General features: G+C 41.2%; 9 protein-coding genes across 12 annotated transcripts; 3 read left to right on the top strand and 6 right to left on the bottom strand.

The window, feature by feature from the left end:
* The first annotated feature begins 18,427 nt into the window (after nucleotides 1-18,427).
* Nucleotides 18,428-59,921, top strand: LOC139444220 (uncharacterized). Of its 2 annotated transcripts, none has more exons than XM_071225142.1 (14): nucleotides 18,428-18,715; nucleotides 21,320-21,373; nucleotides 22,181-22,330; nucleotides 34,062-34,303; nucleotides 40,420-40,514; nucleotides 43,249-43,863; nucleotides 45,213-45,277; nucleotides 46,181-46,251; nucleotides 47,527-47,595; nucleotides 48,198-48,294; nucleotides 50,293-50,335; nucleotides 50,559-50,716; nucleotides 51,680-51,757; nucleotides 52,932-59,921. In XM_071225142.1, exons 1-14 carry the CDS (start codon nucleotides 18,599-18,601, stop codon nucleotides 53,085-53,087), a joined length of 2,010 nt encoding a protein of 669 aa, XP_071081243.1. In that variant the 5' UTR covers nucleotides 18,428-18,598; the 3' UTR covers nucleotides 53,088-59,921. The 2 variants fall into 2 exon arrangements, with proteins under 2 accessions (XP_071081243.1, XP_071081242.1); XM_071225141.1 differs by having other exon boundaries at nucleotides 40,420-40,523.
* A 6,286-nt stretch (nucleotides 59,922-66,207) lies between these two features.
* LOC139442770 (tRNA (adenine(58)-N(1))-methyltransferase non-catalytic subunit TRM6-like) lies at nucleotides 66,208-76,478 on the bottom strand. The gene is made up of 12 exons (XM_071223664.1): nucleotides 76,292-76,478; nucleotides 75,566-75,714; nucleotides 74,542-74,648; nucleotides 73,978-74,069; nucleotides 73,091-73,174; nucleotides 72,207-72,331; nucleotides 71,302-71,347; nucleotides 69,635-70,175; nucleotides 69,434-69,510; nucleotides 68,783-68,885; nucleotides 67,909-67,995; nucleotides 66,208-66,848 (listed from the first exon to the last, which is right to left on the bottom strand). Exons 1-12 carry the CDS (start codon nucleotides 76,396-76,398, stop codon nucleotides 66,765-66,767), a joined length of 1,602 nt encoding a protein of 533 aa, XP_071079765.1. The 5' UTR covers nucleotides 76,399-76,478; the 3' UTR covers nucleotides 66,208-66,764.
* A 164-nt stretch (nucleotides 76,479-76,642) lies between these two features.
* Nucleotides 76,643-81,026, top strand: LOC139443401 (uncharacterized). The gene is made up of 2 exons (XM_071224389.1): nucleotides 76,643-76,761; nucleotides 79,883-81,026. Exons 1-2 carry the CDS (start codon nucleotides 76,643-76,645, stop codon nucleotides 81,024-81,026), a joined length of 1,263 nt encoding a protein of 420 aa, XP_071080490.1.
* A 2,404-nt stretch (nucleotides 81,027-83,430) lies between these two features.
* On the bottom strand, nucleotides 83,431-92,732 carry LOC139442641 (uncharacterized). The gene is made up of 10 exons (XM_071223499.1): nucleotides 92,624-92,732; nucleotides 90,015-90,212; nucleotides 89,314-89,450; nucleotides 88,413-88,545; nucleotides 87,566-87,700; nucleotides 86,988-87,203; nucleotides 86,407-86,538; nucleotides 85,616-85,792; nucleotides 84,843-84,918; nucleotides 83,431-84,178 (listed from the first exon to the last, which is right to left on the bottom strand). Exons 1-10 carry the CDS (start codon nucleotides 92,730-92,732, stop codon nucleotides 83,431-83,433), a joined length of 2,061 nt encoding a protein of 686 aa, XP_071079600.1.
* Nucleotides 92,733-98,097: 5,365 nt separating this feature from the next.
* On the top strand, nucleotides 98,098-100,391 carry LOC139444369 (elastase-like). The gene is made up of 2 exons (XM_071225322.1): nucleotides 98,098-98,122; nucleotides 98,398-100,391. The coding sequence occupies exons 1-2, from the start codon at nucleotides 98,098-98,100 to the stop codon at nucleotides 100,389-100,391; spliced, it is 2,019 nt and encodes a 672-aa protein (XP_071081423.1).
* Nucleotides 100,392-103,148: 2,757 nt separating this feature from the next.
* On the bottom strand, nucleotides 103,149-105,579 carry LOC139444366 (elastase-like). Its single transcript, XM_071225320.1, has 2 exons — nucleotides 105,555-105,579; nucleotides 103,149-105,142 (listed from the first exon to the last, which is right to left on the bottom strand). The coding sequence occupies exons 1-2, from the start codon at nucleotides 105,577-105,579 to the stop codon at nucleotides 103,149-103,151; spliced, it is 2,019 nt and encodes a 672-aa protein (XP_071081421.1).
* An 11,158-nt stretch (nucleotides 105,580-116,737) lies between these two features.
* Nucleotides 116,738-119,416, bottom strand: LOC139444368 (elastase-like). Its single transcript, XM_071225321.1, has 2 exons — nucleotides 119,392-119,416; nucleotides 116,738-118,731 (listed from the first exon to the last, which is right to left on the bottom strand). The coding sequence occupies exons 1-2, from the start codon at nucleotides 119,414-119,416 to the stop codon at nucleotides 116,738-116,740; spliced, it is 2,019 nt and encodes a 672-aa protein (XP_071081422.1).
* A 4,263-nt stretch (nucleotides 119,417-123,679) lies between these two features.
* On the bottom strand, nucleotides 123,680-126,380 carry LOC139444278 (neutral protease-like). Its single transcript, XM_071225204.1, has 2 exons — nucleotides 126,356-126,380; nucleotides 123,680-125,673 (listed from the first exon to the last, which is right to left on the bottom strand). Exons 1-2 carry the CDS (start codon nucleotides 126,378-126,380, stop codon nucleotides 123,680-123,682), a joined length of 2,019 nt encoding a protein of 672 aa, XP_071081305.1.
* A 5,687-nt stretch (nucleotides 126,381-132,067) lies between these two features.
* Nucleotides 132,068-141,569, bottom strand: LOC139443302 (acyl-coenzyme A amino acid N-acyltransferase 1-like). Of its 3 annotated transcripts, none has more exons than XM_071224277.1 (9): nucleotides 141,442-141,569; nucleotides 139,567-139,888; nucleotides 138,470-138,736; nucleotides 137,415-137,584; nucleotides 136,908-137,021; nucleotides 135,062-135,147; nucleotides 134,576-134,639; nucleotides 133,526-133,730; nucleotides 132,068-132,227 (listed from the first exon to the last, which is right to left on the bottom strand). In XM_071224277.1, exons 1-9 carry the CDS (start codon nucleotides 141,442-141,444, stop codon nucleotides 132,115-132,117), a joined length of 1,344 nt encoding a protein of 447 aa, XP_071080378.1. In that variant the 5' UTR covers nucleotides 141,445-141,569; the 3' UTR covers nucleotides 132,068-132,114. The 3 variants fall into 3 exon arrangements, with proteins under 3 accessions (XP_071080378.1, XP_071080379.1, XP_071080380.1); XM_071224278.1 differs by having other exon boundaries at nucleotides 141,447-141,569; XM_071224279.1 differs by lacking the exon at nucleotides 141,442-141,569 and adding an exon at nucleotides 141,335-141,415.
* Between the last annotated feature and the right edge of the window lie 2,610 nt (nucleotides 141,570-144,179).

Genomic DNA, 144,179 nt, shown 5'->3' with positions numbered 1-144,179 from the left:
GTAGTAAAAGCGTTTGACAATTACGATTCGGTTCCTCTGTGACATGGATTTATAAAAGAGAAGAATATATAATTGTACCGTTTGTAATCACGAAACAAGCAAATTGACAGCAATGACACATAGTTAAAGTGCGCTGGTAGCGAAATTAGCGGATCCACGATGACAACAAGGACATAAGGGTATGTTGTCAGTTTGCAGTCGCCATTGGCTCCAAGGTCCTAAGTGAGGTCGTCCACAGTTCGTTAGAAGTCGGACTACACCATTCGATCGTCGGTGCCATTCTTCCCTGAGTGCCTGTATTAAGTTGGCAGGATTATTTTTGTTTGTTTGTTTTTAACGCCCGCACTCAGCAATATTCCAGCTATATGACGGCGGTCTGTAAATAATCCAGCCTGGAGCAGACAATCAAGTGATTGATATCATAAGCATCGATCCATGCAATTGGGATAAGATGACATGCATCATCCAAGTCAACAAGCCTGACCACCCGATCCCGTTAGTCGCTTCTTACGACAAGCGTAGTCGTCATTTACGGCACCTATTCTACCCCGGATCTTCACGGGTGTCTTGCGTCATCATGTTGAAACAAGAGTCGTGGGTTCTATTGTGGGAAGGGAAACAGAATTGGACGCAAAACCTCGTCGATGTAACGTTAACATTTAAGGCAAAATTTTCTTTCATGACCACAAATCTCATCTTCCCGAGTCAAGGGCGTTAACTGACTGTAGCAGTCCAGTTTCCATCTTTGCCGAACTTGGCTGGAATTTCCAGGCTCGATCTTAGTGCCACCAGTGGCTATTACGAGTTATCTCCCTATTATGTCCCTCCTTTTGACCAATCAGATTCCATCTCTCATATCACACGCATTTGTTTCAAACAAAATGGCGGCGCCCGGTGAAGTCGATATGATCGATCATCAAGATATATATTGTAATAAAACGGGTCTTACCTCGCGAACTGAATCAAATCACATGAGCACCTTGATTACAAACATGATAAAAACAGCAAAATATCTGTCGACGCCCAAGTGACGGTACACATGCATTGTAAATCCTGCAGTCGACCGAAATCAGCACCTTGAAATCCATGTCGTTCGTTACGCGATTTTGATACGCATAGACTCGTTCGTCCAGCCTAAATGTAACCCCGGAATCCCAGCCTAGTTCGACAAGAGTGGAAATTGGACTTTTATAGTCAGTTAACGCCCGTGCCACGGGAAGATGACAAATCCCGGTGTAAACCATTCCCCTGCCACCTCCAAATGGTAAGTCTCCCAGTTGAAACAACGATCCGTTGGATCTCCCTAACAACGATACACATGTATTCCACCAACTGCTCTGAGGAGCTGGAAACTGCTCCCATGAGAAAACATGACTCTCTTCCAGTTGCTGATCTGCCATCGTTGATTACTGTGCGCAAACCTGATCCTTTGACATCGATGCAGTGACATGTCAACGCGATCCCCCTGAGTGGGCTATAGGACCGAATACCATGGTGACGCAATCTGGATGTTACAGTCAAGCGGCTGACAACATTCCCTCGTACAGTTGATGCTGAAACAGTTTCTCAAATGAAGACGGAAGTAAAGATGTCGGGTAAATGTGGTAAATGATGCGTGGTCTGCCTGCCCTTGGTCTGCCATTGTCTACCTTCTCCGCCGGTATCGTGACAGCACCCTTGTGATTGTTGCGCAAGTGCAGCCAAAGGGTTTAGAGACAGTGCCATGTATGGCTCCCAACTGCAGCTATATGTAATGCCTTGTTTCTCTGTTCTGCCGATGAACGTGACAAGTTGATTACTTAACTCCCTATGAGCATATTATGAGCAGTGTTATACGCATATGCATCCTGTGGTCATGCTTGACGTGCATTTTAGATCTTAGCGAGTAAAGTCGGAATTCAGTTAACCGATAAAGGGTTTTAAGTTGCACCTGTCATGTATTTTTACGGTTTTACCTGATTTGGGAACATTATTATTCCGCGATCGAATCCAAATTTGAATACATTTGATTTGGGTATAGTTTTTTTGGAGAGCAATTCATCCAAAGAGCAAGGAAACCCACCTCACTCACTCCACACCTCATAGTCAATAGCTGAGCTGAATTAATTTCGCGCTTTAGTATTTTGTTTTGTTTATTTTTTCATTTGAAAATCGGTAATTTGCATTATGTCTGCAAAAGCCTACTTTCTAATGGTGACAATGATTAAAATTGTTCATCTGTAAGAAATCGCAACGTATTTACTCCTGTGGTATAAAATATGGACACTATCAGATATACAAGCAATGGCACAACTCATGAAAAACGAGAAAAAAATGTTTTAGAGTCGGGGCTACAGATTAGGGTCGGGGAACCGGAAAACACATATATATCATATATTGTCCTAGTGACTTGAAAATAATACACTGACGGGCAAAAGAAAGTATACACCCATGTTGAAGGTAGCTGAAAATGAAACAAGCAGGAATGGTTATTTAATGGTGATGTATGTAGGTATCATTGTTGTATTTTTTACCTTACGTTTGCAGTATTTCGGCGACTTTTTCAGTCTTTTAACGTTATGATAAAGTTTGTAATTCTGTGGTCAAATCGAATTTTCAAGTGTCTACTTTCTTTTTCCCGACAGTTTACAGCAGGCCATGTATGAAAGCCATGAGAAAGTTTGAAATTTACAGAGTGATGGAGTTTACAGAGTTGTCAGCACTAACGTCACGGCGCAGACACGTTGTATTGGTAAACTTTCTGGTATACGTGACACCATCTGGGTATTTTTATCGCATAAATCCATCCCATCCTGAAATGTATCAAAGTCAATATTTTCTCAGGAGAGACGACCGATCACCCCAGGGGCCATAACTTACACCGTGGTATTCATACGGGGCTATTCATCATGCTAGCTTAATCACTTCCATCATGGACTCATGTATACAGAGTACCAACTGGCCTGTTCAAAGGAACAGGGGTATACAAGTAACTGTTAGACGTCACTGCGTTGATCTGGGACATAATGGAACTGTCTCGACCTTCTTGATTTTTCCCTACATAGCCACGTCCATGGGTAAAATGTGTGACTGCTTCTTACCGTCATTGTACAGAGGTATATCTGGAACTTAGCCATTTACCTTAGGAAACACTACACATGTAATAACCATATGTGGTGATGATGATTATGATGATGATGATGCTCCTGATGATGATGATGATGATGATATTATGATGATGCTCCTGATGATGATGATGATGATGATGTTGTTGTTCATGATGATTATTATTATTATTACACAAATTAAAATGAATAGATTCAGCAAAGATGGTTTGGCTGATCCTGGCACAGTCAGGCTGGTTGGGGTCATCATCAGTTCAGGGCCCTTGCCCCCTCTACACGCAGCCCAGACAGCGAATGGGACTTCTCCCAGGAAGCTCTACTTTGTCAAACCCACCCAGAACCTCTCGGAGGAGGTGAAGACTCCCTAACACTGCAGCCTTCTGCATTACCCAAATTGTCAGAAGGGCTGTATTCCTGGTAGCAAACCCGGGTGCTCTCCCAATGTCAGTCAAGAAATGGGGAGGTACCAAACCTAAGGCACCGAGAACAATGGGGAGTCGGACAACTTGGTACTTGGGATGCATGCGTGACATTTCGTAAAATAGGTCCGCAATGTTGCCATTTTTTTCCTGAATTTTGTCAATCACATTCGTGTCAAAAGGGAGTAACCGATCTCATTCGATTTATAAAAAAAAACAAGTTCAGGTTTGTTGGCTTTGATAAGTTGTGTACCATCATATTTCAAAGAATTTTAAAATTTTCATTTTTCATGACATCCTCTGCATATTCTGGGTCGTACCATGGATATCATCATCATCATCATCATCATCCTCATCATCATCATCATCATCATCATCATCATCGTCGTCGTCGTCGTCATCATCATCATTGCATGTTTTGTATAATGTGGATATTAAGCAAAACTTACTCAGAATTTAGTTATATCCACAGTAAACACTACTGACATATCGAAAAGGCTGCAGTGCACGTCAATGCCTAAAAACGCTTTTGAATATTTCTCATGTACGTAGGGGACAGGGTACATTTTATGGTCTCTTCACTGCGGTGAAAAACTGCCCTGTGTGTAATGCAGTATTTGGAATGGCGAGCATATGCTTTTGTACGTAGCGCCCTGATTCTTGACGAAGCTGGAACTGCTGCAGCGAAATCATAAAGCCAGTTTTGTATCATGCATCACTCCAACACACTGTGATCGTTTAAGCCGTGACATGTGATCACACGTCAAAACATGACCGAGCAGGGGTTTACAGGTCTTCAGCACCCCATGCTTGCCGTAAAGACTACTATCCTTGTCGGGAGGGACGACTAACGGTAGTCAGGCTCGCTGACTTGGTTGATGCATGTCATCGATCCCATTTGCGTGTGCATCTGTCTAGTCAATAGCCTGCAGATGTCCCCCATAACTGGAGATAGAGATATGACCTTCCCTGTCAAACTAGCCAAGCTTCGTGCTGTAAAACGTGGAAGACACGCACGGAACCCTGCGAATCTAGTCCTAATATCTTCCAATTTTATAGACGGAACAGATAGGATACCCGAGTCTAGATCCCAGATAAAGCCAAGCCACTCTCGTCTAGTTTGAGGATTCCATATAGACTTTTCTACATTGTAAACGAAACCGGCTCTGGTTAAAGTATTCTTAACCATAAATGAGTGTTTTGTACATACGGCCTTTGACACTGAATAACCAAAACTATCGTCCAGGTAAACTACGATGTTAATGGAATGCTTTCTCCAGTACTTGACCAATGGGCGAACACACTTCGTGAAGATGTAAGGAGCTGACGTGAGACCAAAGGGAAGAACTGTGAAACAGCAATAATTCACAACACCTTGGCATTTCCAAGCAAAACCAAGAAAAGTATGTTGAGTAGGGTGAATGTCAATATGATGGTAACCTGACTTTAAATCAAACTTGAACATATAACCAGAATTTTCTAAAAAGTCTAGTGCGACTTTATAGCCTTCGAAAACGATTTTTTCTTACCAGACAAACTGATTCACCAATCTCAGATCTAAAATCAACCTCTTTTTCCCTGAACGCTGAACAGACACTGAAAGAGGATTAATAACATGAGGTGTAGTATTCACTTCAACTACACATTCGTTTTTCAACATTTCCTGAATAGACTCTGAAACGAACTCTCCATTTTTCATAGCAGAACTATTATTCTTACTGTGTGTACGGGGTGGGCTATCAACTAAAGGAATTAGGTAACCTTCCTGGATTGTTTTAATAATATATTCTGGTGCATCAATGTTATTCCAAAATGTAATACACTTCTTTAAACTACCCTTTACTATTGCAGAAGATCCTGACTCGATTTCATATTGATCAATCATAAATATGTCTGAACGTTCAGAGTCTTGATCTGTACCTTCGAGATTTGAGACATCAGAATCGCCTGTGCGTGAGTTTCCCAAACTGTACTTGATTGGACATTCAGCATCTGTCCTGAGAGAAGTGTCCCGACCAGAATTTGCAAGAGGTACCTTGTCGCCGTATAGAACAATGTCCGGATCTGTGGGTTTGTTAACATGCTCTGAAATTAGTTCTTGTCTACTTCTTACTTGGATCTGCTGGTGTCTGCACCCCTTGTGTGTGACTGGCTGTCTGGGCTGAGCGTTGAGCAGCAGCGAGGGGACAGGAGGCACGCCAATGCCCAAATCCGCCACGGAAAAAAACACTGTTGGTTTGGTGTTGCTGTACGTTTGAATTGGGGACGAAAGGCCTGGGTTTGCAGGGAGGGGGGGGGGGGGGGGGGGGGCCTGAGAAGACATGTTGTTTTATTATTACACAAATTAAAATAAATAGATTCAGCAAAGATGGTTTGGCTTATCCTGGCACAGTCAGGCTGGTTGGGCTCATCATCAGCTCAGGGCCCTTGCCCTCTCTACACGCAGCCCAGACAGCGAATGGGACTTCTCCCAGGAAGCTCTACTTTGTCAAACCCACCAAGAACCTCTCGGAGGACGTGAAGACTCCCCAACACTGCAGCCTTCTGCATTACCCAAATTGTCAGAAGGGCTGTATTCCTGGTAGCAAACCCGGGTGCTCTCCCAATGTCAGTCAAGAAATTGGGAGGTACCAAACCTAAGGCACCGAGAACAATGGGGAGTCGGACAACTTGGTACTTGGGATGCATGCGTGACATTTCGTAAAATAGGTCCGCAAAGTTGCCATTTTTTTCCTGAATCTTGTCAATCACATTCGTGTCAAAAGGGAGTAACCGATCTCATTCGATTTATGAAAAAAGACAAGTTCAGGTTTGTTGGCTTGGATAAGCTGTGTACCATCATATTTCAAAGAATTTTAAAATTTTCATTTTTCATGACATCCTCTGCATATTCTGGGTCGTACCATGGATATTATCATCATCATCATCATCATCATCATCATCATCGTCGTCGTCGTCGTCGTCATCATCATCATCATTGCATGTTTTGTATAATGTGGATATCAAGCAAAACTTACTCAGAATTTAGTTATTTCCACAGTAAACACTACTGACATTTCGAAAAGGCTGCAGTGCATGTCAATGCCCAAAAACGCTTTTGAATATTTCTCATGTACGTAGGGGACAGGGTACATTTTATGGTCTCTTCACTGCGGTGAAAAACTGCCCTGTGTGTAATGCAGTATTTGGAATGGCGAGCATATGCTTTTGTACGTAGCGCCCTGATTCTTGACGAAGCTGGAACTGCTGCAGCGAAATCATAAAGCCAGTTTTGTATCATGCATCACTTCCCCAACAAACTGTGATCGTTTAAGCCGTGACATGTGATCACACGTCAAAACATGACCGAGCAGGGGTTAACAGGTCTTCAGCACCCCATGCTTGCCGTAAAAGACGACTATCCTTGTCGGGAGGGACGACTAACGGTAGTCAGGCTCGCTGACTTGGTTGATGCATGTCATTGTATCCCATTTGCGTGGATTGATGCTCATGATGTCAATCACTGGATTGCCTGGTCCAGACTCGATTATTTACAAACCGTCGTCATATTACCGGAATATTGCTGAATGCGGCGTTAAACAACAAACAAACAAACAAATCATGTCTCCGACATGTCACCAAACACCCGAAATGCTGTTAATGTGGCGTTTGACAAACTCACTCATTTGCACTGTCGCAATGACGCCATGGTTTTACAGCTTATCAACCATACTCCGTGAAATAGCATCAACTCAGTTGCTCTGCGAATGTTTTAAATGTTGCACTGAGAATGGTACGAACATCTTTAATACTGCCGCTATTGTAGTCTGGGTTATGTGAAACGGATTCACAGCGGTTGGAATCTGTCAACCGTCAGGTGTAATGTAATTGCTTTTGACATACACAATAATAATCCGTTCCTCGCTTCGTCACTGGATACACTAGGTGATAGACAATCGTCGTTTTATCTCAACTACAATAGATCCAAACGATTATGTCAGCGTTTATTGATTTTCTGTAATTTAATGAGAAAGGGGCTGCAGACAATGAGGGTTTATAACGTGCGTGGTGATGACTGATGTCTTGAACGTGGAGACGTATATATAATAACTGAAGGAATTTTTTAATGGTTTTGCATGTCAGATAATCGACATAAAAACGACAGAAAAATTCCATGTGATGCGTATGGGAATTATATGTCTCTCCTCTCAAAGCCATGTGTTGGATAGTTATATATTGAAAACATAAAAGCTATGATAGAATGAACTGTAAAAAGATTGGGCTCGTTTTGAGACTCTAGCATAATAGTATTGTACAGTAAACTACGGTTATAACGAACTCATGGGACCAGTAATTTCAGTTCCTTTTAACGGTAGCACGTTATAAGCATTTGTACATCAAATAAACAGCAAATGGCCGGGACTAAAAAGGAAGTTCATAATGTCCGTCAGTTCGTTATAAGCGTGTTCGTTATAACGAAAATACATTTATTAAAAATACAGTCAAAAGCATGGATACTCCTCAGATATGGTTCCCGTTAGAGCAATCTTGACTTACAGAACGTATACAGGAAAGGCCGCTCAAGTTTCATTAACAGACCAATGACAATTAGACTGTTCAAGACATTACTATTATTATACTATTTGTATGTTACAGACATGTATAGGTGTTAAAGCAAAAACAACCTAGCGTTCTAGACATTGAATATTATTTATTTCCGGCAGTGAATCCAGCTAGTTCCTGTGGAGCGTGTGACAGATTTTCAAACAGAGAGGTGTGGTATCAGAGTATTTACACCAGCAAGTGTATTCGCGTCCATGAACAGAGGAAATTGACCCATGTGCGTTCGGGGAATACAGAATTGTTTTTAGTACAATTCATTCCAATTACATCGGACTTTTTATATAGATTCAGATGTTTCTGAATGATATACTGGCAATTTATCAAGTCACGCTGTTCTAATTCCGCATACAACGGCTCATAGAGTCGCTATTAACGCTACTGTTTTTCAACCGAACGTAGTTCACCGGGTCCGAACCAGTACAAGATAGCCCCTGTGGTAATTCCATCTGATCCCATCTTGCTACGCTTCTACCGTTTCTTTGTAGGACAATTCTGGTTATGGGTGTTAGTTCATTAAGTGTGAACGTGTCTCATTATGTGTAATGGTTTTGCACTTCCACACAGATTCGTACATAGACGATAGTATCGGTCTAGGGGCGCTAGTGTTCGGGTGAGAAAGTGAAAGAGTGTTGTTTTACGCTTAGTTGGTAATATTATAGTTGTAAATAATTGAGTCTGGGCGAGGCACTCAGTGCTGGGCAGCGATGTGGGGGTGCGATGACGCCCGCAGACAGGGCAGACATTGTGAACACCCGATCCTTATTTTGGGTGCCCAGGGTACGATGACACCATCAGCTAGGGCAGACATTGTGGCAAGGGCAATGACACTTTCAGCTAGGGCTGACATTGTGAACACCCGATCCTCAGTTTGGGTGCGAAGGGTACGATGACACCATCAGCTGGGGCAGACATTGTGAACATACGATCCTCATTTGGGGCGTGCGGGGTACGATGACATCATCAGCTGGGGCAGACATTGTGAACATACGATCCTCATTTTGGGTGCTCAGGTTACGATGACACCAAAAATGGACCCAGGTCGGACACAGCTCTGTTGCAACGAGCACGGGTATGGTGTACACAAATCGTTATTAATTCATAGGGGTTCGAACCCCGAACCGTGCAGCGGATCCTGGCAGCATACCGATGGTGCCTACCACAGTACATATTGTCGGGGGAATCCTGCAACAATGATGAATTACAGTAAATAGAGAGACAAGATATTAGTTGCGAGATGGACAAACACGACTGTCATCACAATCCGATAAGAATCGAACCTGGAAGGCGTGTGTGTACCGAATGAACACGCTTATTTCTGACCTGGCCCTCCGCATACAAGAGTGAGTGAGTGTGGTTTTACGCCGCTTTTAGCAATATTCCAGCAATATCACGGCAGGGGACACCAGAAATGGGCTTCACACATTGTACCCATGTCAGGAATCGAACCCGGGTCTTCGGCGTGACGAACGAACGCTTTAAACACAAAGGCTACCCAACCGCCCCTCCCGCATCCAAGATTTATCCGATAATGTTTATCATAAAAAGTAGTCTGTCTTACAGACCCTGATACAAATATATCAACTACAGCCCATGCAAGTCATAATGTTTGGCAAGTCTAGATTACTGCAGTATCAGGAGAGAATCACTGGGCTCCCTTTTTATTATATTTTTATTAAGATAACTGAACAACTGTTATTTCTGTACGATATGTTCATTTCAGAGCCTATATGTTAGTCTACATAAAGAGGAACTGAACCTATTTCTACTATAGTAAAGTATTACTTGTCGTTTTAATGTTGTAAACATTTAACTCATTCGACTCAGGCTTCTTTTGGTAGTCTTCTGTTTTTATACCAGGCGTGTAATTGGTTATAAACAGAAATGTACGAATTGCCCGTCTCCATTCCCACTATCATGTAGGACACGCTTTTCTTAACAACCGTCACGTGACTGTGCACGTGATCCGCACAGCGATATCAAATAATCAATTACTAGTTTGACACTCCTGCTTGATAAAAAGACCATTTAAATCCGATTAAACCACGAACCTCAATTAACTCTAACTTCAATCAGTGTAACTCGCATTCACGTCTGTGGGTAAAATGGAATGCGTTGTAAAATATGTTCTCTACTGTACTCAAGGGACAGTGCATGGCTCGGTAGTCTGAGGTGCCGGAGTTGCGTCCCTTCTATAGTCGTGTCAGGATCCGCTGATCGTGGGTTCGAATTCCAAATTCGACTTGATTATGATCCTTGGTTTGTCAGCACCATACCGAGGTTGAAGGTTTCACCAACGTGGGAATATTAATGTACACGGCCTGGGTCACTTTTGACGTTCCCACAGCATTGAGCTTAATGTTCAACATCAAAGTCCAACACACTCCCTCCACTAAACAAACGACATTTTGAGCAACGATATGTAGAACATAATCACAACCCCTGAATCGCCAAGTTTAGTCTGCGGGAGTTATGATCATTGAAAAAATATTCATAAACATAATATATAAAACGTGTCCTTGCCCCTAGAATCGGGTTGAAACTGGATTTATTTAGTCAATAAATGTTCTTGTCTGGGGAAGATGAATCTCTCCTATCACTAACTTATCACAATATTTCCCTAGTTTATAATGTAACAATTGGACGGGGATTAGATTTCTGATTATGGCAGTGCTTTTCAGTTTCAAACATAGTAATCCTTGGAATGGAATACAAAGACCATTCAGAGTGAGTGAGTGAGTGAGTTGGGTTTAACGCCGCTTTTAACAGTATTCCAGTTATATCACGGCGTGTCAGCTTAATGTGGGAGGAAAGCCCGAAGTGATGCAGGTCTCAGACGTTTACCACTTCGGTGAAACCCACGAGCACGGGTATGGTGCTGACAAACCTAGAAACATAATCGGGGCGAACCGGGATTCGAACCCACAATCATAGGTTTCTGGCGTGCCCAAGGGACGCAACTCTGCACAGCGAATCGCGGCGCCTTAGACGACTGGGCCACCCGTGCCCCCAAGACCATTCAGAAAAACTGTGATCGCGATCAATATTTTCAAACAAATTATCAGTTTTTGACCTAAGGTGTAAAATATTTGAATCATATTTGTCAATGGCGTTACTATAGAGGTACACAGCTTTAAAGACTATACCCAGCCGTCATGGCAACAGACAGTTTGCCGATATCTGTGATCTCTGCAATTCGAGCTCCTTACAGCGAAATGGCGTCGCGTAGTGACTATTAACATTGACATTAGAGGTACGTGGTGCACAGAGCCTGAACTTGAACAACTTGTCTGGCTGTATGGCGACAACAAACGCTTCGCATTTCAATCTTGTTTTCAAATTATGGTAAATAATAAACATGGCAGTAATATGAAATTGTTACAGGTTTATCCCTCTGTGTAGGAACGTCAACCTGTTGTCCCACGCGATAAGCCTGCAACACCCAGCGTGCCAGTGACTGACAAGTCCTCAGACAGATGGGTGGGTGCAGATATCTTCTGACACAGACACATTGAGCAATTACCGTCCAAGTTTTAAATATCGTCTGGGTTTTAAATAGCATTTCAATCCAATCCTGAAAAGTAGCCAGGTAAATATTTTCTCAGTAGAGACGGCCTATCACCCGAAATGGGATAGTTACATTAGTGATTTTAATCATGTTCAGCTAAACCATTTTCATTATAAACTCATGGATACAAGATCCAGTTACGTATTCCATTCTGCAGAAATGTACAAGTAGCCGTTGTAAGACGTAAATACAAATTGCCGTTGTTATTTACGTTTTAATACTTTACCTGAGACTAAAATACACTGTCTCGGTGTTTTCCTTTAATGAACTTTCCCCATATAATGTTGTCCGCCGGGGTCAAAGGGGCTTCTCATCTCATTCAGCGATTTTAATCCAGTCGAATGTCGGTTGGTCTAGACATTGGTATTAAGTTAGTGAAATGAGAGTTTATGGCTATGATTGTTGAAGAGTATTTGTGTGTAATTCAAATGTGATATATAGTCATCGTTAATTCAATTATGTATCTAGTTTAATCCTTAACATTTGTTAGTATTAGTGTGGGAGGGTTGTGTGTGTGTTCGGGTGTGTGGGTGGGTGTCGGTTGGTCACTCCGCCGTGGGGTCCGCAGCCTAACACTTAGTCCAACTCTGACATTCGGTTCGTTTATTTGTTGTTTAACGCCGCACTCAGCATTATTCCAGCTATATGACGGCGATCTGTAAATAATCGAGTCTTGACCAGGCAATCCAGTGACTGACATCATGAACATCGATCCGCGCAATTGGGATCTATGACATGTATCAACCAAGTCAGCGAGCCTGACCACCCGATCCCGTTAGTCGCCTTTTACGACAATCATTATCGCCTTTTACGACAAGCCTGGGTTGCTGAAGACCTATTCTACCCCGGATCTTCACGGGCCCTCTGACATTCAGGCTCTGAATGAGGGATTATGGGCTCCGCTTCTCTCAGTCTAACTAACTACAGCCAGTGACCATATCTATTATATGGTCTCTGTTACAGCGTTAACCACATATGTATGTTTAACTGTGGACACGTAATGATAATTAACGGTCTATTAGTAACTAAATGCTGAGTCTATTAAGGGTGAGTAGAAAATAACATAAAAATATACCGAATGTCGCAAGGTGAATAATATGAAGTTGTGTTACTCTGAATAAATTACTAAAAACTGTTCTTGTTAAGTTGATGAAATGTTCAGTAAAATCAGGCAATATTGTTTAAATATAATTGTTCTGTACACATAAAAATGGACAATTTTTCATTTAAATAAAAACAAACAATCACTTGATATGTGTCTTGTTTCGAGTACGAGGGTTGGAGGGTTAACTATGATGCACTGCGTTGATGGTATATATCGCCTCCGACGTCAACACATTTCAGCCAACGATGCCGGAGCGTGGTCTAGGGGTAGAGCGTCTGCCTGGAGAACGGAAGGTCCGGGGTTCGATCCCCAGCCGCGTCATACCAAAAGACGTTAAAAAATGGTACTTGTTGTTACCCTGTCTGGTGCTGGAAATTAAGGGGCTAAAACAAGGACTGGTCGGCTCGGAGTCAGTATACTGTGTCTGATTGGGGTATTCATGTTAAGCTGCGGCATGGTATCTCAGTGTGCTAGCATTATAAAATTTGGCATTAGTCCAGACTAGTACAGGCAGCCACACACACGTGCATGCACGTTGTTATATTATAGGTGCAATAATCTTGGACGCGACGTTAAACCCCATTTCACCTCACCTCGCCTTACCAAAGGTAAAGGCTTACTGCTGGAGGTGTAACACGTCCTCACGGCAGAAATGACGTCATTATCGTTTGCATAATGCTTGCCAGACTGTAGTTTCTTCAAACATGGAAAGATGCGGAAACCTGAGGATGCGAATGGTGACGAATGCATCGCGTAGATGGTGTAATGGCAGTGTCGCATGTAATGACGTCGATATGAATTTTAAGAGACGGAGCCCGGCGTATAAGCTTGCGCTGCGTATCAACAGTGCAACCACTTTACGTCACGTACATTCGTGACCAGCTCGAGATTTATGATGTCGCTATGACGACAGTTTCACGACTGATATCGCCATAGTTATGACTGTCATATTGATAATTATCTACTGCTGGTTGCTTCGTATTTTACTCATATTCGCTTGTCAACATCGCGAACTCCCGTCTATACAATAAACTTTTCTTCCGGTTTGAGGGCCCGACGAAGAAACTTCCAGAGCATTTGTCTATGTTAAGATTGCCTTTAAATAGTGTCACGGAGCTGTGCTCCAGAAATCTTGGCATTATTAAACAAGGATAAAGTAACATTGAAAACGTAGTAATGGGTTCACAGGTTCATTATTATCAGCTAATTGTAGGCATAGATGACAATAAAAAGGACCCAAAACTAAATTTACACTGTCAACGAACACAGATTAATGGTACCCGAACAAATATACAAGCTGATTACCTTAGCTAAATCAACAATTTGACAACATACAGACAAGATGCATAGACAGCCAATTAAGTCGGCTGCGACAAATTAATACCTGAGTGTTAATGAGCTCAACACTCTTATGAGTGAATTACCTCCAGTGGGTTAAATGGCGGGAAATAAACACAGAGGGCCTGTCCTTAAAATTAGTCTCTTGGACAATAACATCGGCGAAAAACATCCGAATATTAAACCAGTCTTATTGACTTTGGTCTCTGTCACTTTGACTAGGCAAGGGAATTCTAAACTTCCCCAAAATACAAGGTACTTCAGCTAAAGAGCATCCAGACTCATAATCATTAAAAATGTACTTGACCAAAAGGGTAAGTTGTCTCCCAATAGTAAATAGGTACTTGACCTAAACTAGACAATCGCAAAGTTGGTTATCCTTGGATTACTAGAAAAAACGGGGTGCGGAATATAAAAGCCTAGCCAAAAAGGTTTAGCTCAATACCACCAGAGTAAGACAGTACCAGGAAGAAAACTGCCCCATTACCACTAACTTAGGACACCTAAGTTTCGACCTGACCAAACCAGTAGCAAGAAGACCCGTAAACGGTCGAGCCATACCTGGGGGTGATGACACATGGTTTCACCAAAGGTAATATACGTGTGCGCGGACCTCGGAGAGGCCAAGCTGCCCTGGTCAGCAGTCTGAATGCAATAACCTTGCGAGGTAACCAAAGTGTGTTTTCTAACATAGGGAAAAGCCAACTAACTAGTAAACCAAAACGGAAGATGTAAGTACCAAACTATAGTGCTGAACATAATCTACCCACATAATCTACCACAAAAGATTTACAACCAGATACGTACAATTATTGAGGCGGCAAAAATGACCGTAAACACAGTAATAGATGATCGCTACTGTGTGAAAATCTGAGTTACAAAAACATTTTCAATACATGAATAAATTTGCATACATTTACGAGATAACATATATCAAATCAATACATAATAAAAGTATGCAATCAAATCGCATAGAATAAAAATTTCGGGTCACCAATAAAAGGGAGTCCTACCAGTGTAACTTGTCATTTCTTAATTCATTTCGTTTTCGCTGGTCAAAATGTAGAATATTTAGTCCTTATTAACAGTTTACAGGGCCCTTTCATCAATAATATATAGAACCAAAAGTAACTAACTTATATGTTCCAAGGCAACCAAATACCATTTCTTTTTCACACAGTTTGGACGGTAAATTGTTTTTAGAGTCAGCATTTTGAACACATACTTAATGTTCGTTGAGGATCCATTTTACTTTGAGTTACCTTCAGTATTATAATCTAAGATGTGAAATTGTTATTCCTTAGTGTTACTATTCTAACGAGGCGGTACAGGAGAGCCACCAGATAAATATGGGAACCGTGATCTCTGTCATGACTATTGCGCTGCCTAGGCAGAACGGGCTAAACAATCTATGGCACTGGGATAATCTATTAGACGTAAATACGTTAATATGACACATAGCTAATGTCTCGGTCTTCGTTAATGAACTTTCTCCATATAACGTTGTCCGTCTGTGGGTCAAAGGGGCTTCTCATCTTCATTCAGAGGATGTTAATCCGGTTGATTGCAAGTAGACCTTTATGATCCGCTGCGTTTTACATGCACTGTGTTTGCTCCTGGGTATTCTAGTGTAAATCTGCCCGTAGGGGCAAAGAATGGTACGCTGGCATGATTAAAAAAGTTAATAGGTTTTTTTTATTCTGGTCGCTCTCTTTCTCTGAACTGACGTGTTTGTTTTAATGGAGACACTTGTGCGAGGACAAATGTCTTGAAGAAGGCGGAGAAACGTTCTTGTGTAACAGATGGGATGATGAATCTACCGTTTTCCCAGATGTAAAATAGACAGAAATAAGCATCCCCGCTTTTCATAGTTTCGTGTTAGTTAACGGGCATGAAGTTATTCATTGTGGATAACTCGCGTGTTAATATCTTATGGCCCAGGAAATGATACAAATTGACATTTGCTTTCTCATGTATAACACAGTTTTACATTTACGAGTGTCAATCTGGAAATCGGATGGGATGGGCTTGCGGGGGTGGAGATCAATAGCGCTTAGCAGGAAATATACCTCCTACTCAAGGCATGTAATTCTTAAGTGAGCTAAAGTCACGCAATCGTTGACCGAAACTTATAATCTTGCGTGTCAGGTAGTCCCTCCCTATACATGTCTGTAATTGTATGTCACGTTGTTTTAATTCACGACGATGTCTATTTTCAATCCTAGCCATTATATCTTGACTAAAGTCTGAATTTCGATCCACTCCGTTGGTATACGAGTGTGCAGCTGTGTAAAACACGATGCCACGACAAGGCAATCACGCCTAGAGGCAGATTTTATTACCGCTTCTCTTAATCTAGCGAACAACATCCCAGGTTTTACTGTGTAAATATACTCCTGGGTAATTTTTTTGTGGCACGTAATGTTAAAGGCTGTCTCGGTTCGTCAGAAGCATCTAGAGTTCGAGTAATTCCCTTACACTTTACTCGTCGGCTAATTCAGTTTTACGATCTTGTCCAGTCTAACGATTACCGGTGTCGCTGATCAAACACGTGAGAGGGCCCCATTTATAATGAATACAGTGTCATACTGTCCAGTAAACTGGGATAATATTTTTTCTTTTCTTTTCTTTTCAAATGGGTAAAACAACCAGATAGACAGATATTTCATTTGAGTCACCTTAAACATGTTTTACACATCATTTTATGGCTTTAAATAATTAACCGAAAAGTTATACAAGTAAAACATTATGTATGACCACAGGTCTGCAGGAACACGTTTTACTAGAATAATATATTTTAACATGAACACTTTCAAATAGAATATTTCTGTAAACGCCATAAAAAAGACATGCAATAACATGGTAAATATTAGTCTCTTAACTTCTAATCTTGAGAAAATCCTCTCTCAAGGAGGTGTAGTGTTAACATTAATGTCGTTGAAAGCGAGCTACCCCCTATAGTAAAGGTCCCACAACTGCCAGAATAGCGGTTAGACACATGGAATGGAAAGCGTACAGTGGGTTGTTAAAGGAGGTGTTCTTTCAGAGCTGATAATTTATTAACTGTTATATACTGAAACTTTACACTTCGTGAAGGTATTCTTTAATTATTTATGTAAATATCTTTATGCACTTTGAATGCTAACAGTCATATCAATTGAAGAATAATGCAGTCCATTCTATGTCTTTGTTTCTCGGGAAACATTTTTCTTCCGAGTAAAGGACTCATATTCGACCACAAATCGGTGGAAAGTGAAGGTGTACTGAATTGGTTAAAATTACACTTACGGGCTTCTTCCTCATTTAAATATTACACTGAAAATATTAAATTCCTTAATTGCCAAATATAATAGTTCAGTAGTTGACTGATATATTTCCATAGTTTTATCAAACATATGGAACCTTTTTATGAATTCCTTTCCGGAAATCTACGTTTTAAGTACCATTATTTGCCTACGAACTCACAAGTTCGAAAAATTAAAAACAAAACAAAAACATGAATAGCAAAATGCATCATTTTAGCAATCTTGTCTGATTTTTATGCACAGTTATCACAAGTAATACTGAACAGCTTATGAAATCCGGAAATAAACCCTACTCTCGTTTAAAACGCAATAAAGTAAATAGAATAAGAACTTTAAAATTCTTGATAGCAATTAATGGTACCTTCAGTTTAAATACTGGTCTGTTTAGAAAGTTTCTCGTTATTGTACCGTAGCGATGAGTGCCTTTTCTAAATCTACAGTAATTCTTAGAATAAATGCCTCGAATGTAATGTGGGGTGAAAGGACATTCCGATATACATACAATTGCAGCGCTTATTCGAGGATTTATGGTGAATCTATTTGGTCAAATCAGGATAGAAAGAGTTGATTTCATGATATTGTACAGAAAGCAAATGAGTGATTGAGTATGGTTTTATAGTCTTTAAACAATATCCCAGCAATATCACGGCGGGGGACACCAGAATTGGGCTTCACACATTGTACCCATGTGGGAAATCGAACGAGGGCCTTCGTCGTGACGAGCGAACGCTTTAACCACTAGGCTACCCCAGCGCCCCTAGAAAGCAAGGACCCAGTGTTGGCATGCTTTTTGGTTTCATGACTTTACATGTTACACAATTAACCTTATAAATGTGTGATTAAAAACAAGCCCGTTCTCGCTCGGAATAAAGAACAGCATTCTGAGACCCGTTTCGTAGAACCAGTACGCCTATTTGTTACCATATATATTCATTAGTCTTTAGGAATATGTTATTGCAAAGGGAGGCAACTAATAGGTTACTTCCGTTTAAAACAAACTAACGTGCAGAGTACAGTCACATGATCAAATAAAACGCCGTACAGGAAAGGGAATACCTGTGATGTTCGATTTTTCTATTGGAATATATATGCATGACTCATTCACATCATTCTGCCACCAAGCTGAGGAATCGTAGCCCCACAGGGAGCGACCGTGCAGGATGGAACTTCTGTACCTGTCGACGTTCGCAACGATATTCTGCACAATATTCGTTTTTAGTCTCAAATACCTCTCCCTTCTGAGGTGGATAAGTGGTCGGGCTTATGTTTTACGACAGGTAAGATATCAAGTAAGCTTGTGATTTGTTTTTGTAAGTGCACTTTGTGTATATTGTTTCGTGGTGTCATCAATCCGGTGGGATACATCACTTCCTGGCTTATGTTGAGTCAGGAAATATACAACACCTGTTGAACATCTGTGTTTTGCTTGTTCGGCAGATGATCACATTCAATATGTATGTCTGTTACGGAAATTAGTAGGATACTTCAAACGGGCCCATAGAAACGATATCAGTGAATGATGGCAATATTTAGAAGTAATTATTATTTATGGAAAGAAATTGTTATCAAAATATTGAGATAACCTTAAAATGTATCATGACTATTTGTAATGATGATATTCAAAGTAGACAATGGTAGAGTTAGAACTGCCATTTAAATGTTCTGTTTAATATATAGAAATGTTTCTCCGGTAATCTTGGTGATGCTTTTGCATAAATAATACAATACAATTTCATTAACACCAATTGTTAACATGGTTAACATGGTCAGGGGATAGACATAGCAGAGAGCCGGTACATGCATGTAGCATTCAACATGTTCAACATGTTCAATGATGAGAACCATATCTTGGTTGGGGGAAAGCGGGAAACTCAATCCTAGGATTGTTGACAATGCCATATATAGGGATGTCACGATAAATCGAAATATCGATATATTGCTATTGGTAAGCACTAAAGTCAGTAAATTGATTGTTAAATCAGTGTCCTATCAATAGTATCGATTTCAGGAAGGAATATCGATAGTTTCGATTGTATTTACAATATCAATAAAGTACATGCAATGCTGTTCAAATTTGGTTTTCTTTTGATCATTAGTGGTAGTAATTTACACATGATAATGTGGAAGTTTCTTTTTCTTAAATTATTAGGGTAAAGAAAAAACAAATCAGTCATATTTCAAACTTTACTTTTTATTTCGTATTATGGTTATCACATTCAAAAGAAACTTCAGTTCCATGGTTAAATTCAACTCTAAAATCAATCTTAAATGATACACTGAAAACTATCGATATTTATCGCAGTAGCTGCTTGCAATATCAATAGTTATCGCAATAGTGATTTCCAGACCAATAGCCACCTAGACATATATGAGTCAAGCAGAATCTAACCAGAATCTACTTTGTTTTGCCAACATGGAACTTATAAATTTCTCCTTACCATATCCTAACTTGTTGACTGTTTTTCATGAGAGACAAAAATTGTGTTTGCAATAAAATGTACATATGACATTCATTAGATGTGTGCTGTGTTACTGGTATAACACAATTTGTAATGCTAACTTGTTGGCAAAGTTTACATAAGTATAATTGGGACATTCAGAAATTTGCAACTAATTTCCTGTGATCCAAAAAGCAAAACTATTTGTGACCATGGTGACCAGTTTCCTGTATTTAGTCAGTGACTTTGCTGGAGACAAATGGTATCAGGATGTTTTCATGATTTTGTCAACTTTTTGATTGGACAACATGTCATATATGTCATTACCAAATTTGGATGAAATCTTCTTGACAGTTTGGATGACAATTAGTCAATGTCATAGAAAATGGACTGATCACCCTGATAAAGTGTCTATTACACATGTGACCATAGCAACATCCAACGGAGATAGGGAACAAAGTTGTCAAAAGTGTGTGGGGGAAGTCCGATGTTTGGTTCCATTTTCATTCAGGTATAAAACAAATTACAGGTGTTTCATATTGCAATACATCAGTCATCATGGTCATTACTGCAATACATTGCAATACGGAAGTTAGGCCAATACCCATGACTAGTATATGTGGTATAAGCATGTGTTTTGTGGAAGTTTCATGTAAATATGCATATTTATGTTGTTGTAATCATGATAATTAGTGTCCACCAACCTGAATCATGTTCATTCACAATGTTTATGTTGCTTTCAATACTGTACATTGTTCTCTTGTTCACTGCAGATGTATTTTTGAAAATAACAGCTGTGACCGACATGATAGAGGCAGGAAAACATGATTCATTAATAATTTTTGCAAACTACTTTCTTCAACTGAAAGGAAATCCTGTAACATGTGTATGGCATATAGAACATTTGTATTGATTTTTAAAGCTGCAGAAAAGAGAAAAAGACAAACTCTTAAAACACTCATTCATTTTGTTACGCCATGTGTCCGGCTATACCACTTATTGATAGATTTTGTGTGTCCATTCTGGACCATTAGCCAACATGATAATGGACCCGTGAAGATCCGGGTTAGAATAGGTGTTCAGCAACCCATGCTTGCCATAAAAGGCAACTAACGGGATCGGGTTGTTGGACTCCCTGACTTTGTTGTGTGGATTGATGCTTATGATATCAAGCACTAGATCATGTAGATTGTCTGGTCCAGACTCGATTATTTACAGACTGCCATCATATACCTGGAATATTGCTGTGTGCATCATGAGACAAGAAACAAACAATCATAATAACGCTAAGTAATGAGTGGCATTTGTTTAAGATCCTTCTCACTTCTCTTGACCATCTTCTTTGGTCATGTGTGAGTATAAAAATTTGTGTAAGGAATGAATTTGTACATGTTGTAAATTATTGTAAGTTTTATGATTCCAACAACTCAATGACATTTTCAGAATCAAGAAAAAGTTACTGCTGAAGAAGTCCTGGATCTTATAAAAAATGCAAAGGTGAGGAAACCTTTGGTGTTTGTCATACAGATCTAATCCTGTTGATCAGTTCATGACATGGAGCTGGTGAACATCAGTGTTCATATGAGCATATAAACATGATATGTAAGTATTTTGTGATACAATTAACCATCATGACCATGGTAGGAGCCAAAGATATGTGTTTCCAGCATCCTGACCAACCGTAATCATGCTAATACTAAAGCATCCGACCTGACGTTTTATCAACATCTGGGTCTTGTCCCAATTTTATGCTACTCTCTTCAATTTTGTTGCACTTCACTAGCAGGGTTATAGAAAACCTCACTTAAAGAAAAGTATGTTTTCTGTATGTTTATAAAATATAGATATCTACCACCCAAAAGAAGGTTCATGCAACTGTAGTTAATCTGTCTCAACTGTTATAAATATGAAAAAAAGAACATTAATATTAACATGATTAAGATTATTTTTTATGACTTTTGCTAATCACTAATCTGTCATGTCTTACCTATGGTAAAATGAAAAAATTGAATGTTCTCTGACACTTTTGAGTTGTGTACGAAGCTGTGAGCATGTCGAGTGGGTAAATCTCACTTGTTAAAATGAATAATTGCATGCAGTTTCATAATTTTTAATATTACTTCTTTTTTTTGTATTTTTATCATGTATGTTGCAGCTATTTTTTCATGTTAGTGACACAAGATTCTGTCATGCATTATGAAATATATGTTTAATTGTCATTTGTATTTTTCATGGCTGGCTGAGCCAGAAACTTAGAAATGAAAAATGTGTGGGCTTTGTACTGATGCGGTGGTTGTGTTTCAGCCATTCCCAGTGTCGTGTCAGAAGGGGTGGAAGATCCACTGCTACGTCCATGATCATCGTCTGTGGTTTCACTTCCTCACCATTCCTAACTCAAACACAGCCAGTCTCAAGGTGTTCGCTGTCTTCAGTAAACTCCGAGCATCTTCACAGGTCAGTGCAGCTTCAGAAAACAGTTGACTTTGATAGACAGTACATTTTACCATTTCTAGACCCAAGACTTGGGTGGATCTTACACAGGTCCATTTTGTAAGGTCTATTCGAGCGAGTACATTTGTTTCACTATTGTTAACTATATTCATGATGTTCCATGTTGACAATCTCATAAAATCAGATCCTTTACTCAGAAATGATACCATGAAGATCTGAGGTCGCATTAGGTGAACTTTCTAATCAGCCAATCAGCATCAAGACTTCTAAGCTCTTGGAATATGTGAGCGAAGCATTCAGACAAGTGTATCTGATTACTGTAACTCAAAAACAAATATTATTGGTTGGTGCATGTCATCGTATCCCAATTGTGTAGATCGATGCTCATGATGTCAATCACTGGGTTGTCTTGTCATGACTCGATTATTTACAGACTGCCGACATATAGCTGGGATATTGCTGAGCGCAGTGTTAAACAACAAACAAACAAGCAAATATGAGTGTTATTACTATCTTTGTTCTTGAACATGCTGGAAGTGTTAATGATCTGATGATAGTAGCATTTGATAAATCATTTATAGAGGACTGCCATGGTTGTTGCAAGTTATCAGACAATCTTTGCTTAAAAATATTACTAAAGACATTTATGACTTAACAACACATTGCCAACTCCATGTTACCAGTGTTACAAGGCATTCATTATATTGTCTTTGAATTACATGAATAATATATGGTAACAGTTGGGAAAATACAATGGAAACGAAGAACAACTGAGATGCTGTGTGATGTATATTGAACTATTGTTGATGTTGTGTTGCTTCATATACCAGGCTGACTGTGAACCACTCTCACAGCTGCCTTATCTTGATTGTTTGCCAGAGTTTAAACATGTTCAACTGCAAGACAGCCAACTTTTTATACAGTTTGTTTATTTGTTGTTTAATGCTATAGCTGTAACATGCTATAACACATAGCTGTATGAAGGTGACATGTAAATATGTGAGTCTAGACCCCACAAACCAGTGATGGATATTATGAGCTTGATGCATGTTGTTGGGGTATGATGACATGCAAACCACCAAGCCTAACCACAATAGATTTAGTCATTACCTATGACAAGAATTGGCTGCTGGGGACCAATTCTAACCTGGAATCTTATCTTGGCCTTTATGTATACAGATTTGCTTTTATCATATTTTTATCGAACAGATTTTTTTGCAATCTAAATTGTTTTGAATGTCCAGATGAATGATTTAACCAAATATTCAGTAAATCACTCCATGACTCCATCATTTAAGTTCACTAACTCTGCACAGTAATATCACTTTGTGTGTTCAGATGTGTTTATGTATCTGATGTAGACTGGTTCCTGGTAGTATTTGGGTTGCATCATCTTTAAGTTGTGAAAATGTGCAGATATACCACAAGATTCTTGTGATCATTTCAGAGAACGGTTTATCAACGACCACAAGAAGATTTTCTGTTTATCAAACCATTCTTTTCACACAGGTTCAAAAATGTCATATTTTGACTTTAACTATCTCTTACATTTAACTCTGCATTGTGATCGTATTATTCTTTTGATTATTTGGGATTATTGTCCAAGCTTTTCATATAGAATTAAAAAATTGCTGGTGCACTTTGAAATTTGTCTTGGCAGGAAACAACACAGATATCTGTCTGACCCCGGAAAAATCTGTTTGGCCTAGTTAGCTCAGCAAGTAAACAACACTGAACTTTACTGAAAACGGGGCTAAGTGCCATGATCAGAATTGTAGACTCAAGCTTTTGGCTCAGGCTGTGTATATTCATGCAGGGATCAAAATTCTGAGAGTGACAATGATGTGATGAAAATTGTATATGTAATCGCATGGTTCCAATAATCTTTAGTGCTGGAAGAACACACTTAGAGATCATTTAAAAATGAATTCTTGGGATGATTGTTATGAAACCAGAGATAAATGTACTTTCACAGAGGTAAGCTGGACAAACACATGGAAAATGAACGTGAGAACATGTTTAACATTGTTAACAGCATGATTTGTAATGCTTAAAACAAATACTAAAGTACTGTAGGAAATGCTAGAAAACTGCTTTTTGTCCTGTTACAAAAGGATATATTTTTTCACATACTGTTGTTATTGAAATATCGAGTAACTACCGATCGTCCTACCTGTGGTTTGAAGTATTTCGGTCACAAGGAGTCATATCGACAAGTTTACAGGAGACAAATTCGAAAGAAAACAGGAAGTTTACATTTATTCTAAGTCCAATGATGGCAGTCTGAAACGGACTATAGAAATATGCGCACGTGACTCCATTCTCCGTGTCTAATGATAATAATGTTGTCTTCATAAAACATCTAATCCACACACAAAAATAATTTTGAGAATATTCTAGATGTGCTTCTTCTAAAATGACGATGCGTTTGTTTTGTTAACATTGCTCCCATGATGCATGTTACATTACACTTGCATAGCCAAAACCATGGTACACGATATGGAGTCTGTACTGGGAAATGTATACAAGTTCTTTACACTTTATAGAGATAGAGAGAAACCATTTATTAATTTAGATAGGGTGAATTACTGAACTGACCAAGCTATTTCAATTCATACCATAAAATCTAAGGTATGATAAATAAAACAAAACAGGTATAGGGGTGGTCTCAAAAACAAAACAGGGACGTAAAAGGATATGAGACAGCTTTGATACAGGGTGATTAGGCGTATAGTGTACAAGCTTTATGAGCAGAAGGTAACCCTGACTTGTAGTAGAATTTGGGAGGAATTAAAGATACAATTAATGTTAACTGCACTGGCTATTGCCCTCTAAGAGATGGGATTTCAATACACTGCACATGGCGATGACCAAGCACTTTTCAGGGGAAAATATTCCATCCTGTCTAAGAGGTCACATTATCTCCGGACCATTCATAACTATTACAGTCAGGGCATCCAGATAATTTACCTTGATGAATCATTTCACTTACTACATGTGGATATCGGCAGACGGACAAAAAGCACCCACAGACCATCAGTTAAAGGTAATCGTGTCGTTGTTTTGTATGCTGCAACCCACGATATGTGGCTTATTGATGGATGTGTGCTAGTTTTTGAGGCGAAAAAGAAAACTGGTGATTTTCATAAAGAAATTATAGGAGGTGATGTGTTCAAAGACTGGTTGGAACTTCAGCTGTTGCCCATTTTCATGGATAACGCCAGTTGACATAACGTCCGGGAATCAGATACTGTTGCCCAAACCATGAGTAGTCTGTAGTGGACCATACAGGGATATATGACGTTGTCGACTTCAGACCATATAAAATGAAAGTTCAACTCATGGAGAAAATTTGGCTGAATAAGAACAGGACATATGTGCTGGCGGCACAACACGCTTACGTTGTGTTACGTACGCCAGTCAGACATTGTGAACTCAACCCTGTTGTGCCCATCTTGGCTAAGTGTAAAGGGTTCGTGGCAAGACATAACACAACATTCAAAAGTACAGATTTATATACTCATCCCATTTCATAGCTCTTAACTGTTCCATCATGTTTCCAAGCAAATATAATGCAGTACATATCCTAAATTGCTACCCCGATCAAGGCACATGTCAATTAAGCACAATAACAGCAATATGTTGAGACCAACTCGGTGACATTTGCACCTGGGAGAATGCACGGGACGCTGTCAGGTCATCACCCCGGACAGGGTTTAGGTAATTACCTCAGGTTATAGGCCATTTCATACATGCATGACAACACACCAATATTTTCTAAGTTGATCATCATTTTACCTGTTAAAGTACATTTTAAGGGTAATCACAGTGGCTAGATTAGGGCAATTTGTGTTATTTGATGTATGCTCTTTTTATAGTCCTTGACTCATATTTATTAAATGAAGCCAGAAAAGCCGTTTTCTAGCATTTCCGAAAGTACTTTAACCCTGGTTCTCAGGCACTGCCCACATCATCATAAAGTCTGCCACAGGTTTTGATTTTTTTTTCCATTTTCTAAAAAAATACTAAAATACTAATACTTAAAAACTATGCAATGCAATATGGCATATGATATCTTCCTTAAACATGCGCTCTGCTTTACTGCGCATCTTGTGTTATGGTCATGACGGCAATAGGAGTTTGTATACTTGTTATTTGAGTCATGGTGAATCAAAGATCGCTCAGAAGTAATATTCTTGTTGGCACACTTAATTCCAAAGAGCACCCCAACATATCTTAACAGGTGCCCTGGAGCATGCGTGAAAACAAATATCCCTGTTGTGATAGACATTGGAATTTCACCTTCCTGGTTAGATTGTCTGACATTTCTCCACTAGACAACACACATCCGGAATCTGACACAGGATCAGACACATCTGACTGACGGTGTACTTGGTGTAGGAACACCTGTTGCTGATTGTGTAGCGTCTGTCAGCAGCAATCCTACACGTGGCTTAACTTGATTAATGTATTCTGCAGCTATCATTTGATGCATTTTGTTACACAGCTGGTGGTTTATGCACACTGTCATGTAACCAGGGTAACTGAAATAGGATAAAGCTTTTATGAATTTAGGATTTTTAGAAAGAGGCCGGTGTTTTGTCCCAAGCAAATGTCAGTAAAAATTTCCGAATTGGGATATAGATTTTCCAAGTAATGTTGCCACAGAAATAACTAATGATATCACTATGCAGTGGTGACTTGCATTTCACTGACAACAGGATCAATAAACTAGAAAAGGTTTTATAGTTAATTTTCATATTTTCGCATCGAATATAATATTCACATATTTGTATAGGTGTAGTTTCATTTGCTGTCTTTTGGAATACAGATTGAAGATTTTAATTATACTGGCATCTAGCATGTCTTGTGGCTGAATGTGTGATGTGTTAGTGGCAGAAAGTGACATTTGGCCTGAGTTTAGGAAAATAATTATTTTTAAAAGAATCCAAATTTTGAACAAGGGGCTAAAACAAGGACTGGTCGGCTTGAGGTCTGAATCTGAGTGGGGTATTCATGTTAAGCTGCGGCATGGTATCTCAGTCAGTTAGCATTATAAAATTTGGCATTAGTCCAGACTAGTACAGGCAACCACATACACACACAAACGCATGTGCATGCACATCGCTATATAAGTGCAATAATCTTGGAAGCGACGTAAAAGGGACATAGTATTATGGATAAGCTTATGTAGATAGAATATTGGGAATATAGATTTTCGTCAGTTGGTAGATGACAAATGTATAAAATACATGTGTTATTAATTTTGATGGATAAGAGAGATACCGGTAATAAAAAATGTACTTTGTATAACGTGCATAATCATGATAATAGTTTTGTGTGTGTATTTTGCCAGAAATTATCCTTCACATTGAAACCATGTTGACGTGCAAATAACCCTTCCCTGTTTTTTAGTCAATTGTGAAATTGTTCAATTCCATCTCCTCCTGTGGGAATTCCAGGTTAGAATAGGTCCCCAGCAACCTCTGCTGGTTGTAAGAGGCGACCCTGTGAGAATTCCAGGTTAGAATAGGTCCCCAGCAACCTCTGCTGGTCGTAAGAGGCCACCCTGTGGAAATTCCAGGTTAGAATAGGTCCTCAGCAACCTCTGCTGGTCGTAACGGGCAACCCTGTGGAAATTCCAGGTTAGAATAGGTCCCCAGCAACCTCTGCTGGTCGTAACAGGCAACCCTGTGGGAATTCCAGGTTAGAATAGGTCTTCAGCAACCTCTGCTGGTCGTAAGAGGCGACCAAATTGATTGGGTGGTCAGACAGGGTGACTTGGTTGATATCCCAGTAGCATGTCATTTTATCCATACTGTGATAATCGTTGCTCACAATATCAGTCAGTGGATTGTCTGGTCTAGATTCAAATATTTTCATCATATATCTTGAATATTGCTGGCAAACAAACAGACCAAAATAATCCCTACTCCATGTATTGTGTCTCTCTGAGTATGTGTTTGTTTGTTGTTTAATGCCGCTCTCAGCAATATTCTAGCCATACGATGGCGGTCTGTAAATGATCGAGTCTGGACCAGACAATCCAGTGATTGACATCATAAGCATCAGTCAATGCAATTTGGATACGATGACATGCATCAACCAAGTCAACGAGGCTGACCACCCGATGCCATTAGTTGCCTCTTACGACAAGCATAGTCGCCTTATACGGCAAGCAGGGGTTGCAGAAGACCTCTTCTACCCTGGATCTTCACAGGCCTGAAACGAATAATATTGAAATCCTCAACCGGTAGCCAGCCTGGCTTGGACGTGATGATTTGCAGATGATGATATAACTGGCTGCAGCATAAACTACACTCACTGACTCACTCAATAATGAACAAACTCATACAGGAACGACCACATGAAAGAAGTTATGAACGAACAAAAAAAACACAACATGCACAAACGGTCAATCGATAATGTCTTGGTTCATTTGGTGTATAGTTTATGTGACATTGTGCATTCAAAATACATAGGACATTAATAATGTCATTTAGCATGATAAACATGACATGAGGCAGTGCCATGAATAATACGTTGGGTCAATTCTTTCAGTGATGTTTTGCAGCTCTTGCAACAGTTACCATGGTTACAGCTGAAAGATAGCATAAATAACAACTAGTCCACAACTTTTTTGGACAAGTGGTTTAGATTTGTAGTCCTTCCCGACTTTCATCATGTTCAGTAGTCCGTGGACTGGTGTACCAGTGTTCATATTTTGCCCCGGTTCTGACTTGAAGATTTAATGCATTCTTTAGTGATGTAAGTCTTGCTTTGAAAAGGATAAAGATATTTTGGTCAGCATAAAGAGAAAATGTTTACAGACTAAATTATACATAAAAAACAATTCACATTTATTTTAGTACTGACAGAAAAATCATCCTGATAATTAGGGCTAACTGCCATGTTTAACCATTGTTTACAATATTGACAGCACGTTGTACCTTGCCAGACAGTATACAATGTTGCCTTTGAAATGGTTTCTCAAACATTAATCCAGAGACCTTTTTTCACTAGTCCACAACAAATATTCCTTTACATTTTCTGTCAGTTTTATTCAGTTCCAATTTGAAGCAAAATTGAAGCATCAGTATTATGGCCTTCAAATGCTACTGGCTTTGCCCCACATGACCTGGAAAACATCAACATGCCATCTGCATATGAGTGAGTGAATTTGATTTAACGCTGCTTTTAACAGTATTCAAGTTATATCACGGCATGTCAGCTTAATGTGGGAGGAAAGCCTGAAGTGATGCAGGTCGCAGACGTTTACCACTTCAGTGTAACCCACGAGCACGGGTATGGTGCTGACAAACCTAGAAACATAATCAGGGCCAGCTGGGATTCGAACCCACAATCATAGGTTTCTGGCGTGCCCAAGGGATGCAACTCTGCACAGCATATGAATCTGCATATGAAATGTCATCAATGGTCATATCACTGCATCCTTCCTTTGAGATTGTTATTGCCTGAAGCATATTGGACTCGGTAGCATGATAATGCTTTACTTGCCAACTTGAGATATATGTTGCCAGTCTTCTACCCGACCAAATCCATGGAGACAGTATTGTTTTGCACCACTTTTAGCAATATTCCAGCAATATCATAGCAGGAGACAACAGAAATGGGCTTCACACATTATTGCAACCCATGCTTGCTGTAAAATGCGACTATGCTTGTTGTGAGAGCTGACTAACAGGGTCGGATGGTCAGGCTCACTGACTTGGTTGATAAAAGTCATTGTATCCTTATTGCATAGATTGATGCGCAAGATGTCAATCGCTAGATTGTCTGGTCCAGACTGCCATGATAATGCTGGAATATTTCTGAGTGTGGCGTTAAACAACAAACAAGAACAACTGTATTCAAGGCCTATTCAAGCTTGTGCAGAACATGATGAATGTGACACTGTTTAAAAAATTTCAGACTACATAATACAGCAAGCTGCTAGCTGCCAGGCCCAGCATTGTGCTGTATGGGTCACTGGAGCCTTAGTCTGGCGTGAAGGAAGCATTCAGTCACAGCATAGAAACTTTATTTGAACATAAATTATGTAACTGCTAATTTTACTCTTTTCCTTTCCCACTACCTTTCCAAATGTTTTTCCCTTCTGCTGATATTATGCGCCTGTAAAATTCCTGACCTGTGAATATCCAGGGTAGAATAGGTCTTCGTTCAGCAACCCATGCTTGCCTTAAAATGGTGACTATGCTTGTCGTTAGAGCGACTAACGGGATTGGGTTGTCAGTCTCACTGATTTGGTTGATGCATGTCATAGCATCCCAATTGTGTGGATCAATGTTCATTATGTCTTCACTGGATTGTCTCCTCCAGCCTCAATTATTTACAGACCGTCGTCATATAGCTGGAATATTGCTGAGTGTGGTGTTAAACAACAGACAGACAGAACAACCTAATAAAGCTTAAATAAAAGACTTAATTCATGAAGCCCTGAACATGCTGGAAGCAGATTATCTTCAGAAAATACAAGTTAATGATTTATTGAGTAGTGGTACTTGAATAGGGTTGGAATAAAGCCTAGCCTATTAGTTCTACAGTTATTTACCTGTTATACTTGACTTGCTCGAGGCAATAAAAAATTATATTTGTCAATAAGCATGATAAGTTGAATGTTCTTTTGTTAATGAAACATTATCAGCTGGTACTAACAGCAGCTGTCTGCTATCGTATGTTGGAGAACATGAGACAACTACTGTAGTCTGTTCAGCTTGACACATCAGAGAATGTGTCACAACTACCGTGCACCCCCAGATTAGGGCAAGGAAACCAGAAACACACATGTTGTAACTTAAGTCCACAGTCTCCCAAGGACACACATAAGCCTGTAGTTACTGTCTCTCTAAAACACACAAGCCTCTTGTTACTGTCTCTCAAGGACACACAAGCCTCTAGTTACTGTCTCTCAAGGACACACATAAGCCCCTAGTTACTGTCTCTCAAAAACACACAAGCCCCTAGTTACTGTCTCTCAAAAACACACAAGCCCCTAGTTACTGTCTCTCAAAAACACACAAGCCTCTAGTTACTGTCTCTCAAGAACACACAGAAGCCCCTAGTTACTGTCTCTCAAAAACACACAAGCCTCTTGTTACTGTCTCTCAAGGACACAAATAAGCCCCTAGTTACTGTCTCTCAAGGACACACAAGCCCCTAGTTACTGTCTCTCAAGAACACACAGAAGCCCCTAGTTACTGTCTCTCTAAAACACACAAGCCTCTAGTTACTGTCTCTCAAAAACACACAAGCCCCTAGTTACTGTCTCTCAAGAACACATAAGCCCCTAGTTACTGTCTCTCAAGGACACAAATAAGCCCCTAGTTACTGTCTCTCAAGAACAAACAGAAGCCCCTAGTTACTGTCTCTCAAAAACACATAAGCCCCTAGTAACTGTCTCTCAAGGACACACAAGCCTCTTGTTACTGTCTCTCAAAAACACACAAGCCTCTTGTTACTGTCTCTCAAGGACACAAATAAGCCCCTAGTTACTGTCTCTCAAAAACACACAAGCCCCTAGTTACTGTCTCTCAAGAACAAACAGAAGCCCCTAGTTACTGTCTCTCAAGAACACACATAAGCCCCTAGTTACTGTCTCTCAAGAACACACATAAGCCCCTAGTTACTGTCTCTCAAAAACACATAAGCCCCTAGTTACTGTCTCTCTAAATCACACAAGCCTCTTGTTACTGTCTCTCAAAAACACACAAGCCTCTAGTTACTGTCTCTCAAAAACACACAAGCCTCTTGTTACTGTCTCTCAAAAACACACAAGCCTCTAGTTACTGTCTCTCAAGGACACACAGAAGCCCCTAGTTACTGTCTCTCAAAAACACACAAGCCTCTTGTTACTGTCTCTCAAGGACACAAATAAGCCCCTAGTTACTGTCTCTCAAAAACACACAAGCCTCTTGTTACTGTCTCTCAAGAACAAACAGAAGCCCCTAGTTACTGTCTCTCAAGAACACATAAGCCCCTAGTTACTGTCTCTCAAGGACACACAAGCCTCTTGTCACTGTCTCTCAAAAACACACATAAGCCCCTAGTTACTGTCTCTCAAGAACAAACAGAAGCCTCTTGTTACTGTCTCTCAAAAACACATAAGCCCCTAGTTACTGTCTCTCAAGGACACACATAAGCCCCTAGTTACTGTCTCTCAAGAACAAACAGAAGCCTCTTGTTACTGTCTCTCAAAAACACATAAGCCCCTAGTTACTGTCTCTCAAGGACACACAAGCCTCTTGTTACTGTCTCTCAAGAACACACATAAGCCCCTAGTTACTGTCTCTCAAGGACACACAAGCCTCTTGTTACTGTCTCTCAAGGACACACATAAGCCCCTAGTTACTGTCTCTCAAGGACACACATAAGCCCCTAGTTACTGTTTCTCAAGGACACAAATAAGCCCCTAGTTACTGTCTCTCAAGGACACACAAGCCTCTTGTTACTGTCTCTCAAGAACACACATAAGCCCCTAGTTACTGTCTCTCAAAAACACATAAGCCCCTAGTTACTGTCTCTCTAAATCACACAAGCCTCTTGTTACTGTCTCTCAAGAACAAACAGAAGCCCCTAGTTAGAAATTGGCACTAGTCCTATAGTCCTTGCCAAACTGCCCAATAGTTAAGGTATCATATGGACCAGTAGAAGTTTGCCATTTTTAAGGGTATTGCTATATGTTATCATTATAAGGACTAGTAGACAAAAACAGTTAGCTTCTATCACTGATCCATGACATAGCATACGAAGCAATGTTATGGACTGTTGCCTTTATTAATTTGACAAAATAGTCACCTGTTTCTCACAGTGCAAACACAATCAATGAACCAGCTAACAAAGTGATTGGTTAGACTGTACTTCTTTTTTTTAAATTAAAATAAATCCATGAAGTTGCCAAACTACAAAGTGAGGGGATAGATTGTTGCTTAAACACTGTACAGTTAGCGACTTTTATCACAAGTCCAAGTTGTATGAAGAGCCTAGTAAAATTTCTTCAATCCGAAACGTTGCCAATAGACAATTTGGGACTAATAGACTAAAAGAATTTGGCACAAAAAGTCCTTGGACAGCATAGTCTCACCCAAGTAGTTTCATCATGTTTAAGAGCCTTCTGTTTGTAAGCAGTAGTTGTTTTGTCCGCCAAACAGGTATAAACATGATAATTATACAGCTTACACTTTGATTTGACAACCCAAGAAAAGGATTCAAAAGATGTAGTCAGAAATAATTTATGATTTTTTTCCTAACTTAAGTTTTATCAAGTTTATGAGAAAATTAAGCTAGCCAGTCAGGCTACGAAGATTTTATTTTTACTAGCCAGAAAAAATTAAAGAAATGCAGGCGGTTATTTTGCAAACTGCAGAAGAGGCAGAATGTGTACCAGTATTCAAGAAACCTGTGAAGATCCGGGTTAGAATAGATTTTCATCAATCCATGCTTGCCATATAAAGGTGACTATGCTTGTTGTAAGAGGTGAGTCAGGTGGTCAGGCTTGCTGACTTGGTTGATAAATGTCATTGTATCCCAATTGCATTGATCGATGCTCATGATGTCAATCACTGGATTGTTTGATCCAGACTTGATTATTTGCAGACTGCAAACATCATAATCAAAATCATACAAACTTATCAAAAATGAAAATTATTTAATTATACCCGGCAGTTAAAATGCTCTTAATAGTTCTCCCTGAAGCTACTTGTCTTTTCCATTGCAGTCTGTACTTCAACTCCTCAAAGATGTTTCCATGACATGTGAATGGAAGCCAGGAGTGGTGGCCACATCCTATGTCCGCGATGTAAGCTCCCACGACGTCCCGGTCAAGTTCAAGGGTGTGCCGCCCATGCCGGTGAAGCAAGATGTGGTGAGGGAGGAAAGGGTGTGTCAACGCCCGTCTAGACCATTCGATGCCTGGTGGCAGCCCAACATCACCCAGACAACCACCGAGGAATATCGAAGGTGGGTTTCTATCTCATAATTCTAGTTCCAGGTAACAAAGGTTTCAAATTACTTCCTAAGTGGAAAAAGCAAAAATGAAACTGGATATAAAGGATCATCTTGAGTTATCCTGACTTTATCAGTGGTGATTACAAATCTTATCCTTACATGTTAAATACTAGAAAAAATATACCCTCGCTATGTATTTCTGTAATCTCGGCAATTTATAAGGCAAAAAAAACCGCTTCACATCTCAGTTTTTTAAATTGTGGTAAATGGTAAACTGGCGGTAAAATACAATTGGTACGTAGTACACATCTGTGCGGAGAGTACATGAAACCGTATTCCTCGTAGGATAAGCTTACAATTTATTATGTTTTTAGTTTTCATGGAGGTATAAAAATGAAAACCAGTATGCACACTTTGAAATCTGCAGGATTTACAAAATGTGTGCACACCGGCTTATACGTTTATACCTCTGTAAAGGCAACATAATATTGATGTCAAGTCTTATAAATAAATAAGTCAACAATCTGCAAAGATAATCATTAACATAAAGAAACTGTAGACAGTACTAAACCAGTGACATCGATTTGTACCATTATGCAACACAAGCCCCACCCACTATTATCAGCCAATCAGGAAACAGTAGTCCGTAAGATGGGCCTGGCCTAATTGTTTTTAGGTTTGTGGAAACACAAATGGAAAACAAATTGCTTGGTTAGCCAATGAAATGTCATGGAATCACTTACAGTTTATTTCTATTTGGATGAACTCCTAATGATCCGAGTATTTACTCATCACACAACAAACCCATGTTTCCCCAAATAGTTAGCTAGAGACTAGCATGTGTCCTTTAGTATGAGCTAACAAAATAATTATTGATAATTCTATAGGTCATGTCGATAGATTCTTAACTTGTCCTACACAATGAAACCTTGTTGATGTTGTGGGGTTGATGGTATACCATGCAGGGTCTCACAGTGACCAGCCTTGGGCTGGGACAGGTAACTCAGGTACATAGGTCCGGTGGCTCCTGAGTAGGTCCCGGGTACCCACAGGACTAGAAGAACCCATGGATAGCCACGTGATATACTGTATAATGACAGTAACAATAAAACTCCATGGCTACACTACAAGTTGATGTTCATGTTCCTTGTGACTTTATATACCGTATTCGACGTATTAACCGCCCCGCTCTAATAAGCGCCCATGGTGATATTTGCTGATATATTGGCTGGTAGCAATCTCAATTAGCACCCCTTCCGACTGGTCAATGTACACGTCTTATATATTTATTTGCGTATAATACACACTCGTGTGTTATATGCACCCTTAATTATGGGCAATTAAATTATGGAAAAATATATCTGTCATATAAAATAATTTCAGGCTGTCAGTATAAACCACGAAATTTACTATCTTTGAACTTTGTCACCAAAATAATATTCTAATAAGAGCCCCCTATTTCTAATTTTTAGAGCGCCCTGGGCGCTTGTTGCATCGAATACGGTAATTGAGTAGCGATAAGTTACAGTCATCGTCAGTGTATGCATGATCAGGTCGTTTTATATGTGTATCTAAATAATTTTTGCCAGGGTTGCGGTTAAATGATTCCCATGCGGACATTTTGTACCCAACTCTTGAGACCTATAGCAGGTGGGGCTGGGTAATAGGGTGGTAAATTTGGACTTTTCCCAGCCCAAACCCAACCCCTTTGGGACCATATTTCATTTTGTATTTTGGTGTTGTATTAAATTTCAAACTCTTAAGGATTGAAAACATAACTATCCATGCTGATTACAAAATTTAAATGTGACATATTCAAAGCATATTGAACACATTTGGAATCATGGTGAACAAGCCTTTCTTGTGTTCACCCCTACAGGGCCTCTTGAAAAGACCTTGGTACTTCTCTGGTAGAACTGGAGGAACTGAACATGCCGTGATAGCCAATTAGATAAAAGTTCTACATGTTCTGATTATATCCTTGGAAAGCAGTGCTCCAGACAGACGCTGTATTGGTGTATTGTATGGATGAAAACTAGTCAAATACAGACTGATTGCAAATTATAATCATATCAAATTTGTCGGCTACCAATACCACATGCTTGTCACAGTACCTTGTCCATTTATTGTCAAAAACATTCTGCTTAAACGGGAATAAGTAACATCGTGTTTGTTCCAATCCTGCATTGTCATTGTTTATAATTATGCATTCCAGTTCTCTCGTGTTTAGTCTAGCACTGTCTAAAATCTGAATGAACAACACAAGGTCTTTGTACGATTGCTGCGCAATATCCTACCAGTACTCGTCAAGTCTGCAATTACAAATGAGCAGTATGGTACTTATTGGTTTGAAAAACATATGTCTGATACTCGTCAGTTCTACTAAAGACCTGTACTGTACTGTACTCATAATCATATGGTTGAAAAATTATGTGGAACACTGCTTTATCCGAAAGTCAGAGACTGCTTGTGTAGGGGTTTGAAGAGTATTGTATCAATGTGTGGACTAATGATAAAATTTCCTGTTTAGAGAGTCTGGTTTCAGACCAAATAGTTGTCCTAGCAGATTTCTTTCAAGTCATTCAATATATCAAACCCCTTAATGTGAGCATGAAATCAAAACCAAAGATGTGAGGCACGTACCCCTTGCTTGCATTCATCAAGTGCCCACCTACTGGATTACCATGCTGACATATTGAAGTTTTCAGCCACATCTGGTTCACCGGAAGCAATTACATATGTCACAAAACAAAGCTCCCAATATACCGACTAATTTGTCACTTAACTTAGTATTTTTCACTGGGTATTGTCAAATCTGGTCACGATTTGTTTACACAAGTGGATTCAAAGCGGTTATGACAAGGTCATTATCGTCGCAAGCCATGTATGACCATGATAACTAATCATCAACAAAGTGAACATGTAAAGCAGAGTAAAAGAAAACAAAATTGCCCAACTGCCATCCATACCAAGAGACCGTGGAAGCCGTAGGCCCTGACTTGATTGGAGTCGGTGCTGAACTCAGCATGGTACGTTCAGAGTCTGTGTATAATGCCTAAATCTACACAATAAGGATATCATGTTTTGAATGGTTATATGAATATATCGACTGAAACTGCACTACAGTCTCCAGACATTAACGTTTATGTACATCAAGTGACTGTTTGAAAATATTCATCAAGAAAAATGAAACGGAAAACTACAGGTTATGCTGACAAACATATCAACATAAATTTGCTGAATAGACAGCATATCTTACCATGCTAGCCGTGCTGGGAATAAGGGCAGGTAGTTATTGAGAACACAGATAATCAAGTACAGTTACACAACACCAGATGCTTAATGAATATCAATGTTTTCTTGCGTTCAAAAGATAATGTTAACTTGTGTATGTAACAACACTGAAACCTACTGGTTTCAAGGTGGTCAGATCACCTGTAACAATGTGTAATGCAAGATAGGTTATATTTAGGATAAATGTAAATGCATTATTCAGTCTAACTGCAAATACCCAATACTTGGTATGGTATGTCACAATTGCTTTTGTCATATTGGGATTATGAACTAAAACCTGTTTAAAGGTAGTGTTACTCACATTTTCATTACTTTTAAGAATAGGCTTGGTACTCACATTAAATTCATAATTTATAGTATACCATGGTGCATCAGTCTAGCTGTTTATCATTACACTAATTACAGTATCTCAGTTCCACACATTCCACTGATTACGTCCACGCCAAGACTTTTAATGGGCATGAGACATTGATCCTGCTGATTGATACTGCCAGTTACATCTTATACACAGGAAAGAAATAGAAACAACAAAAGTCAGCATTTTCACTTATCAGGTCCAGCTCTGTAAAGCATGTTTTCCGTAGTTGGTTGCACCTCAGTGGGTCTAAAAAACATAAAACCCTTGTGTTAACTGGTTCAGATGTGTATTAAGTCAATAACCATTACCGTATTCGACGTAATAAGCACCCCGCTCTAATAAGCGCCCATGGTGATATTTGCTAATATATTGGCTAGTGAACAATTCCAATTAGCACCCCTTCCAATTGATCAATTGATCGCGTATAATACACACTTTCCTTAATTATGGGGAATTTAATTCTGGAAAAATATATCTGTCGTACATAAACATTTCAGTCTGTCAGCATAAACCACGAAATTCATCTTTCAACTGTTTTTTTTCACTAAAATAATATTCTAATCAGAGCCCCCTATTCCTAATTTTGAGAGCGCCCTGGGCGCTTATTACGTCGAATATGGTACTTGTTATAATGTTGGTGTTATACATTATTGAAATTTGTATGTTTTCCATTGTGCAACTTCAGGATCTAGTAGGTATCCACTGTGGTAATGTTGTAGGAGTGTCTTGTGTACATGTATGTGGGTCTTGATCAGTGTAGTGGATGTTATCACTGTACTTTCTGAACTGATTTCACTACAAAAATATTCATAACATTGCCATGCCAGTTGTGCATGGGACATGATTAATAAACATGCCAACTCCTGTGCTCCTGATCCATGTGTTTAATATTAAAGGCATGAATTCTCATTGTTTGATATGTGTCATCAGTTTGTTCAATGTACACAGCCTTCGTGTATATTGGCATGATCATAATTTATAGAAGAGTTTAGACATAGTAGTCAGAAAGAACATACACACATGTATTATGATATATATTTTTATTCAAACAATCATGTATACCTTCAGTTTTGACTGTATGTACACATGTCTTGCTTCAGCCTTGCTTGACAATGGTATAAGGATTTATACCGAAACGTTGCCTTGACTAACTAGTAAATAAAGAAGTTGTTATCAATAAATTATCTCTACTTTGTACATTTGTCTAAATTCGGTGAGCTTGTAGTCCTTGTGGATCATAGTGAACAGCTAGTGAACAACCATTTTTCTCATTTGTAGTGAAGAATGACGTACCGCCATTCATTGATCGTGTTGACTGAAGGTTGAACAACCATGAACATGTTTCAAAACACTTTGGCTGTTTAGTAAAGTGATTCAAAAGTTCAGTATTTCCTTGTTCAGCATCTGATTTCACCTGATGTCCTTGTGACTATAATGTAGAACTGAGCAGCCAGAGGTAGCGAAGGGAGGGAAAACTGGTTTGTGTGATGCTGAATATCCCATTCAACCTTCAAATCCCAGTGTCCTCTTCATCTTTGCAACAAATCCCATATCTGCATTGTTAAGCTCTTGGAGGGTGTCAGAGGATACTACAAGTGTACACTGTTCCTTCTCTGCCCCAGTGGCCCCAGTTTCTGATGTCCTTTCATATTTACGTTTGAAAGCATTTATGTTGATTTTGTTCAAATGTTCAAATGCATCATTGCACTGTGCTTCATTTATTTGTGAGGCCTCACCCTGTTTGAAAGCTTCTCCAACCTTCTGGCGTATCACAGTTGCAAGATCTCTTCCTGTTTTGGTCTTATCTAATGGCCATTCTTCACAAAGCCTAAGGAACTGCCTGTACCTTGCTGTGGCCATGTTGCTTTCATAAGTTAAGGGGAGGTTACTCTAATTTCCTAAAGGTTATCTTGATTTCAGTTGAAGTGGTACATTCCATGTTCAAAACCAAAGCGCGTAAATATTTTTTGCAAAGTTTCACTTTGTAATTGAAATAGAATTTAAATATCTAAACAATATGCAATGTATCTTCTTGATAATATCAAAAGGCAATTTTTTAGTTTGTTTAATGACGTAAAAGTTGGTTACTGGTATTTCAAGAATGCATTTTGTGTGAAAGTCTGATATAAAAACAGATATTTATTTTCTATTATGTACTGTATGTAACATTGCACACAGAAATAAAGGCATGTTTTCCATTTGCATAATTATACCACAATATATCATTTCAAATACTGTAGTTTTTGAAATGAGAAATGAATCATATTTGTTCCCAAAGTGTCATTGTGGATCCAAGGATTTTCATAATTAATTTCATTTTTCTCCATTTGATCTGCACATTGAAGAAATGAGCTATAATAATTATTCACTAATATAATTATTTATGAGAATAATATTACTCTGTTACATTTATTATGACAAATAGGTTGTCATGGTGACTAACCATGTAATCCTTAATTACTCATCACATATACAGGCTCTGGCACAGAGAAGACAATGGATGCTGCTGGTTACTGCAGATGAATGAAAAGAGACAAGCATGGACATTTTTCCTTGCCCAACCCGTGGAAGGTTGGTTTGGTCAGTATAAGGTTTCCTTTACCGGTCACTTGACCAGTGCATGGTGTTGCCATAGTCTCAGGACTGTCCCACTAAGGCATGGTCAATGGTGGAGGTAAAGTATGTCTATTACTGACTCTGTTCTTCTGTTAATAATTCCATGAGGATAGTTTTGTTCTTTAGTTTTAACATTTTTCTCAGGGCAGGTCTTCGAAACCTTCCCAAATGAAACTTTGAAAGGTAGAATGTGCAGTACATTTAACAATAATCCTGGATGGTGCATTGTTCTGTTTTTATTATAAAGCCATATATATTATAAAATTAAATTAAATGACTAAAACCAATCTTTTTTGTTGACCATGTTGTCTGGAGGAAAAAAAAGACGTGAACAAAGCCTTGTGTTTGAATGTCTGCACACCTCTTGGCCACTCAAATATCTGCTAATTGAGTGTTGGAATCTTCAGATTAGTTTTGATCCTTGGTCTGTCTGCATGGGTTTCACCAAAGGGGTTAATGTCTTTTACCTGCATCACTTAGAACTTTCTCCCAACATTATCCTGCAACACCCTGATATAACAGAAAAAACTGCTCAAAGTGGTGTTCGACTCACTCACTCACTGTCTGTAGCAATTGCAGACAGGTCTGACTGTGTCATACCTGACTCTTTAGTGTACAAGAATAGTGAACTAAGTTACAAGGGGTGGCTGGAAAGTTCTAAGCCCAGCTATGATGGCCTGCTTTAATGGAGTTGGTTGCCAATTAGTTTTCAACATAATCCCCCCCACCCCCAATGTCCACACACTTCTGCCAACGATGCTGGAGTGCCTGGACCCCACTGGTGTAGGAGGCTTCCTCCTGGTGGTGTCAAAAGTCCTCTACAGCACAGCAGCATCGGTGTCATCATCATTTCCATAATGCTTGCCAGACAGTTCAAGTTTGGTAAGAGATGAAACTCAGATGTAGTGATGACACCTAGTCTGGTGAATACAAAGGATGTTTAATGGTTTCAAACCCACTGTCATGCATTAAAGCCATTGCATTAACAGAGTTGTGCACAGGTGTGTTCCTACTGGTGGAACAACACACCTTTAGTGAGTACTAGTCTTGATATTCTTTGACAGTTGCCTTAGCAGATTATGATCTTGACTGGGGAGAACAGAAGCCATCACCTTGCAAGTTGATGGAACAGACTTTGCCTTCTTCGGAGCAGGAGACGTTAGATGTTTCCACTGCTTTGTCTGTTGTTTAGTCTCTGGCTGATATTGTGAATCCATGACTCATTCATCTGTGGTTACAGATCACTCAACAAAATCAGCTCTCAAAGTCTGCTCTCAAACCACGTAAATTCTCACAACAGATGATGAACCTGGAACATTATCTGATGAGAAGCCTGGGAAACCAGCATGCTGAAACCTTTCACCAGTTCATTCCTCCGAATGTTCTCCACCTTCTCATGAGAGACGCCTACTGCCATGTGACCTGTGGTGCACTGTCCATGATCACGTCCCATATGTTGTCAACATTTTCCTTAGTAATGACAGTTGGTTGAAAGTCTTTCTGACCTTGGGTCGTCCTTGAGGCCCTCTTTTCCCGTCTTGAACTCCATTTCCCACTTGTTCACTGTGGTGTGGTGAGGTGAGGTGAGGTGAGATGGGGTTTAACGTCGCGTCCAAGATTATTGCACTTATATAGCGACGTGCATGTACGTGTGTGTGTTTGTGTGGCTGCTTGTAATAGTCCGGACTGATGCCGACTTATAGTGCTAGCTCACTGAGATACTATGCCGCAGTTTAACATGAATATCCCACTCAGACACAGTATACTGACTCCGAGCCGACCAGTCCTTGTTTTAGCCCCTTAATGGCGAGCGCCAGACAGGGTAACAACAAGTACCATCTTTTAACGTCTTTTGGTATGACGCGGCCGGGGATTGAACCCCGGACTTTCCGCTCTCCGGGCGGACGCTCTACCACAAGACCACGGAGGCGGTCTGTTCACTATGGCAAATGAAGGAGTATTATCCCCTGTAGTCGGCATGGATGGCTGTTGGAGTTAGCCCTGTCAGTTGGAGATACTTCATTTTGTCCATTTTCATCAACAGAGACTAACTAGTCACTTTGATGCCATGCAGATGTATGCTGCCAGGTTGTGTATTTGGTTCACATGCGGCATCTAAGCATGGAAAGTATTGTACTTTATACATGCAAACTGTTGAGGGTGTATCATACATCCTTCGTAGTTAGGCTCAGAACTTTGATCCGTACCCCATCATGCCCATAGCAGTGAAAACATAGAATCTGTGAGTAATGCCCCACCATATTTGCCGCTTTGATTCTCCTGTAGCATGTTTAGTACGGTTTAGATAACCTAGTTGCATGTTCCATAGTTCCTGAACATTAACCCCTTCAAACCCATCTTTTTATTGCATGAAAAACAACCAATTTATGACCACCAATGTATATTTACAACTATTGTATTTTTATTTTTTGTTTTACTGAATAACTTCTTTTCTTGCATGCAGGCAAATACATTTCAGTGTGTTTTCCATTTAATTTTTGGATCAAGTACAATCCACATTAATGTCTGTAAGATGTTTTGTGAAACGTATTGCTTAGTAAATACAAACTCTGAACTACAAGTACAACTACAAATTCATCATTTGAAAAGGTTAAAGAATGTTTTTTTTCAGCTCTCATTGATGTTGAAACATCTTGTCACTTTTCATTATAATTTTTTGTCTGCACAGAAGTTGACCAGAGCCTGGTAACCATAGTAACATGGAGTTCAGGGAATGATGGAAATGAATCTGGGGAGATGGCGGCAGCTACTCTAGGATCTCTGCGAGAGTTTCTGCACTTGCGTAAGATGCAAGCCACACCCCTGCTTACCCTGTCTTTGCCCCGAGACATTTCTGCACCCAGCTTCACATCCAGCACACCTAAGTCAGATGAGAAAGAGCTCAAAACAGAAGGGAAAAAGTCACACAAACTCATAACAAAGTTTAAATCATTCATAGAAAAAACTGCTCAAAGTAATAATGCATCCAAAGTTGAAGCTCAAAAAGAGGAGATTAAAAAGTATTCCAGTATTTTGAAATTTGGTTCATCTGCCTCTGAGAAGGTAGAAACTGAGGTTGTGGGGAATACACTGTGTCCTGAGGAAACTCCTCAAGGAGATCAGGCAGGGAGTGAGGAGATCCTCCAGGACTGTGTGCCTGACAAGAAGACCGTCGAGAATGGAAAGCAGCTTCTCCAGAGGTCGGTCAGTGATTCAGCTGCTCTCAGACAGGTGGCCAGAAGGAAGAACTCTCAGACTCACAATATCCCAGAGGTTGTCATGGAGCAGGCATGTGAGTCTACAGGTGAGCTAACATCATCTCAGTCATGGACTCATCCTCTTTCTCTTCTTCCTCCTCCCCAACCCATGATGTGTTGATTACAACCACCTCCCCCCACTATCCCGCACAACTACCCCCCACAACCACCCCTCACAACCATCCCTCACAACCACCGCCCCCCATTATCCCTCACAACTACCCCCGACAACCACCCCTCACAACCGTCCCTCACAACCACCCCTCACAACTACCTCCCCCCACTATCCATCACTTCCACCCCTCACAACCACCTCCCAACACTATCCATCACAACCACCCCTCACAACCACCTCCGAACACCACCCCTCACAACCACCTCCCACCACTATCCATCACAACCACCCCTCAAAACCACCTTCCACCACTACCCACCACAACCACCCCTGACAACCATCCCTCCCCCAGCAACCCCTTACAGTAACCCCACACAGCATCCCCTTATAGCAACCCCTAACAGCAACCCCTGACAACAACCCCTGACAGCAACCCCTTACAGCAACCCCTTACAGCAGCCCCTTATAGCAACCCCTAACAGCAACCCCTTACAGCAACCCCTTACAGCAACCCCTTACAGCAACCCCTGACAACAACCCCTGACGGCAAACCCCTTACAGCAACCCCTTACAGCCATCCCTCACAGCAACCACTTACAGCAATCCCTCACAACCACTTTACACAACCATGCCTCACACCATCCCTAACAACCAGATCTGGAGTAGAATAGGTCTTCAGCAACCCATGCTTACCTTAAAAGGTGACTATGCTTGTCGTAAGAGGTGACTAACGGGATCAGGTGGTCAGACTCGCTGACTTGGTTGATGCATGTCATCATATTCCAATCATCATATCCCAATTGCGTGGATCGATGCTCATGATGTCAATCACTGGATTGTCTGGTCCAGACTTGATTATTTACAGACCGCCATCATATAGCTGGAATATTGCTGAGTGCTGCGTTAAACAACAAACAAACAAACCTAACAACCATCCTACACAACCATCCTCTCAACAACCCCCTCTTCAACCACCCATTTCATTCACTCTAAAAACCATCTCACACAACCCCTCACAACAACCGCTCACAATCATCGCTCGCAACAACCCCTCACAAACACACCACACAGCCATCTCTCAACAACCTCGTCCAACATTATGTACAGCAAGCCCTCACAATTCCGTTTGACAATTGTGAACCTGCGTCAATGTGAATTGAAGCTTGGAATGCAATTACTGACGAATCACATTTGATGGAAACACCGGAACGAGTTCCAGAAGTCTGTTTGTCAGTGGTTGTTTGTAGCAGTTGGTGTACAGGGGTATACTGTTCTTCTCAGATCCAGCTCTGCTGTCAAAGTACAAGACTCTGGCCAGCCAGGCTGCTGCAGAACTGCTTGCCCAGGTAACTATATACAGCTTCTTCACTACAACATACAAGGGGGCTTGGGTGGCCAGTTCTCTACAGTACTGTCGTTCCCTGTGCAGAGTTGCTTCACTTAGCAGTGCCAGGATATGCTGTGTGAATTCCGAATTCGCTTTGATTGTGATGCATAGTGAGGTGTGGTGAAATGGGATTTGATGTTGCGTCCAAGATTATTGTACTTATATAGGTGTGTGTGTGTGTGTGTGTGTGTGTGTGTGTGTGTGTGTGTGTGTGTGTGTGTGTGTGTGTCTGTCTGTGTGTGTCTGTGTGTGTCTGTGTCTGTGTCTCTGTGTGTGTGTGTCTGTCTGTCAGTCTGTCTGTCAGTGCCTGTGTGTGTGTGCGCTTGTACTAGTCCGGACTAATGCCGATTTTTATGGTACCAACCCACAGAGATACCATGCTGCAGTCTCACATGAATACCCCACTCAGACACAGTATACTGACTCCAAGCCGGCCAATCCTTGTTTAAGCCACTTAATGCCGAGTGCCAGACAGGGTAACAACAAGTACCATCTTTTAACGTCTTTTGGTATGACAGGGCTGGGGATCGAACCCCGGACCTCCCGCTCTCCAGGCAGACGTTCTACTACTAGACCTTGGAGGTAGTCTATGATCCTTGGTTTGTCAGCATCACACCTGCCTGAGTTATTGGTTTTCTCAAAGAGCAAATACTTATGACCTGGCTCGGCGACCTTTCTATCACTTTGCTGACATTCGTATCCCAATTGTGTGGATCGATGTCTGCCCCAGACCTGTTGTTATTAAACAACAAACAAACAAACATCATGCACACATTTTGTTATTCATATATTAAGTTTAGTCAATGTTCTTGGTAGTATGAGTGTTGAGCATCATCTGAATGTAGAGTGTTTCTCCCTCCAGGTACTGAAGGCCTCCAACATAGAGCTAGACAAGGGAGCCGAGGAGCAGTTCAGCACAGCAGGAGGATGGATGTATGTACTGCTGGGAGGGAAGGGGGATAGTCATCTTATATTGCGATATTGATATAGTCATAAAATTTCAAATCAGGATCACTTTTAGACTGTTACATTTCATTTGTAATTTCTGGAAAATGCACAAAATATTAGTACCTGTTAAGAATTGGTGATCATGTTAATCAGTTGAAACAAATTATGAGTGCAGTCTGTGTTGATTTTTTTTTTCTGTCTACAAAGTAAAACTTTCATTTTGACATTATTTTCAGTAGATTTTAGACTTTGTTGAAGGACTAGTACATGTATCAGTTGATCTTAATAGGCGAGACAAAAATATACTCATTGACATTGGTTTAGTGGCTAATGTCACAGACTTACTGATAGTGTACCTCTTTCAATACTTAGAATATTAGTTGGTTGTTGATAAACATACCTCTGATGGAAGTGGCCAAATGGCAGACTTTAAAATTCACACTCCCATGGCTACCAAATTGTGCCGAGGACAAGTGAAACTCCAATGATGGCATTGAGGGCTGTTATTCTGAAGGAAGCTTTACTTTTTCTACAAACTGGAACTGAATCAAACTGACACAATGTAAGACTCGTGAAGATTCCGGGGTAGAATAGGTCTTCAGCAACCCATACTTGCCATAAAAGGCGACTATGCTTGTCGTAAAAGGCGACTAACTGGATCAGGTGGTCAGACTCGCTGACTTGGTTGATACATGTCATCGATCCCAATTGCGTGGATCGATGCTCATGATGACAATCACTGGATTGTCTGGTCCGGACTCAATCTTTTTACAGACCGCCATCATATAGCTGGAATATTGCTGAGTGCTGCGTTAAACAACAAACAAACAAATGACACAGTGTAAACATGTAACCATGACGTCTTGTTCAAGCAGGACCAGCTCCAAACTACTGAAGTTAGGTTCACACTAGTCGTCTTCACTTCTCTTGAAAAAAACTATTTTCATTATTCTTAGTGGTAAACATCTTTTTTGTCCTACATCACTCCAGGGCCCACTTGCACAAAGCGATCTTAGCGCTTAGACTATTGTAAGCTTATGCCAAAGTATGGGAGTTACGATCACTTTGTGCAAGTGGGCCCTGGGTCCCCCCCCCACTGATATACATTACATACACATGATATCAGTGAAATACTGCTCACAGCATCATTAAATTCAACTCACTCACTTAAGCTTTATTGTCCATGTATATATTTCTTTTCTTTCTTTGTCTTTCAAAAATGCAGGTGTTATAATCGATTTGTGTTTTTGTTTCAAACAGGTTTTATGGTTTTGAAAGTGATGTCGTGATACTGAAGAGATTATTCAAAGCAGGGTCGCATGTGCAAAGGTATGTAACACTTGCTTCATTGGTTAATCAGGACAGTAGCTGTCAACACACAGGTTTAGCAAACAAACATGTCACCATTATTTTAGCACTATTGATACATGACTTGCTGATACAATATTTGTAATATGAGCCAGACTCATGATTCACCAACGTTTCGTGAATTTATTAAATACCTAGGGTTCTGGCTTCCAGCAGTGTTTGAAATAACTCCAATATACTGGTAGGTGACAGTCAGTCAAGCTGACCAGTAGTTCTTCATCAGCACTTTCCTAGTATTTTTGTAATTCTAAACTGTTTTTGTGTTGCGTTAGATTGACCCACTTTAGTTCAAGTGAATGTAACAATGTTCAATAATCTGTAACATGTTTGAAACAGATTTTATTTCCATAAAAGTTACAATGCGTTTGTTAGTACCTCAGAAACATTGCAAAACTTAATTAATTTCATAGACATATACAATCTGTCTGCTCCGAGAGCAGAAGATCAATAGTTTGATGCCTGGCTCGCAATTCCAAAAGACGTTAAAAGGTACTTCTAGTTACCCTGCCTAGTGCAAACAAACACCTCACCTCACCTCACCTCACCTCGCCTCCATGTTTCAGCTACCTGGGTAAGGGTGTGGTCGAAGCCCCGCCCCAGACTGTGTGGGAGGCCCTCAGAAACCCCAGGACAAGATTTACATATGATGAATCATTGAAGGTACAACAACTAACAAATACAACCTACAGCTCAGTTGCTCCGACTCTTGGAGGGATAATAGAGAAGAAAGAATTCAAACTATTTAAATCTTTTCATGAATATCTGCAAAAATCTTTCGGATGGTTTAATTGTATAATTTAATGAAGGTGTTTCTTCTAATTATTTTTCCTGGTTTTAATAGATGCAAATGTATGCATCGATGATCCTATATGTGTACAAATCATGCAAATGTATGCATCGATGATACTATATGTGTACAAATCATGCAAATGGACGCATCGATGATCCTATATGTGTACAAATCATGCAAATGTATGCATCGATGATCTTATATGTGTACAAATCATGCAAATGTATGCATCGATGATCCTATATGTGTACAAATCATGCAAATGTATGCATCGATGATCCTATATGTGTACAAATCATGCAAATGTATGCATCGATGATCCTATATGTGTACAAATCATGCAAATGTATGCATCAATGATCCTATATGTGTACAAATCATGCAAATGTATGCATCAATGATCCTATATGTGTACAAATCATGCAAATGTATGCATCAATGATCCTATATGTGTACAAATCATGCAAATGTATGCATTGATGATCTTATATGTGTACAAATCATGCAAATGGATGCATCGATGATCCTATGTGTGTACAAATCATGCAAATTTATGCATCGATGATCTTATATGTGTACAAATCATGCAAATGTATGCATCGATGATCCTATATGTGTACAAATCATGCAAATGTATGCATCGATGATCTTATATGTGTACAAATCATGCAAATGTATGCATCGATGATCCTATATGTGTACAAATCATGCAAATGTATGCATCGATGATCCTATATGTGTACAAATCATGCAAATGTATGCATCGATGATCCTATATGTGTACAAATCATGCAAATGTATGCATCGATGATCCTATATGTGTACAAATCATGCAAATGTATGCATCGATGATCCTATATGTGTACAAATCATGCAAATGGACGCAATTAATTGACATTGTTAGTCTTGGAGGAAACAAAGAAGTATGGCTGTATCATTTCATTTATCAAAATTTGCTTGTCAAATATAACTGACATTTCTATTCTGGTGTGTGAATGAGTATGGTTTTATGCTGCTTTTAGCAATATTCCAGCAACATCGAGGTGGGCGACACCAGAAATGGGCTTCACACATTGTACCCATGTCAGGAATAGAACCCGAATCTTTGGCATAACAAGCGAACGCTTTAACCACTAGGCTACCCCACCACCCTCTATTCTGGTAAGGGGGCGGTCGGGTAGCCTAGTGGTTAAAGCGTTTGCTCACTCACTATTCTGGTAAGAAATACTCTCCAAGTTCTGGTTGTTAATGATTCATTTTCTTCAGTCTAACATTAAAATCCCCTTCTGTAACAGGCTAGGGGCTTCTCAGCATGTGCAATGATATCAGTAAAACTTGTGGAAATCAAGTGAAGTGTGCCACATGTCGCCGGTCTGGGCCCCCATGTTCATGGAACAGACACATGAAATTGTTACTGAGAGTCCCTTTGGCTTGGGATAGATGGACTCACGAAACCATGATTTGTGTATGTCTGAGCGTGGCATTAAACAGCAAACAAACATACTTGTCCATTGTAAAGCAAAGTTAATTAGTATTAACAAGAGTTCAGTGGCATGCTCACTAGGTGGCGTTGATTAGGATCAGGGTCCTGTTACACAAAGTGATCACAGCGCTACGACTGTGGTAAGTCTATGTGGAAGCATGGGAGTTACGATTACCATAGCACTACGGTCACTTTGTGGACCAGGCCCCAGGACACAACTGAATTCAGTCAATCTGCCGAGTCAACTGAAATTATAGCCTTTATAATGTTTTCTCTGACAGAAGCCATATGTGGATATGACAGCTTTTATAGCATTGGTACATTTGTGTGTGGGAAATATTCTAAACAATACAATACTTTCACATGTGACGTCTCTTTTTTTCAGAAAGTGGATATTTTGCAGACTATTTCCGAAAATCTTAGAATAGGTAAGATGGTTTGTTAGAATACAATAATAGTTGATGTACAACATGTTAAATAAGAAAATAATAATTAAATTTAACAATTTACCATTAATAAAACTTTCTTAAAAAATTTTGATAATCATGAAAAATGTTGACATATCCATTTTGTAATTTTGTCAAAAAATATGCTGACGTCCCTGGACGTACTGTTTTCAGTATTCTTTATTTCATCATGTATTTATTTCAGTATATTTATACCATGAGGTGCATCAGATTCTCAAGAAAGAGAGCTGTGATTTCTGTATTGTCCAAAGTGAGAGAATTGAAGGAGAAAAACACATTCTGGTGTATCAGTCCGTAGACTGGGCGACAACTCCACCAAGAGGTGATACCGTTAGAGCTACAGTAAGTATTGGGAGAAGTACATCTAAGGAACTGTGCAGTTGTGTTCCTTGGGTGTGCCAGAAACTTGTACAGGAGTGTTTGATTCACCCTGATTATATATGTAGATTTGTCAGTGCCGTAAGTGTGCTTGTGGATTTCACCAAAGTGGTAAACATCAAAGTCTTTCCTTCCACATCAAGCTGACATGCCACAATATGAATGAAATTTTCAGTCATTTAACAAATTGATTAAATTGGATGTTGACTGTAAAGCATATTCCATGCCAGAGCCCTATGATTGTGGGTTCGAATCCCGGTTCACCCTGATTATGTTTCTAGGTTTGTCAGCACCATACCCGTGCTCGTGGGTTTCACCGAAGTGGTAACGTCTGAGACCTGCATCATTTCAGGCTTTCCTCCCACATTAAGCTGACACGCCGTGATATAACTGGAATACTGTTGAAAGCGGCGTTAAACCCAACTCACTCACTCACTCATTTGGATATGCCAGCATTTATTACATCAGTGCACAATACAAGGGTCCAGATCCATGTTTAGACTTGTTTTCATGCTATTGACTTTCGTTGCTAATGCTACTGCCCTCATGGTCTAGTTGATGGAGTGTCTGCCCAGAGAGCAGAAGGTCAGTGGCTCAATACCCTACTACATCTTACCAAAAGATGTTAAAAGATGGTACTTGTTGTTACCCTGTCTGCTGCGCATTAAGGGGCTAAAACAAGGACTGGTCGGCTTGGAGTCAGTATACTGTGTATGAGTGGGGTATTCATGTTAAGCTGCAGCATGGTATATTTTATCTCTTTTTTTTTATCTCTAGCACTATAAAGTTGCCATTACACACACATAAACCCCATTTCACCTCGCCTCACCTATTGCTAATGTTTCAAATATTCTAGAAACAATGCGGTGAGCTACACGGCCTTGTCACTCGGTGTATGTGCTGACTACTGACTGGCATGTGTTTCAGCTCCTGCCCAGTGGGTGGATCATCGAGCCGGTCCAGAAGGACAAGAAGATCCACTCCATGGTCACCTACTTGATGCAGGTCAGGCTACATTGTTCCTACATGTCCAGGGGTGGTCATGTCACCGAAGGCACAGCAATTCTGAAAGAGAGTTAGAAGTTGTTAACTGTCCCATTCAACAAAATTACATAATACCAGGGGTAGAAACTAACATTTTTAATTCACTAGCCCTTACAATGATAACATATAGCAAAATCCCTAAAATGGCAAATTTCTACTAGTCCATATATACCTTAATTATTGGGCAGTTTGGCACGGACTACAGGACAAGTAAGTAAGGATAAGAATTTACCGGTATCAGGCAAGAACCTACACCAAAATGTTGCTCTTATTTTTAATAAAGAAGTTGTTCATCCATAAATTCTTATCCTTGCTTAGTATTCCAACTTCTAAATGCCTATCAAAGAAGTAACAGGACTAGTGCCAATTTCTAACGTAAATACTCAGAAGAAGTTTTTGAGAAAAAATATGAGATGGGAAGCATTCTATTTTTGTATGTTTTATTTGTGTTCATAAACTGTTCCAAGAATATCTGGGAATTAACTGTTGACTGATGTGATTCACATAAAGCATGAATATTTTGTGGGACTATGTTTATGGTGTATTTCATTACCTATGTAACAAAACATGTAGGTCCGGGGTTTGATCCCCGGCCGCGTCATACCAAAAGACGTTAAAAGATGGTACCTTGTCTGGCGCTCGGCATTAAGGGGCTAAAACAAGGACTGGTCGGCTCGGAGTCAGTATACTGTGTCTGAGTGGAGTATTCATGTTAAATTGTGGCATGGTATCTCAGTGAGCTAGCACTTTAAATCGGCATCAGTCCAGTGTAGTACAGGCAGCCACACATACACACACACAAGTGCATGCATGTCGCTATATAAGTGCAATAATTTTGTAAGCGACGATAAACCCCATTTCACCTCACCTTTTACAATTAAATGATAATAAGCAGAGTGTTTGGTAGTGAGGTGGTTGGGGATGGAAGTCTAATAATTATTTGTGTCATGATTTATGGCGACTTGTCCTGCTCTTTGCTGTGACTTTTTGTTAAGCATAATCGCCATAATGTTAAATTTAACACCATGATCTGTCTATTTGTACACTGCTACTTGTAACACTACTTGTATGTAACATATCCTCATTATAACATATCCTCATTATAACAACTGGGCATCCCATGATTCCTTTCCAGATTGATTGCGGAGCACCTAAACCAACATCAGAGAAGATGCCGTTTGAGGATATGGTGACGAAGCAGCCTCTCAGCATAACATTCCTCCAGCAGTACCTGCAGCCTGCCGTGATGTTGGCGCGGAGGCAGTCACTGCCGTCGCTCACAAACTCATGATTTAATACTCTTTCGCAGCCTACCATGATGTTGGCACAGAAGTAGTTGCTGCCATCACTAACCTATTTAATTCATTAACCCCCAAAACTTCTACAGTGAATGGTAACGTTTACAGGGTGGCCATAACATCTGTTGCTAAACATTACTGAAGTTATGAACCTTCAACACTTTTACATTGAGACCATCACGACCATCACGACCATCACGACCATCTGTAGTTCCTCCCTGGTCCATCCATAGTTCTTCAGTCTGTGTCATGGTCATCACTGTTTCCCTTGTGATCCTCGAACTCCTTTTCTGAGTCAGTGATGCTGAGATTGTGGTCGTCACTGCCGTTGCACTCCATGTGATTCTCCTCCTCGGTTGTCCTCTGTGATATCCAGCCCACCTCACTTCCCCGGTTGCTGCTACTGTGGGGTAAGGACCATTCATGCGAAGAGATGATGAAGATGCTGCTCAGCCTGTAACCTTGTCTTCTCCTGTGCCAGGTCATCTAGCAGGCTGGTCTAAACGACTGCACGATTTACACTACTTTAACAACAGTTATATAATTGCTTTGGGCCATCAGACGTCACGATGACAACGTTCACAAATCAGCAAATTCCTGATTATTTTAAGAACCAATGATCAGGCTCTATTGTTGCAAATTGCTTGGCTGATTTTGTGAAAAGTTGTTCGCATCAGTGACGACTTGACCACAAGTTTATTATCATGATTATGCATGTATATGATAAACCAGCTTCAGTAGTGGGACTCCTGACAGCATTATTCTATTGTGTGTGTCCTGGATATGTAACATATCCAGCTTGTCATCTTGACATATCTGATACAAGCATCTAGCATATTCTCGTATCTCTGCACCTGTTTGTCACTGATTTACATACGTTTTGGGGCAGCAGAAACTGTATTCTGATATAAGGTAATGTTTTAACTGAAATAGGTAGCTTTACAAACAATAGTTATTGGTTCTTTGTCATGCTGGAATTCTGCCTTGATTTATTTTGCAAAGTAATATTTAGATATTAGTTCCCTTTTAAAGCAATATGTATGGGGCTCGTGGGATATCAGTTCCTATTCATAGACATATGTATAGTGCTCGTGAGATATCAGTTCCCTTCGAAAGATATGTAAGGCTCTCAAGAGATATCAGTTCCCTTGCAAAGTGATAAGTAAGATGATTTTGAGATATCAGGTATCTTGCGAAGAGATATGTCAGGTGCTCATGATATATCAGTGTCCTTTGTAAGCAGCAAGTAAGGTGATTATGATATATCCGTGTCCTTTGTAAGCGACAAGTAAGGTGATTATGATATATCCGTGTCCTTTGTAAGCGACAAGTAAGGTGTTTATGATATATCAGTGTCCTTTGTAAGCAGCAAGTAAGGTGATTATGATATATCAGTGTCCTTTGTAAGCAGCAAGTAAGGTGATTATGATATATCAGCGTCCTTTGTAAGCGACAAGTAAGGTGTTCCTGAGATACTATTTCCGATGAGATGTGTAAGGTTTTATGATATCCATTTCCTATGAACAGAGAATGTGTGAGTACCGGTATGCTATGCAATAAGAAAGATCCGAGTCCAGGAATCCATTCATTGTCTCTCTCACTCCCCTTGTGTCACTCAGGCAGTAGTGGACTGTTTTCTAAAACTCACAGCAGCAGGGCAGGGTGTGTGACTTGTCTTCCATATTGTTTCCAGTTGTGTACAGACGACATCCAGCTGATGGCCAGCACCTTGTTCTGTGTATGTGCCATAGTCAGCATGTGCTATATGCCGAGGATGTAGAAATGTAGTCAGCTTGGTTTAATCTTTAATTGTTTTTATATGTATTCAGTATATGTAGAACCCCCGGTCTTTCTGTGTAAATATGTTGATGGACCCACGTCTGCTGCATCTTCCATGAAGGACAGGCCCCACTGTCAACTTGCTCAGGGTACTTCAGTGTGTATTCCTTGTTTAGATCCACTGACAGCTGATGCAGTGGTCCTCCCTTTCTGTATCTTTACACATAACAGACAAATCCTGATCACACAGTTGGTCTTTAACAAAATGCCATGGAGAAAATGTTGATATTTGTTCCAAAAGGTTGTCGTTCGAAGCAGAATGATGTAATTGCACAGGTAGTCATATTCAAGTCAAGTGATGTTCTGATATAGATTGATGTATGTTGTCTGGGTGCTTGTGTAACAATGTGCGAAACAGACAACTGACAAGAGTTTTTTGGAATAACTTACCCATCCCTGATACTAATTCCATGACAACATATCCATGCTGTACGATATATATCTTATAAATATCAGCTAAGAAATCAGGGAAACATGGTCAGCTTTTTTTTGGAATAATTTTGATATTCACAAATCTCGTAGTTTTGTGAGAGATTTAATTAGTATTCATGTCACTTCTTGAGAGATTTTGGATATCACTTTGTGTTACGTCTAGTTTGTCAGCGTCTGATATTTGATTATGTTGTGGAATGTTAATCAAGATGAATGCTTTGGACCTTTACATTGTTGTATATTGTGGTAAAAAAAAATATTTTGGAATTTTTATGAGACTTAACTGTATTGCATTTTTAGACACTTTCATTGTTATGAACATCCCAAAGGATTAGTGCCTTTAGGCTGTCTTTTTTCTTGGAGCCACTACATTGTACATTAAGCAGAAGAAAAAACTTGTTTTCATTTGGGAGAATGTTGTATTTATACGTATCTGATTGTATCAAGCAATATTCCCCCTATGTTATTTTCTTCCTGTTATTATTATTGTTTTTATTATTGTTACACATAAGTGCCTCCCAATGATGTCCACAGATAATGTAAGATGTAGGAGCCATACACAGGGTACTGTTTAACTTCATCCCATTGAGACATGACATCAGCTTGAATCCACAAAAAACTCTCTCACATGGCTGGAATATTGCTGAGTGCGGCGTTAAACAACATGAAACTGAAACTGAATGCACAAAGCAAGGCACTAACATCTCATCAAAATCATATCTATAACTCTGATGGTAGCCTTCTGACTTGGAGACAGTCTCTCCACAGGAGGGGTGGTGGGGTAGCCTATTGGTCAAAGCGTTCGCTAGTTACGCCGAAGACTCGGGTTCGATTCCCCACATGGGTATAATGTTTGAAACCCATTTCTGGTGTGCCCTGCCGTGATATTGCTGGAATTGTGCTAAAAGCACCGTGAAACCATGCCCTCTCAATCTCTACCGGAAGTCATGCTCAGTGAAGGTTCTACACCAATCAGCGTCGAGGCTTCTAAATTATTAGTTCGACTGACAGAAGCATTCAGAGTGTCATATATCTAATTTCTGTATCTTCAATATGAATGGATGGAAAATGATAAAGGCTGTGCTGTTATGTGGTGACATATTGTTACTATGTTATCTACATCGAGAAAGGATTTACTATCAAGGGGATATTTATGTCCTGTGTGGTGTTTTTATGAATTAAGATGTTAAAGAAATGAAGATGAATAATTTTAGAATGCTGACATCCCATTGGCTCAAGAACCTGCTCATTCTTTCATTTAGAATTGCTGGTCAAAATTGTATAGAGTTGACCTGGTTCCTGTGGCATGTTTTTCAGATCATGACACAGAGAGGCATCGTATCAGAGTACAAGGTCTGATTTTAATGACATTGAAACACAACACACCTCATGGTCAATAATGCGAGCATCACTCCACACAGGTTACGGCTCACTAAATGAGTCACTCTGTGAAGTTATCAGATGGTCGTCACTAAACATTTTAGTTTCTTTAAGGCAGCCTGATGTATTGTTGTTGAAGTTTGAAATAACTTCACTATAATAGTTTGTTATCTGATGTTTTTAGATGTTTTGAACTTCTGTCCTTGGTTCTCAGGGGACATATATCACAACACAGTTCCAATTAACAACATTGGAGAATGTTATAATAATGGACATCGCAGGCCTCGATTTTATTAGGCACTTGGTATACAGAGTTTGTTTGACAAACTGTAACTGGTGATTTAATTTTAAAATAACATGAATAACATAATTTAGAAGGATATCTTTTGTCATTTGAGTGACAAAACATTTCTTTAGAAAGAAGATTATATCCAAATTATTATTTTGTATTCCACATTTGTGAAATATTGGTCCGTGGTTAGTAAAGCAAATTAGTAATGAAAACCTAATTAACTTTCAAAGTGTTGGCGTGAAATTCAAACAGACAGTGATAATGACCACCAGTGAGGTAATGAGGAGACTGACTGATGGTGAAACTGTTGCTCCTTGTCCAGGAGGATTTGTACGATCAGGTCTATTCATGATTTGTCGCTGATATTGCTTCTAGTCACTCCTATGCTTGTTGAAAGCTGTTGCCAGCTTTGATGTTGTACAAATAAACCTGTCCGCTCTTGCTGTGAACACTAGAACATAGACTTAATCATAGTCTGATAGCACTTGTGTAACCTGGCTTTGAACATGGCTGTAGTCCCATTTACCATATTCTTAAGGCCAGGCTGTATTGCTTTTTGTGTTACCTATTTTGGGACAAACAATTCAGGTCACTATGTCGAAAAAGTTTGTATCCAATTTAAAATATATTTTGTTTGTCTGGCCTAATTATAGTATTTAAAATGTTATTTATATCAATAGCAACAGTTAATCAGTTTTAACATTTACATATATTTGTTTATTGGAATACAACGTTTTTGGAGCCGGCGGACAAGTTTGAGAAAGTCTGGCCTAGGCGTGCCCCTGTTGTTGACATTCATGTGTCCCTTCTGTCCGCCATGCCCATTCTTCACAACCACTGGGGGTGGTCGGGTAGCCTAGTGGTTAAAGCGTTCGCTCGTCAGGCCGAAGACCCGGGTTCGATTCCCGACATGGGTACAATGTGTGAAGCCCATTTCTGGTGTCCCCCGCCGTGATATTGCTGGAATATTGCTAAAAGTGGCGTAAATCCATACTCACTCACTTTCTGTGTCTGCATCTCTAACAAACCCAGCTTGACTATTGTATTTGATACTTGTATTTTTGCACTAATCTTCATCTCTAAATTTGGTTGAATTTTGATGATTTTGTATATTTGAGAACTGAAACTTCAGGCCTCATTACATGTAGAAGATGCTTTGCCATTAAGCTGATAGCTTGTGATTTCATTCGCAAACTCCATACCATCAAATATCAAGCTGTGTGCTTTGGTCCATCCATGACAATGCTAGTCTGTCAGAGCAGAATGATCAAATATCAAAACCACAGCCTTGACTGAATTCATAGCTATTGCATCCTCCATTATGCAGGTGTTATATATCTTCATTGTGTTATGATAAATACCCGGGTTAGAATAGGTGTTCAGCAACCCATGCTTGCTGCAAAAGGTCACTGTGCTTGTCGGAAGAGGCGACTAACGGGATCATGTGGTCAAGCTTGCTGGCTTGGTTAACGCATGTCATTGTATCACAATTGTGTAGATCAATGTTCATGATGTCTGTCACTTGAATGTTGATTAACTACATACCACCGTCATATAGCTGGATCATTGCTGAGTATGCTGTTAAACAACAAACAAATCTGAAAAAAAAGTTTTCTTTTCTCCCTTATTGTAAACTTAGCACACGGTTTCTTGCAATCTTAGGTGCAAGTTCTGGCTCCAAATGAAGCTATGGTAGCGAATGTGCCCAGGGTACTTATCTTAATGGAATGGAGATATTATGCCCTGGATAGTCGAGGATGATGGGCAATAGGGCAAAGTGTATAGAATGCACAGAACCTACCTTCTTGCCATGATGTGAAAACTCAAATCTGAAAAAGTATCTAAATTTTCCAAATGTTTTTCTATGACCTACTTCATGACAGCTTATAGTTGTGTTGTGATTTGTGAGTACTGCTACACTGATGAATTCTATCAATGACCTATTATAGAGTGCTTATGTGTGCAATTCGTTTACTTTGCTCAACATTCCTTTTGCTTGAATTACGAAGGTGATGCATGTTATATGAGATTCTTTACCAGGGTTATGCATGTTGTGATATTCATCCTATATCTGTTATCAAATACAATAACCTGTTGCTTCCATACATGATAAGAATGTCTCTTGCAATATAACAGTGACACCTCACAAGCATTATACAGCATATGCATAGAAAATAGTATGTTACACTATAAATTAAATACAGGAGAACAAACAGCCCCATTTGACCCACTTTAAATGTCACAGTTTTGGAAAATTAGCCTGGGCCAAAGATTTGCTCATGTTGAAAAAGTCAAATCCTCTTAGAAAAATTCATAATATACATTTTTGTTCATGTTACCCCTACCCCCATTTAGTGCTGTTCTAAAATGTACAAAATGAGTTTTTATTGAAGAACACTTTTGGGAACTGATTACAAAGGTAACCAGAAGGATGAGACAGTAATGTGGCTGTTGCCTTCTAGCTCCTCATAGGCAGCTTGGGTTGTATGTTCCCCAGGGAGTTGAGAGTGACTTTCCAGAGCACACTGATCCATTGACTGGGGTAATAATGGTATAGCACTTTGAGCATACAGGTTCGTGGAATCTATCACATTTCAAAAATATACTCATTATTATCATCATTGTTATTTAGCAGGTGCCCTGGGTCACTGTACAGATGTTTTGATTGTTCAACAAGACTGGAAGTTGCTTAGGCAATCCAGTTGGCCAGTTCATCCACATTGCTTATTACCATAGGCAATTAATAAGCATGGATGATTTGTTTTGTAATATCTTTCCACGCCTGAGTATCGATCAGACATGTCCGACTCCTAGGATCAGCGTGTCATACTGCTACGACATGATGCTTTGGGCAATCTCATTAAAATCAGATCTTAGTTTTTGCTACTGCTAAACAAAGATCTGAGGACATGCCATTTCGGGTCACGTCAGAACGACCTTTCGCGAACTTCGACCGACCAATGAAATGACTGACAAGAAATTGATATTAGCCAATCAGAAGGTAGCTTTTTCGAGCTTTACGGCACAAGTTTCAAAATGGCGTTTACGCTTCGAAACATATTTTGACCTATTCTCAAAAATAAAACTTATAAAAAGAACATTCAGGAATGGCTTATAGATTTCCTAGATTGTATGGATATAAATTATAAAACCCGTAACTGTCGTTTGGAATACCCCCTGTTAAATTTTCCGAGGTTGCATGATTAGAAAACACATTCCGTCCGTCACTTTCATGATCTGGTAAGAGACGCTCTGATTGGTCGGATGAAAAGTCGTTCTGACGTGACACCTAATGGGATGTCCTCAGATCTTTGTTCAGCGATAGCGAGAACTAAGATCTGATTTTAATGAGATTGTGCTTTGGGTGAACAGGTTATGTCAGTTTGATCAGTAGGATTCCAGAGAAGCAATACCTCTGGATTGGTACCTGGAATTATTGCTACAGTTGACTGTAGTGTCTGGTAATCTTCCCGAGGCATGATTGTCCTCTTAAGCTGTATCTGAGTTCAAAACTAGACGAGGCAGAGACACTCTTGGGCAGCTGTCTTATAGTACTGGGTGGCCATGGCTTGCTGTGAAGGCAATCTCATTAATTCAGATCTTTTACTTCCATATGATGCCTGAGTGAATATTTGTCATCCCTCCACAGGTTGCAGCCAGCGACCTTTCAAATCATCCAATCAGTGTCAAGACTTCTAATCTTGGTACGAGTGAGGAAGCAGCGTATTAAGCAGCATATCTGATTTCTGTATCTCAGAAGCAAACTCAAATGGAAGGTTCCAAAACTAGATATTTAATAAAGGTAGCGCAATTACTTTGTTATTGCTATGTTTTACATCCAGTTGTTTCTGAGCGCCATGCCATCTACATCCATAACGTAATACCATCAAAGGGACAGTTGTGGTCTGTGTGGGATTTCTTTTGTTATACCGGTAATCAAAATTCCAACTGGAAGATGTAAACAAATGAAGTGGAATTGTTTTAGAAAACTGTCATCTGATTGGCTGATGAACCCTGCATCCTTCATTTAGATTGGACTGTCAAAAGGGTTCAGCATTGGAGTAACATATCTGATTGTAATGAGATTGTTATGAAGGTGTAGGCCAGCCTGAAGCAAGGTACTGTAGCCTTCAAGGTTTTATATTCTGCTCAGTCTGAAATACAATTATCAGTTACAGTTCAGTTACATATTGGCAGCCTGGGTTTGAAAGCTGGTGTTATTCAGGTCACTGTCTTCCTGATACCAGTCACTTGGTATGCCTGCTCTTGGCCCAAGCTATGTGAAGGAAGTACAGTTTATCATTTGATTGGGGATTGCTAAGGGGAGACTATTCTTCACAGTTTGTTAGAACTTCACATTATTAGTCTGTCCAGAGCTTGTAATTAGTGTCTTGTGTGAAACAGAGATGTTGTCTGTGTGCTATATATATCCTCGATTATCCAGTGAGTTTAATTTCCATGTTATTGTGATAAATACCTTGGACCGATTCTTCACCATACCTTTATTTTGTGTCCAGTTTAAATGACACGCGGCCAAAAATAGATGTCCAATCAGATTACATGGTTCTTACCTGATTGAACCAAGCACTCGATTGGATTTTTCATGCCATCCCAATTACATCAGGAATGTCGTGTAGCAAAAGGACTTCTCTCCCTAGTCTTTCCCAACAAAACAGCCCTTTATCATTCTTCTGATGTCGATTATGTATTGGAGAAAACACGCTCACGAGGTTTTGGTAGACAGAGCATGCCCTGGGGAGAGGGAAAAACCGAGCCCCCCCCCCGGTTTATTCCCGACCCCCAGGGCATGCTCTGTCTACCAAAACCAAGGAAAGTGTTTTTCCATGCTAATAAACCGAAAAAAGAAACTTAAAACAACATTTATCAACATTTTTATGCTTCGAACATACTTTCCATGAACCTTAGGAAACGCGCGTAAAATATCTGTTGCTGGAGTACGGATCTTGAAAAGGGCATTCTAAAATCCAGTGAGGCTTATCAACACCTCTGTTGCCTCGTGGTACACTCACTGGGCTACAGATATGAAGGTTGCGAGTTCGATCCTCGGGAGTATAAAGAAAACATTTGTCATTTGATTTTACATTTCATTACATGTTACAATCTGAACGGAAGTTATATTAATAAAAGACCCAGGACATTATATAATATCCCTGGGACATTACAACGTCCCTGTTTATGAGATTTAACCCGACTGAAAAGTAAAACCTCACAATAGGTTTTAATGCCTATAGAAAGAAGTCTCTCTTTCTTGATAGCAATCCCAATGAATAGGTTTATATATTAATTGAAGAATTGCTCAAACGAAGCATCGCTTTTGAATCTAGATCTTTGCCCAAATTATATTCAGAAGAGGTATTTTGATTGGTTATTGATTTCAAACAGATTGATGTGGTGCAATGAAACTCCAATTGAAGCTATGGAGGCAAATGGGCCCAGGGTATTATAAAAAGATATCATACACTGGATAATCAGGAATGAGAGTAATCAATGATAAAAATTCATGTAAGTTACCTGGCAAAGAAAGTAACATTTGGCTGGAACAGCCACTTTGCCTGAGTAGTCTCCCTTTACTTGTAGAGTAGCCTCCCTCTACTTGTGTGACTTTATGCTGTGCATGGGCGGATACATGCCCTTTTTATTTCGAAAAAAATCTTTATTTCTGTATGAATTACCACCAAAGACAATAAATAGATCTTAGTTGTGCACCCCCCCTTTTAAAAAAAGCTGTATCCGCCTCTGCTGTGGATATGGCCAGTGTATTGGATTATTCACTCTGTGCAATATTTGTTTTATATTCTTGCGCCATGTTTTCATGCTTCTTTTATTCTTTTTGTTATATTATGAATTTTATTTACTCATGTCACATATGGGCTCTGTTGTATTTAGTATATTCTGTTTAATTCTATTGAAGATCTCACTAAGTGACCTGCGCCAAAGTCATATTGGAATATTTTTTAAGGTAGTAGGGTTTGTATATAATCATGTTTGATAATAACAAATGTAATGTCGTCTTGGCACATATAAGGCTGATATTGAAATCAAAGGTTCTGGGGTAAACATATTTTTAATTAATAAAGCAAATACGGATTGGTAAACAAGCAAAATATTTTTTAAATATACAACTGTGGGTGTTCCACATACAAAGGGTTTTCAGGTTATAACATCTTTAAACTGTGCTTCCACGGTGGCAAAGTTTATTTGTTTTGGTCATTTAAGTTGAAAAGTGCCAGGTTGTATGGGTGATTATGGTGGTGTTTGATAACCCAGACTTACATAATGTTACGGTACAGACATGACGATAGATGACAATCTAAGACTGATCCAGGTACATTTAAGACTTATATCAGTGGTTGATGTGGAAAGTATTCTATTGATATAATTGTGTCAAAATTATGGTACATTCAATTTCGGACACTCAGTGACACTTTATTAAAGGAGGCAAATCAGTTATGACTTTGTCGATTCAAAAGTAGAGTAGTTGTCTCCCTGTTTCAAAATACTGTGATGATGTACAAGGGAGCAATTTAAAGTTCAGTGTTGTATGGAAGACGTACCGTCACCCTTACGTGATCGTAAATCCTACTTTATCATTTCTCAGACTGGTGGTGAAACAGCTTGCGATCATGTCAAGTTGACAGCATTTCAACTCAATTTGTTTTAATACCTACCTGGAGATGCCGTTAATTTAAAAAAAATGATGTTCTGAACGGTTATTCATTGACTGTAAAAACCCCTTGATGGATAACTTGCAGACCTGGTAATGTGGTTAATTAAAAGATTTTAATCCAACATTAAACTTTGATCTGCTGCCTTACTGCTTAGTTTTAAGGTTTGTCTGAAACGGGTTGCCCAGTCGTCTAAGGCATTCCACGGGCACGCCAGAAACCTATCATTGTGGGTTCGAATCCCGGTTCACCCCATTTATGTTTCTAGGTTTGTCAGCACCATACCCGTACTCGTGGGTTTCACCGAAGTGGTAAACATCTGAGACCTGCATCACTTTGGGCTTTCCTCCCACATTAAGTTAACACGCTGTGATATAACTTGAATACTGTTATAAGCGGCATTAAACCAAACTCACTCACTCACTCACCATGTTGCCTGGGGTCATCTTGAGCATTTAGTGACATTAGTGAACACATCAACATATAGGTATATCAGATAGTCAAACAGTCAAACAGTCATTTACATTGTCAGGCCAGTTGTTTTGTGTGTGCCAAAATGTTATGAAATGTTCCTTTATTGCTGAATCAGGCTAGAAACCTAGTTGTGTATGATGCTCTACTCGCTTCACACATTAACAAATGGAGTTACCTCCCTTGCAGGTTGCTGTGAATATCCATCTGATGTTAAGGTGGTCGTGGAGCAAGTAGGGGACATACACCAGAGCTAGGAGAATGTAGATGAATGTTTGAGTTGTTGTTTCTGTTGAGGTAATTTCTTCAGTTTGCATGGTTGTAGAAATTCAGATATGGTGAATATAATAGACTAATATAATTAGTTACATTTTTACAGTTATATTTTACTTACTCCACCAAATATATGAATAAATATGATTAAAAAATCACCTGAGTTTGTGTCATTTTGATGGATATAATCTGTTAGTTTGAATGAGTGAGTAGGGTTTTGCTCTACGTCTAACAATAGTTGCATTCACTATTTGTGTACAATGTGTGAAGCCTGTGATATTGCTGAAATATTGCTTTAAGCGGCGTAAAAATACTATACTCACTTACTCTGAACAATTTATATCAGGAAGAATCAATCTTTCTAAAGCAAGGTGATGCAATGCAAGTTTTGACAGGAACCAATCCGTGCAATATCATAATCAGTGTGTGGAAATGAAGATGGGAATGTTTAGTGTTAAACTGAACCATACTTTCAGTGTGTAAAACAATATGTGTGGACAAATAAATCTGGAGTACATGAACACATACTACTCAAAGTTTGTTAAGGATCATATTTTGATGACATAAAAAATAATAATCACCAAATAAAGATTGAAATATCCCGGTATATAATGATTGGGTCCCCAATAGGACCTAAATTTCATGATGAACGGACAGAGGCATGCAGTCATCGGCACGATGTGCATGAGGTGCTTAAAAAACCTTTGTTTGGATGAATTGTGAAAGAATCGTTGCACGTCATCATCAGATAGCACAACATTTGCTACATTGCCATGTGCATCACATCACTTGCGCACCTTGATGAACAACATGAAAACATTTGAAAAATATGTCAACACCGAGTTGATGGTGCACAATTCAGCACAGCAGTTGTGATGTTTTTTATGAACCACATGTCGATTTCGCTACGGTTGTTCGATTGGACTCATAGACTAAATAGTCCAGCCAAAATATTACTCCATAATTCCAAGATCCTGTCTGAACTTCACAAATCCTCGTGCCTGAGTGTGGCATAGACAAGGAGAAAGATTTCAATGTAGCCGAACATGACCGCTATGGTGGGAGCTTAATCATGTGGTGTGGGATCAGTCGAGCTGGAAGAACCGATCTTCATGTCCTACAGCGGGGCACGATGACAGGTGGGCACTACAGGGATGACATTCTGGATGCATATGTGAGACCATATGCTGGTGCACTTCATCCTCATGGACGATAACACACCACCTCATCGTGCCAGGGGCGTTGATGCCTACTTAGAGCAGGAGTCCATGCATGGAGCCGCCAGCCCGGTCACCAGGCCTCATCCCTATCGAACACACATTCAGGAACTCAGCGATGCTCTTACTGAAGAGTGAAACACTCTTGGCAACCATCCAGACACTTATTGAGAGTATGAGATCAAATCGCAGGGATCTCATACACGCTACCATGGTTTTTATTATTTTTTGACAATGAATTTGTTTTTGTAATTTTTTTCAGTTTTGGTCTCATGATCGTTGGTTATCGTTGTTCACATGTTGTTTGTTGGCATTTGGTGGCACATGACAACAGACTTTTTGTCATTACACATGTCTTCATGCAATATTGTCTTGGGCTATTTCAATGGATGCACACAATTTGACGTATTGCCTTTTAGAGTCGTCATCCATAGCAAACTTTGTGTAGTATATGTACATATGGCTCAATATGATTCTTAAAAAAACAACACAAGCAATAGAATTACATGTTTCATATCTTCAGTTTTTATTCATATGATGATCTCAAACTGGACAAGTTGTAAACACAATTATGTCAGGATGGAGAGAATATCTATTATGATAAAAGATAAAACAATACAACCTATTTCTTTTGTAAAATCATCAACACAAAGTGCCCAATTTGATAAATACAACAAGGTCCAGATGCGGAATCAAATCAGCTTGTGTGAAAGTCTCTTCACAGTGGCAGAGCCCCACTAAAATAACAGTAGGCTCCCAAAGGCTCCAGTGTCGGCTCCTGAATGTCAATTGGTGGCGATGATCATCTGAATGGCAATTCTCCAGCAGTAGAAACTAGAACGCTAGAGGTAGAGCAACAATGTGCATTGGAAGGCATATGTAGAAGGCCATTTGCCCCACCTTAACTCTCAAAATATTTCTGGGATCCACTTTTTAAGTTGGTGAACAGTTATCATTAGCCATGTTAGCCAGAATGTATGTCAACGAGTGTCCAACTACTAGCCCCCCTGGCAAGTGAACCTCTCTCACGGCTGTCTCTCCTAAGGTGAGTTATTGCTGCTTTGTCTTCCTGGTGCTCTCTCAGCTGCTGACAGTGGTGAATGTCAGTAGGTATCCTCCAGTCCCTGTCATCTGCATGGTGGGGTGAGTGCGAGCTGGGAGTACCTGTAGGTTATACAATGAGGGAGTGAGTGAGTGAAATCTGGGAGTACCTGTAGGTTATACAATGAGGGAGTGAGTGACAGAGATGGGAGTACCTGTAGGTCATACAATGAGTGAGTGAGTGAGTGAGAGCTGGGAGTACCTGTAGGTTATACAATGAGGGAGTGAGTGAGTGAGAGCTGGGAGTACCTGTAGGTTATACAATGAGTGAGAGCTGGGAGGACCTGTAGGTCATACAATGAGTGAGAGCTGGGAGTACCTGTAGGTTATACAATGAGGGAGTGAGTGAAATCTGGGAGTACCTGTAGGTTATACAATGAGGGAGTGAGTGAAATCTGGGAGTACCTGTAGGTTATACAATGAGGGAGTGAGTGACAGAGATGGGAGTACCTGTAGGTCATACAATGAGGGAGTGAGTGAGCGAAATCTAGAAGTACCTGTAGGTTATACAATGAGGGAGTGAGTGAGTGAGAGCTGGGAGTACCTGTAGGTCATACAATGAGGGAGTGAGTGAGTGAGAGCTGGGAGTACCTGTAGGTTATACAATGAGGGAGTGAGTGAGCGAAATCTAGAAGTACCTGTAGGTTATACAATGAGGGAGTGAGTGAGTGAGAGCTGGGAGTACCTGTAGGTTATACAATAAGGGCGTGAGTGAGGTGTCCTCCCCTCTCTCCATCTGCATAGTTGTGTGGGTGGGTGCGAGCTGGGAGTACATGTAAGCTACACAGTGATTGAGTGAGTGAGTGAGATCGAGGTAGGTGTCCTCCCTCTCCCCTTATCTGCATAGTTTGTTGACTGCTAGCTGGGAGTAGGTTTTTGAGTGAGTAAAGGAGGAGTCCCTCCCTCCCTGTCATCTACATAGTTGGGTCAATGAGGTAGGGAGGTATACCATGTCCCCTGCATAGACAAATTGTACCCTAGCAGTTTGTGTCTTCATCTACAGAGCCGGGGGCAACATGTTGTAGCATGATACAAATACTGTTTAAGGAACGAAATAATTCAAAGAACATTCCTGGTATTGCAATAGTGACAGTCAGCCCTACTAGCCCCCGTGGCATCCTACCTGATACTCCCGGTACCATGTCTCGGTCAGTCTGAGACTCAGCACGCCACCTCGCTCCCTCACACAGTTGTAGCAGTCCATCAGAGCCTGCAAGTACCCGAGACATCAGGACAATGGGAAAACCTCAGACCGTCAGAACATGGATAAAATGCACCTTATGTAACTAGAATGAGTTTTTACTCAAAATCATATGTCTCCCCCGTCCTTAGTTTTTATACATTAGTTCAAGTTATTCCTGTAAATATGTTTGTAAATCCAAGAAACAATAATAGCAAATTATAGTCTGGAAAGATGATGGTTTCATGTATGACTAGCTGTAAGCTGAGGTGAGGTGAAATGGGGTTTAACGTCGTGTCCAAGATTATTGCACTTGTATAGCGACTTACATGTACTTGTGGCTGCTTGTACTAGTCCGGACTGATGCCGATTTATAGTGCTAGCTCACTGAGATACCATGCCGCAGTTTAACATGAATACCCCACTCAGACACAGTATACTGACTCCAAGCCGACCAGTCCTTGTTTTAGCCCCTTAATGCTGAGCGCCAGACAGGGTAACAACAAGTACCATCTTTAAACGTCTTTTGGTATGACGCGGTTGGGGATCGAACCCCAGACCTTCCGCTCTCCAGGCGGACGCTCTACCACTAGACGACAGAGGCGGTCTGACTATCTGTAAAGTTTGGGTGGGAAACAAATAAAAAAAGAGCAAAAGGCACCAGTTAAGCTGATGAGCAATGCATATGCCAAGTTTCGTTGAAAAATGTTGAAAGGTTTCAGTGATACTGACCGCTACTTTGACCGCTTGATACCCTTGTTAGTTACATACAGCAAGCTAAGGAAAGGCGCTGAAGTCAGTTGGGGAGAAAAGTTACCTCCTTGTAAGAAGAGTACACCACCACGGGACGCGATGGGCCAACATACTCCAGCAGAGCCAGCACTATAGGTGTGGGATGGTGCTTGCAGGCCACAATCAAACTACAGACAAAACAGATGCCATTACCATTAGATTCTACTGTAAGAATACTGAACAGAATTCTCAGATGCGATAGAATAATTCTAAATGAAATCCAACAATGAACCTGACCATTTATTTTCTTTTAGAAATTCTGTATTGGTCAATATACCAAAAGGTATATGAGAAAAAGAAGGTGATGAGGAAAATATGATCAAAGTTAAATTGAGGCTATTTTTACAAAGAATTAAATCTTATTTTTAACCAAACAATGTTTTAACTTTTGCAATATTTACTCCAGAAAAAATGGGCTAGTCTGTAGCATGACTACAATATACTTTTACAAAGATAAAATCATTGAATGCTGTTAACGGACACATTGTGGTATGTACAGGATGTTAGCGTAGTTACTGTAAATATCATCAATATCATGGGCGGATACAGCTTTTTTGAAAAGGGGGGTGCACAATTAAGATCTATTTATTGTCATTGGTGGTAATTTATACAGAAATAAAGATTTTTTTCGAAATAAAAAGGGGGGTGCCCATGAATATGCTCTGTTTATTCTTACCAATCAAAATCCTTCTGTAAAATGAGAGTTTTCACATAATCTTGTATTCTGGCTTTTTCCAGTCTCTTTTCCACTTTCTGCAACAGAAAACAAACTTCCTAAAATATGAAAAACTCCCTAAATATGACAATTGTTCCTTACTCCACGGCACTGCTTCACAAGGTAGTATGTAGGTAGGTAGTATGCTGTTACATAATTTACCTCAGAGTTATCTCCCTTCCTCTTCTCCCCAGTCTGAATGCTATCTGTCTTCTTATGGCTGTCCTGACTTGGAGCACTGTTATTACTATCACAGGCTTTCTCTACAGAGTTATCTCCCCCCTCTTCCGTCTTCATCTTTATATCTGGGCTCTCAGCACGGTCTTGTCCACTGTTATTACTACTGTCTCGGTCTTTCTCTCCAGAGTCATCTCCCTTCTCTGCAGTCGCCATCTTTATATCAAGGCACTCAGCACGTTCTTGACCACTACTGTCACAGTCTTTCTCTCCAGAGTTATCTCCCTTCCTCTTTTCCCCAGCCTGACTACCGCCTGTCTTTGTAAGGCTGTCCTGAGTTGGAGCACCATTATCACTACTGTCACAGCCTTTCTCTCCAGAGTTATCTCCCTTCTCTTCAGTGTCACTCTTCATATCTCTGACAGATTCTTGTCCACGAGTCTTTAACTCTTGTAAGTTTTTAAGACCAAAATTGTACAAATTGTCTTTGAATTCTGATGGGAAGTCGAAGAAATTCAACACATGCCTGTAAATGAGAAAACAAATACAATGTGAAAGTCAAAATGAAATGAAATTAATTTGATCAAATAGGAACCTTGTTGACTCAAAAAACATTTCCTTTCAATAACTGACCAATAAGCAGGTCTGAGCTAGTATTTCGTCAGGAATTTGTACTGCAATATATAATGCAGACATATTGCTATCCTTCCTTCCACTTTCAAAACTCCCTTTAATTTTCAAGACCAAAATAGTGCCATACATCAGCTTTTCACATTCTGTTGGGTACAATCCTCTGTCCAAGAGCTTCATCTGCCATTTGTTACCATAGTGATGCTTAAATCAGGGAGGTTACACAGTGACAAACAACAGTGCATACTGGAAAATATTTTTTGTCTGAGATTTCCATATATTTCATTATTAATAAAACCCACATAAATACACTTATGAGCGTATTTCTTCAACCTACTGATCCATTTAGATTGTATCACAATTCGTATTGCTGAGGTTTTGTATCAGTGTATTTGAGTGTATGGGTAATACTGTGCAGTCAGAGTCCAGTTGTGTGTGAGGTGAGGTGAAATGGGGTTTAACGTCACGTCCAAGATTATTGCACTTATATAGCGATGTGCATGCACGTGTGTGTGTGGCTGCTTGTACTAGTCCAGACTGATGCCGATTTATAGTGCTAGCACACTGAGATACCATGCCGCAGTTTAACAATGAATACCCCACTCAGACACAGTATACTGACTCTGAGTCGACCAGTCCTTGTTTTAGCCCTTTAATGCCGAGCGCCAGACAGGGTAACAACAAGTACTATCTTTTAACATATTTTGGTATGACGCGGTCGGGGATCGAACCCTGGACCTTCCGCTCTCTGGGCGGACGCTCTACCACTAGACCATGGAGGCGGTCCCCAGTTGTGTGTAGGGGCCATGGTATATCCTTGTGGTTGTGGTACAATGTGTGAAGCCAAATTCTGGTGTCCCCTGCTGTGATATTGCTGGAATATTGTTAAACAGTGACTTACACTCAATCACTCACTAACAGTGTAGAACATCTGATACAATAATCAGAGGGAACATACAAATGGATGAACCTCAGGGAATTTTCAAGGACAAAACAAATAAAGACAATGAACAAGGTTTTACCTGTTGAGATCAGATCCTGGGTAGAACTGGACAACCTTCCCCATACCTGTAGAGAAGCGTGTAAAGATTGAACATGCTTTTTTTTGCTTTTGGTTTGTTGTTTAACGCCACGTTCAGCAATTTTCCAGCTATATGACGGCGGTGTGTAAATTATAGAGTCTGGACCAGACTGTCCAGTGATTGATATCATGAGCATCGATCCACGTAATTGGGATCGATGATATGCATCAACCAAGTCAGCGAGCCTGACCACCCGATCCCCTTAGTCGCCTTTTACGACAAGCATAATCGCCTCTTACGGCAAGCATGGGTTGCTGAAGACCTATTCTACCTCGGATCTTCACAGTTCAGATTTAACATGGACAGGCAGCAGGAAAACACCAGTCAGCCAGGAATTATCTAAGATTCCAAACTAAGGGCAGATGGCAGGTTAATTGGAAAAAAACGTTATTTCGTTCAATTTTTTCATTACTTTTCAAAATCATTTTTTTCTAAAATTCAGTGGTGTTATATTATATGTTGCATTCAATTCAATAATGTAAAACTAAGCATCAAAGTCCCTTTATCTTCATGCTCTTAGTCCTGGGATCACAGCAACAAAGTCAACTCTGCTATGTCTGCAAAGGTTACATGGCCACAACTATAATATCGTAAATTGGATTTCTGAATTCCTATTTCGTAATTTTCACGAACATTTGATGTCGAATTGGGACCAAATATCTCCCCCTCCCTCTATAAATCCCTTGAATAGTCAACACATACAAATACCTATTATATTTGATACACTTAAAACATAATCAAACTATACCTTAAAACAACATTTTTCGGTAAATATCTGTGAACATAATTATTACAAAAGCTCCCATACCCGTTTTGCTTAAATTTGAAGTAGCAGCAAGAGTTACCTCCCATTCTCTCCATCACTGACCCAACAACCAGCCCCTGGAGTGTGTCGACAATAGCGACGTTGATGCCGGCCATGATGTTGGCGTACTGCAGGATCTGGGATAAGCTGTCTATTCGGAGATGACTGAAACACAAAGTTATATATGACACATTTTTGAAACTCATAGCCTGTGGGAACCAAGGCTAGAAAAGATCGCCAATGTTCTAAGGCACTTCTTGTTGTGAGAGGCGAAACAAGTGCATGGGTTGGTCAGACTCAGTGATTTGGCTGACTGCACAGACGGTGTAGGAAACAGTTCATTATATCATCCACTGCTTCATCTGGCCCAGGTTATTAACATGGTACCGTGACATAGCTGGAATATTTTTGACTGTGGCCAACATTGAACCAACCATGACACTTTACACACTTATAAGAAGCTGATCGAACGATGTTTCCAACAAAGTCAGTACAGTTCCCTCTTAATACTCATATATGGATAGCCTGAACAATGATCCACGTTGGGGAATAATGATATGATGAGCCAGGGGACTGATTCAATGACGTGACTTCAACTGAGAGTGAGTGTTATAAAACGCTGCAGTCAGCAATATTTCAGCAATATAACCGCGACCTGTTACAAACCAAACAAAGGTCAGGCAAACCAGCATGGGTCCACACTGCAGTGGTAGAAACTAACATTTTTAGTCCATTAGTCCTTATAATGTTAACATATAGCAAAACCCTTAAAAAAGGCAAATTTCTACTGATCCTTATGATATCTTAACTAGTGGGTACTTTGGCAAGGACAACAGGACCAGTGCCAATTTCTTACCCTGCACTGTTAGGCCAGATTGAACCACCATCAGTCATGTCACAGTACCAGTGCTTCTACAGACATACCTGATTTTTTCAGGAGATTTTGTGTACACCATGTCAATGAGCAATCTAGCTGTTGGCTTGAGGGCTGTGAAGATGAAGATGTGCCTGAAAACCATCAGTTACCATGGTTACTGCCCGTTAAGATTTAGCACAGCAGTGTTGCTTCTTATACTAAAGAGTTCTCATTCCGAGCAAAGAGAAGTGCAAGGAAAATCACACAATACATACTTTAAACAGATTTAACCTCTCTCAAATACATGCAACCACAAAGTAAATCCTTCAGAGTCCATAAAATTATTCCATACATCCTACAACATGTACCTGATATATGTGAAGTTCCTTAGACAGACAAATAGATTTCAAAGCATCATACCGAACTGGCAGAATGCTTATATAAAGATAAACATTCATCATTTCATGCAATCAACATTTAGCAATTATCATTATTATTATTTATTTATTCTTAGGTAATCTAATCCTCATGTTTATATATATATATTTTTTGGGATTGAAGAACCACAAGGATAGATAAACATAATATTGCAGGTAAAAAATGTTATCTTCAACCCTGATTACAATAACAATTTCTGATTGGTAGGTAATTGAGACAAAAAAATCTTTGTGATTGTAATGACGAACATTATTAATACTAAAACTAAGAATAACAGCTGCCACATTTTTTTCTATCAAAAACACCCACATAGTTACTCCTTTAAGCTGTTTAGCATGCTATGTCTGCTACCTTACATTTATGAGGTAGATAATTCTATATAAAAACGTATTTACACCATGAAAATATCAAAGTTTCACATAAGGCAATAACCCAAGATCTATAGACATATGACAATAGACAGCTGATCATGGAACACAGACTCCCTTTCATCTCATCAAACACATATTTTGCCTACTTTTTCATTTTCTTCCGCAGATATTTCCTCTGCGAATACTCTGTCTTGTTTTCAAAAGTCTCACTGTTTGTTATCAGCTCTTGAATGATTTCCTGAAACCATGAAAGAACATGAAGCATAAGAGAAACAGTCTCGGTTCTAAGGATCTGCATCAAGACATCTCTGTTTCACAATGATTCAGGATTATGAATCATGCTTCCCTACATACAGGGAATTGCTACGCCTGAGATGACTGGGCCACCCGTGCCCCTCCAATCAAACATGAAATTGTACTTTACATTTTACATGTCACCCTTATTCAACCTGCATCGTTACGATACATGATGTACCGATATGATACTTGTGTAAATGTTCTGTGTATTGTTACCATGGTCACACCCTTAGACAAATTCAACAATTTCTTACTTTATGATTTTTCTTACATTCTCAAGAAAAATATGCATACTAGTAAATAGAACATTTATGCTTCTTCAGACCACATAAGACGACATACATTTTGAGGTCTAGATCTCCAAATACTATGAAATATTAGCTTTACACTATGACCTGACTGGTACATGTTACCTCTCCTTTCTTGCCCTCTTCCTTCATCTTGAGGATGTCATCTTGAGACAGTTTCTGGTTTGAACCTGCAGCAACCAAGTCCCGGTTGTCCTTACCACGGACAGCCGCTGAAATAACAAGCATAAACTCCGGCGCATGAGGATTTGCATACTTGAATATGCAGTACATTATATCTCCTTTCTAACTGATAAATACCAGTGACCAGTATTACCACTACACTGGTAAACTGTGATACAAATAACAATATGTATTGTAATACAATCTAATTTGGTTAGTATTTAGAGAAAATATGTATGTATATAAGTGTATTTCTTGGGGTGTTGTCAATAATGAAATATACTGCTTGGACAGTTAATCTCAAACAAATAATTATTTCTGATATGTCACTGCTATCTGTTACTGTGTTACCTCCCTTAATTAGGTATTAAATGAAACTGAACAATGTTGACAGAGTGAGTTTGGTTTAACGCCGTTTTTAACAGTATTCTTATATCACAACGTGTCAGCTTTATGTGGGAGGAAAGCCCCAAGTAATGCAGGTCTCAGACATTTACCACTTCAGTGAAACCCACGAGCACGGATATGGTGCTGACAAACCTAGAAACATAATTGGGGCTAACCAGGCTTCGAACCCACAATCATAGATTTCTGGCATGCCCAAGGAACGCAACACAGCACAGCGAATCACGGCGTCTTAGACGACTGGGCCACCTATGCCCCCGAACATTATTGAAGAGGGGCTAAGCCATGAAATTGAACTTCTTGAGCTTTCTGTGAAATTGATACCCTGGTACAAATAACTAACTATCAGATTGATGTGTATAACAAAACTAGTTTTAACAGAAAAGCATGGTGAGTTTTAACCATGTTAACAACTTAAAATCAAATTTGCTAAGACATACACAGTACAATCTACCTAGTCTTTGTTTTCAAAGAAACTGTATTATCTTTTAATAAGTTCTCTGGGATACATGCAGGTCCAACAACCTGATCGTATGAGCAGGAATAAATCATGAACATGTACCTGATGATTCTGTTTCCATTAGTTCATTGAGAACTTCGTCAGGGTCATCAATTCTGATCATCCCTCCTTTCTCCACCTTGAATGTTGCACCAAATGGATGTCCAATGAGTCCATCTAGTGTGAATTTGGCCTTGTCAAAATGAAGTTGTCTGAAAATATGTTAATTATCAGAGTTGTTGATTATCTGCATGATCAGTATGCATTTGTACAGGGTCTCCCTTAATTTATGAATGAAGAAACCGGAATGACGAATGACCAGAATATTTTGATTCAGATGAAAGAATCTGGACTGTACAGTATACATGTACATGACATAAGTTCATAAAATGATATATTTTTAATCATCTTTGAACATAATGGCGAACATGTTTTGTTTTTGTTTGTTGTTTAACGCCACACTTAGCAATACTTCAGCTATATAACGGCAGTCTGCAAATAATGGAGTATGGACCAGACAATCCAGTGATTGACATCATGAACATCGATCCACGCAATTGTGATACTATGACATGCATTAACAAAGTCAGCAAGCCTGACCACCTGATCCCTTTTTTGCTAACATGTAGGTCTGTACAAAATTATGTTTGCATCACACAAAATTACACCATTTCAACACGCAAGTGTATATTGGACAAACCTCTTTAATCTTGTATAAATGATAGTAAGTACAATATAAACAGTACAGAGGAAAGGGACGCCTAGATTCCTTCCTTCTGAAGTTTTTACCTGTTTCGTTTCACTTGAAACACCCCAGAATTGTCATCTCTTTTCAGCAGGACTTGATCTCCTTCCTGTATTAGTCTGGCCATTGCTGCACACGGTGTTTTAAACATACTACGCAACTACTAAAGAACGTAGTGATTCAGAACTCGTAATACCGATTGCACATTGCTTACAGCAGAACACATGTGTTTATTCCGGAAGCGGAAGTATAATCACAGCGCCACCTGTAAACAAAATCACGTGCAGCAACTGCCACCGCCCGCTGTCAGTAGATTTTACGTACGCGCTACAAGCTGGTCGCATCGTCCGAGAGGCCATACATCATGGGGTAGGAGGTTGTGAACTACAATAATCATGCCGCTACTTTTTCGGAAGAAAAAGAGACAAAAGTCAGCGAAGAAACCAACAAAAGGGAATTTAGTCCTAACGGAAGAATTTGTAAATATTTTTGAAAAACAAAATGACGTCAGTTGGTAAGTTACCACATTTTATTTTAATGTTTATGCATTATATCGTTATATTCATAAATATTTTCTTTTACAATGTTTTGCTTTTAATATTACTTATTTGATTTTATGTAAGGACAATGATTGTGAATTTATCAACCTAATGTAAACCTTTCAGCTATACCATAAAACATGTCGGGTCTACTGGCAAGTTCCTAAAAATACACCTAGGTTTTTTATTTTTTCCATTGAGTTTCTCATTAAATGTATGATAACGTTGATAGTATCACGTTTCCTTCTGAACTAGGAGCTACTTTTTTTTGCGAGAAAAAATAATGTAAAAAAGAGCTAATTCCTGCCCAGTTATTATTCAAATATTGACGATGATCAGTTTCACAATATAACGAACATTGCCAATGTATCATGGAAAGGGACAATATTTCTACAGGAACAGAATGATACTCTCTGACACAATCGCATGTAGAACTTTGACAATACTACCACAACACAACCACAACCTCACACATGCAACGCTTTTAATTAAATTCTGTCGTAAGTATATATACAAGGTTATTAATGAAAATAACACGTTTGCTTGCTTGTTGTTTTACACCGCACTCAACAACATTCAAGGCAAACCAGTGATTGATATAATGAGCTACGTACCACGCCGTTTCTAGGATGACATGCATAAGCCAACGGACCTGATCAATCGATCCGTTTGTTCGCCTCTTACAACGAACATATCGTTTTATACTGGGGACCTATGGTAGCCCAGTATCCCGTGGTAGCACAATTGCTTGGGATGGCTCTGCAAATATATGATTATCCCCGCGCACTCTATACATTAACCCTTAGTCATGCCAAGATCCCACGATCGTGTGTTCGAATTCCAGATGGGACACAGGTGGTCCAGTCGTCTGAGGCGCCGCGATTCGCTGTGCAGAGTTGCGTCCCTTGGGCAAGCCAAAAACCTATGATTGTGGGTTCGAATCCCGGTTCGCCCCGATTATGATTCTAGGTTTGTCAGCATCATACCCGTTTCACCGAAATGGCAATCTCATTAAAATCAGACCCGAGTTCTCGCTGCCCCTTAACAAAGATCTGAGAACATCCCATTACGGGTCACGTCAGAACGACCTTTCACGAACTTTGACCGACGACAGAAATGACAAACAAGAAGGCGACATCAGCCAATTAGAAAGCAGCTTTCTCGAGCTTTACGGCAGTCGTTTCAACCTGGCGACTTCCATTTCAGATTACGTTTGAAAAATATGTTGACACAGTTCTCGATTAAAATTTTGAACACTGAACAAACGAACATTCCGGAATGTCTAATATATGGTTGATACTGTATAGCAATGCTTCCTACATACTGTTCAACACCTCCTCCATTCAAATGTTTATTCCACTGAAGCGAGAGATAGACGATAATTTTGACGAATGAGTCGTACGGGTCGTAACTGTCGTTCGGAATACCCCGTGTTGACGTTTTCGAGGTTGCATGATTAGGAAACACATTCCGACTGTCACTTTCATGATCTTGTAAGCGACGTCCTGATTGGTCGGATGTAAGGTCGTTCTGACGTGACCCGTAATGGGATGTCCTCAGATCTTTGTTTAGCGATAGCGAGAACTAGGATCTGATTTTAATGAGATTGACCAAAGTGTTAAACGTCTGAGACCTGCATCACTTCTAGCTTTCCTACCACATTAAGCTGACACGCCGCGATATAACTGGAATACTGTTAAAAGCGGCGTTAAACCCAACTCACCCACATCGAATTCAAGATTCTCCACAATTATGATACTTCAGCACAATGCCCATGCTCGCTGGTTTCTCGAAGTAAGCAACTATATACAACCTGGATCATTTCAGGATATCCTTCCGTAAAAAGCTGACAGGCAGTGATAAGCTGCAGCACTGTTAAAAGTGGCGTTAAACTACATTCACACACTCACTAAAAATTCCTCTTACACTTAGGCCGATTATTGTATACACCACCTCTCACATTGTCGATGTCATCGGCTTTTTAATTCAGGGAAACTGTATATAGCTCGTTAAATTCACTGAATCATCTTCCTATCAAAAGAAATTACCATATGCATAGCTATAGCAGGACATCCTGTAGAATAACAAAATCCCGTTTCACGAATGTCTTAGCGCTTAGTCGTCTTTGTGAAAGTTTGAGATTAACGACAGATAGAAAGCTGAGGTTCACGGCTAGATGACCCGGTGGTCGATAGTATGAGCAGTGATATCCACTCTGCAATGATACAATGAGTTGGGTCACACATTTTTGTCGATTGCAGCACACTTAAGTGATGGATCTTTAGTAGACCCTGTAGTTATCCAAACACCACGTAAGTTAGTGATACGCGATGATATGGAAATCAAGTTCTTTGTCTAAATACTAACAAACAGAAAAAGAAATTGAACTAGGTCTGGATGGATCCACAGACTTATACAGTCAATACGAATTCACCGTTTCAAATGATTTGTTTGAATGAGAAAGTATCTATCGATGATCATTTCCCTATGAATATTCACATGCTTTCATGAATGAACTTATACCATAGTGCGATTTATTTGAAAAAGGGGGGATCCTCCCAGATTTGGAAAATATCTGTTGACAACGAGTTGGCGGTGTACAAATCCTGCAATCGACCGAAATGAGCACGACAGTTTACGAACCGGATTTCGATTTCGTTGCGCGATTTTGATTGGACTAGGCATAGACTCGTTAGCCCAGCCAAAATATAACTCCATAATACCTAGTTCGGCAAGGGTGGAAACTGGACTTTTATAGTCAGTTAACTCAAATGCCTCGGGAAGATGTTCTCTTTACAGAAGAAATTGCGTGTTTTGAAACAGTTACCGAAAAAACTATCCCTTCTTAAAAGATCTCAGATACATACCAGGATATTAAATTGTGGGTTCCTCAGTTGCCTAGGAGATGTATATTTGTTTTCTCCCGAGAAACCTCAACAGACCTAAACTTTATAAACAGCAAGTTTTGTATAACATGTATAAATAGACGTGACTCAATTTTCGCAAACCTAATTTTAATGTGGTGTTATATGTACTGATGCATGTATCTCCCCGTTAACCATTGGAGAGCCATAACAATGTTTAATTCAATTTCAGGTCACGCGGCAGTGATAATAGTGATTTTGCGAAGACAGCTAAACCAGGCGGCCCGGGACAAGACATTGTCAAAACGGTTAAGACATCCAAAGCATTAGGTAAAATAAAATCCGTCTTCAAAAGAGGAAAAGAGAAGCTCTGCAAGAAACGTAAGCGCATAAGCGGAATATGTAAGCTGAACAATATCGGTGATCTCCTGAAAGCACATTCCGGGAATGTCAACCAAAGCGCGTCGGGCTCTGACGTTGGTCAAACCAGCGATCACCTCAGATCACACAGCTGCACCGCCTGTGATGAAAGTACAGAATCAACTTGTTATCCGCTTGACATTCGCATACCCGATCTTCAGAAGTACAGCAAATATATTCCTGTTCGAAATGTGTGGGGTCCGCTCTACCCGAGAGGAAGTTTGACCAATTCCAAAACGGTATGGCTGGATATGCAGATGTGGTATTCGAAGTTCTATGCTCTCAAGCTGAAACGACGAACAAATGATGACCTAAACTCATCTTTGAACTCGTCTAAAAGTGAAAGCAGTCTAACTGAATCCCCAACGAAATCGCCAATATCCTTGTCGAATCTTCAAAAGACGCCAAGTGAACCTTTAAAAGAAAGCGTGCCTGAATCTTACGCAACTGATCGAGAATCTCGCCAGAAGAGGACGTTGCTAAGACAACGGATTCGTCGTGGTGCAAACGACGAATATATATCGATGGTCAGCTGGCAGAGATTTTATGTTCCAGTTGAATGTCGTCTGCAGCTGTTCGTCAGCTCCGTGACAGCAGATGACCTTCTCCATCTCAAGACAGAGATACTTGTATCCTGTATGCGTAGCTTCGTCCAGGCTGATGGAGACTTCGAGGTACTGTGGGTTGCTGATATCAAGAGGGTTCTTCCTTCAAGAATCGACCTCTCTTTCTGCAATTGTCTGAATCCAGAAGTAGCTCTCGAACTAGCGTCAGAGATGAGTCGAGTAAAAGCAGTTTTATTTGTAAGTCGAGCCGCCTCTATCTTACTGAGACACCAAGCTATAGGGTTCTTAGACACTCTGGCTGTATCGGCGGACGTTGAGAGGAGGGACCTTATTGTTCTCCCAAATGCCCTCAGCCCTTCTAAGATGAAGCCCTCGCTGTCATCGGAGTGAACCCACACCTAATCGGTCGGATTGTCCTGTTATTACAAAGACTTCGTATGTGAAAGGATTCAAGAAGCGAATTGCCATTGGTTATAGAATCCTTGTGGTCTTGCGCGTTATTTATTGAACTATTCCAAAATGTATTTTGAGATTTGTATTCGGATTTGTTTTAGCCTTTCTCAAGCTTAGTATTTACTAAAATATGTTTTTGAAACGGTGTCAATTTGGATATACGCATTGTAAAAATCCACTGCAATAAGGTTTGTAAAAATCCATCTGAATCATCATTGCCTCTATGATTGAAATACATTGATGGATAGTAAACTTTCTTGTTCAGATTGTCGCTTCTCCACATAAACTAATAATAAAGAATACATAACACTTATATATTTCAGGGGTTTGTGTGTGTTTGTGACGGGGCCAGCAGTGGGGCAGGATACTATCACCTTTTCACGAACACCTGGTATCATCACCTTTATGTAGTGATTCATAAACGCATGCATGGTTGTTACAATATGAATCGTACCACGGCCTCTGCGTTTAGCAGAATATCCTTATTATTATGGGAAGGGTTTTTTCGCTTTTAATTATAAGTCTATAAGTGACTCACGTCAAGGGTTTTAAGGAAGTCACAGTGTTAAACATGAAAGAACAGTGAGGACATTATCGGACCATGTTGATATATACTTTAAGGCAAAGTTGACTGTGATGATATATAGAGAATCGCACCCGAGTGTCTTTTGATAAAAGTGGAAATACTCGGAGGCTTGAAACTCTTGACGTGAAGATCCGGGGTAGAATAGGTCTTCAGCAACCCATGCTTGCCGTAAAAGACGACTATGCTTATCGTAAGAGGGGATTAACGGGATCTGGTGGTCAGGCTCGCTGACTTGGTTGATGCATGTCACCGTATCCCAATTGCGTGGATCGATGCTCATGATGTCAATCACTGGATTGTCTGGTTCAGACTCGATTATTTACAGACCGCCGCCATATAGCTGGAAACCAAAATCAAAACCTTTAGTTAGGCAGTTATTCACACGTTCACATCATATCTGCCGATACAAGCGCACTGGTAAAAGGATTCTACAGACGCATTATGAACTTTGCAACAAGTTCCCATCATGTATGTACACGTACTCGTGTCTGTATCGTATTAATTAATCTATTAATTATAACCAGAATACGACATTCGTGTTTAGAAAGATATATGTGTGTCCACATCAGAATATCTACAAGATGGGTTGCAGTTTTCGAAATATTTATTCATAAAAATATATTTATACACAACTGGTGTAAACATGAGTAAGTAAAAGCGGTTGACACTATATACACCAGGAAGTGTCGGAATCCTGTTGAAAAACGGAAACCGAAATAGATTATGTAATGACATGTTTTGTAACTATGGCACTAGTTACTTGACGACCCATTCTGTTGCTTCCTCTGTCTTCACGTTATAGTCGACCAAGTCCGTGTTACCACCCGGAGGAACATCCAGTGTTCTCATACCAAGTTTAATCAGGTATCGGTTGGATCTTAGACACTTATCCAAATAAAGTCAGTGTCCTGTAGATATTCCCTGGAAGTACATGGAAGTTCGGAGTATACGAAGATAAAGAAGACGCAGTGCTAACCTTTATACTTTCTCTGTATCTAAGCACTTCTGGTAACTCGGAAGTATATAAGCAATCTCTTCGATCTAAACGATCTCTAAACTGTTTAAGATTTCTGTTTATATTTTCCAAATGTTTCCAAACATATTTTGTGGGTGTGAAAAAAACTTCTTGCTTGTTGAAGAGATCATTCAAATGCTTGTTGTACGACCTGTATCTTCAGTGCCAGCAAACGTCTAATATATATCATTGACTGATTTTGTCAGAATTATCACCTGTAAAGTTTCAACAAAGCATTTAAGAAACTGGATACTAGTATATGATGCCAGCCTGTAAATAATCAAGTCTGACCAGACCATCAAGTTTTTGATTTCCTGAGAATGTCCCACGCCGTCGAGGTACGACGACACGCAATCAGCTAAGTCAACGAACCTGACCACCCGATCCGAGTCGCCTCTTAGGACAAGTTAAGGTTGGTGTGGATTAATTGTCATCCCGGAATGTCCCTGGTGCTGCATTACAGAATCAATGGTATTGTCTGTGATAAGGCATACACAATATATGATGAAATAATAAACTTGTCCTGATATAATGTCAAACAACATGAATAATTACAGATAGTGTCCACTTTCAGATTACGTTCTAAAAAACGTAACTGCGGTACAGAAGAATTCTGTGTGTCGTGGAACCAACACTCTCTGGATCCTGACACGCTTAAGGGACGTAATTGTTCCACAGAGACAATAAAAACACACTGAATATTGTTATCTGTATGATCTGACGAGAACATCGAACATTCGTCATGCATCTGTTGCTGCTGGTGATTGATGGATAGGTTGACGTCCATCTTCTTTGTTCATGGCGATATCTGTTTCCGACGCAGGTCCAATGCTACAGTAGCATCCATCATGCGACGTCATCACGTTACCGTTGACGTTCCCCGTCCTAATCTCGCCATCGTCGTTGACGGACTGTCTAATTTGGGAGATGTTTTGATAAACAGCTTCAGCAACCCTTCTGTTCTGGTGTTGGTTAAAGTTCGTTCCTGCATCCGGGATCGTGTGATTCCTGTCGTCTGCTCTGTCAAATTCCCCAGGATCAGCTTTGCGATCATCCACTGGCACTAGGTCGTCCTTAAGACTGAGATATTCATTTTCATCCCCATTATCATCCAGACAAACATTGCTGTTGAATTTAGGTGGGTCGTTTGTGATTATCACTCTATCGTAATCGGATCCAACTACTGTGCCATCGCCACCTACTAAAACATGATCATAAGGTTTTACTGAAGAAGGAACGACAGAGCTGCACTGTGATAGGACATTGTATCCTTCGTCCTTGTCCAACTGTGGGTCGTTCATATAGATGTGTAAGATGGGTCTGACGGTGGCGACGGGAAGGTGGGATTGACCGTGTCTCCCTTGGTGTTCTGACAGGGTGTCGTAGATGTGATCATCTTCAAACATCGTGGCATACGCCCTGTTGTCATATCCGACGTTGTTTGTCGTGTCAGTCGTTGGTTTAGCTTCAAAGAAAAGCAGTCTGTGTCTGGAAGGCAGTGTTAGGTTCATTAATAGAAATATAGAATTAGTAGAAATATTATAAGGCTTGTAATTAATGGGGGACATCCGTCATCGAATTACATTACTGAACAGAGAGAGGTCGTTTTGCAAAACGTAATGAATATTTATATTTTTTTTATATTTCTTTATGATTACGTAACGGTTACATTTCAAGTATTTAAGTGTAGAGCTATAAAAAAATGGCAACGCACTGACGTTCCTTTGAAGATTAGTCATGTAATTGTTTTGGTTGGTTGGTTTGTTGTTTAACGCCGCACTCAGCAATATTCCAGCTATATGACGGCGGTCTGTAAATAATCAAGTCTGGACCAGACAATCCAGTGATTAAGATCATGAGCGTCGATCCACCAACTGGGATCGATGACATGCATCAACCAAGTCATCGAGCCTGATCACCCGATCCGGTTAGTCGACTTTTACGACAAGCATAGTCACCTTTTACGGGTTGCTGAAGACCTATTCTACCCCGGAATCTTCACGGGTCGTTATTGTTTTGGAGGATAGACATTTCATGTTAATTGATACCGTCTTCCGTTCATTAGATGTAATCAAGTTCACTGCTGTTGCGAGTGTTGCGTAACTACATGATACACAGGAGATGTGTAGTCTTCGTTTGGCGTTAAACGTACCTTTTCATGATCACAATAGCGGCAATCGTCAGGGCGAGGATGACTACACAGGCGATAGAGATGCCTATGAGAGTCCCTGAAACATATCGCACAGTAGATGTAATGTTGAGTGAGTGGGCGTATGTTGCCTACACATAATCAAGTCTTGGGCAAAGGCTGACTGCATGAACAACATCATAAGCCGCCAGGGTACGGTGGGACACGCTGTCTGGTGAAACTGTGCACAACGTGCTCCCCACCAGTCGGCTTTTAACACAGGGCTTGGGGAAGAAGGACGTCAACTCTATATAACTGACTATCAATTTCTACGCAATACTAGTATATAAACACGCAGAGGTCGAACATTCTTTCAATAAGATATTGTTGTAATATTGCTGAACTATTATGAAAAGCGGTATAAAATAAAATCGAAAACAACTTTTCCAGACCCTCCATTTGTACAATTTAGAATCCTCACCACCGGAGAATGCTTCCAACAAAATATGGTTGGTATTTATCTCTTAGTTCCAGAGAAGAAGTCGCTTAAATCAATAATGCCAAATTACCTCTGTTTCGCCCCGCCCCTCTGGGGGTAAGCTAAAACAACATTCACATGCACTTATAACGTGCATACCTTCAGTTAAAACTATTATTAAAATTCCAACAAAGCTGAACTGTCACATTTTTTTCCTAAATAATCCAAAAGCCATTTCTACAATGAAAAACACATGCCTCCCTGGGACGAGCAGATGAGTATTAAAATGCTACTAAGAGGCATACACAACTACTCTTACCAGTATCAAGCCCCTGGTAGTCCCTGGAAGCGTTGGTACTGGTGGACGTGGCATGGGCCGAGGAGGACGAAGTTGCCTCTAGTGTTGTCCCCGCCTCTGTAGGAAGTGGTGGTGATGATGTCGACGCTGACGGATGAGATGTCGTGGTGCTTGTAGAAAAGCTCGTGCTCTGTGTTCCTGTTGATGGCAAACAGTGTTTCATAGTGGATAAAGCAAAGAATGAAAAAATGGACCTGAAATACAAAAGAAATAAAAAGAAAGGTCGTCACTAACATTGGCAACCAAAATAGCACTGTGCTTGTAACGACATTAGGTCTAGGTTTGACAATGAGGACAATATATATTTTAATATTTATGAGGGGGAAAAAAACATAAATGTAAGATGGTATTTTCGATTTTTATAGTGGTTTGCATGACCATCATGTAAGGTTATAATGACACAGAAACTGACGTGTCACACACTCGAACCACGGGATGCCAATTTTAAACAAACATGGGTATTTGGGACCTATCGTGCGCGGAATCCCATCAGTTGTCAGCATGGAGGCCCCGTTCTGCCTAGAAAATATAAGTGAAGGGTTTACATCTCATTTGTTACGAATGGTGAGTGAGTGAATGAGTATATCGCCACTTTTCTGTTTGCAATATTCCAGCCATATCACTGCTGGGAACACCAGAAATGGGCTTAAGAAATTGTACCCAAGTGGAGAATCGAACCCGGGCTCGGGATGACGAGTGAACGCTTTAACCACTGGGCTTCCTAACGTCCTGTTATGAAAAGAGGTACATACCGACTTGACAAACTGCCTTCAGGCTGTGGGTACAAAGGGACCAGAGCAGAGTTGTATCGTTCTGTTTGGACTTGTTTACAGACAGACAGAACCGGTCAGTGTGTCTGTCGTTATCCATGTTGACGTCACTACCTATATTACAGACAAAATACTCAGCATGAGTAAACATAGACCATAGCGTGTAAAATATATACCTAATACTCCAGGAAGCAACAGGTACGAAGACACACCAACACGCCTAACGCCGATATGTTTCACTGGATCCTTATTTAATCTACATTCTTCCCTACACCATATACTTAAAACATGCAAACATGTTTGATTTCTACATAAACAGAAATTCAAGATTTGGCTGAAAAGTGTCTAATATTGACGATACTGTATATCTGAGTCTCAATGGGAAAAAAACCTAATAGCATTTCTGTAAAATATTTCAAACAACCATTGAAATATTAAATCATAGGATAACATTAGCGCCACAATTTGTATATATTTCAAGAAAAGTACATGACATGCTCTCTTTTGTTTCACTGAGAATACATCTCCATTGAAGCAGTACAAAGAAGTCCCTGTTATATTACCATTGATCCACACACGCCGGTACAGGCGTCTCAGGCCGATCCAGTACGTGTAGTAGTTTGATGGGTAGTAGGAATATGTCATAGCGTCTGTCAGGTCGTCGAGGTTGGCGTCCGACACTTTCAGCAGTCTACGTCTAGCCTCGGACGTGTCCCAGCTTCTGAACCCATGTTCAACACACGTGGTGCCTGCGCATCTCACTGGACTGGGTGCATTGCCTGTTGACAATAATCAAACTGACTACTGCGGCGCCCAATATTACTGGTGTATAGAACTAGTTTTATCCGCATATATCCCTTCCTTCCTGGATCAGATGAAAACATTATGTCATGAACCTTAAATATCCACCATGCAGCGGCTGCCTGGGTGTGATATATGTAAGCTGCGACATTCTTGGCTTGAAACGTCTTTATTTTGTAACTGCAATGGGATCTTGCACCTTCTATGCCAGATATATGCAGGTTTTCTAATGTCAATTCTGATATCAATCCATTCTTTTATTTCCCACCAAAATTATGTTTACAAGTGACATTACATAAGTTTTATTTGTTTATTTATAGGAGAAAAGACGTTAGGTTACCTGTAAATGCGAGTGATCGCGTGGTGCTACAGTTGTTATCGTCGTGGAAAGAAGAGGAATAGTGATGAAATGTATTTCGGTTCTTCTTCGCATAAACACACTGGCCCTGGGATGCCAGGGTGATGTCAATGTCCACTGAAACGCAACAGTCCAACTGTGTCAGGCAGCCTGAGGTAATTATTCAGGTGCATTAATATATTTTCACCTTTCCAAACAGTGAACAATGTGTCCAGTACGTTACAAAGCACTGCCCATGGAGATGTTAGTTAAGGAGAACATACTGCAACTGCCATTTTCCGCAATGTCAAAACAAAATAGAATTCCGTCAATGCTAAGTGTACATTAATTGAACTGTGGATTCAAGATAATGTTGGCATTAATAATCCACGGGGGCACGGGTGGCCCAGTCGTCTAAGGCGCCGCGATTCGCTTTGCAGAGTTGCGTCCCTTGGGCACGCAAGAAACCTATGACTGTGGGTTCGAATCCCGGTTCGCCTCGATTATGTTTCTAGGTTTGTCAGCACCATACCCGTGCTCGTGGGTTTCACCGAAGTAGTAAACGTCTGATACCTGCATCACTTCGGGCTTTCCTCCCATATTAAGCTGACACGCCGTGATATGACTGGAATACTGTTAAATGCAGCGTTAAACCCAACTCACCCACTCATTAATAATCCACCATCAATCGTCATTTGTGAAAAATAATTTATCGTTCAAACAACAGAGGGATGTCAAAGAGGTGAGGTGAGTTAAAAGTGAGATAAAATCAAGTCAGCTCTATTGCAGCCATAAAATCACTATGGACTATGCAGTGTGGACTTGGATGCGTGTTGATGTAGAGGGTTACCTATTTCATAGACTGACACGCCCTTTCCATCACCACACCATTCATTATAGTTCCCCGAGCATCTGACTTCCGTTACTGTTTTGCCCACGTTAGTTTGGTATCCTTCATCAACAAGACAGTAGCAGGCCTTTCCCTGCAACAACATCCCAAGCATTAAAAAAGTGCAAAAAAAACCCAACATGAAATGTTAAGGGGTTACAAATAATGTTACTTAAATAAAAAAAATATTCTGTAATAATATTGCTATGATTCAAACACATCGGGGTCAGGTTTTTTTTCAGTGGTCTGTAATGCCTCAATTCACTGTGCAGAGAGTTGTACCCTGTGCGTTTGCCAGAAATCTCTGTTTTGAATCTAAGAATCTTCCTGATTATCAAATGAATTACCCTTTTGGATAGAATTCTTTAAGTGGGCGAAGGTTAATGTACATAATCAGATTTATGATAATTACAGAGATATTGTATTGTATGGTATAGAAGGAGGCACAGAGGAGTGTACTTTGATGAATTATTTACTACTGCTAGCAAAGTATATTGTGTACAGATGTAAAGTAACTGAAACCGACGGCCTTTTTAGAATATTTACAAGAGAACTAGAAATACAATACAAAGAACTACAGTATAACAATGTTAATCTTGCAGAAAAAATTAAATGTGTACTGAATAATTAGATGAGCATTATTGCTTTAATCAACTCAAACCCAAATATAAACCCTGGTATGCCAGGCCACGTGGCAATGTACAGGGCCATGTAAAATCGTGGACAATAAACATGAATAAATGATTTAAAAAAACAAAGACAAAAAAAATCTTCCTGATTATGATTTTCGGTTCGTCAGCACCATCCAGGTGGTATAATGGATAATATACACTCACTCACGCATTGAGAAAACGTTTCTTACACTAAGGCCGATTCTTGTATATCCCTTGCCACAGTGCAGGTGACAGTGGAAGGCCGTATTTCCTTCTATCTCCGTCGGCTTTCCCCTTGAGGGGAACTTTGTGTAACCCGTATGTTCGTACAGAGGTGATTCATCATCTACAATGTACATCAAGCTCAAATGTAGTAAACAATGACAACTAGAGTAAGTAATCATTTAGCCATGCTCAGTTCTTACTGAATGAAAAATTGAAAATACATTATATGGCAGAATTACCATAGAACCGTAATTCCAAACTTTGGTAAATTCGAACTTGTCACATTAAATGATCTAAATGCGTTTTTCGCAACCAAAATACTAAGTGTTTCGATTTCATCATCGTGACTTACCTGTAAAGTTAGGCGGCAATGTTTTAGCCATAGCGTGACTTGAATATGATAAACAATTATAGCATACATAAATCTTCAAAAGTACAATAACTGGCATATATCACAGATTTGTGTTAATAGTACAATCGACGATTCTTTTAGCGGAGATTTGTTATGAATATGGAAACGGTTTTGTCGCTTGTATTATTCCCTTAATACCTAGCACCAGGCAGGATGACAAGTACCATATATTTTACTTAGTTTTGTATCTTAGGGAGTACAAAACGTCCTTTATTATCACAATTTTGAGTGGAGTCCTGATTAGATAATTATAAGGTAAGATATTGATAATACATGTCCAAGTCCAAGTTGAGTACTCCATGGCCCCGATCCAATATGTCTGCCCGGGATCCAATATGGCCGCCAAATCTTGATGACTCTCAAGGGATGGTGGTATGTAGAGATTCCCTTCAAACTCCTCACATCCTTTCTGAGAAGCATCCCACCAGTTACTTTTTGTGGTTTGGATGATGTATCCATTGTCTGGAGTACCTAATACAAACAATTAGTTTAGAATTCATAACAATGCAGTTCTATTTTGGGTTGAATGACAAAATTGCAGTGGTTGGTTGGTTTGTTGTTTAACGCCGCACTCAGCAATATTACAGCTATATGACGGCGGTCTATAAATAATCAAGTCTGGACCAGACAATCCAGTGACTGATATCATGAGCATCGATCCACGTAATTGGGATCGATGATATGCATCAACCAAGTCAGAAGGCCTGACCACCCGATCCCGTTAGTCGCCTTTTACGGCAAGCATGGGTTCCTGAAGACCTATTTTAACCCGGATCTTCACGGGTCCAAAAGTGCAGTGATTCCGGTTGTTGTTTTAATGATCGATCAACATGTTGTGTGCATGGATATGCACCCATTTTATTCATTCAGTTACAGAGTACAAATCTCTCCATCAATGTAATTGTATATATTGATTGAGTGTAGGACGTCATCTCAATGTTGAGGGGGCACGGGTGGCCCAGTCGTCTAAGGCGCCGCGATTCGCTGTGCAGAGTTGCGTCCCTTGGGCACGCCAGAAACTTATGATTATGGGTTCGAATCCCGATTCTCCCCGATTATGTTTCTAGGTTTGTCAGCACCATACCCGTGCTCGTGGGTTTCACCGAAGTGGTAAACGTCTTAGACCCGCATCACTTCGGGCTTTACTCCCACATTAAGCTGTCACGCCGTGATATAACTGGAATACTGTTAAAAGCGGCGTTTAACCCAATTCACTCACTCACTCACTCACTCAATGTTGACGTCATTTTAGGCCTGTGAATTACAATTCTAAGCTGCATTCATCACAACTCGCCCATTTTCATAACGCGCAAGGCGTCCTCCTCCGTTCAACAAACCAATCAGAATGCGGGTATGGTTATACGTACTTGATCGCAGAATACATCCTTAATATTATTCTTTATAAAATTTATCAAAATGTCAGTAAAAGTTGTTTCACCATGCTGAATAATAAACTGGTTGTACATGGCACCCGTGTTTAATTCAGAGTGAGTGAGTTTGATGTAACGCAGCTTTTAACAGTATTCCAGTTATACCACGGCGTGTCAGCTTTACACTGTATGCATAAAGAAATATTCATTTTTATCCTGTATCAGCCCTTGACCTTATTAGTTGCAACGCTGTATCTAAATGTTGATTCACAAGCTGGGAGTCTATAAAAAAATTCTAATTTTTTACATGTATACATGTAACTATGATTTCATTCTTTAACTATTATCAAAAGGCACTGCATGTCCACAGTGCGAAAAGGCACATGTCAGTTAAATGACGGCATACGGCATACCTAAGGGGCATAACTCTGTACAGCGAATTGCGGGCCACCCACACCTATTAAAGCTGTAAGAGATTTAAAATTAGAAAGCTATTTGCTGACGGACGCTATATATGTTGACGCCACCAAGCCCACGTACCTTCGGTCAGGTGACATGAAGACGCAATAAATATTTTTTTTATATTACCTTCAAGAACAATGCTGCTGTTCAACGTTTTAAAACCATTATGAAATCCTTATGTCTTATAGATAAAAGCAGTGTATAAGGTTTGTGGGTCTTATTGTAAAATCTTGTTGTATAATGCTTGTCAATACAATGATAGAATTACCGTGACTTAATACGAATTACATATAATTATTTCCTTAAAAGGACACAGTGAGATAAGCGTGTTACAAGACAAGAAAAGCCAAATGACATCTGTGTACCTTCCTTGTTTTCTTTGTAGTTTCAGACGGGACGAGCGAACGCTTTAACCACTAGGCTACCCCACCGCCCTCTATTTAATGAAAACCACTTTGTCACTGATCATGAGAGTTATTTCACACGAGTGTAATGTCAATTTTCTTTTCTTCAGATAAATATAGTCTTCCATCACTCACAGTATTCTTCATGTTTACCCTAGCCCTGCACCATGACTGTGGGATATTTATTTTATGAAAAAAATAATACAGTAAACTACGGTTATAACGAACACGCTTATAACGAACTTACGGATATAACGAACTTACTTTTTTGGTCCTGACTATTTGCTGTAGTTATGCTGTATATATGCTTATAACGAACTACGGTTATAACGAACTAAAATTAGTAGTCCCTTTGAGTTCGTTATAACCGTACTCTAGAAACGCATACAAAAGTAAGTCTAGCCTTCTCTAGCTAGCTCTATTCCACATAATCAGCATAGAGAGATTGTTTTTTTAGAGTCAAGAAGGATATTGTGTAATATAAGATTTCATAGACTAAATGTTCTTCTAAGTTTACCCGCATTGTACGCGTTAGTAAATCAAGACTTAACAGCATAGGCTGAACACTTCCTTGTCTGGTACCTTTAGAATCATTGTGACAGTAACGCGAATAATGAAGTTTTACATGTGTAAACGCAATACTTACCCTTCGCTGTTGTCACAACTTGATATACCACTTGATATAAACAAAGGAACCACACCACGTTATGAGGGATGTGATGTCCACAGAAGATCTGCCATCGTCGAGTCGCCATATTGAAATCGGCGATAGAGGAAATTATGTAAGCCTTTTCACCTGCTGGTGTAGTTATAAAGTTACGGTCCAACACTCGAAGGTTGTCACCGGCTATATATCTTACTGAGGCCGTCCATATTTTTCCATGTGTTTCTAATCTCCAACATCAACCATCAAGACAGCGTGGGGAGGGGGATGGGAGGTCTAAAAGTCAAATTGTTTTCCACTATTTGTGTAATTTATTTAATGAAAATGTAATTTAATTTATAGTTTAAAAAACCCCACATGCCCCCAGTCTTTAAATTAATTTATGACGTAGACGGAGTATCGAATAAACAATGCCGAAGAAAGATCAAGTTGACATGTGTTTTTATGAGTGTACAATGGTAGCAGTATTTGTTTTATCACATTTGTTTTTAGTTCATGTTGGAATGTAAATTCAGGGCGGACGGAATATGGGAAACACAGAAAAAAATACGGATAGCCTAATCTACTACCCTGACGTCAAGCAGATTTATTGCAAAACATCCTGCTGTAGTTATTAACGTTTCACTGTGAACACGATTGCTCAGATCTTAAGGACCCTATCAAAATGTTGATACTAAGCGCCGGGCAAAAACATAGAAAACAATGTTTTCTCCTTCTGCCAAGATTTCAAAGATCGTCTTACGACTTTTGCTCAAAAGTTGTTTGATCAAGGTTACAGCATTAAAGACCTCAGTAAAGCTTTCAAAAAGTCTTATGGTAGGCGTCTGGAGCACATTTCTAAATTTAACGCATCGGTGAAAAAAATGAGATCTGGTGCATTTTGACACTGTTATGACGTTATTCATCTAAATCGAAAACAAGAGATCCGGGGTAGAATAGGTCTTCAGCAACCCATGCCTGCCGTAAAAGGCGACTATGCTTCTCGTGAAAGGCGACTAACGGGATCTGGTGGTCAGGCTAGCTGACTTTGTGGATGTATGTCATCGTATCCCAAATGCGTGGATCGATGCTCATGATATCAATCACTGGATTGCCTGGTCCTGATTCGATTATTTACAGATCACCGTCATATAGCTGGAATATTGCTGAGTGCGTCGTTTAACAACAAACAAACCAACCGTTATGTTCCACTGTTTTTTTAAGGGGGACAATTGACTTGCCTTTGCATGTGTGACGGTGCAAACAGTGGAGCAGGATACGCTCACCTTTTTGCGGAAATCCTGGTATCGTCACTATTTGATAGTTATTAATAAAGAGTTTTCAAATGAGTTACAAATGTGCTAAACAGTGCGCGTCTGCAATAATGTGAATGTTGAGTCCTTTTCATACTTGGTTTGTGATCACAAGAATATGGCTGGCTGGCGAGGCGTATTAAATAAACAAATAATGTTTGTATTTCTGAAATTTTATTTGCATGGTTTGTACATGCATGCTGCTGCACTATCGTGAATAAGTTGTTAAGTCTGAACGTTTGTGAGGTGTTTGGACGCTATAATGAAACATCTGTGTGTATGTTGTGTCACGTGACAACAGTGCATGACGCACGAGGAAACATCTATGCGCATGTGACCTGACAACAGTGAGCTTGGTTTAACGCCCGGCGACACTGGACGCTGCTCGTGATATCACCGAGTGTCTCATCGATTTGCGTTAGTAGTTTGGAAAATATTATCATATCTAATGTGTTGTCCTTAACGATATTCGGGGATTCGTGTTTTAATAAGCCTTGAAAAAATAAAACAAGTTGTTGTCTGTAAGAAAGACCTACGTCTTCAAACACCGGTCAAACAAAACTTAATAAACTTATTCAAGTTTTCAATGCAAGTTTCATCAGGAAGTTTTCTGAGAAAAAGGAGTGGAGTGATTTACCCGATCTTCATGTGAAAATACTCTTCGTGTTGTCAACAATGTATATATTAATAACATTCGCTGACATGTAAGCTCTTCATGGTCACATATGCAGGTGTAAATCATTATCAGTCTGCACGACTTGCTCGTAAACCGTAATCACGTGACCAATACGGACTGAAACAGCATGACATGAGGCCAATATTCAATGATTCTTTGTTCGTCATATATGTTAGTCAAAAGTGAGGATCATTGACGCATTTTCTAAAAATGTACAGCCAATGTTCAAGAACATAATAAAAAAAGTGAATATTTCTCTTGATTAATGTGGGGGTAGACTAACATTTAGTCTCTGAAATCTTATATTACACATTATCCTTCTTGACTCTAAAAATAAAAATCTATGCTGATTTCAGATTAGAGCTAGTTTGAGCTGGCTAGACTTGCTCAAGTTTCTAGATTATTATCTTTTCATAAAATAAATATATTCCATGGTCATGGTGCAGGACTAATGTGGGAGGTTTAAGAGTATATGTTTTTTCTTCCAAGCCAGTATCGACACCGAAAAAAACATTCTCTGCTTCGAATTTGAATGTTTCATGTGTGAACGTTGACACACTGATGGATGGTTTATGTATGACCAAACCAGTCAGCCAGTGTGCCGTGTATCTAGGTGTGTACTCAAGCTGTCGCTGGGATAATAATTCTCCCCAACTCTGATGGCCTGCTGTATGATTGGTTGTGTGCGACTTTCCTTATGTTGCGACGAATGACTTGAAACGTATTTACTCGTATCAATTATCTTTATTACTCATTTAGAATCTTGCGATCAGGTTAGCCAGTCGCCATCTCGTAAAAACACATACAAGTCGACTGACTGTTCGGACATCATGGTGTCAAATAGTTTGATGTGACGTCACTTACTTGTCACGTGACAACTGACCACGTACCCACCTCGAGTTACCTTACGGATAGTCCGATGACGGTCACAAGATAGATCCAATTGTCCCACATAAATACTACTTCAGCAACCCATGCTTGCCGTAAAAGGCGACTGTGCTTGTTTTAATAGGCGACTAACGGGTTGGTCAGGCTCGCTGACCTGGTTGATGCATGTCATCGTATCCCAATTGCGTGGATCGATGCTCATGTTTTCAATCACTGGATTGTCTGGTCCAGACTCGATTATTTACAGACAGCCGTCATATAGCTGGAATATTGCTGAGTGCGGCGTTAAACAACAAACAAAGAAACTGCCCCCCAAAGTCTTTAAATCTTTAACTTTAAATGATCAACTCACCACATGTATCAATAGTAGTATGAGCGGGATTTTACGAGCTGAATGTTCTTTTACACCTACGACCTTCGGTCTCATGCTGTTCAAGCCTAATCAGAAACTAGTGACACCTGTAACTAATAGAACACGGCACATGTGCTGATCAAGGAACTTATACTCGTATGTATATCACGAGCATGTGTTTATGAAGTACTATCAAAAGGTTCGCGAAGAGGTGCGCCTGCCCTCCTCCAAGGTGCACCCGTCACAAACACATGCAAAGGCAAGTCAAATGTTCACCTGAAAAAAAACAATGACACAATTTTTGTCACTGATGCGTCAAATTTGGAAATATCCTCGACATGTCCAATATAAACATTTTTAAAGCTTTACTGAGGCTTGGAATATTGTAGTCCTGACTGAGGCTTGGAATATTGTAGTCCTGATCAAACTGCTTTGTGAGCTAGAGTCAGATGATGCTTTTGGAAATCTTCGTAGAAAGAGCATGCTCGTTTGTACCATGACAATGAATAAAACGAATAGATAAACGGGGGTCCGTGTACATATATATACATTGTATATACGAAATTAGTCCGAATTTGACTGCTTACCTGAGAGACAACAACAAAACATCCAGGCCTATAGTGAGAACTTAACACCCAGTAGAGTTGGTCACTACATGCCCCAGTCGAGTTATTAAAGTCACGCGTATTTGGTCGACAAGGCCGGGAACCCATGATAGCATATTTTTTTTTACTGTGTCTAAAACTATGTGTTCCCTTATTCATTTCCAACAGCCAAACCTCGTTAATCCAGACTTGTAAGAGAGTATTGTCTTCGTTTGTTTGTTGTTTAACGCCGCACTCAGCAACATTACAGCTATATGACGGCGGTCTGAAAATAATCGAGTCTGAACCAGACAATCCAGTGATTGATATCATGAGCATCGATCCACGCTATTGGGATACGATGACATACATCCACAAAGTCAGCGAGCCTGACCACCCGATCCCGTTAGTCGCCTTTCACGGTAAGCATAGTCGTCTTTTACGGCAAGCATGGGTTGCTGAAGACCTATTCTACCCCGGATCTCTTGTTTTAGATATAGATGAGTAACGTCACTTATATTTTATAATTCACTAATAAACCGTTGAAAACACATTAAAACAAAATGTAAAAGTAAACATCGTAAAATGAAACTATTTGAAAAACGGCATGTAACTCTTAAACATTCTCGTCATCATAAAAAAGACTATGGTACGGTGAACAGACATTAAATAAATACAAAAAAACGCATGTTCTCGATGAATGTCGGTAGTTCAGATCCTGTCATTCCTTTTTGATGAGATATTCTGCACCCACTCTGGCACATAACCACGATATAATTAAAGAAGTGATTGTATCAGAAGACAGAAATATACAACACAATACCAACATACAACACGTGGGGCATACCTCGGGGCCACTGATGAGATACCCCCGTCCCTATTAATAAGAGTATTGTTTACTCTGTTGTCTTCTGTGACTCAATATGTGGCTTCATCATTTTAACCATAGGTTGGGGACATATAAATTTATTAATATTAATAATTACTTTAGAGAGCAGGTGCCCCTTGTCGTATCGCCATGCTATATAAATTTCGGACATTGGTCAGTTGTCATCATCCTCTTGGAATCGGATCCTTGTCCCCACATCACAGGTAAGTGGCTCTTGGTCTTGGTCTAGATTTAACTTCTACGTCAATGATATATGCTTAGTCAGTTCTTAATACCGAAGCTGCTGAAGAATGCATACAGCTTACCAATGAATGGTCAGTGTGTAGTGTGAACCATTTAAACAACAGCCTTAAGTAGCATATGCAGGGAAACTAAATTTAACGGACTTTAATAACAGTTTACTCTGGATCTAGAGTTAATGGATGAGCTACACACGAGTGAGTGAGTGAGTGAGTGAGTGAGTGAGTTGTGTTTTACGCGGTTTTGAACAATATTTCAGTTATATCACGGCTTCTTAACGTGATGTAGTTGGAAGCCTGAAGTATTGCAGATTTGGTGAAACCCATGACCACGGATATAGTGCTGATGAACAAAGGAACAAAATCAGAGCAAATCTGCCATTCGACCACACGATTGTTTGGTTTATATCTGCATATTGTTCATACTCCGTCTCCCTGTCCCCAAACTCTCACATTGACAGCATATCGTTAAATGTACCGATTAAACACTTGCTTTTATGTTTCTCACAGAAAAGGAACACACTTCTTGTGACAGGATGAATTTCCGGCTTATACACCTAGGTAAGTAATAAAATCGCTCTTTTTAAGAAATAATTATAAACTGGTATTTGTATGTTTCGTCTCCACAAAAAGAATTCGCGACAAGAATTGTTGGAGTAAGGGTTGGATAATGAATATTTGATCGTCGCAATGCCGATGTTTCGGATTCATTTAATGTTATATTAAGTTATTCCGCATTACACGGATATACTCTGACTGTTTTCTGCTTGGAGATGGAACTGTCTTACATTAACATAAATAGATTTGTTAATGTGTATTTTTGCACCTTTTTTCAGGTCTGCTGGCGCTGACCGTGTACAGCATCGAGGCGGCACGTCGAGTTAACGTTGCAAGCGTCGCCCGACGTCTGAAATCTCGGTACGGCTACCACAGCACACGTGCAGAGCTGTGTTCAGAGTTGGGTCTACACGGGAAGAACGCCATCGTGCCCGGGACGTCTTTGAAAACAGCGCGAGGGAGGGTCAAGGAGCGTCTCCGACAGACCTATGGGGGGTTGGAAGTAGTGGGAGGGAACGTAGCCGCTGACGTCAACCCCAGCCTCGGTTACACTGGCGTTGTCAGCGGTGAAATCTACACATCACTGGAGGAAGATATCCCCAACCCCGAGGACTGTGAGCAGTCACATGACGTCGTCACTGGGGTAGCGCTAACGAAGGAGGGGGTCACAGAGTCTCAAGTCAGTAATCTCAAGGTCGAGAAAAACGTCTACGTCAAGAAGAATGGCGTTGCTCGTCTGACCTATGAAATCAACTTCTTCTACATGAACGGTCACAGGCCAAGCCGTCCCTGTTACTTCATCGACGCCTGCGATCTAAGTGTAGTCCTTACGTTCAACAACATCCAGAACAAAGCTGTAGAGAGACGCCAAGACGAATGTCAAGAAAACACCACCCCGATGCCAGAGCCAACAACGACTCCAGAAGAACCTACCACAATTGAAGCTACCACCGAGGACCAATGTGACGCAGACACAACACAAGGCCGGAACACAGCTACTCCAGCAACAGCAGCACCCACAACTGCTGACCCAACAGCCTGTGTCAACCCTGCCAGAGGAGAAGGGGGCAACGAGAAGGTCGGCAAATATGTGTACGGCGTTCCACCTCTCTGCCTCAACACCACCGTCAGTGGCTCCACCTGCACGCTGGAGAACGACTACGTCAAAGTGGTGGACTTGAAACAAGGTACAAATAGGAACAACCGCGCCGCCTCCACCTACACTTGCGCCGATGGCTACGACGACGCTATCAACGGTGCCTACTCCCCTGTCCTGGATGCCATGAACTTTGGCACCAAGTCTGCCCGTATGTTTATCGAATGGTACAAGACCACTCCCCTCAACTTCAAGCCGGTTCTCTTCGTCCACTACAGCACAAACTACGAGAACGCCTTCTGGGACGGCAGCAGCCTGACATTCGGCGATGGTCGAAACACTTTCTACCCACTGGTCAACCAGGATGTTGTATCTCACGAACTTGCCCACGGAGTCACAAACCAAAACTCCAACCTCATCTACGACGATCAATCTGGCGGCATCAACGAAGCCTTCTCAGACATAACAGGGGAGACAACTGAGATGTTTGCTCGTGGTTCTAACGACTGGCTGGTTGGATCTGAAATCTTTAAGAGCACCAGTGGAGCCCTGCGTTACTTTGAAAACCCTACAAGAGACGGCCGCTCCCTCAAACACACCAGGGACTACAACGACAACGTCGATGTGCACTACAGCAGCGGCATCTTCAACCATGCCTTCTACCAGATCGTGAATGAAAACAACATGCCAATTAGAGAGGCATTCGAGTGTTTCCTCCGCGCTAACATCATCTACTGGGGCCGTTCGACCACCTTTGAGGAAGGCGCCTGTGACGTCATGCGTGCTTGCTACGACCTCGGCTACGATTATCTGGTTGTGAAACGATCCTTCGAGGTGGTAGGAGTCACTTTCAGTGAGTGTGAGGAGCCGAGCTTCATGGAGACTGTGTCTGAGAACGAGATCCTAGCGGATCTGACTGTCTCCTCCTCCCATCGTCCCGTGTTTCTGCTGGAGCCTCCATCGGGGTCAACCCGCGTCATCGTTACGTCATCTGGACAGGGTCACTCCATCAACTTGGCCGTGTACCACAACCTTGAATCTTCCATGCCGGTATCCATGGCAACAGGCGAGCTAACACACCAGCTTCCATCTGGATCACCGTCGCTGTACCTGCGTGTATCTGCTGACGTAGCCAACGCCATTACTGACGTCAACGTTCGCATCTCGTATGAATGATATCTTAAAGTGGCATTTTAGAGGATGTGGTGTTAATGAAAACAGCGATAACTTATGGATTTCCACTTCTTTGTTCATTAAATGCGACACTTGGATGAAAGTGCTCATAGGTCTATCACACATGCTTGACACGTGTACTAGCACCTGTACCGAGACGTCGCATTGAAAATAATAAAGTTGAAACCCATACGTCATCTGATTGTATGAGTGAACGCTTTTTGATTGGATATTATGTCAACATCATAACTGAATAAATGATTGAACATACAGTGTGTTTGTCTGAATCAGTGTTTTTAATAAACATAATTTTTTATCCAAGACTTGAGAACCTCCAACACAACAGTCACAATACAAGAACTGATCGTATTCTTCTTTAGGCTCCAATCTATCCAATTCTATCGTAACTTTTTCCTTTAATGTCCTTTCTCCGTAATGTTTTTGTCCCGTTATTAATTATGAAAGCATAATCCTGTCATGAATCACATACTGTCGCATAATGATGAAGTGAGCTATTTTAGCAATATAAATGGATTAATTTGCGTGCGCGGGTGCGCGGGAACTTAAACAGTTCGAAGTAAGCCCGTTCCAATTTTGAGAAAAAATGCCATAAGTCATACAGCAACACACATTAATGAACACAATAATTTTTAAACCTTTCGATTGGTATTCCTTCATGCTACCACTTGTGCTGTGTAAGTATTCCTATTCACCATGTGTATGATAATATTGTAACAATTTCGTTGTAAGTCCTGGCGATACATATGTTATACAAGTGCATGTGTCTGATGTTTGCTTGTTTGTTATTTGACGACGCAATCAGCAATATTCCAGCTGGTTGTCTGTAAATAATCGAATCTGGACCAGACAATCCAGTGATGGACATCATGAGCATCGATCTAGGCAATTGGGATACGATGACCTGCATCAACCAAGTCAGCGAGCCTGACCACCCGATCTCTTTAGTCGCCTCTGACGGCAAGCATGGGTTCCTGAAGAGCTATTCTCTACCCGGATCTTTACGGGCTTCAAGTGCCCGTGGATGTGAGTGAGTGAGTGAGTTGGGTTTAACGCTTTTAACAGTATTCCAGTTATATCACGGCGTGTCAGCTTAATGTGGAGAAAAGCCAGAATTGATGCAGGTCTCAGACGTTTACCACTTCGGTGAAACACACGAGCACGGGTATGGTGCTGACAAACCTAAAAACATAATCGGGGAGAACAGAGATTCGAACCCACAATCATAGGATTCTGGCGTGCCTAAGACATGCAACTCTGCAAAGCGAATCGCGGCGCCTTCGACGACTGGGCCACCCGTGCCCCTCCACATTTGACTTGTGCCTGATGATATGCACTTTTTTTGAACACGTGTGGACATGTCACACAGTGTTAAGCCCCCTTGCTCTGACCTACACTTAAACATGTTTAAAGTTTATCACTTTTATTTACATGTGACTATTCAGATAGTTAAGTCCCCATGTAACTATTTCAGATTGTGTTACATCTCTGTGTCCAGGCATACAGTCATATACGTGTTACACATGTGTGTCCAGGCACACAGTCATACACGTGTTACATCTGTGTGTCCAGGCATAAACTCATACACGTGTTATACATGTGTGTCCAGGCAAAGACTCATACACGTGTTATACATGTGTGTCCAGGCATAGAGTCATGCATGTGTTACATCTGTGTGTCCAGGAATAGACTCATACACGTGTTACATCTGTGTGTCCAGACATACAGTCATACACGTGTTTCATATGTGTGTCCAGGAATAGACTCATACACGTGTTTCATCTGTGTGACCAGGCATAGAGTCATGCACGTGTTTCATCTGTGTGTCCAGGCATACAGTCATACACGTGTTTAATCTGTGTGACCAGGCATAGAGTCAATCACGTGTTACACCTGTGTGTCCAGGCATACAGTCATACACGTGTTTCATCTGTGTGACCAGGCACAGAGTCAATCACGTGTTTCATCTGTGTGTCCAGACATAGAGTCATACACGTGGGGTGGGGGTGGGGGTGGGGGTGGTGTGTGTGTGTGGGGGGGGGTATGTTTTGTGTTTCGAAACCGTTCTATCTCTGGCAGTCATTTTTAAAAGCTGATCTTTCTTCTGACGACTGATTATAACATTTCTATTTCATGATCCCACCTATGCCTAGACAGGCAAAGAATTCTAGATGTGTAACTTCTGTGTGTCCAGGTATAGGTGGATTGAAATTGGGTTTAACGTCGCGATCAAGAATATTTCACGTAATATACACACGAGAGAGAGAGGGGGGGGGGGGGGGGGGGGGGGTGTTAGGGAGAGAGAGAGGGGGGGGGGGAAGGAGGGGGGAGGGAGGGAGAGAGAGATCCACGCGCAGAGGAAAACATTACGAAAGGTAAATATCGGTACCCAAGGAAGTATATCATCAGTTGTGACTATTGTATTGGTTAAAAGTTAATGCTTATTAAAAACACTGATTCAGACAAACAAACTGTACGTTCTATCTTTTATTCAATTATAACGTTGACACAATATTCAAGCAAACAAAACGTTCACTCATACAATCAGTTGACGTATGGTTTTCAACTATATATATCTAATGCGACGTCTCGGTACAGGTGCTAGTACACGTGTCAAGCATGTATGATAGGCCTATAAGCACCTTCATCGAAATGTCGCTTTTAATGAACAAAGAAGTGGAAATCCATAAGTTATCGCTGTTTTCATTGACGCCACGTCCTCTAAAATGCCACTTTAAGATATCATTCATACGAAATGCGAACGTTGACGTCAGTGATGGCGTTGACAACGTCAGCAGATACACGCAGGTACAGCGACGGTGATCCAGATGGAAGCTGGTGTGTTAGCTCGCCTGTTGCCATGGATACCGGCGTGGAAGATTCAAGGTTTTGGTACACGGCCAAGATGATGGAGTGACCCTGTCCAGATGACGTTACGATGACGCGGGTTGACCCCGATGGAGGCTCCAGCAGAAACACGGGACGATGGGAGGAGGAGACAGTGAGATCCGCTAGGATCTCGTTCTCAGGCACAGTCTCCATGAAGCTCGGCTCCTCACACTCACTGAAAGTGACTCCTACCACCTCGAAGGATCGTTTCACGATCAGATAATCGTAGCCGAGGTCGTAGCAAGCACGCATGACGTCACAGGCGCCTTCCTCAAAGGTGGTCGAACGGCCCCAGTAGATGATGTTAGCGCGGAGGAAACACTCGAATGCCTCTCTAATAGGCATGTTGTTTTCATTCACGATCTGGTAGAAGGCATGGTTGAAGATGCCGCTGCTGTAGTGCACATCGACGTTGTCGTTGTAGTCCCTGGTGTGTTTGAGGGAGCGGCCGTCTCTTGTAGGGTTTTCAAAGTAACGGAGGGCTCCACTGGTGCTCTTAAAGATTTCAGATCCAACAAGCCAGTCGTTGGAACCACGAGCAAACATCTCTGTTGTCTCCCCTGTTATGTCTGAGAAGGCTTCGTTGATGCCGCCAGATTGATCGTCGTAGATGAGGTTGGAGTTTTGGTTTGTGACTCCGTGGGCAAGTTCGTGAGATACAACATCCTGGTTGACCAGTGGGTAGAAAGTGTTTCGACCATCGCCGAATGTGAGGCTGCTGCCGTCCCAGAAGGCGTTCTCGTAGTTTGTGCTGTAGTGGACGAAGAGAACCGGCTTGAAGTTGAGGGGAGTTGTCTTGTACCATTCGATAAACATACGGGCAGACTTGGTGCCAAAGTTCATGGCATCCAGGACAGGGGAGTAGGCACCGTTGATAGCGTCGTCGTAGCCATCGGCGCAAGTGTAGGTGGAGGCGGCGCGGTTGTTCCTATTTGTACCTTGTTTCAAGTCCACCACTTTGACGTATTCGTTCTCCAGCGTGCAGGTGGAGACACTGACGGTGGTGTTGAGGCAGAGAGGTGGAACGCCGTACACGTATTTGCCGACCTTCTCATTGCCCCCTTCACCTCTGGCAGGGTTGACACAGGCTGTTGGGTCAGCAGTTGTGGGTGCTGCTGTTGCTGGAGTAGCTGTGTTCCGGCCTTGAGTTGTGTCTGCGTCACATTGGTCCTCGGTGGTAGCTTCAATTGTGGTAGGTTCTTCTGGAGTCGTTGTTGGCTCTGGCATCGGGGTGGTGTTTTCTTGACATTCGTCTTGGCGTCTCTCTACAGCTTTGTTCTGGATGTTGTTGAACGTAAGGACTACAGTTAGATCGCAGGCGTCGATGAAGTAACAGGGACGGCTTGGCTTGTGACCGTTCATGTAGAAGAAGTTGATTTCATAGGTCAGACGAGCAACGCCATTCTTCTTGACGTAGACGTTTTTCTCGACCTTGAGATTACTGACTTGAGACTCTTTGACCCCCTCCTTCGTGAGCGCTACCCCCGTGACGACGCCATGTGACTGCTCACAGTCTTCGGGGTTGGCGATATCTTCCTCCAGTGATGTGTAGATTTCACCGCTGACGACGCCAGTGTAGCCGAGGCTGGGGTTGACATCGGCGACTACGTTCCCTCCCACTACTTCCAATCCCCCGTAGGTCTGTCGGAGACGCTCCTTGACCCTCCCTCGCGCTGTTTTCAAAGACGTCCCGGGCACGATGGCGTTCTTCCCGTGTAGACCCAACTCTGAACACAGCTCTGCACGAGTGCTGTGGTAGCCGGTCCGAGATTTCAGACGTCGGGCGACGTTAGCAACGTTGACTCGACGTGCCGCCTCGATGTTGTACACTGTCAGCGCCAGCAGACCTGAATAAAAGGTATAGTGACGATAAACGTATTCATTATGAAACCACAGCTACCTCAGGACATATTGTTTGAATTGTTTGCCCTTTTACAATTAAAAACCTCTCTCTGCATGTAAAGAAATCAACAGGAATGAAATGTGATCACAACAGCGTGTGCACCACATTTCTATCTTTCGTGTCTTATTTCGAAGAATAAAAACACAACGCAAACGGGAATTTTACTGTCATACAGTATAAATTTGTCTTTGCAACATTTGAAATTGCAATCTATTCAGTACCTTATGTGCACTATTCGCGATCCGTGTACACGTTTGTCTTGTTCCAGAGTCCTTGACGTCGTCATGTCAAAAACAATTCTATACAAGCCCCCGATTACAGTTTAGAATTAGTTTTCAAGAAGAGCGATAACTTACCTAGCTGTATTAGGCAGAAATTCATCCTGTCGTGTCTACTGTTCTGTAACAAACATCAAAGCAAGTGTTTAATGGGAACAATTACGGTATTTGTTTCAAAAGTAGAACGTTGATATTCTGGAAATTTGAGAGATTAGGTACATGGAGAAAGAACAATATGAACACTATGCGCAGTTGCGTCCCTTAGGAGTGCAAAAGACCTATGATTCAATCACTAACACACTCACTCTTGTGTAGCTCATACATTAACTCCAGTTTAAGAATAAATTGTTATTAATAGAAGCAAAGTCCGTTAAATTTCTTTACCCTGCATATGCGACTTTCTGCTGCTGTTTTAGTGGTTCACACTTCACACTGACGATTCATAGGGACGCGGAATGCCTTCTTTAGCAGCATCAGTATGTAAGATTAAACAGACTAAGCAGATGTCATTGATGTATGAGTTAAACTTGACCAAGAGCCACTTACCTGTGATGTGGGGACAAGGATCCGATTCCAAGAGGAGGATGACAACTGACCAGTGTCCGAGGTTTATATAGCATGGCGATACAACAAGAGGCACCTGCTCTCTAAAGTAATTATTAATATTAATAAATATATATGTCCCCAAGCTATGGTTTTAATTGTTAAGTCCCATATTGCATTACAGAAGACATTAGGGTAAACGATACTCTAATTATGAGGGTGAGGTTTTCTCATCAGTGGCCCCGAGGTATGCCCACGTGTTGGTATTGTGTAGTATATTTCTGTCTTCTGATACTATCACTACTTTAATTATATTGTCGGTGTAGAACGCTTTATTCAGTTATCATTAATCATCCCGGTTCTAGTGTCGAACGTACTTGTTGTCAAACATGCCGGTGGAGCCATTTGCCGACTTTCTCGTTGCCCCCTTCACCTCTGGCAGGGTTGACACGGGCTGTTGGGTCAGCAGTAGTGTGTGCTGGGGGGTCATCTTTCTGTTTGTGCTTGCTTGAACTAGTCCGGTCTAGTGTCTGTTTTATAGTGCTAGTCCACTGGGATACCTTGCCGCTGTTTGAGATGGATGTCCTACTCGGACACAGTATATATGAGCCGACCTGTCTTTGATTTATCCCCCAAATGCCAAACGCCAAGCAGGGTAACAAGTACCATCTTTTAATCAATACAATAAAAAGAACGTAATGAATAAATCTCAAGTGACTGTAAATGCAGGTATAGTAAACTGTTCTCAACATCTTACAGTTCGCATACATCTTGCTGCTGAATCCTTATGGCTTAAGCTGTCAGTTACGAATTACTGCCTATTTAGATAGTTTAATATTATACGTCAAAGTCAGACAATGATCAGTCTCGAGTATCTGCCGAAACAGATTTGATCTGGGGTAAAGGCAAAATATCGGTAAATATTGAATGAGTGAACTTACGATCAACCATCAGTGCTTAAGGCAATCATATAAGGGAAAACAAATAAAATCATATTAAAAAGTCTTTAAGCTACCTAGTTGCAAGGAAATACATAAAACACGTGGAGAAACGCATCAGCGGGTTTTGGAGAAGGGACCTAACCCTGTGTTACATCTATGTGTCCAGGTATAGAGTCATGCACGTGTTACACCTGCGTGTTCAGGTATATGGTCATGCACGTGTTACTACGTGTTACATCTGTGTGTCCAGGTATAGAGTCATTCACGTGTTACATCTGTGTGTTCAGGCATAGGGTCATGCACGTGTTACATCTTTGTGTCCAGGAGTAGAGTCACACACATGTTACATCTGTGTGTCCAGGCTTACTAATACACATATCACATATGTGTGTCCAGGCATAGCGCCATACACGTGTTACATCTGTGTGTCCAGGCATAGCGCCATAAACGTGTTACATATGTGTGTCCAGGCATAGCGCCATAAACGTGTTACATCTGTGTGTCTCGGCATAGAGTCATAGACATGGTCCATCTGTGTGTCTCGGCATAGAGCCATACACGTGTTACATCTGTGTGTCCAGGCTTAGTCATACACATGTTACATCTGTGTGTCCAGGCATAGCGCCATAAACGTGTTACATCTGTGTGTCCAGGCACAGCGCCATACACGTGTTACATCTGTGTGTCTCGGCATAGAGTCATAGACATGGTCCATCTGTGTGTCTCGGCATAGAGCCATACACGTGTTACATCTGTGTGTCCAGGCTTAGTCATACACATGTTACATCTGTGTGTCTCGGCATAGAGCCATACATGTGTTACATCTGTGCATCCAGGCTAAGTCATACACGTGGTACATCTGTGTGTCTCGGCATAGAGTCATAGACGTGGTACATCTGTGTGTCTCGGCATAGCGCCATACACGTGTTACATCTGTGTGTCCAGGCACAGCGCCATAAACGTGTTACATCTGTGTGTCCAGGCACAGCGCCATACATGTGTTACATCTGTGTGTCTCGGCATAGAGTCATAGACATGGTCCATCTGTGTGTCTCGGCATAGAGCCATACACGTGTTACATCTGTGTGTCCAGGCTTAGTCATACACATGTTACATCTGTGTGTCTTGGCATAGAGCCATACTTGTGTTACATCTGTGCATCCAGGCTAAGTCATACACGTGGTACATCTGTGTGTCTCGGCATAGAGCCATACATGTGTTACATCTGTGGATCCAGGCTTAGTCATACACGTGTAACATCTTTGTGTCTCGGCATAGAGTCATAAATGTGTTACATCTGTGCATCCAGGCTAAGTCATGCACATGGTACATCTGTGTGTCTCGGCATAGAATCATAGACGTGGTCCATCTGTGTGTCTCGGCAAAGAGCCATACATGTGTTACATCTGTGTGTCCAGGCTTAGTCATACACGTGGTACATCTGTGTGTCTCGGCATAGAGTCATAAATGTGTTACATCTGTGCATCCAGGCTAAGTCATGCACATGGTACATCTGTGTGTCTCGGCATAGAATCATAGACGTGGTCCATCTGTGTGTCTCGGCAAAGAGCCATACACGTGTTACATCTGTGTGTCTCGGCATAGAGCCAAACAGGGGTTGCATCTGTGTGTCCAGGCTTAGTCATACACGTGGTACATAGAGCCATACACGTGTTACGTCTGTGTGTTCATGAACAGACTCATGAACGTGTTACATCTGTGTGTCCAGGCATAGAGTCATACACTTGTTTATGCGTGTGTCCAGGCATAGAGTCGTACACGTGGTAAATCTGTGTGTCTCGACATAGAGCCATACATGTGTTACATCTGTGGGGCCAGGCTTAGTCATAAACGTGGTACATCTGTGTGTCCAGGCATAGAATCACACACGTGTTAGATCTGTGTGTCTCGGAATAAAGTCATACACGTGTTACGTCTGTGTGTCCAGGCATAGAGTCATGCACGTGGTACACCTGTGTGTCAAGGCGTAGAGTCATGCACGTGTTACATCTGTGTGTCGAGGGAGGGAGTCATACACGTGTTACATCTGTGTGTTCAGGCAAAGAGTAATACACGTGTTACATCTGTGGGTTCATGAATAGAGTCATGAACGTGTTACACCTGTGTGTCCAGGCATAGAGTCATGAACGTGTTACATCTGTGTGTCAAGGCATATAATCATACACTTGTTTATGTGTGTGTCCAGGCATAGAGTCGTACACGTGGTAAATCTGTGTGTCTCGGCATAGAGCCATACATGTGTTACATCTGTGGGGCCAGGCTTAGTCATAAACGTGGTACATTTGTGTGTCCAGGCATAGAATCACACACGTGTTACATCTGTGTGTCTCGGAATAAAGTCATACACGTGTTACTTCTGTGTGTCCAGGCATAGAGTCATGCACGTGGTACACCTGTGTGTCAAGGCGTAGAGTCATGCACGTGTTACATCTGTGTGTCGAGGGAGGGAGTCATACAGTTGTTACATCTGTGTGTTCAGGCAAAGAGTCATACACGAGTTACATCTGTGGGTTCATGAATAGAGTCATGAACGTGTTACACCTGTGTGTCCAGGCATAGAGTCATGCACGTGTTACATCTGTGTGTTCATGAATAGAGTCATGCACGTGTTACATCTGTGTGTCGAGGCTAAGTCATACACGTGGTAGATAGAGCCATACACGTGTTACATCTGTGTGTCCAGGCATAGGGTCAGACACGTGGTACATCTGTGTGTCCAGGCATAGAGTCATGCACGTGGTACACCTGTGTGTCAAGGCGTAGAGTCATGCACGTGTTACATCTGTGTGTCGAGGGAGGGAGTCATACAGTTGTTACATCTGTGTGTTCAGGCAAAGAGTCATACACGAGTTACATCTGTGGGTTCATGAATAGAGTCATGAACGTGTTACACCTGTGTGTCCAGGCATAGAGTCATGCACGTGTTACATCTGTGTGTTCATGAATAGAGTCATGCACGTGTTACATCTGTGTGTCGAGGCTAAGTCATACACGTGGTAGATAGAGCCATACACGTGTTACATCTGTGTGTCCAGGCATAGGGTCAGACACGTGGTACATCTGTGTGTCCAGGCATAGAGTCATACATGTGTTATATATGTGTGTTCATGAATAGAGTCATGAACGTGTTACATCTGTGTGTCCAGGCATAGAGGCATGCACTTGTTTATGTGTGTGTCCAGGCATAGAGTCATACACTTGTTAGATCGTTGTGTCCAGGTATAAAGTCATGCACGTGTTACATCTGTGTGTCGAGGCTTAGTCATACACGTGTTAGATAGAGCTATACACGTGTTACATCTGTGTGTCCAGGCATAGAGTCATGCACGTGTTACATCTGTGTGTCCAGGCACAGCGCCATAAACGTGTTACATCTGTGTGTCCAGGCACAGCGCCATACATGTGTTACATCTGTGTGTCTCGGCATAGAGTCATAGACATGGTCCATCTGTGTGTCTCGGCATAGAGCCATACACGTGTTACATCTGTGTGTCCAGGCTTAGTCATACACATGTTACATCTGTGTGTCTTGGCATAGAGCCATACTTGTGTTACATCTGTGCATCCAGGCTAAGTCATACACGTGGTACATCTGTGTGTCTCGGCATAGAGCCATACATGTGTTACATCTGTGGATCCAGGCTTAGTCATACACGTGTAACATCTTTGTGTCTCGGCATAGAGTCATAAATGTGTTACATCTGTGCATCCAGGCTAAGTCATGCACATGGTACATCTGTGTGTCTCGGCATAGAATCATAGACGTGGTCCATCTGTGTGTCTCGGCAAAGAGCCATACATGTGTTACATCTGTGTGTCCAGGCTTAGTCATACACGTGGTACATCTGTGTGTCTCGGCATAGAGTCATAAATGTGTTACATCTGTGCATCCAGGCTAAGTCATGCACATGGTACATCTGTGTGTCTCGGCATAGAATCATAGACGTGGTCCATCTGTGTGTCTCGGCAAAGAGCCATACACGTGTTACATCTGTGTGTCTCGGCATAGAGCCAAACAGGGGTTGCATCTGTGTGTCCAGGCTTAGTCATACACGTGGTACATAGAGCCATACACGTGTTACGTCTGTGTGTTCATGAACAGACTCATGAACGTGTTACACCTGTGTGTCCAGGCATAGAGTCATGCACGTGTTACATCTGTGTGTTCATGAATAGAGTCATGCACGTGTTACATCTGTGTGTCGAGGCTAAGTCATACACGTGGTAGATAGAGCCATACACGTGTTACATCTGTGTGTCCAGGCATAGGGTCAGACACGTGGTACATCTGTGTGTCCAGGCATAGAGTCATGCACGTGGTACACCTGTGTGTCAAGGCGTAGAGTCATGCACGTGTTACATCTGTGTGTCGAGGGAGGGAGTCATACAGTTGTTACATCTGTGTGTTCAGGCAAAGAGTCATACACGAGTTACATCTGTGGGTTCATGAATAGAGTCATGAACGTGTTACACCTGTGTGTCCAGGCATAGAGTCATGCACGTGTTACATCTGTGTGTTCATGAATAGAGTCATGCACGTGTTACATCTGTGTGTCGAGGCTAAGTCATACACGTGGTAGATAGAGCCATACACGTGTTACATCTGTGTGTCCAGGCATAGGGTCAGACACGTGGTACATCTGTGTGTCCAGGCATAGAGTCATACATGTGTTATATATGTGTGTTCATGAATAGAGTCATGAACGTGTTACATCTGTGTGTCCAGGCATAGAGGCATGCACTTGTTTATGTGTGTGTCCAGGCATAGAGTCATACACTTGTTAGATCGTTGTGTCCAGGTATAAAGTCATGCACGTGTTACATCTGTGTGTCGAGGCTTAGTCATACACGTGTTAGATAGAGCTATACACGTGTTACATCTGTGTGTCCAGGCATAGAGTCATGCACGTGTTACATCTGTGTGTCCAGGCACAGCGCCATAAACGTGTTACATCTGTGTGTCCAGGCACAGCGCCATACATGTGTTACATCTGTGTGTCTCGGCATAGAGTCATAGACATGGTCCATCTGTGTGTCTCGGCATAGAGCCATACACGTGTTACATCTGTGTGTCCAGGCTTAGTCATACACATGTTACATCTGTGTGTCTTGGCATAGAGCCATACTTGTGTTACATCTGTGCATCCAGGCTAAGTCATACACGTGGTACATCTGTGTGTCTCGGCATAGAGCCATACATGTGTTACATCTGTGGATCCAGGCTTAGTCATACACGTGTAACATCTTTGTGTCTCGGCATAGAGTCATAAATGTGTTACATCTGTGCATCCAGGCTAAGTCATGCACATGGTACATCTGTGTGTCTCGGCATAGAATCATAGACGTGGTCCATCTGTGTGTCTCGGCAAAGAGCCATACATGTGTTACATCTGTGTGTCCAGGCTTAGTCATACACGTGGTACATCTGTGTGTCTCGGCATAGAGTCATAAATGTGTTACATCTGTGCATCCAGGCTAAGTCATGCACATGGTACATCTGTGTGTCTCGGCATAGAATCATAGACGTGGTCCATCTGTGTGTCTCGGCAAAGAGCCATACACGTGTTACATCTGTGTGTCTCGGCATAGAGCCAAACAGGGGTTGCATCTGTGTGTCCAGGCTTAGTCATACACGTGGTACATAGAGCCATACACGTGTTACGTCTGTGTGTTCATGAACAGACTCATGAACGTGTTACATCTGTGTGTCCAGGCATAGAGTCATACACTTGTTTATGCGTGTGTCCAGGCATAGAGTCGTACACGTGGTAAATCTGTGTGTCTCGACATAGAGCCATACATGTGTTACATCTGTGGGGCCAGGCTTAGTCATAAACGTGGTACATCTGTGTGTCCAGGCATAGAATCACACACGTGTTAGATCTGTGTGTCTCGGAATAAAGTCATACACGTGTTACGTCTGTGTGTCCAGGCATAGAGTCATGCACGTGGTACACCTGTGTGTCAAGGCGTAGAGTCATGCACGTGTTACATCTGTGTGTCGAGGGAGGGAGTCATACACGTGTTACATCTGTGTGTTCAGGCAAAGAGTAATACACGTGTTACATCTGTGGGTTCATGAATAGAGTCATGAACGTGTTACACCTGTGTGTCCAGGCATAGAGTCATGAACGTGTTACATCTGTGTGTCAAGGCATATAATCATACACTTGTTTATGTGTGTGTCCAGGCATAGAGTCGTACACGTGGTAAATCTGTGTGTCTCGGCATAGAGCCATACATGTGTTACATCTGTGGGGCCAGGCTTAGTCATAAACGTGGTACATTTGTGTGTCCAGGCATAGAATCACACACGTGTTACATCTGTGTGTCTCGGAATAAAGTCATACACGTGTTACTTCTGTGTGTCCAGGCATAGAGTCATGCACGTGGTACACCTGTGTGTCAAGGCGTAGAGTCATGCACGTGTTACATCTGTGTGTCGAGGGAGGGAGTCATACAGTTGTTACATCTGTGTGTTCAGGCAAAGAGTCATACACGAGTTACATCTGTGGGTTCATGAATAGAGTCATGAACGTGTTACACCTGTGTGTCCAGGCATAGAGTCATGCACGTGTTACATCTGTGTGTTCATGAATAGAGTCATGCACGTGTTACATCTGTGTGTCGAGGCTAAGTCATACACGTGGTAGATAGAGCCATACACGTGTTACATCTGTGTGTCCAGGCATAGGGTCAGACACGTGGTACATCTGTGTGTCCAGGCATAGAGTCATGCACGTGGTACACCTGTGTGTCAAGGCGTAGAGTCATGCACGTGTTACATCTGTGTGTCGAGGGAGGGAGTCATACAGTTGTTACATCTGTGTGTTCAGGCAAAGAGTCATACACGAGTTACATCTGTGGGTTCATGAATAGAGTCATGAACGTGTTACACCTGTGTGTCCAGGCATAGAGTCATGCACGTGTTACATCTGTGTGTTCATGAATAGAGTCATGCACGTGTTACATCTGTGTGTCGAGGCTAAGTCATACACGTGGTAGATAGAGCCATACACGTGTTACATCTGTGTGTCCAGGCATAGGGTCAGACACGTGGTACATCTGTGTGTCCAGGCATAGAGTCATACATGTGTTATATATGTGTGTTCATGAATAGAGTCATGAACGTGTTACATCTGTGTGTCCAGGCATAGAGGCATGCACTTGTTTATGTGTGTGTCCAGGCATAGAGTCATACACGTGTTAGATCGTTGTGTCCAGGTATAAAGTCATGCACGTGTTACATCTGTGTGTCGAGGCTTAGTCATACACGTGTTAGATAGAGCTATACACGTGTTACATCTGTGTGTCCAGGCATAGAGTCATGCACCGGGTACATCTGTGTGTCCAGGCATAGACTCATACACGTGTTTCATCTGTGTGTTAATGAATAGAGTCATGAACGTGTTACACCCCTGTGTCCAGGCATAAGAGTCATGCACGTGTTTCATGTGTGTGTCCAGGCATACAGTCATACACGTGTTTCATGTGTGTGTGTCAAGGCATAGAATCATGCACGTGTTACATCTGTGTGTTCAGGGAAAGAGTCATACACGTGTTACATCTCTGTGTCCAGTCAAAGAGTCATACACGTGTTACATCTGTGTGTTTAGGGAAAGAGTCATACACGTGTTACATCTCTGTGTCCAGTCAAAGAGTCATACACGTGTTACATCAGTGTGTCCAGTCAAAGAGTCATACACATGTTACATCTGTGTTTTCATGAATAGAGTCATGAACGTGTTACATCTGTGTGGTCAGAGTAACATGTATTATGTACTGTAGTGCTGCTGAAGATAGTCTTTTACCATAAATGCTCGATGGGCAAGAGCGTTATCGTCTTGAAAAACACAACGTAGATTAGCATGGGTCGTAAACGCCGAATCTATACACAAAGAAAAAGGTTAAGCACACCCTAATATATTTCATGATTGTTTGGTCCCAATATTTGTAATAAAAAGGTATAATTACGGAAAGAATTATGTTTTCTCGAGATGATGTAATCAGTCATGCATGACTAAAGCTCACGTGCCATGCATGGTATGCCCGTGCAGCATGCTACTCTCGAATATCTCTAAGAGCTGTATTTCCGAACGTTAAAATTGCTTTCTTGAGCTCCGTTTTGAACAGTTATCACATGACAGTGTGTCCATGGCACGAAGGCGATTATCAAACGCCACAAGATGCTCAGACTGCTGATGTACAGGGCCGTCCCAGATCCAGAAGGCCGCCTGTGACGACACATCGCCGAGAACCCTTTTTAACAAGTACTCGTCGGAAACAGCTGTGGTTGCCCAATCGTCGTTTCAGCACCAGAACCACCAGGAACCGGCTTAAAGCAACAGGACTGATGCCTAGACGAGTCATAAAGCGTCCCTCGTTGAGAGATCTTCACAAAACTGCTCGTTTAGCATGGTGTATTGCGCGACAGAACTGGAATCTGAGAACTTCGAGACGGATCCATTGGTCAGACGAAAGTCGCTTTCTTCTCCACGTCCCCGAAGGAAGAACGAAGCTTTGGAGGCACCGGAACACGGCCTAAAGCCCCAGGAACATTAAACCGACTGTTGCATACGGAGGGGGCTCGGTGATGGTGTGGGAGTGTATCCCTCATGATTGCAGGTTGGATTTGGTCACCATTTTGAGGCCAGTCGTCGTTCCTTATTTTGGCAACCACCCTTTTGCTACTCGACCTCAGGACATGGATGAAAATGCCTGGCCTCATCGTTCGTATGCAGCCGTGAATTACATGAGGGCCAATAACGACTCTACTCTGGCCAGCAATGTGTAGGATATTCTGGGGCGGCGCATACAGGCACGAGATCCTCCTGTACAAGATTTACGCCAATTGGAAACAGCATGGTTGTGGTTGTTGTTGACCCATCAACAGATCCATCGTCTGACTGGAGGCATGAGACGTAGGGTGGAATGCGTCATCCGGGCACGTGGTGGTTATACCCGCGACTGATCTGTTTCACGTGTCACCAGTGACCGGTCCATGACAATATGCAGTGGCGTACTGTCAATAGTAATGATACCGCCGCATATCATTACAGACCCACACCCAAATCTGTCATGTCGCCTTACATTGACGTTCATTCATGCCTATCCAGAAAGTCCAGAGTGAATCTGGACTCACCTTAACATATTACACATTCCAAGAGAGAGAGAGAGAGAGAGAGAGAGAGAGAGAGACAGACAGACAGACAGACAGACAGACAGACAGAGTCTGGATTGATGCCGATTTATAGTGCTAGCACACTGAGCACCTCGCCGCAGTTTAACATGAATACCCCACTCCGAGCCGACCAGTTTTAATTCCAATTTATGACCAGATCATGCGTCATATTTAATTACACATACGAGACAAAAACACCCCCGCGAAAAGGAAAGCTCAAGGAAGAATATGATCAGTTCTTATGTGTTGTGACTGTTGTGTTGGAAATAAGTTGAATCTTATTGAAGCACTGATACAGACAAACAAACTATGATCTATCATTTATTCAGTTATAACGTTGACACAATATTCCAGCAAAAAAACGTTCACTCATACAATCATTTGACGTATGGGCTTCAACTTCATTTTTTCAATGCGACGTCTCGGTACAGGTGCTAGTACACGTGTCAAGCACGTGTGATAGACCTATAAGCACCTTCATCGAAATGTCGCTTTTAATGAACAAAGAAGTGGAAATCCATAAGTTATCGCTGTTTTCATTAACACCACATCCTCTAAAATGCCACTTCAAGATATCATTCATACGAGACGCGAACGGTGACATCAGTGATGGCGTTGACAACGTCAGCAGATACACGCAGGTACAGCGACGGTGATCCAGATGGAAGCTGGTGTGTCAGCTCGCCTGTTGCCATGGATACCGGCGTGGAAGATTCAAGGTTTTGGTACACGGCCAAGTTGATGGAGTGACCCTGTCCAGATGACGTTACGATGACGCGGGTTGACCCCGATGGAGGCTCCAGCAGAAACACGGGACGATGGGAGGAGGAGACAGTGAGATCCGCTAGGATCTCGTTCTCAGGCACAGTCTCCATGAAGCTCGGCTCCTCACACTCACTGAAAGTGACTCCTACCACCTCGAAGGATCGTTTCACGATCAGATAATCGTAGCCGAGGTCGTAGCAAGCACGCATGACGTCACAGGCGCCTTCCTCAAAGGTGGTCGAACGGCCCCAGTAGATGATGTTAGCGCGGAGGAAACACTCGAATGCCTGTCTAATAGGCATGTTGTTTTCATTCACGATCTGGTAGAAGGCATGGTTGAAGATGCCGCTGCTGTAGTGCACATCGACGTTGTCGTTGTAGTCCCTGGTGTGTTTGAGGGAGCGGCCGTCTCTTGTAGGGTTTTCAAAGTAACGCAGGGCTCCACTGGTGCTCTTAAAGATTTCAGATCCAACAAGCCAGTCGTTAGAACCACGAGCAAACATCTCTGTTGTCTCCCCTGTTATGTCTGAGAAGGCTTCGTTGATGCCGCCAGATTGATCGTCGTAGATGAGGTTGGAGTTTTGGTTTGTGACTCCGTGGGCAAGTTCGTGAGATACAACATCCTGGTTGACCAGTGGGTAGAAAGTGTTTCGACCATCGCCGAATGTGAGGCTGCTGCCGTCCCAGAAGGCGTTCTCGTAGTTTGTGCTGTAGTGGACGAAGAGAACCGGCTTGAAGTTGAGGGGAGTTGTCTTGTACCATTCGATAAACATACGGGCAGACTTGGTGCCAAAGTTCATGGCATCCAGGACAGGCGAGTAGGCACCGTTGATAGCGTCGTCGTAGCCATCGGCGCAAGTGTAGGTGGAGGCGGCGCGGTTGTTCCTATTTGTACCTTGTTTCAAGTCCACCACTTTGACGTAGTCGTTCTCCAGCGTGCAGGTGGAGCCACTGACGGTGGTGTTGAGGCAGAGAGGTGGAACGCCGTACACATATTTGCCGACTTTCTCGTTGCCCCCTTCACCTCTGGCAGGGTTGACACAGGCTGTTGGGTCAGCAGTTGTGGGTGCTGCTGTTGCTGGAGTAGCTGTGTTCCGGCCTTGTGTTGTGTCTGCGTCACATTGGTCCTCGGTGGTAGCTTCAATTGTGGTAGGTTCTTCTGGAGTCGTTGTTGGCTCTGGCATCGGGGTGGTGTTTTCTTGACATTCGTCTTGGCGTCTCTCTACAGCTTTGTTCTGGATGTTGTTGAACGTAAGGACTACACTTAGATCGCAGGCGTCGATGAAGTAACAGGGACGGCTTGGCTTGTGACCGTTCATGTAGAAGAAGTTGATTTCATAGGTCAGACGAGCAACGCCATTCTTCTTGACGTAGACGTTTTTCTCGACCTTGAGATTACTGACTTGAGACTCTTTGACCCCCTCCTTCGTTAGCGCTACCCCCGTGACGGCGCCATGTGACTGCTCACAGTCTTCGGGGTTGGGGATATCTTCCTCCAGCGATGTGTAGATTTCACCGCTGACAATGCCAGTGTAGCCGAGGCTGGGGTTGACTTCGGCGGCTACGTTCCCTCCCACTACTTCCAATCCCCCGTAGGTCTGTCGGAGACGCTCCTTGACCCTCCCTCGCGCTGTTTTCAGAGACGTCCCGGGTACGATGGCGTTCTTCCCATGTAGACCCAACTCTGAACACAGCTCTGCACGAGTGCCGTGGTAGCCGGTCCGAGATTTCAGACGTCGGGCGACGCTTGCAACGTTAACTCGACGTGCCGCCTCGATGTTGTACACGGTCAAGGCCAGCAGACCTGAATAAAAGATGAAAGAAACATATCTATGTACAGTAAACTACGGTTGTAACGAACTCAACAGGACCACTCATTTTAGTTCGTTATAACCGTAGTTCGTTATAAGCATATTGCAGCATAACTACAGCATATAGTCGGGACAAAAAAGGAAGTTCGTTATATCCGTCAGTTCGTTATAAGCGTGTTCCTTATAAACGTAGTTTACTGTATATACCAACATAAGACAGTTCCATCAGCGAGGAGAAATAGACAGAGTACCTCCGTGTATTGCAGGTTATCTTAATAATTCCCTTCTTTGGCTTAGTGACGATAAACGTATTCATTATGAAACCACAGCTACCTCAGGACATATTGTTTAAATTGTTAGTCCTTTTACAATCAAATACTCCTCTCTGTATGTGAAGAAATCAGCAGGAATGAAATGCGATCACAACAGCGTTTGCACCACAATTCTATCGTTCGTTTCTTATTTCATACAATATAAATTTGTCTTTGCAACATTTGAAATTGCAACCCACTCAGTGCTTTATATGCACTTATCGCGATCCGTGTACACGTTTGTCGTGTTCCAGTGTCCTTGACGTCGTCATGTCAAAAACAATTCTATACCAGCCCCCGATTACAGTTGAGAATTAGTTTTCAAGAAGAGCGATAACTTACCGAGCTGTATTAGGCAGAAATTCATCCTGTCGTGTACTACTGTTCTGTAACAAACATCAAAGCAAGTGTTTAATGGGAACAATTACGGTATTTGTTTCAAAAGTAGAACGTTGATATTCTGGAAATTTGAGAGATTTGGGACATGGAGAAAGAACAATATGAACACTATGCGCAGTTGCGTCCCTTAGGAGTGCGAAAAACCTATGATTCAATCACTAACACACTCAATCTTCTGTTGCTCATATATTAACTCCAGTTTAAGAATAAATTGGTATTAATATAACCAATGTCCGTTAAATTTCTTTACCCTACATTTGCAACTTTCGGCTGCTGTTTTAGTGGTTCACACTTCACACTGACGATTCATAGGGACGCGAAATGCCTTCTTTAGCAGCATCAGTATGTAAGATTAAACAGACTTAGCAGATGTCATTGACGTATAAATTAAACTTGACCAAGAATCATTTACCTGTGATGTGGGGTCAAGGATCCGATTCCAAGAGGAGGATGACAACTGACCAGTGTCCGAGGTTTATATAGCATGGCGATACAACAAGAGGCACCTGCTCTCTAAAGTAATTATTAATATTAATAAATATATATGTCTCCAAGCTATGGTTTAATTTGTGAAGCCACATATTGCATTACAGAAGACATTAGGGTAAACGATACTGTATTTAAGAGGGATGAGGGTGAGGTTTTCTCATCAGTGGCCCCGAGGTATGCCCCACGTGTTGGTATTGTGTGGTCTGATACTATCACTATTTTAATTATATTGTGGTTATGTGCCGGTCGGTGTAGAACATTTCATCAAGAAGGAAACCAGTTACACTTTATTCAATTATCATTTATCATCCCGGTTCTAGTGTCGAACGTAGTTGTTCTCAAACATGCAGGTGGAGCCACTGACGGTGGTGTTGAGGCAGAGCGGTGGAACGCCGTGCATGTATTTGCCGACCTTCTCGTTGCCCCCTTCACCTCTGGCAGGATTGACACAGGCTGTTGGGTCAACTGTTGTGGGTGCTGCTGTTGCTGGAGTAGCTGTATTCCGGTCTTGTGTTGTGTCTGAGGTAGCTTCGCTAGTGGAAGGTTCTTGAGGCGCTGTTGGCTCTGGCATTTGGGTTGGGGGTGGGGGTCGGGTGGGGGTAGGGGTGTTTTTTTTTACATTTATCTTGGCATCTCTCTGTTTGTGCTTGCTTGAACTAGTCCGGTCTAGTGTCTATTTTATAGTGCTAGTCCACTGGGATACCTTGCCGCTGTTTGACATGGATGTCCTACTCGGACACAGTATATATGAGCCGACCAGTCTTTGATTTATCCCCCAAATGCCAAGCGCCAGGCAGGGTCAGAAGTACCATCTTTTAATCATTATCATGAAAACTGTACAATAAAAAAACCGTAATGAATACGTCCCAAGTGATTGTAAATTCAGGTATAGTAAACTGTTCTCAACATCTCACGGCTCGCATATATCTTGCTGCTTAATCCTTATGGCTTAAGACGTCAGTTACGAATTACTGCCTATTTAGATAGTTTAATATTAAACGTCAAAGTCAGACAATGATCAGTCTCGAGTATCTGCCGAAACAGATTTGATTTGGCGTAAAGGCAAAATATCGGTAAATATTGAATCAGTGAACCGACGATCAAATATCAGTTGTGCCAATGGCAATCATATAAGGGAAACAAATAAAATCATATTTAAAAAGTCACTAAACAACCTAGTTACAAGGAAATACATAAAACACGTGGAGAAACGCATAATTGGGGTTTGGAAAAGAGAGCTAACTCTGTGTTACATCTGTGTGTCCAGGCTTAGTCATGCATTTGGTACATCTGTGTGTCTAGGCATAGAGCCAAACACGTGTTACATCTGTGTGTCAAGGCTTAGTCATACAGGTGTCATATATGTGTGACTAGCCATAGAATCATATACGTGTTACATCTGTATGTCCAGGCATAGAGTCATGCACGTGTTACATCTGTGTGTCCAGGCATAGAGTCATGCACGTGTTACATCTGTGTGTCCAGGCATAGAGTCATGCACGTGTTACATCTGTGTGTCCAGGCATAGACTCATACAGGTGTTTATGTGTGTGTCAAGGTAAAGAGTCATGCACGTGTTGCATCTGTGGGACCAGGTATAGCGGCATGCACGTGTTACATCTGTGTGTCCAGGCATAGAGTCATACACGTGTTACATCTGTGTGTCCAGGCATAGAGTCATGCACGTGTTTATATGTGTGTCAAGGTAAAGAGTCATACACGTGTTACATCTGTGGGACCAGGTATAGCGTCATGCACGTGTTTATTTGTGTGTCCAGGCATAGAGTCATGCTTGTGTTACATCTGTGTGTCCAGGCATAGAGTCATGCACGTGTTTATGTGTGTGTCCAGGTAAAGAGTCATGCACGTGTTACATCTGTGGGACCAGGTATAGCGTCATGCACGTGTTACATCTGTGCGTCCAGGCATAGAGTCATACACGTGTTTCATCTGTGTGTCCAGGCATAGATTAATACACGTGTTTCATCTGTGTGACCAGGAATAGAGTCGTGCACGTGTTTCATCTGTGTGACCAGGAATAGCGTCATACACGTGTTTCATATGTGTGTCCAGGCATAGACTCATACACGTGTTTCATCTGTGTGTCCAGGCATAGACTCATACACGTTTTTAATCTGTGGGACCAGGCATAGAGTCATACACGTGTTTCATCTCTGTGTCCAGGCATAGACTCATACACGTGTTTCATCTGTGTGACCAGTCATAAAGTCATGCACATGTTTCATCTGTGTGACAAGGCATAGCGTCATACACGTGTTTCATCTGTGTGTCCAGGCATATACTCATACCCGTGTTTCATCTGTGTGTCCAGGCATAGACTCATATACGTTTTTAATCTGTGGGACCAGACATAGAGTCATGCACGTGTTTCATATGTGTGTCCAGGCATAGAGTCATGCACGTGTTACATCTGCGTGTCCAAAAATAGACTCATACACGTGTTACATATGTGTGTCCAGGCATAGAGGCATACACGTGTTACATCTGTGTGTCCAGGAATAGACAAATACACGTGGTACATAGGTGTGTCCAGGTATAGAGTCATACACGTGTTACATCTGTGTGTCCAGGCATAGAGTCATACACGTGTTACATCTGTGTGTCCAGGCATAGACTCATACACGTGTTACATCTGTGTGTCCAGGAATAGACTCATACACGTGTTACATCTGTGTGTCCAGGCATAAACTCATACACGTGTTACATCCGTGTGTCCAGGCATAGAGTCATACACGTGTTACATCCGTGTGTCCAGGCATAGAGTCATACACGTGTTACATCTGTGTGTCCAGGCATAGACTCATACACGTGTTTCATCTGTGTGTCCAGGCATAGAGTCATACACTATGACTGAGTAGGAACCACAATCCTTATGACTTGTATATGTTTGAGTAAAGATAAATCTTCAGTCAACTCTAGAACGCATGATCTAATTAGTTTTAGCCAGGGCTGCAGTAAAACAATTACCAATCAGACATTTTGTTCCCTACTGTTGAGACTTGCAGACCCGACCCTACCATGGTACCCGGGTCCTAAAGGGAGGAATTAAATGGTCTATGTGCAATGGTTCGGATGTGTGTGTGTGTGTGTGTGTGTGTGTGTGTGTGTGTGTGTGTGTGTGTGTGTGTGTGTGTGTGTGTGTGTGTGTGTGTGTGTGTGTGTGTGTGTGTGTGTGTGTGTGTGTGTGTGTGTGTGTGTGCCGATTTACAATGCTAGCACACTGAGATACCTTGCCGCAGTTTAACATGAATATCCAACTCCGAGCCGGCCAGTCCTTGTTTTAATGCGTATTCATGACCAGATCATGCGTCATATATAATTACACATACGAGACAAAAACAGCGACGCGAAAAGGAAAACTCAAAGAGGAATATGATCAGTTCTTATGTGCTGTGACTGTTGTGATGGATAAAAGTTAATGCTTATTAAAAACACTGATTCAGACAAACAAAGTGTATGTTCTTTCATTTATTCAGTTATAACGTTGACACAATATTCAAGCAAACAAAACGTTCACTCATACAATCAGTTGACGTATGGGTTTCAACTTTATTTTTTCAATGCGACGTCTCGGTCCAGGTGCTAGTACACGTGTCAAGCATGTATGAAAGGCCCAGAAGCACCTTAAAAAATGTCGCATTTAATGAACAAAGAAGTGGAAATCCATAAGTTATCGTTGATCTCATTAACACCACATCCTCTAAAATGCCACTTCAAGATATCATTCATACGAGACGCGAACGGTGACGTCAGTGATGGCGTTGACAACGTCAGCAGATACACGCAGGTACAGCGACGGTGATCCAGATTGAAGCTGGTTTGTCAGTTCGCCTGTTGCCATGGATACCGGCGTGGAAGATTCAAGGTTTTGGTACACGGCCAAGTTGATGGAGTGACCCTGTCCAGATGACGTAACGATGACGCGGGTTGACCCCGATGGAGGCTCCAGCAGAAACACGGGACGATGGGAGGAGGAGACAGTCAGATCCGTCAGGGTCTCATTTTCAGACACCGTCTCCATGAAGCTCGGCTCCTCACACTCACTGAAAGTGACTCCTACCACCTCGAAGGATCGTTTCACAACCAGATAATCGTAGCCGAGGTCGTAGCAAGCACGCATGACGTCACAGGCGCCTTCCTCAAAGGTGGTCGAACGGCCCCAGTAGATGATGTTAGCGCGGAGGAAACACTCGAATGCCTGTCTAATAGGCATGTTGTTTTCATTCACGATCTGGTAGAAGGCATGGTTGAAGATGCCGCTGCTGTAGTGCACATCGACGTTGTCGTTGTAGTCCCTGGTGTGTTTGAGGGAGCGGCCGTCTCTTGTAGGGTTTTCAAAGTAACGCAGGGCTCCACTGGTGCTCTTAAAGATTTCCGATCCAACCAGCCAGTCGTTGGAACCACGAGCAAACATCTCTGTTGTCTCCCCTGTTATGTCCGAGAAGGCTTCGTTAATGCCGCCAGATTGATCGTCGTAGATGAGGTTGGAGTTTTGGTTTGTGACTCCGTGGGCAAGTTCGTGAGATACAACATCCTGGTTGACCAGTGGGTAGAAAGTGTTTCGACCATCGCCGAATGTCAGGCTGCTGCCGTCCCAGAAGGCGTTCTCGTAGTTTGTGCTGTAGTGGACGAAGAGAACCGGCTTGAAGTTGAGGGGAGTGGTCTTGTACCATTCGATAAACATACGGGCAGACTTGGTACCAAAGTTCATGGCATCCAGGACAGGGGAGTAGGCACCGTTGATAGCGTCGTCGTAGCCATCGGCGCAAGTGTAGGTGGAGGCGGCGCGGTTGTTCCTATTTGTACCTTGTTTCAAGTCCACCACTTTGACGTAGTCGTTCTCCAGCGTGCAGGTGGAGCCACTGACGGTGGTGTTGAGGCAGAGAGGTGGAACGCCGTACACATATTTGCCGACCTTCTCGTTGCCCCCTTCACCTCTGGCAGGGTTGACACAGGCTGTTGGGTCAGCAGTTGTGGGTGCTGCTGTTGCTGGAGTAGCTGTGTTCCGGCCTTGTGTTGTGTCTGCGTCACATCGGTCCTCGGTGGTAGCTTCAATTGTGGTAGGTTCTTCTGGAGTCGTTGTTGGCTCTGGCATCGGGGTGGTGTTTTCTTGACATTCGTCTTGGCGTCTCTCTACAGCTTTGTTCTGGATGTTGTTGAACGTAAGGACTACACTTAGATCGCAGGCGTCGATGAAATAACAAGGACGGCTTGGCCTGTGACCGTCCATGTAGAAGAAGTTGATTTCATAGGTCAGACGAGCAACGCCATTCTTCTTGACGTAGACGTTCTTCTCGACCTTGAGATTACTGACTTGAGACTCTGTGACCCCCTCCTTCGTTAGCGCTACCCCCGTGACGGCGCCATGTAACTGCTCACAGTCCTCGGGGTTGGGGATATCTTCCTCAAGCGATGTGTAGATTTCACCGCTGACGACGCCTGTGTAGCCGAGGCTGGGGTTGACGTCGGCGGCTACGTTCCCTCCCACTACTTCCAATCCCCCGTAGGTCTGTCGGAGACGCTCCTTGACCCTCCCTCGCGCTGTTTTCAGAGACGTCCCGGGTACGATGGCATTCTTCCCGTGTAGACCCAACTCTGAGCACAGCTCTGCACGAGTGCCGTGGTAGCCGGTCCGAGATTTCAGACGTCGGGCGACGCTTGCAACGTTAACTCGACGTGCTGCCTCGATGTTGTACACGGTCAAGGCCAGCAGACCTGAATAAAAGATGAAATAGTCCACATCTATATACACTTAACTACGGTTGTAACGAACTCAATGGGACCACTCATTTTAGTTCGTTATAACCGTAGTTCGTTATAAGCATATTACAGCAAATAGTCGGGACAAAAAAGGAAGTTCGTTATATCCGTCAGTTCGTTATAAGCGTGTTCGTTATAAACGTAGTTTACTGTATATACACTAACATAATACAGTTCCATCAGCGAGGAGAAATAGACAGAGTACCTCCGTGTATTGCAGGATATCTTAATAGTTCCCTTCATTGGCATAGTGACGATAAACGTATTCATTATGAAACCACAGCTCCCTCAGGACATATTGTTTGCACTGCTATTTACTATCAGTCAAACATTCCTATCTGTATAAAAATAAAATACAAGGAATGAAATGCGATCACAACAGCGTGTGCATCCAAATTCTATCTTTCTTGTCCCATTTAGATGAATAAAAACACAACGCAAACGGGAATTATACAGTATGAATTTGTCTTTTGAACATTTGAAATTGCAATCTACTCAGTACTTTATATGCACTTTTCGCGATCCGTATACACGTTTGTCGTGTTCCAGTGTCCTTGACATCGTCATGTCAAACACAATTCTATACCAGCCCCCGATTACAGTTGAGAATTAGTTTTCAAGAAGAGCGATAACTTACCTAGCTGTATTAGGCAGAAATTCATCCTGTCGTGTACAACTGTTCTATAAGAAACATCAAAGCAAGTGTTTAATGGGTACATTTAAGGTATTTGTTTCAAAGTAGAACGTTGATATTCTGGAAATTTGAGAGATTTGGGACATGGAGAAAGAACAATATGAACACAATGCGTATTTGCGTCCCTTAATAGTGCAAAGAAATTATAATTCACTCACTAACACACTCACTCTTGTGTAGCTCATACATGAAATCCAGTTATAGGGTAAATTGCTATTAAAATAAGCAAAATCCGTTAAATTTCGTTACCCTGCATTTGCGACTTTCGGCTGCTGTTTTAGTGGTTCACACTTCACACTGACGATTCATAGGGACGCGGAATGCCTTCTTTAGCAGCATCAGTATGTAAGATTAAACAGACTAAGCAGATATCATTGATGTATGAGTTAAACTTGACCAAGAGCCACTTACCTGTGATGTGGGGACCAGGATCCGATTCCAAGAGGAGGATGACAACTGACGAGTGTCCGAGGTTTATATAGCATGGGGATAAAACAAGAGGCACCTGCTCTCTAAAGTAATTATTAATATTAATAAATATATATGTCCCCAAGCTATGGTTTTAATTGTTAAGTCCCATATTGCATTACAGAAGAGGTCAGGGTAAACGATACTCTAATTAATAGGGATGAGGGTGAGGTTTTCTCATCAGTTGCCCCGAGGTATGCCCACGTGTTGGTATTGTGTAGTATATTTCTGTCTTCTGATACTATCACTATTTTAATTATTCTGTGGTTATGTTGAGTCGGTGTAGAATATTTTATCAAGAAGGAAACCCGTTACACTCTATTCAATTATCATTAATCATCCCGGTCCTAGTGTAGAACGTAGTTGTTCTCAAACATGCCGGTGGAGCCATTTGCCGACTTTCTCGTTGCCCCCTTCACCTCTGGCAGGGTTGACACGGGCTGTTGGGTCAGCAGTTGTGGGTGCTGCTGTTGTTGGGGTAGCTGTGTTTCGGTCTTGCGTTGTGTCTGCGTCACATTGGTCCTCGGTGGTAGCTTCAATTGTGGTAGGTTCTTCTGGAGTCCATGTTGGCTCTGGCATTGGGGTGGTGTTTTCTTGACATTCGTCTTGGCGTCTCTCTGTTTGTGTCTGCTTGAACTAGTCCGGTCTAGTGCCTGTTTTATACTGCTAGTGCTAGTCCACCGAAATACCTTGCCGCTGTTTGACATTGATATCCAACTCGGACACAGTATATATGAGTCTTTGATTTATTCCCTAAATGCCAAGCGCCAGGCAGGATAACAAGTTCCATCTTTTACCGTTTTCTTTCATTAATCATGAAAACTTACAAGAAGTTCGTTATATCCGTCAGTTCGTTATAAGCGTGTTCGTTATTAACGTGGGGCGGTGGGGTAGCTTTGTGGTTAAAGCGTTCGCTCGTCACGCCGAAGACCCGGGTTCGATTCCCCACATGGGTAAAATGTGTAAAGCCCATTTCTGGTGTCCTCCGCCATGATATTGCTGGAATATTGCTAAAAGCGGCGTAAAACTATACCCACTCACTCATTCGTTATAAACGTAGTTTACTGTAATAAATACGTCTCAAGCGACAGTAAATGCAGGTATAGTAAACTGTTCTCAACATCTCACAGCTCGCATACATCTGGCTGCTGAATCGTTATGGCTTAAGACGTCAGTTACGAATTACTGCCTATTTAGATAGTTTAGTATTAAACGTCAAAGTCAGACAATGGTCAGTCTCGAGTATCTGTCGAAACATATTTCACTGGGCGTAAAGGCAAAATATCGGTAACTATTGAATGAGTGAACTGACGATCAACCACAATTGTGCCTAAGGCAATCATATAAAGGAAACAAATAAAATGATAAATTATTAAAAAGTCACAAAACTACCTAGTTGCAAGGAAATACATAAAACACGTGGAGAACCTCATCAGCGGTGTTTGGAGAAGGGAGCTAACTCTGTGTTGTTTATAAGGGAAACAAATAAAATCATATTAAAAAGTCACTAAACTACCTAGCTGCTTGTGTGGAAGGTTTCATAAAGGAGAGGGGAACATTTTGTTTAGTTCAGCTCCGGAACAGAACACCATCCTGAATGAGTTTAAGACTACAAGTCCTGCATTAATATTTTTTCAAGATAAAGAGCTTGCTGGAATGCTGTCGTCATTTTTTGTGCGTAGCGATACAAACTTGTGCATAGTAGGATATTCATAATAATTCAAGGGCAAATACCTTGACCTAAAGTTAGTATAAGCTAGATATATAAATAGTGCATGGTATTCATACGCTAAGTCTTCATTACAGAATGCAGACTGTCAGCCAAGTCATGATCACCAGATATATATATATATATATATAATAAAATCATTCGGACAACATATAAATGGTGTTAGACCTCTTCTTTGCAGTCTTAATCAATGATTGATAATTTTCATGTTATTTTTAGTAAGGATTTGTAGGTGCAATGTAATTCTTGCCGTGGTAAATGTGATATACAATCTGACCATTCTTGCATAAACAAATTTCTTGTTCTTTGCTTAAATGTATAAATATAAGCAACATCTTGCATAAACCATACGTTACCAAAGCTATAATTAAACAATGTATATCTTACAAATGAAACCCATTTTTTATAACCTAACTTTCATCAAATTATACATCATGAAATGACAATGCTTTGGATATATACCCGGAGGCATTCTTCATAGTTTAATCCAATACTTAATTACTCTGATACGTAATTACTCTCGTACTTAATTACTCTCACGAAATGATTATCACACACACATCAAAACGTTGGCCCACCAGCAGCCATCTATATTCAGGAAAAATACAGAGGGACAACATCTGGTAAAAAGTTTTTTTCATGAGTTTTTAATTTCATTGGCAAGAACCGTTGTTAATTTGCTGAAAGTTGAAAAGATGTTAGTACAATATATTCAAACATTAAAAATATCCTCTAGTTCCAAGGGATGACTGCATGCATTATTTTAAGATTCCCCGTCTATTGAAAAAATAATTTAATACTTCCCGGCAACATGTGTGTTTGTTTAACGCCGCACTCAGCAAAACTCCAGCTTGATGGCGGCGGTCTGTGAATAATCGAGTCTGGACAAGACAATCCAGTGATTGACATCATGAGAACGATCTGCGCAATTGGGATACGATGACATGCATCAACCATGTCAGCGAGCCTGACCACCCGATCCCGATAGTCGCCTCTTACGGAAAACATGGGTTGCCGAAGACCTATTCTACCCCGGATCTTCAGGGATCCCGCCACATGTCAATGCCTTTACTTAAATATCGAACCTCAAATCATAATTTACCAATGAGAGACCGGTAGATGGCGTGATCTGCCCCGTGAGGGCAGGACAAGCCGTTTGTGCGACCTCTCCATCACTGTATTTAAATGTCCTTATTTTAGCTCTCATGGACAAAAAGTATTTACAGGAAAAGAATTTTATTTGACCAAGCGTATTTATATATTAACGTGTGTTATGCCGTACAAGACTAAAAGATATCAAGAGACTGTCTAAATGTATTTCAATTATTCTCGCTACAACAAAAACTAATGTACATCATACCAGTATTATGTGGGTGGTTTTGAGAATAAAATGACTTGACTTGATAGTGCATCCTAAAATGTTTGTTTTAAGGTCGAAACAGCTGGAGGCGTCGTTAATATACTGAAGACAACGTGACCATGGATAGTTGTAGGGATATGTGTTTGTAGGGAAGACAGAGCACGCAATTTCATAAAAATATCCAAAAAATATTTTTGATCCCTGACTCTTTGTGTTCAGAATTTGCGCGATGAGACTTACGAAGGGCCGGGGAAAGGTTTTTATCTCTGGATACAAACCACACCCTACGGAACATGTAATTCCCATGAAATACCAATTATTTCAAAGTTTTAAAGTTCCTTATTAACCCCACCACCTTTGATTGTTATATGTGTAAGTAACACGAAGAAATAATCCGTAAAAATCCGGGGTAGAACAGGTCTTCAGCAACCCATGCTTGTCTTAAGAGGCGACTGACGGGATCGGGTGGTCAGACTCGCTATCATGTCATCGTATCCCAATTGCGTAAATCGATGCTCATGATGTCAATCACTGGACTATCTGGTCCAGACTCGATTGTTTACAGACCGACGTCATATAGTCTTTGAAAGGCATTTAGAAGTGATACACATAAGGAAGAGAATTTATGGATGTCAACTTCTTTATTATGAGGAACATATCGTTTCGGAGTATATGTTAACTCCATCACCAGGTGGTGTCATATGGCCTGAATATTGCGGAGTGCGGAGTTAAACAACAAACAAACATGAAGGAATAATGCATGTTGACAAAAAGCTTGGAAATTAAACAGGCGGGTAGATTCACATTGTCACCGGGTCGTAAAACTAGTCTAGTCACGGTCTAGCGGTCTAGTCATTACATTCTCTGTTAGAGAAATGAATGACCCTTATTTTGTTCGCTTGTGACGCAATGGCACACTTTACAATGTATTGACTTGATCTCATATATGTTCTCTACCTTCTTCATGTGTTGAAAACATTTGGTGACTATGATTTTCAAACATTAGGGAAGTTCTTTGCACCCACATATATTATCTATGTATTTATGATCATTTCTGCCAATTCAATAATGATACATAGCTGAATATTTAATGATACCATAGGAGAGCTTATGTTCAGCGCTTTAGTTTGATACTTACATCTCCCGTATGGATTCAGTAGTTAGTTTGCTATTCGTCTTTCCCATGTCAAGAAACACGCATTGGCTAGGCGCCCCTTGGCTATCGTCTTCTCTGGTTGACCAGGCATGATTGTCCTCTCCGAGGTCCGCGCGCAAGTGTATAGACCTTTGTCATGATCTTGTGTCTTTACCTCCCAGGATTCGTTAGGCCATATACGGGTCGATCTGTTACTGGGTGGTCACTCGAAACTCACTCGTGATTACGGGGTACTTTTGATCTAGTACTGATTTACTCTGGTTGTAGTGAGCTAAACTTCGTAGCCAGGGTATTCATTCTCCGTTTTTCTAGTAATCCGTGGATAACCAACCTTTCCGTGACTGTGTAGCATTTTCCTCAGTCAAAGTTGCTGAATCTTTAGTCTATTAGACTTGTTTGATATTCAGACGTCCTCGTCTATGTTATTGTCCAAGCCCTGTGTTTATTTCCCGCTATTTACCTCGTCGAGGTTTTTCACTCATTAGAGTGTTGAGTTAATTAACTCAGGTGTTAATTGGTCACAGCCGACTTAATCGGCTGTCTGCGCATCTTGTCAATATCTTGTCAAAGTGCTGTTTTAGCTACTCTGAATTTATTAGTTATATATTTGCTTAGCTAAGCCTCTTGTGTATTTGCACTGATTTACTAGTATTTAATCAGGGATCATTGTCAGTATTGATTTAGTTGTTTTAATCCTTCTTATTTTCATCTATTGGTACAATTAGCTGCTCGAAATAAACCTTTTACCACATTTTCTGTATTACCCAGCACAGCTCCGTGACAATATGCTGCAGGTTATATCTGTGGATACGACTGGTATAGCCCTAGCCCCATTCATGGCCCATAAGCGTGTACAGTATCCATGGAACTGCATATATGTATCTAGGTTGTTCATGAGATTACATATGAAGCTAATGTCGAACAGACAACTTGAGTAGCGAGTCAAATACTGTTTATTGTAGAGTGGGGCTGCTGTGCGCTTCATTACATCACATACTTATTCTTGAAAGATGAGTGTTCAAATGTTCCAGAATTCTTTTCCACGAGTTCTCCTGGGCGACAGCATGGCTCTGCATATCTCCGCCCCAAATTACGAGGGCATCTGTTAAAAGATATAAACCGTTACACCCACTAGTTAATTGTATCTGGAACAATGTCCAGGGAGTCCTCATGATCTCCGACTCATTGCAAGATAAAACATTGTCACAACTGTGTCAGATTGCATGTGCATATTTATAGTTAAAGCTGGCACCGATAAATTAAATATTATTTTAGAACGTTCTTGTATCTGCAACCAAAGCGTCCCCCCCAAACCCCCATTCACACACACACACACACCGGTGTAACATGGGATTATCATATCTCTTGGTATTTTCTGTCATTACATCTGTGTTTCTCCTCTCCAATCTTAACCACTTAACAAGCAAGCTGTTTTTCCCGAGTTCTGTAACATGTTTTGTGACATTTTAAAGTTTAAAACACTTGCTACCAGTTTTTAAATTAATGTATGATGTAGATCAAGTCGCTTTGCTTCTGAAAAAAAAAATTAATAAAAAAATTAGTTATAAAAAGATAAAGCTGATCTGGGTTTTAATGAGTGAGTAATGATAGTAGTATTTTTTTATCACACCGGGTCATTATTTTCCACAGCGGCGGGGAAAATTGAGGTATAATTTTTTTTAGTTCACGTCGGAATGAAACTTCAGGTTGGCGGAAGATGAGAAACTCAGAAAATACTGACAGCCTTAGCACGGTCTTCAGCTGATTTTAGCAGTATCCCGAGGGGGAGAGCACACTGTTTGACAGGGTAAAAATAACATGTAGGTGTATAACACCATCTTTCATTTCACCATTTGCGGTTTGTGGTCGACAATAACAATACACTCATTTACTGATAGAAGGCAATTCTACTGCACCTCTACTTTTTATATAATTAGATGAAACTTAGAAAGTCCACAACCTTTAAATGGCATTCAATGTTATCAAAATATCAAGGGATTGACTAAATCTCTTATAAATATTTATTCTTTCACTTCGACGTGTCTGAGCCCAAAGTTCATAGTGAAACAATAAACGTTGAAATCCACATGTCCCTATTTTTGGTGTCTCAACTTTAATTTTCTAAATATACTACCCAATAAGGACATGCCCCGGCGGGTACCTGTGTTAGAAAAGTCCCAAGCAGAGACCACTCCATGGGATCGAGCTGGTTGGGTGTCATCATAATCAGATTGCGTGGGTAGACAGTCATGCTTTGTCAGGATTCTCCTATTCGAGACTTGATCATTTACAAGACGTCCTGATTCAGCTGGAATGTTGTTCCCTGCGGCGTTAAGCTACACTGACACACTCGCTGTGATGAAGTTTATGTGTTTCACAGAGAATGGAAAACCAACTTACCATATTCTATCTTAATAGAGGATTCTCTACACAGCGGGGCAAAAGGTGGCTCTAGAAGATGACCAGCTCCGGGATAGAATACGCTGTGAATGTTGTGTTTCTTATCTCGTGGTATCGTCTGCATTAAAGATCTGTACACTGAGGAAGGTAGAACCCGGTCATCTTCACTGACCAAATGCAGTATCTTAGCTCCTTGACGCCACATCTACATACATAACAAATAGTGCGCGCATGAGTATGTAGTCCACAGTTGGGGATAAGACATTTAGGCATGACGTAGTCATCTCCATTGTCACCAGTTCTCCTCCTCCTCTTCATGGCCTCTTTCTTTATACATATGTTTGTTTGTTTGTTTGTTTGTTTGTTTAACGCCGCACTCTGCAATATTCCAGCTGTATGACGGCGGTATGTAAATAATCGAGTCTGGAGCAGACAATCCAGTGATAAGATATCATGAACATCGATCCACGCAATTGGGATCGATGACATGCATCAACCAAGTCAGCGATCCTAACCACCCGATCCCGTCGCCTTTTACGACAATCATAGTCGCCTTTTACAGCAAGCATGTGTTGGTGAAGATCTATTCTATCCCGGATCGTCACGGGTCTCGACATGCAGGGACAATTCCCGAACGGAAAATCAAAATCACCCCTCTTGTCACATATTTTTGGTACAGATCTCGCCATCAGTTTGAATTTCTATGCATTTATCCAGAGCCTTACCAAGGCCCTACATGCTGCAAACCCTGATCAAACAACGTTCGCGCATGAGATATATAGTGTTCGTTGAAATCTTCGAAGAAAGGGCATACTCGATTGTACCTCAGAAGTTGCGATATGTTGACACTAAAGGGCGGTGTTGTTGGAATATTGCTTGACAGAAAAGAGAAAACTGATAATTGGATCATTGCTGTATGTACCAGGCAGCTACACTGCATTGTTTCATATCTCAACATATTACCCGTGTCATGTTACATACTAATATGAACAGGCTGCATGAACTGGACTTTTAACCCTCTACCAGAGTGTCTGTATGGAGTTTACTTACTGGAAGAACATCGCTGTGATCGTAATTTAAAATGATGTCACCAGACAGTTCACTCCACCTCGGTCTGAAACATATCCAATATCATAATAAAATGATTGTCTTTAAACATGTCCTCAGATTGCATTGTCAATGAGTGAGTTTGTTTTTTATTCCGCCTTTAGCAGCATATCATCCGTATTACAGTAGGAATGGTTACACATTGTACCTATGACAACCGCGTGACGTACTAGTGGTTTGACAACCAGGCTACCCCACCGCTCCCATTGGTATTTCAAGCAAATGAAACGAAACATTTATTAAAGGGGAATGTAATTTCTGTAAGGGTGTACTTCACAAACGAGATTATTGTCTGTGTGGTCTTGGAGATAACATAAATATACTTGAAATGATATCTCTGGGATTGCCAAAGGCCTTCAAAACCATGCTACAGTTGTGTAGCATAAAATGGGATATTTACAATTGTTCTATTTCGTGGCAAACACGTACATGTGTCCAATAATTCTTTCTCCATTCACGTCTTGGTCTCGGAGGGGAGACGTCGGAGGCCCATTGATCACTACCGCTGCTTTAACCTGGAAATATCTTTACTACAACAGATTGTCATTTTATGGAAAGCCGTTATGAAACTCTTAATAACCACCCTAAAGACATTTTCCCGAGGCAAGCGTGTCCACTAGCCTATATGAGAGCCTAGTTTCTACCGTTCCCACATCAAGGCAACATTTCTTGGCTCGACCCTGGCGCCACCTCGTGGAGATCAGGAGTTGTGCCCCTTGTAATGAAAACGCGATATCCAATCAGATCGCTGTTCTTATCTCGAATAACTTCACAAAGATGGCGACGACCATAGTAGGCGACGACCTAGTCGATCAGATAACGAAAACATTCGCGATTTTATCCCCGACACAAAAACATAGGCAATCTTTGGGGGATTTAAAAGATGAAAAAGGCACATTCGTGTCAACAAAGACAGACAGCGGCAAATCACACGAAGGTGTACCAGTCGTGGATGTTGATTTTGTGAAACGTTCTCTGATTGGACTATTGATATGTGCGATAGTCCAATCGTATTTAGCACAGGAAAGTGGACTTGATGTGGCAAGGGTGGAAACAAGACTTTGATAAAAAGGCTAGTGGACGCTGTTGCCACGGGAAGATGCCCTAAAGATCGCCATGGCATCATCTACTTATTTTTGCCTACAAATATCACTTTCGTGAAATCCTGGTTCCATTTTGGATAATCATGTTTTCCTCATGTGGAGATACATCGTTCTAAATATCATGAAACTCACAGACTAGACATAAACACTTATAATGGTAAATTCCACATAATACATGCGTGTAATATGTATAATCCTATCTTCTCTATAATTCAGTTAGTCATTTAGTAAAATGTAACCGCCTCAAAGGTAGAGAACTTTATGCTCAAAACAGTCATTCATGACACAAATAAACTTTACAAAACATTTGAATGTTATTCGAATACTGATCATTTGATTTCACGAGGTAATTTCTGCAATCTTAGTCTGGGAAGAATCAAAACCGTCATGCGATTAGCTTCCTTTTCGGTATACAAAGGTTATTCTGGACCTGAGGTCACCATCCTTTCTACACTATTCCACATGTTGTGCAGTTTGTGGGTAATCGAATTTCTTGTCTCAATACGGAAGCTGATACAGAAGTCAGGACAAGCGAAAAGATCAAATTAGAATTCACATATTTTGAAGCAGATTCTATTGGACAAAGACAAAGACAAAACAGCTGTGAAAAAGATATGAATGGATCACTGAAAATCAGTGATGACACCAGGTGTTCGCGAAGTAAGTCCTGCCATACCGGAAGCACTAACCACTCACATAATTGCTTTAAAAAATAAGTGTTTGAGGTACTTTTCAAAGTGACGTTAAGGTGAGGTGAGGTGAAATTGGGTTTAACGTCGCGTCCATGATTATTGCACTTATATAGCGGCTTGCATGCACGTGCGTGGTTGGGGACTGCTTTTACAAGTCCGAACTAATGCCGATTTATAGTGCTAGCTCACTCAGATACCATGCCGCAGTTTAACATGAATATGAATACCCCACTCAGACACAGTATACTGACTCCGAGGCGACCGGTCCTTGTTTTAGCCCCTTTATGCCGAGTGCGAGACAGGGTAACAACAAGTACCATCTTTTAATGTCTTTTGATTTGACGCGACCGGGGATCGAACCCCGGACCTTCCGCTCTACCACCAGACCACGGAGGGGGTCTGTGACGTTAAGCCCCCATCACTCACTAACCGTTTTTAATCAACTTATTGCTGATCTACATAGCTGATACAAGTTCCTACCTTGTCACAAAAGGACGCCAGCATATTCGTCAGTCCACCTCCAAAAGACGACCCAATGACCCCAATCCCTCCAGGTAGGGCCAGGGGGTGCCCACTCAGCATTTCTGCTGCTTCCTAAATAAGAAGGCAGGAAACTGATCAAGATATTTGTACCAACGCCTGTGATACAATCCCTACGTACCGGATAATGATACATAGTTCGTTAACGATACATAGTTTTTAGTAGTTGCAGATTAAACGAATAACCAAAGCGAATGTCTTCTGCGTTAACATCTTATATATTCGGTTTTCAAGGCATTCTTGTGATATTATATTTTAATTACTTGTCATATCATGTTTAAAATACTTGTCATATCATGTTTAAAATACTTGTGTAAAAATCTAGGTAATAAACACCCTTACAATTAAAATGCATAAGCATTGACACTATGACACTTTAAAGAATCTGTCTTTGAGTATAGCCTACAATATCCAAATGTCTGATAGTTTCTAGTGCTGTATACGTACCCTGAAATAGTCAAAGTCAAGTTCATCGAAGTTCTGGGGAAGTCCATCAAAAGCAAGATAAGCCAAAGCGAACGTGAAGAACCCTCTGGAGGCGAGAAGCGCCGCCCGGAACTCAAAAAGCCCACCAGAACCACCAAACATATCAAGGACGGCAGGGTATGGCGCCACACCTGGATATCACATTGAAACATATTAGGTGCAACCATTTTGCTTTTCAGTGTGTGTGTTTGTTTGTGCGTGTGTGCGTGTGTCTTAGTGTGTGTTTTAGTTTGATATCTGGTTTCTTTTGAAAGTTTCTCGGCCCAACACAAACAGGTGCTAAAACCTTTTTTTCATAAATACATACGAGGGGCGTTCAATAAGTTTTGCAACTTCAATATAAGACCAAGTCGCAGAATATTTTGTGCACTTTTTGTTCAATATAATCTCCATTCACCTCAATAGACTTATTCCATTTGTCCTTCAAGCTTTTAATACCACTTTTATAGATATCCGCAGATTGGCCCTCTGACCACGCCTCTGTGGCAGCCTTTATGTCCTCGTCATCCTGGTAGCGTCTTCCTCGTAGGGCAGATTTCATTTGCCGGAACAGGAAATAGTCATTGGGGGCTAAGTCTGGGCTGTACAGTTAAATCACCCACCTTACAGCCCAGACTAAGCCCCCAGTGACTATTTCCTGTTCCGGCAAATGAAATCTGGGGATTGGTTATTGTTTAAGACCCTTCCCCCACCTTGAAAATGAAATGCATGGTTGCTCCCTAACCGCGGCCTTGATCATCCTTGGAAATATTACCAAGATATTAATATAATACCAGCAGTTTTACAAGGTTGTAAAACTGCAACCTTGTTTCCAAAGATTAGAAAATAATGTTGTCATAAGCACGTGTTTGTGAATCATTATCAAATAGTGGTGATACCGTGTGTTTTCGAAAAGGTGCGCGCATCTTGCTACATCTTTGGCAACCGTCACACACACACGCAAAGGCAAGTCAATTGTTATGAAAAACACGGGATTACAACTATATAATTATCCTATCATTGTAGGTTCAGTATACCTGAAGGAATAAATAAGGTTCCTCGTAAGCGGCCCTTGCGTACAGGAATTCTCTGTACTCCATTCCGCAAGTACCATCGTCTCACGTGCTTTGTATCGAGAACAGATGAGATGTTGTTCGCAGACTTGATAGCTTCCAAGTCCACGTGATCTGCGTGGACTGACATGGTGACGTCATACGGCCTGGTGACATCTTTTATAAGCAGTCGTTTCGCCCCCTTATCCTTAGATGAGGTCATTGACCATAATAGTCCCATCGGCTCAACACCTGAAACATTAACAAATACGTTACGTAAAATACAGATGTACGAGTATTTGCCATTCACACAGTTATTAAGAATAGTGAGTGAGTATGGTTTTACGCCGTTTTTAGCAATATTCCAGCAATATCACGGCGTGGGTCACCAGAAATGGGCTTCACACATTGTACCCATGTCGGGAATCGAACCCGGGTCTTCGGCGTGACGAGCGAACGCTTTAACCACTAGGCTACCCGACCGCCCCTATTAAGAATAATGCATATAACACATTGCGAGTATCTTCATTCAACAATGATTTACTGGGAATAATATGTTTCAATAATAATTTCAAAGCTAAGTTCTTTCACATTGAGAGCTACTTAGTGTCAACTTATTGCCGAGTTGGACAGAGATATTTTAGTCGGATTCGATACCCGTCTCCGTCAGGATCTGACAAAACTCTCTATTGGGTGATGCTTGGGTCTTAGGCCAACCAGAAACCAGCTTCTGAAACGACATGCTTCATTGTCGAACTGTTTTTATTGTTTCGTGCAGAAATAAAATCACAGCTAGAAGAAGCTCTTCTGTCGTTGATTGAAAAGACGCGACTGAAATGATAGGCTGCAAAATATCCACAACAAAACGTGACAAATATATTTCCATTCGGAACTTACCGTTTACGTTCGCTTTCAACATCTGATATGCTGCATCGAAAGCTTCGCTCTCTCCTGGGCAACATACTTATTTCAATAGAATTTCAGGGGTCAGGGTATCTATTAAGAATGTTGAGTTTAAGAAGAAGTTAATATTTACAATGGAAAACAATCGTTGAACATATATCATATACCGTAAAACCCACCGTAAAAGGACCCACCTCCACTTGAGTGGACAGCCGTATCCACGCAACCAGCATCATCAGCTGTGTAGTGTGCGCAAGACACAAACTCCTTCCCCTCAGCCCTCAGAAAAGCAGAAAGTGTGATCTTCTGATGAAGCTTTAGGCCTGATACTCTGATAGTCAACGGCTCATCTATCAAAGCATCGGACGGTTCCACTAGCAGATTAGGGGAGGAGGTGTGTGATGACAGAGCTCTGCCGATGACATGAAGACGTCGTACTGGGCTTGTATATGCACGGGTTGAATGACATGCCATCTCTATTCCGTAGGTTTGGCCACGTGACTGAAAGGAAGACAGAGTTACTCTTATCAAGATGTGTAATTGCAATGATGAAATAACAGAGTTACTCTTATCAAGATGTGTAATTGCAATGATGAAATAACAGAGTTACTCTTATCAAGATGTGTAATTGCAATGATGAAATAACAGAGTTACTCTTATCAAGATGTGTAATTGCAATGATGAAATAACAGAGTTACTCTTATCAAGATGTGTAATTGCAATGATGAAATAACAGAGTTACTCTTATCAAGATGTGTAATTGCAATGATGAAATAACAGAGTTACTCTTATCAAGATGTGTAATTGCAATGATGAAATAACATTAGGTGAAGTGAAGTGGAGTTTAACGCGGCGTTCAAGATTGTATACTGCATTTACATAGCGACGTGCATACGACGTGTGCGTGTGTATGTTAGTACACGGGCCGGACCCGTGAAGATCCGACCTAGAATAGGTCCTCAACAACCCATACTTGCCGTAAAAGGCGAAAATGCTTGTCGTAAGAGGCGACAAACGGGATCGCGTGGTCAGGCTCGCTGACTTGGTTGATGCATATCATCGATCCCAATTGTGCGTGCGTGCGTGCGTGCGTGCGTGCGTGCGTGCGTGCGTGTGTAACCATGTTGTGACCACTGATTGGGGTGTGTGTGTGTGCTAGTCCGGACTGATGCCGATTTATAGTGCTAGCCCACTGAGATACCATGCCGCAGTTTAACGTGAACACCCCACTCAGACACAGTATACTGCCTCCGAGCCGACCAGTCCTTGTTTTAGCCCCTTAATGCCGAGCGCCAGACAGGGTAACAACAAGTACCAACGTCTTTTGGTATGATGCGGCCGGGGATCGAATCCCTGGCCTTCCGCCCGACCACGGAGGCGGTTTGCTTTAAATGACACAATGTATGAATAACCAGTCTTTATTCCTCATGTGGTCAAGCACAAACAATTTATAGGAATTATGGTCCTATTATATTAATATAGGGATATATATTGATTTTACTTTACTAGCCAATAACGAGCTTCTGTGCTATCAGATTCTACATGTACTTTTCGAAAAGAAAGCTGTAGTACTCAAAATAACCGTCTTCAAATTTCGCGCCAATTTGTTTAAATACAGCACTGAATATTTTCACCCAATCAGGTGGCTCGTGGCTGAATCTACTTCCGCTCACCTACTGTGACATTTTTTTCCAGTTCGCGAAAAAACTGTCGATATTTCAGCAAAGAAGGGACATTAATCGAATTTAGATGACTTGTACAAATGTTGCCTATCGATCTACGGCCAGATTATCTCTGGTTTGACAATAAGCGTATCATAAAAAAACCCATCGACCTGGATAGCGATGTCATGAAACCCGGCGAGTGACGCTCCTTGTCTACTTGTATATAGGGTGCACCTATTATTATTTACAAACTCTAAGACGAGTTCCTGTTGTCTGAAATCACCTGTCGTGACCGCCCATATTCCTTTGATATTCACACACATGGTTCCATCACATGAGATCGGATACAGTCCCGGCCCTAGTTCAAGACATTGACTCAAATCCGTGTACCATACTTTTACATCCTTGGCTTGTAGGCAGCAAATGAGATCAGTAAGTTGTTCTATCCAGACTTCACGTCAGTCATCGACTGGCATGCCGCTTGTCCTCTTATTTTCTGGCGACATCCACACCTGATATCGTCGTGGCTGTTACTATTTATAGAACCCTAAACGGTCATTGTGTATGACTCTCCGTTCGGGCCATAACGCTGATTATAAGACTGACATCTCGTCTCTTAAATGAACATATTTAACAGATAAAAACAGTTGTTAAAATATAGTTATAAAAATATAATAAATAGGAGGCCAGTGACTCTTCATTATCATATACTGCGGTAATCTAGACTTACCAAATATTATAGATTTGCATGGGCTGTATGACAGACTACGCTGAATATATATACGTGAGAGAGTTAAGATTTAACGTCACATTGGCAATGTTTCAGCTATATAATGACGAGGAATATATATGCTATGATCTGTGTGGTTTAAATCAGGGTTTTTGTACTCGTCAACAATTCATTTTGTTTTGAGTGATGTAGTTAGTCAATCTCATTAAAATCAGACCTCCGTTCTCGCTACCGCTAAACAAAGATCTGAGGACATCCCATTAGGGGTCACGTCAGAGCGACCTTTCATCCGACCAATCAGAGCATCGCTTACCAGATTATGAAAGTGACAGTCGGAATGTGATTTCTAATTTCTATTGGTCGGTCAAAGTTTGCGCGAGAACTAAGATCTGATTTTAATGAGATTTGTAGTGAGTAAGTTGGGTTTAACGCTGATTTGAAACATATGTCAGGACGTGTTAGCTCTATGCGGAGGTGAGCCTGAAATGGTGCAGACTCCCATGAGAACAGGTACAGTCCTGACAAACCTAGAAAGAAAAAAAAAACAGGCTGAGCTACGAGCCAATCTAATTGAAATCAGATCTAAGTTCTCGCTGCCGCTAAACAAAGATCTGAGGACATCACATTATGGGTCACGTCAGGACGACCTTTCGCGAACTTTGACCGACGACTGAAATGACTAACAAGAAGTCGACATCAGCCAATTAGAAAGCAGCTTTCTCGAGCTTTACGGCACTCGTTTCAACCTGGCAAATTCCATCTCTGTCTACGCTTGAAAAATATAGTTCACAGTTCTTGATTAATATTTTGAAAACTGAACAAACGAACATTCCGTAATGTCTAATATATGGTTGCGATTGTATGGCAGTGCCTCCTCCGTTCAAATGTTTATCCCACGAAACCAAGAGATAGACGGACACATTTTGACGGAATCAGTCGTATGGGCCGTAACTGTCGTTCGGAATACCCCGTGTTAACGTTTTCGAGGTTGCATGATTAGAAAATCCATTCCGACTGTCACTTTCATGATCTGGTAAGCGACGCTTTGATTGGTCGGATGAAAGGTCGTTCTGATATGACCCGTGATGGGATGTCCGCAGATCTTTGTTTAGCGATAGCGAGAACTAAGATCTGATTTTATTGAGATTGAGCTACGAGCCGACGATGAAAGGTTTTTGGCACGCATAGGGTCATAACTAAGCACACATCTTCCTGAGGCAAGGGCGTTAACTGACCATAAAAGTCGAAATTTGATTTTTGTAGTAATTTTTAAGTTAACACCCTTGCCTAGGGTGCCAAGAAACATTCTAACCGGACCTATAAATAATCGAAACCTAAACATGATTTTAGGTCGTAGATTTTAACGTATGTGCCATATATTTAATTTCTGAGTAAAATTTTTGCTTGAAAAAATATAACTCGGCCTTAATAAAAAGTCTCGACGCAATATGGCCATCCTCGTCAATACGGAATATTTCGTGAGCAAAGCCATAATCCTTGACAGAGAGACAGTATGCCTGTAACCCTTATTTATTAATAATCTTTTCAAATCTTTCATTTCAAGAGGCCATAACAGTTGTTGACTGATGGGAAATGACTATTAAGCATCATATACCCTTACTTGGAAACTGACAGGGTCCATGCACATCTCGCTGTGTGAGTGAAATGATCTTTAAAAACAACGTTGCATACAACCCAGTTGCTGTTTTCGAGTGAGTGAGTGAGTGAGTGAGTTTGATTTTACGCCGCTTTTAGCAATATTCCAGCAATATCATGGCGGGGGACACCAGAAATGGGCTTCACACATTGTACCCATGTCGGGAATCGAACCCGGGTCTTCGGCGTGAGGAGCAAACGCTTTAACCACTAGGCTACCCGACCGCCCCTCTAGTGAGTGATTTGGGTTTAACGCCGCTTTAACAGTATTCCAGTTATATCACGACGTGTCAGCTTCATGAGAGGACAGTGATGCAGGTTGATCCTGGTTGATACTGCCAGTGTCAGCCTGAAGGGAATCGGTCTGGGTGCCTGTGATGACAGCTGTGGCTCCCTGGCAGCTTTGTGTGACAGTGCTCCCTGAGAGAAACTTCAATCTGAAAACAGTTTCTTATTACATACATGTATATATACATACATTTCGGGTCACAAATAATATTCACAATAAACAAAACCGTACTGTAATCGGGATTTTCCTCGAAATGCATCGGAGGCACATATTTTGTTTGTTGTTTTACGCCGCACTCAGCAATATTCCAGCTATATGTTAGCGTTCTGTAAATAATCCAGTCTGGACCAGACAATTGATATCATGATCATCGATACACGCAGTTGGGATTCGATGACATGCATCAACCAAGTCAGCGAGCCTGACCACCTGATCCCGATAGTGAACTCTTAC

The sequence above is a fragment of the Haliotis cracherodii genome, unplaced genomic scaffold (genome assembly GCF_022045235.1).
Source record: "Haliotis cracherodii isolate W230 unplaced genomic scaffold, xgHalCrac1.p SCAF_5, whole genome shotgun sequence".
In the NCBI taxonomy this organism is placed as follows: domain Eukaryota; kingdom Metazoa; phylum Mollusca; class Gastropoda; order Lepetellida; family Haliotidae; genus Haliotis; species Haliotis cracherodii.
The sequence above is the reverse complement of the archived record's forward strand: the minus strand, read 5'-3'. Positions and strand labels throughout refer to the sequence as shown.

Excerpts from the sequence above, each read along its gene's own strand:
- LOC139444220 (XM_071225141.1), top strand. The coding sequence starts at position 18,599 with ATGGAACTTCTGTACCTGTCGACGTTCGCAACGATATTCTGCACAATA. Across the intron at positions 34,304-40,419 it reads ACCACCGAGGAATATCGAAG|GCTCTGGCACAGAGAAGACA; the intron begins GTGGGTTTCTAT and ends TCACATATACAG. Across the intron at positions 47,596-48,197 it reads GCAGGGTCGCATGTGCAAAG|CTACCTGGGTAAGGGTGTGG; the intron begins GTATGTAACACT and ends TCCATGTTTCAG.
- LOC139442770 (XM_071223664.1), bottom strand. The coding sequence starts at position 76,398 with ATGTTTAAAACACCGTGTGCAGCAATGGCCAGACTAATACAGGAAGGA. Across the intron at positions 70,176-71,301 it reads CCAGGATCTGATCTCAACAG|GCATGTGTTGAATTTCTTCG; the intron begins GTAAAACCTTGT and ends TCTCATTTACAG. Across the intron at positions 67,996-68,782 it reads TGTACTCTTCTTACAAGGAG|GCTCTGATGGACTGCTACAA; the intron begins GTAACTTTTCTC and ends GGGTACTTGCAG.
- LOC139443401 (XM_071224389.1), top strand. The coding sequence starts at position 76,643 with ATGCCGCTACTTTTTCGGAAGAAAAAGAGACAAAAGTCAGCGAAGAAA. Across the intron at positions 76,762-79,882 it reads AAACAAAATGACGTCAGTTG|GTCACGCGGCAGTGATAATA; the intron begins GTAAGTTACCAC and ends ATTCAATTTCAG.
- LOC139442641 (XM_071223499.1), bottom strand. The coding sequence starts at position 92,732 with ATGGCGACTCGACGATGGCAGATCTTCTGTGGACATCACATCCCTCAT. Across the intron at positions 84,919-85,615 it reads CTACCAGGGGCTTGATACTG|GGACTCTCATAGGCATCTCT; the intron begins GTAAGAGTAGTT and ends GATATGTTTCAG. Across the intron at positions 84,179-84,842 it reads GCTATTGTGATCATGAAAAG|ACACAGACTGCTTTTCTTTG; the intron begins GTACGTTTAACG and ends ACTGCCTTCCAG.
- LOC139444369 (XM_071225322.1), top strand. The coding sequence starts at position 98,098 with ATGAATTTCCGGCTTATACACCTAG. Across the intron at positions 98,123-98,397 it reads TTTCCGGCTTATACACCTAG|GTCTGCTGGCGCTGACCGTG; the intron begins GTAAGTAATAAA and ends ACCTTTTTTCAG.
- LOC139444366 (XM_071225320.1), bottom strand. The coding sequence starts at position 105,579 with ATGAATTTCTGCCTAATACAGCTAG. Across the intron at positions 105,143-105,554 it reads TTTCTGCCTAATACAGCTAG|GTCTGCTGGCGCTGACAGTG; the intron begins GTAAGTTATCGC and ends CCTTTTATTCAG.
- LOC139444368 (XM_071225321.1), bottom strand. The coding sequence starts at position 119,416 with ATGAATTTCTGCCTAATACAGCTCG. Across the intron at positions 118,732-119,391 it reads TTTCTGCCTAATACAGCTCG|GTCTGCTGGCCTTGACCGTG; the intron begins GTAAGTTATCGC and ends TCTTTTATTCAG.
- LOC139444278 (XM_071225204.1), bottom strand. The coding sequence starts at position 126,380 with ATGAATTTCTGCCTAATACAGCTAG. Across the intron at positions 125,674-126,355 it reads TTTCTGCCTAATACAGCTAG|GTCTGCTGGCCTTGACCGTG; the intron begins GTAAGTTATCGC and ends TCTTTTATTCAG.
- LOC139443302 (XM_071224277.1), bottom strand. Across the intron at positions 133,731-134,575 it reads ATCACAGCGATGTTCTTCCA|ATGTGGCGTCAAGGAGCTAA; the intron begins GTAAGTAAACTC and ends TTATGTATGTAG. Across the intron at positions 132,228-133,525 it reads CTCTATTAAGATAGAATATG|ATGCCCTCGTAATTTGGGGC; the intron begins GTAAGTTGGTTT and ends ATCTTTTAACAG.